Below are 144,179 nucleotides of genomic sequence, written 5' to 3'. Positions count from 1 at the left end.
GGGGCCGGAGCCACGGACCCGAGGGGGCATTGAACGGTTCAGCCCAAGGGCTCCAGGGTCTGGGCAGGGCTCGGCAGGGAGTGAGCCAGGAGCACTGTGCTGTTTTCTGGGTTTCTTCTGTGGTCCAGCTAGCTGGGAAAAGGTTCTGTTGGGTTTTCTCTTGTTCATTTTTCCCTTTCCTTCCCCTTGCCTCACTGACTCCCTTCCCTCCTCGCTGGTCTGGGCAGCCTGTGGGGATGGCGCCGGTGGGCCCGCGGGGTGGCCCCAGCTGGTCCGAGCCCAGGTGTCTGTTCCCTCTCTGGGAATTTGTTGTATTTTGAGGGGTTTTTTTAATCCTGTTCTACCCTGTTTTGTTTGTGTGTTAATAAACAGTTTGGATTCTTTTTCCCGCTTTCACTTCTTGTGGCCCATTTGTCTCATTGACGGAGGAAAAGGGGAGGCCCTTTTCCCTTTGGAGGAGACACTCATTCCAGAGTGTTTTCTCCCTAAGTTTTGTCTCCAAAACCAAGACACTCACCTGGGGCAATTGGGTTTATTCATCACTCCAGGTGATGAAACCTCTCAGGCTTCATCAAAACTGGTGTATCAGGGCACATATCCCTTAAAGGTCTCATTCCGTCCTGCCCACTGAACCCTTGTCCTCTTCTCTCAAGAACTCCTCACCTTCTGAGCCACCCTCTGATGCCAAAGAAGACTCCACAAGCTCTTCTGTTTTGCTTTTAACAAATTAAGTAGTCATTGACATGGGTTGATATAAGTGGTGTCCTTGCAGAGCAGAGTAGAAGTAACTTCACTCAGTTGCCACAGCACCCCTCCTAGTCCAGATGTAGGATCTCCAGAGTTTCTTCCTACTTTTAAGAAACCTGGAAACAGTAAGTTCTTCTCCACCTTTCCTCCCATTCTCACTCCTACACAACAGTGTTTAATCTCCCTCCTTCACATCAAAATCAAGCTCACTACATGCTGCCTGTCTGACATAAGTCTGATAAAGGGTTACCAAATCAGTCAGGGAGCTGGAGCTCAGCACATGCAAGGAGAGGCTGAGAGCTGGGTTTTTTCAGCCTTAAGAGGCTCAACAGAGGACACAGCCTGAATCATCTCAGGGACAGATGGCATTGGGACAGGAAGTAATGAAAATCCCAATTAAACAGGAGAAAAATTCCTTCTCTGTAGAAATGCAAAACTTGATTGGAGAAGGCCCAGTATCACCTGATTCTGTTGGATTTACATTGAGTGAAGGCTGAACTAGATGACCCACTTCTGATTTAAACTATTCTGTGATTTTGTGATTTCATTTACCACTTCAAAAATTGTACATTGCCAGACTCCATTGGGAAAGTGCCTAATTAAGAGCAGCAGCAGAACAGGCAATGGGAGATGTAGATGCATTGTAATTGCACTTGCATTTCTGTCAGCACTGGAGCATATTCTATACTAAATAGGATAAAACAGCAATATAAACTCCAATTTTTGAGGTTGTGAGGAATCATGAGCCATATGAATGGATTTTATTCATCATTGTGCTTCTTGATATTTTACACTGTGGGGAAAGAATGAGCCTTTATTAAAGACCAAAGAAAACTCGTCCCTGTCCTGTAACAGCTGTGTCCATGTTAAGACTTTTTCTGTCTATAACACTACAGTTTGCATTCTCTAGGGCTGTGCTTAAGGTTTGCCACAACATTACTGGTGTTTTTTAGAGTTTCAGGTTATTAAGACAGTAACAATTTTGTAAGTCATACTTTGAAATGCACTGCATTGCTTGTAATTTGGTTATTACTTTTCTATGGCTCATAATAAGTTTAGAAATGGGATTGGTAAAAATTTTATGGTTAAAAAGCCTTCAGGAGTTATATTGATAGTAAAAGAAACTCAATAATATTAATATTAATCTTAAAAAGCTTTCTATGATTTGTTGATATAAAAAGCCTCTCAAAGGTTTTACTGAAAAAAATCCACCACAGTGAGATTTTAGTGAACATAGCATGAAAAGGCTCTGAACATAACAAACTGGCATTAATTTTCTGCATTAATAACCTCAGTTATCTGAATGCAGGATGTCCACTTTCAAGAAAGCGGTACAGTGCCAAATACACATGGAAGATATTTTTTAATATGACACAAGGCAGACCTCAGCAAGACTGGGATCCAGAAGAGAAGCAGGCAGTGGTAGAGCAGGTATTGTCAGCCTAATGGGGAGCAAGGGCATGAAAAAGGCACCTGTACTGGGTCAGAAAGCAGAGAGGGTCTCCAGAGAGGCATTCACTCCTACCTTCTCAGGGTGACATCTGATTCTGGAAATAGGCAGCTGCCATTTGTGCATCTTTGGATGCAGTAATCATCATTTGCAACAGACACAAAAATATGCACAGTCACTTTGTGCTACAGAACACTGTTGGCAGAAGCAGCTTGCGGAGACTGTGGCACAAGCCCTGGGTGCTTTGGTACAGCTGCCTGGGCTCCAGCCCTGCCTCCATGGGCAAAGCACCACGGCTGCTGCTGGAGACCTTCAGGAGGAGCTGCAAATTCTGCTGTTGTTGGTGACTTGTGTACAACCACATACATCTAAGACAAAATAAGAATATAGGTTGGCCACCAACACCTATTTATGTCCATCATTGCATGGGGTGGTGGTAGGAAAACAGTCAGAGAGATGCACCTCCTATTTTTAACCCATCCATTGAATTTTTTGTGCATGGTGCACTGCTTATTTCATTTATGAATCACAGCCTGCCCTGGAGACTGTTTATTTACCTGTTTGATTCTTAGGAGAGGGAACCAAGTGAAAATGGCACTGAGCAGGCTGTATACTGAAAGAGAGAGAGAGAACTTAAGGAGAAGGTCTTAATCTTGCAGTGAACATTTTTTAAAAGGAGAAAATAATGTATATTAGCAGGAACAAATTCCACTTATTTCCTCATAATTTCATTAGGAACTGGTATTTATACAGGATAAATGCCTTGGGTAGAACCCTATAATGCTTCCTTTAATTTGCTTTCATTACATTTCTATTGCTCTGGGTTTGTCATAAACAAACACAGAGTGCTCAGAAAGCAAGACAACTCAAAATAATGATTTAGCAGCAACTAATTTGTATACATACAAATAGAATCATTCCATCAGCTTTAAATTATGAAAAAGAGGTTAGTTAAAAGTTTAGTGAATAGCTAATGCTACATGAGTAAGAAAAGCAGAAAATTTTCTTACATCTAACTTTGTCCCAAACATTCCATCAAACAAAGGCATTTTCTTAATGATTAAAAAGCAAAATTAATGATCCATGTTATTGAGGCAATATAAGCTTCTCAACAGAGACTGTTAATAGCTTTCCTGAGTCGCTCGACCCATAGCCTCTCACAGCACTTGCCAAGCACCAACTGCCACAGGTCCCCTGCCACAAATCCATCACACCCTCTTAGAAAAGAACCGCTGCCTCCCGCAGTCCTGAACACAATCCTGCTAATAATGTGGAATGCCGAGATGGCGGCTGGGTATGCAGGAAGCCTGAAGGGCAGTTTTGGGAGACCTGGGCTGCCCTGCTCCCCAGGCAGAGTCCAGCAGGACAAGGGGCTGGCACAGGCACACAGCAGACAGCCCCTGGGAAAGCAGCAGCTGCCTCAGTCCTCGATGCAACAGGCTCCTTCCCACAGCTCCCGGTAAAACACGGCACGGCGTGTAGGGTGTTTGTGAGAGGCAGTGCTGCGCAAGGGAAAAATCAAGAGCACTGGCTCTGCCGAGGGCTAATCCTTCACTTTTCTTTCACCAGCCTTTTATTGCCCCCTAAATATGGTTAATTTTGTGAAACCCTTTGAGGCCCTTTGGAAAAAGAGGCTCTATGAGAACTAGATATTCAGCAATTTCAATCCTATTTAGAATGGAACAAGTCAAGCCCCCCTTCCAGATTCCTCACGTCATGGTGTGCCTTGAATACTGATGTGCAGCCTCTCATGCTGGTTTGCTCAAAGGCTTGAATAAGTGAACAGCTACAGAACAAGGAGGTGCTTTACTCATGAGAGCGAATATGGGGACAAAGTATCATCCTCATGACAGCAGAAATGTGGTGGCCTTTTAATCTCACTGGCTTTCCCTGAGGTGCTGTTGCCTTCTTTTACCTGCAGGCACTTGGCACAGTGAGGAAAAAGCATCACACGGAAGAAAAACACTTGGAATGATATTGCATCTATTCTTCTCACTGAGCTACGAGGACTATATGATCTAGCTGTCCCTGCTAATTTCAGGGGGTTTGGACTAGATGACCTTTAAAGGTCCCTTCCAACCCCAACTATTCCGTGGTTCTATTTATACAGATTATGGCCTTTTCCTAGCACTGTTGACTATAGTAAAACAGATGGTGCACAGTTTCGTTCTGATCCAGCACTTTGACCCATCTTTTTGGCATGCCAGAAAATGGGACCAAAGTGTGATTCAGAATTCACTAAAAGTTTGAGCTGTTACCACCCTCAGAAAACAAAAGAAAGAGTATTTGCATAAGGATGCATCTTCCAGTTCCCTGTAAGTACAGTCAACAAGAGACACTTTTGAAACCACATTTTTTGAAAATATTTTTTTCTCTCCTTTAACAAATTCTTATGCACAAGTTGATAATTGGACTGTAAGTGACTTCCAGGATAAGCAAAAAATATAATGTGAGAAGCAGCTGAGAAGATGATCCTCTCATTGTATCCCACTGTGTTTCTGCTGAAATCCTATGACTTCTTATGCACTTTAACATTTATTACATATTTTATTTCTGAGTTCCCCATTACACGTGGCATTCCAAGATCTCCTTGTACAATATAAATAGATTAAATGGCAAAAGATTTCTGAGAAAAAGAAATATAATTCAATAATTGTTTAAAAAATGCTGTAATTTTAAGCTATAAAGATAGGCATGGATAAATATTCACAAGTGTTAGGAGAGAGAGCTAAAAGCGGAAACAAAATGTTTGCTTAAATTTTCTAGCACTAGCACTTCCATTCTCTCTACAATACTCAAAAGACAGAGGAGGTTCCTAGTAAGACAGTATTGAAGCAACACACCCCTAGCCTGCCATGGTCAAAATAAAATCAGATAAAACCATATCTCATTGTCCTAATTACTAGAATGGAAATGACGAAGTTCTGAGCGCAGTCCAGAGACTGGTGAAGTGTCCTGCCTACAAATTGTAATTTTGTGAAAAACACTATGTTCTTTGGATACATCTGCTGGATAAACTCTCCATTTTGGGTGACGCAGGAAAACCTGCTTCTGTTTTGCTTTCCCAGCTGAATAAAATGTGAAGACAGGCATAAACAGCCTTTGAAGCACACATCGCCTTAAACTCAAAAAAGTGGTGTTACCACTACTTAAGAAATTAATTTTACATTTTCAAACAGAGATGTATTGCTGCCTCTGTATGGAAGCATTAAATGAAAAATTTATTTTAGAATCAGCTCTATAACACCACTAACACTTTCAAGGCATGTTGCAAATGTAATTATCTGCAATAGCAAGACTATTTAAGTAATGTAACTGCATAATTAGGGTCTCTTCTGGCTCATCATTACAAGAGGCTAAATAAGATTAAAACATGACTTGATTTTTATCTACTTTTTCTACTTTGTCACCTGGAATTTCTTGGTAACTATTAATAGGACAGATAATAAAAAGGTTTTGTTCCCCTCTTCAGTAAGAGCCATTGCTAATTTCCATTACAAGTTGTTTTCCTCAGGCTTTGGAAAAAAGAATTGCAATGATAATAAGAAATTTATTTCTGTGAACAGCATAACCTTGACTTTACAGCTGACAATAAGCAAGTAAATATTTTCCTTTAGAAAGGAAAAACTGAAACATGTCAAAATAACATTTTAGAGTGGAACCTGACCATTACCACTGATGAAGAGTGGAGACTTATTACATAACAGAACAGTAGCAAATTCTCCAGACCTCAGAAAAACGCTGAAGTTGTTCACAGGCACTTGTGTACATAGCAAATGAATAAAAGATGTCTTGGCATTAAATAGGAATCCAAAACCAGAAAATTAAGGCAAGCACCTTGAAAGCAAGTCATTAGTGGCTGATGTCTGAGATAATGCACCTGAGATCACAGGGAAGAAAAGTAGATCTTCTGTTAAAGCATTGTTCAGCACGAAGACTATGACATAGTCGCCATCACAAAAATGGGGTGGCATGACTCGTACAACTGGAGAGCTGCAATGGATGGGTAGATCTATAATCAGACCTGTCTTTTCCTCCACACATCCAAGGCACAGGGAAGCCTCTCTGTTCTGTGTTTCTCATCATTTGAGTTTAATGACACAGACATGTCCACTGTCAACGCTCCCATGCCCAGCCTCTCCTGGCCACACAGGCCAGAGCATGCATGGAGATTACAAGCAATAATGGAAGATGAGACAGCCAAAAGTACAGGTGGGAGCAATTACATCCTACATGATTTAAAGGTAGTTCACTGGTTTGGCCTTTCTTAATATTTGAAGAAAGAGGTGGCACCATTTTTCATGTCACTTTCTGATGTGTATGACCTATTCTCTGGTGGGTGGTGTGTGGCAAAATAAAGAGGAAAAGCCCAGGTGATGTGCAGCCAGCACAGGAACACTGAGATACAATGCCACACAAGAGGATATGCAATATTCAGAGCAGTAATTGAGGCTGTGGATGAGCTGTATCGAGGCCCCCTGGAGAACCATTGTTTGCTCTATAGACCTCAGAACCCATTATGCCAGGCAACAGAAGAAGGATATCTTTATTGCTAGAATTGCAGTGTAGAAAAATATCATTAATAAGAGTAGGAGTTTTACCTGCTCGTCTCTCCCTACCGCCTTTCTGTGACTCCTCCATGTCTATTGAAGTTGCACCTTGAAAGGCTACACACAAAACACAGGAGACATGAACTTACTTTTGCTGGTGGCTTCACCACTAACTTTTTTCTTACTCTCAGCCTATATACTGCTTGTATGTGAGGTTCTATAGTGACATTTGGTTTTAATACAGGGCTTTCCACCTCTAAAATTCCTGCTGGTGTTGCTAACTGTTTTCAAACAGGGAGACTGAAACCTATCTGTGTCCCAGTTATCTGCTTCATTCCTTTCTTGGAGGTTCCCATCCTGCTGCATAGTTCAGCTGCTGCAGGGTGAACAGCATATATTCCAGACCTACAGCTGCTTGGACACCACCAGAGTTTTTAAAACAGTTCCTGGTATATGTAATTTCATTTTACAAACTGGCAGTTTAAATCAGTGCCAATTGTCTCACTACCTGTAAACTACAGCTGTTGAGCAGCTGCTAGACAAGTAGGAACAGGGAAAATCAGAAGGGACAGGATGGGCTGCCAGGGACAGAATCTGCTACAGACATCTCTGCTTAGGATCCCTGTGGGCTACCTGTCAAGCAGGAGTCATGAGGAGCATTGGTCAACAGAGAGCAGCAAATGCTTCACTCAGGTGGAGATTGCCAGGCACCCCACATCTAGTCACATCAGTGCCTGTGGTGGCCCAGACCTGGCCATCAGTCTTCCCAGCAGGGCTGTAAGATTGAAAGACTTCCAGTGAGAGCAAAAATAGAGACACTGCCTCTTGTAACAAGCACTGGTTCAAAAGCAGGCCAACATGGTCAGCTCAGCTTTCAGTTTGAGAATTTGCAGTAGCAGTAAGAGGACAGTGACTGTGCTTTAATTATAAGAAAAGCCCAGTAAGCTGTTCTCTATTTTAATATATCCTCCTACACCATGAACAGCTTTGCTTTAACAGAAAGCACATTAGATCCTCAATGGAAACACAGCAGAGCTTGGACTGTGGGAATACAGCTGCTAAGCAACCTTACCAACATCCTGTCTATTCCTGCACTGTAGCTGTGAATAATTACTCCTCCATGTAACCCTCTCCTTTCTGTCACTGCTTTTCCACAGCTGTATACTCTTGTAACTGCAAATGGGTCCAAACCAAACTCCCAGAACTAAAATTATTCTCAGATTTAAGGAAATCTGGCAGGAAATCCTTACAGGTGTCTGCCCTCTCTTGGTACAATTGGATGAAGTGGACCCCCAAATATAAACAATCAAAACTTTCAAGGCTGTGTTTCTGTTTCAGATTCTGTGGTTCAAGCCAGTCTGTACTCATTTTCTTACTCTGATCTCTACCGGCAAAAAAAGCAACCCATAAACTAAACAATTTTACCAGATTTTAAAAAACACTTTCAAATTATTGATGGGAATTACGACATTTACTGCATTCACTAACTACTCTGTCCACTCTTCCTGGATGTTGAGCTAGTGCTGCTTTGTAGGAGCAGCAGATTTTATTTCACAACTGAACGAAAAAAACCCAGCCAACACAGTGTTTGGGGTAAAAGAATGAACCACTGCCTTCTTGGCACATCTCCATGTTAACAAAAGAAAGTGAGCATTGCCCAACTTTACCTCTGGGAGGCTGCCCAGAGATTTACTTCCAAAGGATCCTGGTCTATTTAAACTTCCCAGATTAGGGACTGCACAAATTTTAAAAAACAAGGTTTAATAGAAAGACTAAAGAGTGCTGACTGTGCTTCAGAAATACTCAGAAAGCTCTTTGCTTTGGAGAGTAAATTTTCAGCACTACAATATTAGGACATAGTAAAGTTACATCCATGAGAATGCAAAATTTAATCTGTCACTGGGATATTGCATCTCTAATTAATATATCACCATACTATTGGATTATATAACTAATAGTTATTAGCAATATATTAATAATATTAAATTTAAAAGATTGAAATAATCTAATTTTGGAGGAGTTAATATTTATAAAAGTAAGTGTCTAAAACTGAATCTCATGTGGCAATACAAGCTAGTTGGGAGATACATTTACTCTGCAGAGTTTTACTCATGAGAAATATTATTCCAGATCTTAGAAATTACAATCTCAAGACAATGATTTTCCATCTTTTCTAAATATGTGGGACTGAAAATTTTCCATGGGGACTGAGGGTTCCAGTACCATGCAGTTTAGCCTGGTGATAACAACTTTGATTTTCGTCCACACCTGTCACAGAGCCATTAGACAGCATTAGCAGAATCCAGCAGTCTAAGCACAGATTGAAAACCCCTTTTTCTGAGTTGTAAACATCAAAGTAGGCATATCTCTTGCCTCGGCAGCAAGGAAACTGACTTTGGGAAAGAAAACAGTCTTGAGGCTGAAGAGCAGGAACTTTTTGGGAATGAGACACTCTGCTTTCTGACTGCTGGCAGGCCATTTAACTCCTCTCTTATTATGTGTCCGTCCAAAGTCAGCAAGTGGCCTAACTGCCAAAGCCATCAGCCATCAGTGCAGGAAGAGATTTACAAAAGAAAGGAAAAACACTTGTACTTGGATAGGGCCATGATATTTTACCTTCACCAAAACTTCTTGTCTGTATTTCTTTCTCATTCTCCCCCACTAGAAATGTGGAATATCTCATACATAAAAGCATCACAACCAGATTCCCATGGGCTCACACACCCAGAGTAAGGAGGAATAAAAGCACTGCACACACCAAAAGGAAATCACTGCATTTTCTCCCTCACAACTTCCATATGTGTCCGTGATCCATCAGAGAATATGCACTTATTAAAGATCACTAGCACCAGCTATATTGAATTTATTTTAAACATTGAATGTTAATCTCAGGAATGCCTCAGTGTGTTCAAGAGCTGAGAACCAGCTTACATAGAATCACAGACATGTTTAGGATTGGAGAAGGCCTCTAAGATCGAGTCCAACCATTAACCCTATGAATAATTTTTATATTAAAACAATAAACCTATCCTTTTTCCCCCTAAGAAGCTAAAAAGCTCTATAACTACTCTAGCTTTGGTCTTAGAGCAAATTTTTATGGTTTTAACTCTCGCAGCATAAGACACATGAATAATATGTTTGTATTACATGTTCTGCTTTCAATGCAGTTTACAAAAATCAATTCATACACGCACTACTGCTGCAAGACAGGAAACTACCTGTTTCATCCCATCACTGACATCCAAAAAATCAGTACTAGCCAGGTATTACCTCATCTACATGCATCCGGGAGCGTTGTGTTAGTCTAATGAAACTGATTTTAATAGTCTATTTAAGTGTCTCTAATTTCTCCATGTCAGAAAGGCATGTACCTCTCTGTCTGTCTATATGTACATGGCCATCTGGTAATGAGGGAATGAAAGGCATTTTCTTCCTGAACAATGCCCTCCACACGCAGTCCTGGGTGAAGTATGAAGTTTCAGAGAATTCACTAAGAGTTATTTGGTAACTATTAAAGCTGAGAAATACAAAGGGCTTGAAATGAATGAAAACACAACTGTTTACCCTGAACAGAACACTCAGCTTCTGGGGAGGCAAATGCTCCATCCTAACCACGTCTGCTGGGAGCATGGCAGCTTTATGTTCTGTGGGGCTGAGTCACTCTTCTCTCCTCTCTCTCAAACTTCTTCCTAGCTACTTGCACACAGGCTGTGGGGAAGCCCGCAGACATTCTGGTTGCCTGTACATGCAATGTTGAAGTCCACTTGGTCAGATTGTGAGGGCATTGTTCCAGCAGTCTTGATAGATATTTTCCTTGGCATCTGTGCAGTAAGGTTTTGGCAGTAATTAGCAGAGTTGCTTTGCAATTTCGTATTGTACAAAACTTTTGTTATGACCTTCATTTGCAATAATCTTAACATTCAATAAAAAAGAATGTTAATGAAAACATGCTTATGAGGGATTAACATAGCAAGAAATATAAAAATGCCATGTAGTTTTTAAAAAATTAATAAATACTTTTCTCATGACTACCCTAATTAGAATATTTATTCTAAATTATTCATACTGACCTGAGCAAATCTATCTCTTACATTTAAGCTGCACTACTAAATGTAACAGCAACATTACTAACACAGTGCTTGAAATTGCATGCCTCATATAACACAGTGGCAATACTCTTCTCTGCTGTTCTGCTGTGTTCACGTAGCACATGAAATTTGGGGGCCTTTGTAGTAGAAGTGTTAGGGGTTTTGGTCCCTTCCTCTTTCTCCATTCCCTTTATAGGCAATTCCCTGGCCAGAAAGAAGGCACAAAGAAAATCAGCTGTAAGGACAAGAGTCAATGGCAGAGCAACCCTGTCCTTTCTAGGGACAAGGTTCATCCTGCAGGATATTGATTGAGCCACTTTGTTGTGTACTACAGAAATGTTCTGTAGCTTAATGTACCCTGGAGGGGATGGGTATTTAGGGAATGGTTTTAGGGTTCTTCTTAAATCTATTACCTGGCAATCCACAGTTGTGGAGGACAAAAGTTCTGAAGATTCATGGGAACATTCCAGCTGCATGCTGTGAAAATGTAAACTTCACTTCTCAGCCTTTACTAGCTATCACTCCATTAGCAAAACTGTCCATTTAGATCACATTTGTGTTGAGCCTTTTAAACAGCTGCCTTCATGATGTTCAAGATTTGGTATGATCCATGTTCAAACACTGACTGTTATCTCTCATCTGTGTTAACTCACTTTGGGTTTTAAGATCAAAGGTTAGACCACATGGTGAGGTGATAGGGAGAACAACTGGAGGTGTAGACACTCTTATTTGAAAAGACTGACTGGTCTAGGATGTTTATCTTAGGAAAGGATAAACCAGACATGATAAACAGATATGACCCAGTCAAGCATCTGCAGTGCTTCCTTTAGTGAAGCTCAGCAGTCCCAGCTGGTGTATTAGGGAAACTTATTAGAGCCTTTTCTAGTCTTTCTGGCTGGATGGCCAGATAATTTAGTTATAACGGTACTTGTAAAACTAAACTCAATGCAAGTAGTGGTTATTTCAACTCTTTTATTCCCTCCCAGGAGTGCCAAGCAAAGGGAAGAAAATTTAAGGACAGAAACTCAAAGCAGCTCTTCTCAAGGCAGGCATACTTTAGAAATTCATACCTAAAAACATCTTTAACACAGTGCCAGAGAGTAAGAGGCATGGCCAGGCCAAACAGACTGAGAGGATGTTTGTTACCACTGTCTACTCTGCAAGCGTATTCAAAGTCCCTTGAGACATAAAAAGTTCATGCATTCTCCTAACCCTGCACTACAGAGCAACAGACAGGTCACTGGTTCTGGCACCTTTCAGTGGAAATTCAAAACACTGCAATTTTCCTGTTTACATTACTAAGTTAATCATAAAATTGATACAGACTGAATGCTAACAGAATGGTTTGCTATGTTTTATACATACCATGCATTTCAATCAAATGATCACCTGCCTATACATTTTTTGCTACTTCCAGTGCCTTGATTTATATCCCTAGAAACTGTCTGCCTGCCCCAAAACAGAATAACACCAAAAACCTCCAAAAATGTCTGATTATTTGAATATTGCTTACGGTATTTTTGCTTTCATTAGGTTTGCTAATGTAAACAACTGAAGTAAACCAATTACTCCAAAAGGCTTTGTTGCCTTGTTGCACAGATTTTGAGAGTAGTAAAGACAGAGGATGGAAGCAAGAGTTCAGAGTGCTCCGAATCAGGGCATACAATGCTGAAATGCCTGACATCGCTCATGCCACAGGGTCTTTATCCAGTTGTGCATTTCAGCTTCGTACAGGCAGGTGCACCTTCAGCTGTCCCACTTACTTATAACACTTCAACAAAACTGTCTCATGCTATCACATTCTCCCAGGACAGATATCCCCACTCACAGACTATGGAATATCTTCTGGAGGTCTATTTACAACAGGTAATGTAGCATGACTTAGGGATTTTGTCAGGGGAACATAGTGTCTCTGGACTCATGATGCTCAGGAGGGCTGGCATTAATCTTGTTGACAAATCTGAAATGAAGCGCAAACCTCTCAGAGGAGGTGTCAGGGGAAGTCATGGGCTATCAGTGAAATGGTGCAGGATATAGGCCTTCCTCCAAGATCACCACCCCAAAAGTGAAATGCCAGTTTTACAGCCAGTAAGCTGGTGAGCAGTATTTCATTACATGGCATTCTGCAGAGAAAGTTAGCAAGTAATACACAAATATAAAGAGGGTTTTTCTCTCAGACTTTGACTTAAATGTGTCTATGACAGTGACTGAAGCTCTGTTTTCTGACTGACCTGAAATTTAACATCAGACTTAACTCTGATCTGCTCTGCCAGATGTGTCAGGATAACATATGGCTCTGCACTGTGCAGGCTAACCCAAGTGAAAACAGGAGGAGGACTAAAACATCATAAAGCTGTGGTCCTATAGCAAATACTTCTTTAAGCCATTTACTGGGGTTTAGGCTGTATGTAACTCTGTCACAGAGTTAACTATTAAAAAGATGACAGTTTTAGGCACTGCCCTGAAATACAAGACTATAAAATGCAAAACAGGTGAACTTGCCATCTGGAATGGTGAGAGCTGAATACACAGGCACTTGCTACATTTAAAACGAGAGCCCAATCCACAGGAGGAATTACAATGAGAACAAAGCGGACAAATGCTCTTTTGATCGCTACCTTGAATTTCCTAGCTCCATGTGCCCATGTTTGCCTACTCTCAGGTAAGTGCTGGGTGTGCATTGTGACAGTTAAAAGGCCAGTGCTATTTTTAGCTGTGTACACATTGCAAGGCAGTAGAAATGTAGGGCAATTCACACCAGCACAGCACAGGCAATACTTGCCTGAGAGCATGCAGCCCTCTAACTGCAGCTTGAACAGAGAGGGCCACAGTCCCAGTCAAGGGCTGGTTTATAATATCTCCATATCAAAATCTAGTGCAAATATATATGCCCTCCAACACGAGCAGCCAAGTGGAATGGATGTTTTTGTCTGGGGCTCTGTTTAAGCAGGCAAAAGGGCTGCTGTGTGATCCTCACAAGCAGCTTCCCCGCCTTTCTGACCTGAAAAATTTAGTTCTGACCAATCTATTTTAAATTCTGTGTTGTCACTGGATCCAGGTTCATGAAGAATGCAGAGGGACATTCAGAAGGCAGATCAACATCCACTTCAGCCTCCTCACCTACAGATCAGCAGCCAGGATTCAAGGACACAGGCTCACCAGGGCCAACAGAACTGGGCCCTGGGCCAGCTCTAGAACATTTATAGACAACAGGCTAACTAGAGGCATTCAATTTTTTGATTGTCCATAACAGAGAGTCTTTGTACACCTTTCCATCCCATAAAGACATTATTGGGCACTGCTGTCATCTCCTGAGACCTGTGTCCTTACAATAAGTTCTTCCTGTATTTAGGCACAGAGGTTGTTCCGAGGTGCAGTGGAGATGTCATTCTACATGGAATGACACATAGGAGAGTCAGCAGTAATTTTTCTGGTGGTTTTGGGCAATGAAGCAGCTTTTGCTTCTGGGAGGAGAGAGGAAACACAGATGTGACCACAAGCTGGTCCTTGGAGGTGCCAGATAAGTTTGACGTCAGTGCAGAAGATGGCCTAGAAGGCGGGTAAGCATGATAGCACCAGGAGAGGGAGCTGAGCCCTGAAAAGACAAGACAACATTGAATAAACCATCCATGCACACTTCCTGCACCTCAACAGGCGAAGGAAGAATTGTTGTTTGGGGTAGAGCTAAAAACAATGAGATGCAGCCAACAAAACAAAAACATCATTAAGGCTGAATGTTAGGAGACATCTGAAATGATGAGTAAGTGACACACTTAAAATGAAAACACAAAAACAACAACAAAAAAATCTGTGCCTGACCTGCCATTTTACCATACTACAAATTCTGATTTAGCTGCAGAAATATATGTTTGAGTAAAGTGGAATGGAGTTCCCACAGAGTTATTAACAGAAAGACTCAGGGTGAGAGGTGATGGCTTAGCTACCTCTCAGTAACTGCAGATTATTTAATGTCTGTAAAGTGCTTTAAAGATGAAAATCACTGAGTGCTTAGAAAATTAGAACAAAAAAAAAAAATTTCCCAACAGTGGCATCTATTAAATTACAAAATAACCTCTCCAGGGAAGCCTCAGAAGTATTGTCACTAAATAAATTTAAAACTGAACAGCTTGAAATGTGTTTACTATAGGAAAGAGACCTGCATTTGCCCCAAGGAAAAGAGATGAAATGTCCTAAGTCTTCAATAGTCTTTTATCTCCATTTTTTTATCGCTCTTCCCTGATGCACAGGGGAGAGAGATGATTATTTAAACTCTTTTTTCCCCCTCTGGAGCTGTCTGGTGAAATATGCTGACAGGTACTATCCATCGACTGTGTATTTCAGGTAATTCACAAGGCAGGCAAGCACGGGGGCCCATATTCCTTGACAAAAAGCAAGCGCATGCTGGAGGAGGAGGCAGCTTCTCTTGGAGATCAAGACAAGCCTACAGCCTTTGCCATTTTCAAGGCAGACCAGAAAAAATGTTACCCAGACACATATCTAGACAGACGCACACAGCAAGCAGCAACAGCTTAGTCAATCCTAGACTGTCATGGCATGCTCAGAACAAAAGGAAGAGGCAGCCTTCTCTTTTCCTTATGGTCCTATTGCATCTGATCTGTACAAAAAGAGAAGCTCTCTTCCTATCACTGACAAGAACCAAGACTGAGATTGTTTAAATTGCCAGTGGCAGAAGGAGGGGCAGGGGCAGAAGAAAAGGAAATGGGAATTTAAAGAGCAAAGTCAGCTGGTGGAAGAAGGGATTCGGACAATGCCACAGAAACAAGAAGCTCAGTTGTTTTGGCTCTGATTTCCCATTAGTTCAAAGCTACATCCCTGTCTAGGATGGTTATGTATTGCAGTCCCCATGCTGTGGGCACCTCACCCCACAGTTATATCTGCCCTAAAATCTATGGAGTGGGCCAGAGGCTCCAATGAGGTTTATTACAGCCTCCAGGTAAGGGCTGCCTCGAGTGCCCTGTGAGCCCTGAGAGGCACTGCCAAGTCTGGAGCAGGATTCTGAGTCACAGAGCAGCTGCCATTATGGTGAGCACTGATTACACTGGAGTAAGTCCCTTCGATCGTGTGACGGAGGCTGAAGTGTGGGCAGCCCTTTGAGGAGATTCAACTCCTGTCCATCAACAGAACTGTTCTGCAGCTCAGCAAGAACGAGAGGTGACACGGTGGCAGGCACTGTCTGAGGGAGGGAGCTGTGATCCAACATAGAAGATGCCATCAAGGACAGCAGGGAAGATAAAATGCACATTTTTTCTTAACTTGTACACAGCTTCAATACTCCTATTAAATTACATTTTCTGTCATTATTTGATCATCTGTAGGTTTTTGTAGCAAATGGGAAGTACAGCAAAAAAGACAGAAATAATTTAACGTTCTTGCAAAGGTAAGTGGAGCATACAGAAGTTTTTTCAAGAGTACACACACGGATCCTCAGAATGATTATGTTACTAGAAAGTTGTCATCTCTGCTTAGCAGTAAAGGGCTCATATTTTTTCCTCTGCATTCAGCAAGACATCAGATGTTGTACAGATATTCTTCAGACATGAAGATGTTTGCGGCCCACATAAACCTTCAGGGCAGCAGGGAGAGAAAAAATATAAATTGAAACTCCTCAGATGATGTCCTCATTTCCAGCTACATTCTGTAGGCCAGTTGGCAGCACATGGCAGTCAGGTAAGAGTTTATAAACTCCATTTCCAGAGACAATCAGACAAGTAGTTCAGAGGCAGGCCGGAATGAAAGACACCGGTCACTTCATGCAAGATACTTTGATACAACCTGCCACTACGGAGTCCTTAATGAAATTTTGCTATGCAGTACCAGCAGTAGCTAATGAGGATGGCTGGCCAGTGTCTCACCATGTTTTTTAATCTTCACAGGCTTTTAAGGTAACTTACCCAATCCTGGAATTTGCAAACAAGTCATATGCTGTTGGTAAATCCAAATCTCCCATCACGGCTTGTCCTACTTTCTGGGCCAAAGTCCCAGTACTGCAGTACAAAGTTGCAAGCCAAGTATCATAATTCAGGGAAGAAATTTGAGCTGCAGCTCAAAACCCAAGATGCTTACAAGGGGAATATTTGATGTGGAAAAAAAATCTCACATTACAAGATTTTTACAAGTTTGACATCAGAAATCAATCCAGAACTCTACTTCTCAGGGTACTCAGGTACTCAAAATGCTTATTTCACAGTGTAACTGTGCAGGATACAGGTTTATCTTAATGAAAATTACTTGATAGCCAATAGCTGCACTATGAGAATTAGAACCAAAGTTTCATTTGGAGATCTCTTTATATTGAGTGAAATTTGTCATTAAAATTCATCAAGTGAAAATTTCACTATCAGCAAATTTGACTGATGTACTTGAAGATTTTTCAGGAAATATATTTAAACTGAACTAGAAAATTGGGATTTATTCCAATAAAATCACCAGATTGTTGTAAACTACATACAAAAATTTTTTTAATTAGAGGCTTGTTTTATGATAAGGTATGTTAATATTCATACTTGCTCAGGGAAAATAAAGTCACAGTACGTGTGCCAAACCTCATTAAAAAGGCACATGATTCAAGTCATATTCTAAAAATAACAATAAATCTTGTTTTATTGCAAGTTTTGTGTAGCATACCCATGTTACAAGGCAAACCAAAATACAACATACTATATTTTGTATACAGCCTCATGAAATAACTGAATGAAATATTTACTGTATGCAATGGATAAAATCAATAACAAACAACTTCTCAGCTTTTTTCTTAATAACCAGTGATCCATTCACCTTCCTTTCCTTCAAAAACATAAGGTGTAAATAAATTTCCCCAAATCTTATTGATGCACTGATAGCAAACATGCTGAGTAAAAGATTAATGTTTGACTGAAACAGCTAAATCATAGGGATGCCTTTTCATAATTTTATTACATTGTTTCACCTCCTAAAGATCAAATAAGCAATTCATCTTCTTGTAAATAAATGACTGAGGAAAACATGTAGGATTGACTTTAGGGAACTCCTGAGCTATTTCACCCCCACAGCTTTTCGCTTAGAATTCTCAATGTGTGATGACAATCTTTTTAGGAAGGCATTTGGATGCACTTAGTTCAAAAGTCCTGGTATGGCCAAAAAGACACAATTTATGAGCAAAGCTGTTACTGTCACTGAATCTTTAACTTGCGATCACTCAACTTCTTTAGCTTGCAATCACTCAATATTAATCTTGATCTAATTATCACAGAAAATAAAAAGGAGAGTGCTATTAAGTCTCAAAAATTATAAAGGTGAAACTGGAACACACATCTCATAGTCCCTATGCCTTCTCCACTTTACACTCACCTTTCCACTGTCCACCTTGGTTCTAAGGTGGCTGGCATCACACCATATATAAGATTTTATATACACTGGATCCTTTCTCTTTGTTACTCCTAAGAGCAGTTTCACCCAGTTGTCAGGCCTGCCTTTATTTAGCCTTAGTCATTGACCGACCACTGATGTGTTGTTTATAGCTCTGGGGGCTCAAGTATCATCCCATGCCCTCTACTGACATCTCAAATCTATACTCCTCTGCAGTGCATCCAGTGGCTTTCTTTTTGAGACCTGTGCCATGATACCATGTTTATAGTCCTCTACGCCACATCATTTTGCTAGGGCCCCGTGTCCTTCATTCCACATAAAACAACCACTTGTTACTATCAGCTAAATTAAAATTAAAATTATGGTTGAATCACACAAAGCTAAGCAAAAGCAGAACAAATTGTCTAACAGTCACCTGGTCATTAGGAAATTGCTGTTCCAGCTAAACAAGCTAAAGCAAAGCCCTGGACAGGCCAAGACAAGCCCAGATAAAGCCATTAGTCCTGACGCCTTACAGAGATCCTGCAGACCCTCTGGGCTATTCCAAACAACAGCAATGTGTGTTACCATGAGTACAGTACTCATGGTAACTGAGTACTGTACTGAGTACTGAGTACTGTACTGTACATGATAACTGAGTACAGTACTGAGCTACAGGACTACACAAAGTTTGGGTGCATGGGAGCCTACAAATGTAGTCCATCCTTGAAAAGCACTATCACATAGTCACGGTGCCTCACAGCCAGAGAAGGGAACTTGGGTCAACCAGCCTCCTCTTCTGTCTCATTGTGGTCACTTCTGTCTCACTTGGAAATAATTGATTTCTCCTAACCAATAGCTGTATCTATCCTGACCCAGCTAACTGGAGACTCTACTGTTTCCTTTCTACCTTGACGAAAGTCAGCCTGCTTAAAAGAAGGAAAGGCTTATACTATTTCTTTTGCTGGTTACTGGCTTTTCCATGAAATTTAGCCCAGGTAAGAGCATACAGGGAAATGTTTCTTCCTCTGCCCAGAGGAGCAAGACCTGGCTTAATACTGAGCCATAAATGGGACCATAGACCTAGGGGCCAGTTTACTTGGGTTCTATTCCCAGTTCTTTAGCAGTTCCTTGCATGACTTACTAGGAAGTCACTGGTAATCTGTGACAAGAGCTGATCCTTCTCCTGCTGAATGGAGGCAGTATTGTCCCTTAAGCTGTTATGCCAAAGCAGTTCAACAGCTATAGATAAAATACGACATTTAAATGCATGCTACTATTCTAATATCCACAAAACTCACCTCCGAGCCAATTTTGTCATATCTGACACAGACCCTTTTAACATGCACTGAAACACTGCATCAGGCCTGAATGCCAGATCCCAGTGAACAGTCACCTGAAGCAAGTACTGCATGTACGGCTGCAAGAAAGAAGCTGCCCTACCTTCCTTGATCCCGTTTTCAACTGCAACACAATCATACTCTGGAATGAGCATTGGGATGCTGTGCTTTTCATCAGCATTCTTCTGTGAGAAGCCTAGAAGAAAAAAAAAAAGGAAGGAGGGAAAAAAAATCATAATACTTCATGCTGTAGCTCCTTTATTTTTCTTCCCTCAGTCCTGACCTTGCCAGCTTCAAGTCTGCTTCAAAACAGCTCCTGCTGTGCAGCTCCCTGTGACACTCTTACAGCAACTCCTGTGCCTCAGAAACACGTGCTGTTTGTGCTCACTTCACTTATTCTTCATTTTAGACCAGACTGAATAGAATTTGGAAGCCAACAAAAATTCAGCTTTAACTGAAGGTTCAAGGTCACAAACATGTCCAATTTAATGAACTTTCAGGGAGGATTTCCTTAAATCCTTGGCTGCCCTTATCCTGACTGATCCCAGCTCCCAATCACACGATCATTTCTATTTTGCCCTAAAATAAAAACGCAGAGATGCCTATATTCACAATTACTCCTCACTGTTCCCTGTGGTACAATTTGTCAAAAGATGCTTAGGTTATCTACCCACTGATACTTGAAAAGGAACTTCTCATTAGGCCTGCAAGTGCAAGTGGAGTTTTGGAGTTACCACAGGGAACAAAATACAATTAAAAAAAAAAATCACAATTTTTTGTTTAATATGGTTAGACTCCCTGCCAGGCTAGTGGAGAGTTATGAAAATTGCTATAAGCACTGAGATACTACCCCATCCTGTTTTCTGCAATGTACCCTGGTGTTTTATGCTACTTCTGATGTGTGTCCTCCTTCAAGTCTGCAGGCAATATTAAATGTCCATGAACTTTCATAAATTATAAAAGTCACAGCAACTGCACATTAATTATTTTATATCTCAGATTTACACTGATCTTTGCAAAAGGTAGTACACCTTTAGCAATTTTTTACTATACCATTTAGGAGAGGTTATGTCAGTAGGTGATTGTTTCTATTAGTGATTATTCTAGAAGTAGAAATTACTGAGGAGTGTAGCTGTTACATGAGTGGTTTGCATTATAGCTGTAGGCTAAGTCAGAGTTTTCTTAATGAAATTATTATCTAAATACCCTGATGCTATTAATCTTCTCTCAGTTCAGAATAACTCTTCAACTTATCTTCTCTTTTTAGGTATTTGTCATCTCCAAATGCTCAAGTTAACCAGTTTAACCTATGTGCTCCCAAAAGGGTCTGTCATCTCAGCACAGAGACACTGAAAGCACAAAAAGCCCAAACTACAACTTTCATTCATTTTGCTCAAAACCAAACAAGTCCTGAGGGCTGCTCTCAAATGGAAACAGTGCCACATGATTCAGACACTCTCATGTGTTTTTCTTTACTAGAGTTTATATAGCATTTCTTTTTCCAGAGCACTTCCACTCCTTTGCTTATGACAGTTAATGAAACCAGGCCTGCACAGGGAGAGGGCATTTAATGTTATAGCACACAGATTACTCAGCCCACCTAACCATGTTCTCTATTGCCTGTTCAGCACTGCACATTTCTGGCACTCTCTCCAGTTTATTTCTAAGTACTCCTATTCAAAGGTCTTCTATAATTAGGGCAAATACAATCAATTCATACAGCACCATTGTTTTCCCATGTTTCAAAGGAGTTGTTCAGGGCGGTTACATACTCTGAATTGATTGAGCATAGGGATTACTTTATCTCCAGGGGAGATGACGATCAGCATTTCCCACCCAGTTCCTGAGCTGTCTTTACTAATTTATCTTAATAACATCTTTGTGTTTTGACTCAGAAGGAAAGAGATCAAAGCAGAGAACACTGCAGGCATACTCTCAGGATTAAAATTGGCCAGAGGCAATCAGCAGAACAAGTAAACAGCTCTTCAGCAGTCTGAAGGAAAGCCTCATCTAACATGAACATTTTTGTGCCCCTCCAAGCTCTTGCCAGTTAGCCCAGTTGGCTTGGAAGGTCACATCTGCTGCTCACGTTATTTCTTGTCATCATCCTATCCCTATTGCCCTTTTTCACCCTTGAACTACATTAATGAGTAACGTTACATCAGCTCTTGTGGTTCCTTAACAAGAGAGCACAAAACTGTATTCCTTAAGGAAATGGGCTGATCTTACAATTATACCATGCTTCACTTTAAATCCCTGAGCCCTGGCATGCTGAGGAGGACTCACGTGTCTGAGGTGTAGGGCTCAGTCTCCTCAGGATACAATTTGGGGCTTTAAAGGGTCAGTGTATTTCAGTGTTTCAACACTATCCCATTTCACTTTGGCAGCAATAGCACACAGGAGGTGGAGGAGCCTACGTTCTATCTGATACCTGATAGTCTCACTTGGTACCTTGCCACTCTGACAGTCCTTCCTCTATGTTCTCACCTCTCAGAGAAATGAAATTGCTTTGCTGTAAGTTGGCTCCACATCACATCTTAAACAGAACAACCTAATCAGAAGGAAAATGAGAGAGATTGCACTCCTTGTCTTTCTGCATGGAAGCCTAAAACATAACTCCTGCCTTATATTCTTGATTTTTATACTGAGAAGATAAAATTGATGCAAAGACACACTCCAGAGTGTTCATTTTAGTTTCCATAGGAGCTTGATTTTTAAAGTGGACTTTGTTCCTAGTGAGTTCAGGAGCCACTGCAATCTAGTTTAAAAGTGATTTTACTTTTTTTTTCTTTTTAATCAATGAGCATTAGACCTACCCTGTGCTCTCATCTTGCTCAAAGCCAGAGGTTGACAGAAGCAGCTCAAATTTAATTGAGAATCAATGCATACAAATACAAGGTCATGTGTCTGGGAACAACAGAGACACACTTGCTGAGGAACAAGGAGTCAGATCCTGCTAAGCAGCACCTCTGGAAAGGACATAGGGAGTCACAGCAGAGCAGTGCCAGAGCAGCACCCTGGCATCATCAGCACCACTGCTATAACAAAAGGAACACTGCTGCTACCTCTCTAAGAGCACACTGAACACAAAGGGCTATGCCCTCGGTATTTGGTGGTGATGAGGCTGTTGCTGACACACTTGAGCCCAGACCTTGGCTTTGAAGTATTGGAGATGTCGAAAGGTATTTGTAGTTTGTGAGTGCTGTCAGGTTTGCAAGTCCTCTCATCTCTCCTCTCTTGCCCAAGCTCTGTGCATGCTGTGGGTGTCTTCCCGGCTAACAGTCAACCTGTGATGCAGCCCTGTACGGGGGAACAGAAGACTCCAGACATCTCTTAAAAGATAACATTGGGCAGGTGCAGGTGTTCTTCTGCTAAATGTTTGTCTGAAAGGCAGAGAGCAATTTGACCGGTCCCTTCACAGCTGCTGCTAAGAAAAGAAAAAGGAGGAAAGCCAGCCCTAGCCCAAAAGAAGTGGGCAATCCTGTCTCCACAGGACTCCCTGACGAGTCTGCACCCCAGAGCTCTGCTGTGACACATACCTGGACAGAGATAAGCTAAGCTTAACCTGGGAAGCTTTAATAATAAACTTATCTTCCTCCTGGGCCACAGCCTTACTAGAGACTAGAATTTAAGGAGTCCTTCATGAAAAGCCTGTCACAGCACTGGAAGGCAGCTCACAGAGCACAGGTGATGGGGTGAGGAATGCAGCCCCATGGCATGTACAGGCTTGGCGTCAGCTCCATTCCAACACTACCTGCCATCATGGGTGAGCCCAGCACTGCATCTAACGCTTCCTTCACAAAAAAAAAGGGGTGGGAAGATATTTTCATTTTTCTTTTACGTAGTGCTGCTCTGGAAAAGCTAACTTCTGATCCTACAGATTTTATTCCTCACTCACTTCCATCTTTCTTAAGTTCATTGATAAAAAGAAGCCAGAAAGGTAGAAAACTAATATAAAATATTGCCTTCTCAAGACTGCTTCTGACAGCTAAGGAAGTGACCAACGTCTGGCCATTGCTTTTTAACCAGCTAAACATCTAGCCATTGTTGAGGTTTATTTTTAACCAGTTAAAAGGCCTGTCAGATTCATCATGATATGCAGGGTTCTGCCATTCATATCAAATCAAACAGCCACTGGGCTCTTTGGAGCTACCACCAGGCTGACTGGAGCTTCTACAGAACTAGATGATTTGCCCTAATTACAATTTTCCATAACAAAGTAGCTTTAATCTCCATGCAAAGCATTTGTCAGCCCTATTTAACCAGGGGGAAACTGGGCAGATGAAGTCAGGGTAATTAGCTCTTCTCTCTCCCCTTGATATCTTGTTCATGGGAATATTTGCAGAATACAAAAACCATTAGCAAGCTTCTCAAGCCATGCTACTGGCACAAACAGAGAAATTGTGCCCTGCTCATGGCCTTCACATGGGTGATTTCACTCCTTCACGTGTCTCACTTCTTGGCCACACTCAGGCTGTGGGAGGTACATTAACTTTCAGCTACATCACCAAAATTGAAAAAAAACCCCAAACACATAAACTTTTAGTTGTACATCTTCCATCATTCCAAAGAGCTGCATAAGTTTTGCTCTGTAGGTATTGTACCGTAAGGTGTCTTTCCTAGATGTTGGACCATTTTTATGGCACTTCCTTGATATCTCAATAACTTGTGTCACTATACACAAACATCAACACTGAGGAACATTGTCTCCACCAGTGTCTATACAATGGGAGGGTGACTTGCCTGCCGAAATCAGGTAGTGTGTTTCTGTGGTGTAAACGTGAAAGTGATGCTTCGGTTCCAGTGGGTAGGACAATCTGAAGAAGAGACTCTTTCCAAGCCCTGTCTGGGCTGCTTATTTTCTGAAACATAGTTGCTCATAACATTTTCCTGAGAAATACTGTAATTAATAGGTTTTCTTTCTAGTGTGAAAAGCAACCCTTGGAAAATAATGTACCGTTTTGACTTTTTCCCCTATGTTGTTAGAGGAAAGAGGAGAAAACAAGGAGAAAAATATAAAGTCAGTAAAGAGGAGAAAAAAAATTATGAAAAAGGTTTCTACTCCAATGAGCAAGTAGAAGCAATTTACAGCAACATCTTTTGGGTTTTGGTTTATTTTTTTCATGAAAATCATGTAGTTGGTTGTTAGAATGACAAATAGAGATGTGATATGTTGCATAGCTGTACTGGGTAACACCTTTGTAGCAGAAACTAATTTATCTGCAATTTATTTGTGCATGTGTGTGCGTGTGTGTATCTGTATAAATTCTCATTCAAAGTTATGTTTTTCCAATCAGTTTTGAGTATGCTGTTGCTTTTTGAGGAAATAAAATGGAAACAAACATCACTCAGTCTATAGTACCTTTCCCCTTAATGTCATTAAGGAACGCAGAACAGCTCTACAAACCAGAGCCATTAACTTTAATGTAATGTGCCAGGCACTGGGTGGTCGGCAGCTTCAGAGGGGATTTTTAGATGGAAATAGCCCACTCCGAAAGGCGCTGCGCCCCGGGCGGCCCCGGCTCCCTCAGGGCTGGGCCGGCGCGGCCTCTCCCCCGCGCCCGCCGCGGGGCCGGTGGCGCCACCTGCCGGCCGCGCCCGCGCCCGCCGCCCCTCACGGCCCGCCGGGGCCGCCTCGGGGGCCGAGCCGCGCTCGGGGCCGCCGCCACCCCTCCGCTTTCCCTTTACTTTTCGCTTTCCCCTGGGAATAAGAACAGCACACCGGCCTGCAGCCACATGGGCCTGCCACCTCCCTGGCTAGCGTCGTCGTGGTCTCCTCGGGACCGGCGATGTCTGCAGCCCCCTGACAAACAGCAAAGCGCTGTTAACAGCCCCAGAGCAATCCGAGCTTCTTTTATCCAGGGGTTTGCAGTTTTACCTCAAATGCACCTTTATCTCGTGAAGTTGCCCATCCATACCCTCAAACCAGAGCTCACACTTCTTTCTGAGGTTTTCCCCCCTTTCTCCTCCTGACGCTGGTGCCGTGCCCTTTGTCCGCATTTCCCTCATGCAGTGTCTCTTCACCTTGCTTAAAACCCTGCTGCTCTTCAGGGATCCTCAGCAGCACTAAACCTGCTCTAGACTAACATTAAGCTCCTGAAAATTAACCTGAAAAAATTGCCAAAATGTCCATATCTGAGAGGTTTTTCATTAAAATTCTGCTTAATTTGCATCCCTGTACAGGTCCTTGAACACATTAAGCAAATCCCTTCATCATTTGTAAACACAGGAGAAACCCAGCTCCAACAAACATTTCTCTAACTAGAGATCTAGCTAATGGCTGTCCCCACATCCCTTCACTCTCCTGTCACCTCAGATTACACCAGAAACCCTTACAGCAGCACTCATCTGCTACCGTACATTTGCCAGTGCCCATCTTGGAGCACAGAAGTGTAAATAATAAATTCCCAGTGGAGGTCTCACCCAAGAGAGTAATGGAGCCCCAGTGACAAGTTACGTGGTACAGAACAAAATTGAGGGGTGTTGGGTGTTGAACAAAAACACAATGCACGCATGTGTTGGGAGATCTAGCACATTATGGCCCAGGAGATGTGTACCCAGGGCGTGATCCCTGCAGGGCTCACCCTTGCCATGGAGCTCTGGCCCCTTCCAGAAAGCGGGAGAGGCTTTGGGTAAGGCTGTGGGCTTAGATCTTTTCCCTTCATTTACCCCATGAGTCTTATGAGGTCTCTGCTTATTGATGAGAGGAATAAGCTGGCTGAAACACCAAAATATTTGGCTGGGAAAGTTGGGGCTGTTCAGCCTGCAGAAGAGAAGGTTGTGAGGAGACCTCATAGCAACCTTCCAGTACCTGAAGGGTCCTACAGGGAAGCTGGAGAGGGACTCTTCATCAGGAACTGATAGGACAAGGAGTAATGGGTACAAACTGAAAGAGTGGGAATTCGGGTTAGATATTAGGAAGAAATTTTTTTACTGTGAGCGTGGTGAGACACTGGAAGAGGTTGCCCAGGGAGGCTGTGGATGCCCCAACCCTGGCAGTGTTCAAGGACAGATTGGATAAGGCCTTGAGCAACCTGGTCAGTGGGAAGTGTCCCTGCTCATGGCAGAGGAGTTGGGATGGCATGATCTTTAAGGTCCCTTCCAACCCTTAGAATTCTATGATTCTATGATTTAAATTTGTACATATTTGTTTTCATTCTCTCTCTGGATGAAATTACATTTTCACTGGATAATTTTCTTCTATATATGCGGGCACTAGAACCGTATTTGTGACCTGGAAACATGATTTTTCATTTGGAAATCCAGGCTAGTGTAACAGGGATATCACCAAAATGAGTACCATACATTTTGCATCATCTATGCCACCTGAAAGATTAGCTATATTGCTCATTCAGGGGGACAGAAAAATACACCAGGATATAACCTAAAGAAGATGGTTACAACCCAATATTTCCTTTTCCTCACAGCACTCCCAGGCCCCACTGTTTCCATGGGCAGGCAGTAATATGTCCAAACCTGCTTGCAGAGCCTGAATTCATAGATGCACACAAGTATGTAAAAAATACACCATTTAAAAAAAAAAAAGGTGCTTACAAAGAGTGTACCCTCATCTTCTCATTGCGAACACTATACTAAAACTGAAAAAAATTTTGCCTACTAACTTTTCCAAACCACCATGATGTAAGCTATGCCCACTGCCATGGGTTTTACACAGAGCTAATAGCAAATTATAATTTAGGATGGGATAAATAATGTCCACATTAGACTGACCCTGGTTACCTGCTGTTACCCTGGTCTCATTAAACCTGACCACTCAAACTACCTTGGCTCTGGAGTATATGATTTCTGAGGCCTTTTCTAAAGAAGGAAGAGGGACAAACATGAGGCCCACCATTTTGACTGTTCTGCTGCTGCTAAAAGCAGCAAAGAAATTTCTATCTCAATACTATTTAATTCTACTTGTCAGTAGTATATGTATGAGAAAAGAATAAAGATTCCCATTCAGTCAGAAATTAAAATGTGGAGAGGAAGAAGAAGAAAAAAATCTCTATACCAATAACAATCCCTTTTCTTGGAAAAAAGAAATAAAAGATGTGGAGAGGAAAGAAAGGGGAGGTTTCAGGTTCTGTGTAGTTACACACTTTTCTGACACTGCCTTTCCATGCCAGGCAAAGAAGATAAAGAGATTAATATTCTTGGCTGGTCTTTACATTGGTTTGAAGGACTATTTGGCTGTACTAACAATGATTTAGAGACAACAACTACGAAGAAGAGTTCAAAGGTGTCCAATTACAATCTAATACTGCTCTGCTTAAATTAAATATGGAAAGGAATTAGTCCAGCACCTCGCCAAACTCTTTGCTGAGGTAGATCCAGGGGTAGATTCTTGTCCTTCACAAAGGCAACAGACATATATCATTAAAATGATGCCAGCAATGTGCACAGCAAACCGAGGCTGAATTTGAAGCCTTGTCCCAAGAAGGGGGCAGGGGGGAAAGAATGAAAGAAAGAAGTTTTTTTTCCCCCACTGTTTTGTCATGCACAAATACAATTTCTAGAGCTCCTTCGTTATCAAGGCTTCCCTGAGCACATCAAAAGATCTTTGTTAACTGCATTCACTGCATAAGAGGCAGACCAGGGCTGCTTGCTCTGCCTGCTACCAAGAACTGAAACCAGCCAGTCTGAACAAACTTAAGCTAGTTCAGAAAGCAGTGTCAGCCTGTGACACACAGGACAAACAGTGACACGTTCAGCGCTCTGGAAGACATCCCACATGGCTATCATTTGTGGGCTTCAGTGAGTGCTTTGCCAGCAAGGAAAAAGAGACTTTAAACAATTGGAGGGATGCTAAAAGGAAATGTCTGCACTTCTGAATAGCTGCACGCCGGGAATATCACTGCTGGCACACTGGGAATATCACCTCTTTCATGCTGCCCTGCTTTTTCCCAGCTCCCTCTTGTCATGCAAGACAGGATCTATACTGGATCAGTCAGGGTGACTAACAGGAACAGAACAAGGAACAGAAAAGGACATGGAAAATGTCCATGGACAATGGATAATGAAGGACCTCTTTTAGAAGCTACGATATGAGGCAGTGAAGTCATGGGCTCATTTTGGAGAGCAGAGAGAGAAGCAAAAGTCCTGGAATAGCAGGGAACCACAGTCATTTCTATTTACTGAAGATCAGGATTATCTTTTCAGAGGGAGAAGACAGGCACGTCTCAAGCAGCTATCTCATCTGGGAAATGACACTGTTCTAGACAGATCATTTTCAAGTTTATTTAATTTACAAAGAGACTGTGAAAAAACACAGAGTATCAGAACAAATTTAAACCATCTGTTTGATCATCTTGCAAACTGTAAACATTGAGAAAATAATCTTTCTTCAGCATAACAATGTGCATGGATGGATTTGACTAAAATCTGAATAGAAAGAAACTTCCACTAAGTAAGATGGAAATTACCCAGAGCACAAGTCAATATTTAAAGTATTTTAAGTAATCCTCCTTCTTTCATCAGCTTCTTACAGGAATTTTTGCTCCCTTCAGCTTACTTCCGCACCTCCCTGGGCACTTATTCTACCGAGCAGTATTCAAATTAATTGCCACACTGTTTATCTATTTAAAGCCATTATGTGCATACCCTAACTGGCCCTGCATTTCCTTTTTTTCATATAGATTCTGTAGCACCTACAACTATTCTTTCCTGAAAGTATACAATTTTTAAATGACTGCACTGCAATCCAAATTATTATCAGATGATGGAATATTTTCTTTTTGTCTGCATATTCTGCTTTTAAACTGTTTATTATGATCCATAATGCATGGTTCAGAGAGAATGCCTGCCTATAAAGCAGAGGCACCGAACCTGCTTTCTTCTCCTAACTCAAAGCCCCTTATCAGCAATGTCACTGGATTAAAATAACAAAGAAAGCAGTTCCTGTTAACGCCCACTGGCCACACTTATAATTCAGCCTTAGCCTTTTCAAACAGCTATTTGTTGCTCACAACAATAACATTAATTCCCTAGATTAAAAAAACGATTCAATACATGTAAAGCATCAATATGAATATAAAACACCACTTTGGAAACAGCATCAAACCAAATACATGTTGACTGTCTTGGATTTATGGATACAGAGGTTAAAAACAGTAGCAGAAACTACTTCCAGAATGTGCTCATTTATACCCACACATCACATATCAAACCACGCTAATTAAAATATATAAATCTTGCAGAAGCAGATAATTTTCAGTGCAGTTATAGCGTGGATGAGTTAACTCAGCAGAGACCAACTGGGGTCTGCGGGCCAGACCCAGGCTGCAGGAGGAGGTTTTTGCCTAGCCCAGAGCTCCTTTCCTCCAGAGGAGATGGGGAACTCCCAGCTGCTCAGGCAGTGTGTGACACCTGGCACCTCTGCCTACACCTGTCCAGAGCCCAGCCCAAAGGGGTTCTTGTTCAGGTGAGGAAGGGGCAGACACATCCTCTTGCACCTCTCCCTTGCTTGGGAGCAACCTTCTGCTGCCATCTCAGGACTACAGCTGTGAGTGGGACACCCCAGGCTGGGATGCAGCTCCCCAGATCAGGCCACCACAAGTTGGCTCCTGGGATCCTCTCACCGAAAGCCACAGGGTATCCCAATGTGAGGGTGTTATTCAACCTTAGAGAAACTACCAAAACATTTTGAGCCATTATGACTCTGTCTTTCTGCCACTGATTACAGCATGAACTTTTCAAGTCTCTCAAAGTCTGATGTGCACAAGCAAGAAAAAAGCCAGGATGACATCATCTTACCCAAGAGAATCATGGACATTCAGGACACATTCAGGCATTATTCACAGCAACATGAAATGTGTGGGGGGGAGCATTAGCACCTTTTGCATTGCTGATCACATTCAGCTGCCTCCTAAGTCATTCATACAATCAGACCTGTCTCTGAAGAACCTTTAGAAATTAGAAATATATATATATATATATATATATATATACTGAGTGAAATATAAAATCAAGGCTATGAAGCTCATTCACATTAAATGCCAACACAACATGGAACAGAGAGACAAAGAAGTGTAAACAGATGACAGCACCACAGGCTAAGTGAAACACAAGAACACAAGTTAAAGAATCAAATGTTGCAGGGCTGACCATAAATTTTGAAGAAGTCAACCATGAAAAAATCTGTTTGCAACAAGCAATTTGTAAGCACTGGGAGCTCCTGCTAACAGTGGCACTACCAGTGAGATCTTTCCTCTTCAGGTGTTACAAGCCTACACAGTTGGAGTTTTTTTACTGTTTAGTAGCAGACTAACAGAGTATTATGGTCATTCTATATGTGCTGCTAACTAATTACCAGCTACTAAGTTAATCAAATACAATACTGGTCATACAACTGAGAAATGTACACCCTTTCCTTAGGTATGAAAACCAAACCACTGTTCTAATGAATTACAGATTGATCTTGGACAGTTTTCTCATCCTGCTGAAAACAAAAAACTGTCTTACTGATTTTGGTATGTGCAAAGGGTTGGATTGCAAAACTGGTAATTTTTTAATAGCAGAAAAAAATAGAAAGAAGCAGTTACCTACAAAAATTCCAGGCTGATAGTCAAGTGGCAAATGCAGTTGTCATGGCAGACACTTCTCAAGGCCTAAGTAAACTTTGACATGCAACATTTTGTAAAAATTTGCATGCAAGCAAGGTAATAGAGCTACTGAGAAATTTGGGAGTATTTAATAGGCTGGAGGAAGTTAACAAGAATACATGGTAAGGGGAAACTGAACAGTTTCAGATGAAGAAATTCTATCCTGGGTTTGGATAATGAAGTATTGGCTCACTTACTACTTCTGTTACACTGGGGCCAGTGCAGTGTTCGTGATCCTAAGCAAGAGGGCTCAGCTGTCCGAGACAAAGGGCAAAAAGTATTTAAAGGAAATAAAAGTTTAAGGAAGTACTGTCTCTGCACCTCATGTTTTCTGCCATTTAAGCTTTATTTGGATAAGGCAAAGGATTGCAATCCCTGCTGGAGGAATTAAATTTCTCCCATAGCTAGGGAGTTTTCTAGATATACTCTCCACCGACTGTTATCCATCAGGGGCAAGGTTTTGACATTTTGGTAGATGCTTTCATTTTAAAACAGCAGTTCAGTGCCCAAAGAAGGAAACCTTACAGAAGGAATTTTAAGAAGAAATAAAGAATTATCACTATACTAAAATGGGGATAGTGCCAGTCTCATGTCAAAATGAAACAGCAGAACCGGAAAACTTTGATTACCCTTGCTGTCATTTTTGAAAGACATGGAATGGCTTCTTTATAGTCTTCAAAAAAAACCCCAAACCAGAGGTAACTGAAGCAGTATCATGAATGTCTGAGTATCATTAAGAGTGTGGTCAAGGGCTGACTATTCAGCACATCCTCTGCCACCAGAACTAGGGATGGTCAAATGAAAGCAGCAGGAACTGGATTCAGAAACACATCATCAGGGGCAGTTCATGCAGTAGCTGCTTGCCAGGGAGCACCCTGCATGCGCAGCTTTTGTGGGCTGAAAGGGAAGCTGGACTTGGAAGAAAGATCCATTGAAAGTTATTAAACAGTTAAACCACAACTAGCTCAGGAAATCCTCTGGACGGACTGAAAATAGCTCACAGCAACAGTGATGTCTGGGGGAGTTACTGTATATTTTTATCCTGTTCTTATTCTCCCCTAGACACTCATTTCTGGCCACTCCTGGAGGCAGTCTGTCTCTCTTGTACTGCACAGCTCCCCAGTAGGGCCACTTTTCCATTCCTTGATCTCAGCCTCTCTCCCCAGCAAATTCCAGTCCAGTCATGAACGCCTCTGCTTGACCTGGTTTTGGCTATTCACATCACACACACTGGCATCTCCCACATCCTAAAAGAAACCCTAAGCAGTCTAGTTTAGAGGGATAAAAGAGCCCACTGGAGAGAATGCAACGTAGTGTTTCTGTTCAAAATGTAGAGGCTAAATTTTGTCTTTCTATGACAGAAAAGTCAAGGTCCAATCTGCTCTCTGCTATAAGCAGCCAGGCACATTACAGTAGCCAAAACACTACCATCTCCATTAAAAGAGGAAGAATGTGGCAGATGAGGCATGGCCAAGCTACAGATATCCATAGTCTTTGTGCAATGAGATAAATCATCTAGAGTGTCTTCCTTCAACTGCAGCAATAACACTCAGCTCCTTATGTAATTCTTCAGGGCTTTGCTCCCATGGCTGGTATTTTCATCGCAGTTACCTAGAAGGCAGAGTGTAATACAAAACCAGTTTGAAGCAGAAAGGAACCTCTGGAGGCTAAAGTACCCCCAGGGACCAGGCTTCAGTTGTCTGAAGTCGTCCACTTCTTGATAAAGCAGTCTGTATCAGACATTCACAACACTGTCACCCCTGTTGGCCTGCCTGCTAATCCTGACCCATAAGGCCTCAGCTGGCTCCTCCTCCATCCCACGGAGAGCTCGATGCACCCCCACTGCACTCACGTACAGGGAAGCTCCCCCTCCTCACCTTCCTGTTCCAACCTCCCTCTGATCCACCCACGGTGGCATTCCAGTCACATGCACTACCTCACCAAATCCCTGTGATCTAAACTGGATCACAGCCCTGCAATGGCACGCAGATCTTCAGTTTCTCCTGCTTGGTCTTCACGCTGTGTGTGTCAGTGTATCAGCACTTCAGAGAGGCATGCAGGTGTTTCAGTTTCCCAGAAGAGGCAGCCCCATAAAGCTCTGCTTTTCTCAAAATTGGCCCCTTTCAGCCCTTTTTATTCCGATTCCCTTTGTTTGACAACCTAATCAACCTGACAACTTGATGGTGGGTCACTGTTTCCTCCCATCACTCCTAGTCTCCCACAGCACATTGTTGGTGCCCACAAGGAAAAGCATGATCCAAGACCACAGCAGGCCTCCCTAGATACCAGACTGGGTGAGCAGATAGTCTCCCACTGCTGCCATTACCTGCTTTCTCCCAGGGCTACCAGCTGAGGCACGGATATGCACTGGAAGGAGTCTCCAGCTTCTGTTTTGCTGCTGGAGTGAATCCATTTCCAGGGAGCAGATCTGCAAGGGGAGCAGGAGCCATGCTTCTAGGCCCAGGAAGACACCAGCCTTTGTCATAGTGGGAGTCCTGCTTTCCCACCCAACAGATTCTGCCTGTACCTCAAGTGGAGCTTTTGGGGCTTTCAGGCTTTCGCACCTGCAGGGTCCTGGGGAAGATCTGGCGGATCTTTCTTGTCATCCCTGATGATGCACAGCCACTTTCATCCTCCTACAGCTCTGCTAATTGGCAACATGGACCCTCCCAGGCACAGAAGCCCATGTCCTCAGCCCTGGTAAGAGGTTGCCAGCATTCCTCAGCCCCAGACCTGCAGAGCTGCACTCAGGCTGAGGCTGCTGATGTCAAAGGGGCCACTGACCCAACACTGCTGGGGTCTGTGCTCTGTGGCACATCCTCACAATGGCAGGGCACGTATCTGCTGCTCACAGCGAGGTCCCTGCCTCTGTCCTGCACTGACTGCTGCTATGGGAAGCTGTGTTCTCAGCCAGGCAGTGCTTCCGAAGAGCTGCCCCATACCTGCTGAAAAGGCCCGTGTCTGCTTCAGCCATGAATCAGCTGAACAGTAGCTCAGAGCCCCGTGTCTTCAGGAACAGGCCAGACTCATTTAGGGTTGCAGTATCCTCACATGCAGCAGCACACTGATGCTCCTCAAATGTCTCTGAGACTCCTCTGTCAATCCTAGGAGAAACTTTCAGAACACCGACAAGATTTCAAAGCATAGTCCAGAAACTGCTGCACAAACTGCTGCACCTGTTGGCTGCCCCAGCAGATGTGCAATTCTGCAAATGTGTCTCCAGCAACCCAAGTCTGTCTTCAGTGCATACAATCGTTCACTGAGAAATATTCATCTTACCATACCAAAAAAATTAAAAATTTTTCAAACAACCCTGACTGTGAAGTAGTTCCTTACTTACCCAGATCAAAAGTCTACCACAGTATCTTAAGATTTTGATTTAGTACTCAGTGGATTAGGAGAACCATGAATTAAGCCCATGGCCAAACAGGGCCATGAATATACTACCTGCCTTGTAATAATAATAATACTGTATTAGCAGAACAATGCATGTTCCTGGTAGTGGTAGCTAGAAATCAGCTAAAAGTGAAAATCTGATTTCCAGCTGCCTGCTTGTGCAGGCATGGCTATACATATATATATATGTATGTGTATATATAGATATGTATTAATATATGCATATATATGTCACAAATGTATGAGAAACTATCTTGAACCCACATCTAAAAAATTAAGAATAACCAATCTACTATTTTTGTATTTGTTATCTTCTAAACTCTGCTAAACACTCACCAGCAGTGATGCTAAATGGCAGGTGGAGTAAAAACTGAATGCTATAATAGAGTGACCTAAATTTGTCAAGCCAGGGAAACTTGTCCTATTTCATGATTCCCACTTTAAAAGCTATGCTGTTACAGGAATGGGGTCATGCAATAATTCAAGCTGAAAGGGACCTCAGAAGGTCTGTAGGCGAAAATCTAGTTTAAAGTAGGGTCAGGAATGAGGTGAGGCCAAGTTGCTCAGGGCTTTACACAGCTGGTTCTTGAAAATCTACAAGAGAGACTATTTTCTCCTTGGGCAAGCTGATCCCATGCCTTACTGATCCCATTCTGGTCAGTTTGTCTTTATAAGCTTCTCCTTGCATCCAGCCTTATACCCAGGTTCACTGTCTGACTCTGCCTCTCTTCCTCCCACCACACATTGCTGTGTGGTGAAAAGCCTGGGCCCATCATCTCAGTACCCTCCCTGCCAGTATCAGCAGACTGCTCTTTGCTCTTCTTCTGAAGCTATGCTGAAAGCCCAGCTCCGCCAGCCTTCCCACACAGAGCCTGTGCTCCAGGCCTGACAGTCGTGGTGGCTCTCCACTGAACTCACAGGAATTTTTCAGGTTCTCAGTGTGCCAGACCTGAGCACAGAATCTAGATGTGGTCTAATAAATACTGGGTAGAGAGGATAATCACCACCTACTAATCACTTGCTCATTTCGCTCCTATTAATACATCCCACTGTGATGTATTAAAACCAACTCCCCCAGCTGATTTTCAACAGATCTGCTGCCCAAACCAGTCAGTTCCCGGCGTTGTATCATGGCCAAGAGTTCTCCCTGTGCAGGGGCTGGATTTCCCATGAGTGTTTATTCAACTTCACGAGGTGGTCCCATTTCCCCAAGGATTCTAGGTGTCTCTGTATGACAACATGCTGACTGCCCCTTCCGTGTTCTGTCATTTGGAACTTCATAAGCGAGCACTCTGCCATCTCCTCCAGGTCACTGACAAAGACATTAAACACAGCACATCCCAGGACAGATCCCAGACAGTTGTTACCAGCCTTGAGGCAGAGTACCCTTGAACCACTGCTGAGTCCACTCAGCCAACCACTGTTTCTACCCCTCTGGTTGACTGATACCTCCTAAGCCAAGAACTGGGCTATCTACAGGTGTAAGAGAAAAAAACTCCCATGTTTTGCTATGAGCAGCCAGAATACTCATTCCCTGTCTCATCTAATTCAAATATGGCCTGGATTGAGACACTTTATGGATTACCTCCTGGACCAGCCCAGGGTGGAGTGTAGCTTGCAGCTTCTTCCCATCCCAGGAATCACATCTTCACCTCCCAGCTCCATCCACTATTGCCTATTTAAATCTCTGACTGGCAAAATAATTTTGACCCATGCCTGTTCTGTATCTCTGTGTGTTCCTCCCTTGACCTCTTGCTCCACCTCAGCAGGAAATCATCTAACCCTGCATCCTGTCTGGCCAAAGGGCTCTGTCAGACACAAGCTCACTAAGTTGAAAGAATTAAGTGATACCCCATTGCCAGAATCTAAACCCATTACCCGTCTTCTTTCAGTAACGTGAATTTATACTGATTCCCTTCAGCAGAGAAAGCGTTGAGTGACTTGGTCACCACATGACTGACCATGCAGTGTTCAATGAAGTTACTCCTCTTTGCAGAGGACTGAAATACTTTTGATTTTTTACTTATAGAGACACTTTTTCAATAAGCCACCCAAACACCACCAATATCAAATTCACTGCATTACTTAAAATGTCCATGTGAATATCCTTTTTTTTTTTCTGTGATATTCTCATAGAGTTTGAAAAGTATATTTATTACCTTACTCCATTCCATCATTTTTCATTTATGAGTTTTCCTCTTGCAGAGCTCTGGCTCTCGGCCACAACAGATCTGTGCAAGCAGGTACATGGTTCCAGTGATGGTGGGAGATGAACCTTCATTCTCGGGGGCTGTTTTTAATCACCGCTGTTCATCAGAGCCTTGTGGGCCCGTGAACATACAGAAAAGAGCAGAACGCACCTGCCGATGACAAAGCAGGCAGACCTTTAGGAGTTTTTGTCAGTCTTTTTCTTAAGAGAAACTTGATTTTCCTTATTTGTATTTGTGTGTTAGACACAACTAACACAAAGGAAGAACACAAAAACAGGAACACAGCAGAAACATCAAAGAAACTGAAAGGTATAGAAGATACACAAATCCCAAATAAATAACAGGGTATGTGCCAAATATTTTACTTTTTTAGCACATCACAATTTCCTTCTGGGGAGTTTTCCATGGCTACTGCCAATGTTTTATTGAACTTAGATGCTGTCTGTTGTGTACAGCAAAAGTGAACTCTATTCTCCCACAAGGACTTGAACTTCTCCCTAGTTTGGTAGCTCTTCCCTTCATGGTCACTATTTCCACAGCAGTCTACACCATATGAAGAAAAGTAAGAACTGTGGTTCAAATAAGAAAAAACAATATACTATGCTTAAGTCTTGAAACCTTGTTTTCAAACTTTTTTCAGCACATTAAAAATGTAAATGTGTGAGAGGAAAAATTAAGAGGCACAACTCAACAGGCACTGGAGTTCTTATAAATAAACATTGCCACAGCTGTGCACAGAAGCCAAGACCATGGAACACCTGGGTTTTTCAGCACATACTCCCAATCTGACCTCTCTTACAAATGTACACATGACAAAACTGTTTCATTTCAGTTTCTACTCTGTAGAAAATTAAAATATCAGATGTTTCAGAAGACTAACAGCAGAAATGGCAGAAAGGAAGCAAATACACACATCTGTTACTTTAATAACAATGGTTCCTACATGGTTGCATTTCTCTCTGGCATGTGAGACAGAAGATTTCCCCTTGCCATACACAAAATTGCCATGTTCTGGACTCTCACTCCTCTCATACTCAGCATTTCAGCACCTCTCAGCTGCAGGAACATATCAGCAGTAGATACCAAATGACAGAAAACCCAAACAGAACGCTTGTGTATCTCAAAGTTCACCCACTGTGTGTTCACTAACTTACGCTTTCTTAAGTGAGTTGGCCTGCACTCCATGAAAATGTTACACCACCTGTAGTGCAGCTGGTAGTTTAGCAGTAGTTGGCTACTGTCAGGCACAGAAGGTTCTCAGAAAAACCCACCACGCTGTGTCACATCAGTGGGCCAGATGACCCCCATTATCTCTCATGATGGTATTTGTGTGGTGAAATCCAGATTTGCAAGAGCACGGACGAGGCTGCACACAGGTGCACAGGGGATAACCAGAATACAGCAGATCTTCAAGCACTGCTCCAGAAGTCACCTGAGTCCTGGCAGAACCCACTCTGAGCACTGACCTCCTAAAAGTATTTCCCAGAAGGCCCGGACACAGACTACTATCCTGTTGCACAGTCACTGCCTAGAAATAGCAGTACACCTACACAGAATGCCTGCAGGGGAACTGAACAGCTTAAGATGTCCAAAGGTCTGAATTTATGTGGTTAAAACCCAAAACACCGAAATGTCTTTTGATATCAAGACCATGACAGACAAATTACACATAAAAGCCAAAGGCTCACAAGATTTAAAGATCTGAAGTAATTTCCTGGCAGAGATAAACTCCCACTCCTTTTGAAATTAACACAACAGAGGAATGGAAAAACGTGGCTGAAAGACTACAGAAAAGGATGTGAGGTATGACATCTCCCTATGTCTAGCAGAGGTAATGGCTATCTGGAACATCACATTTCATTAACGGGAACATGGAAAACAGAGGATCCACCCCGAGAAGCCCTCCCAGTTGTCTCAGTCATTCACCCCAGAAATTTTAATTGAGGAACACTTTGGCTATATTTTGCCTTTATAACAAAATGGGACAACCCAGCTACTTCAACAAACTATTTAGAAGTCCTCGTCAGTCTTGAATTTATATAGGATGGTGGGTCCTAAGCAGGGATGGCTACAGTACTAAGGACTTCTTTTTCTTGCATAAAAAGAAAGCACAAAATAAAACAATGTTCCAAATTCAATATCAAATAGTAGCACAGAAACTAAGAGGACAAAGTCACAAGTGAACATATTAATGAATTAAGTATGGATTTAAAGTGTTCTTATGTTACATCAAATATTTTATAAAAAGTAAATACGAGAGCACTAAATGACAGCAATTCTGTGTCGTGGCCATCTCTCACTTCCATATTTTGTTTAAATGCAGGAGTTGAAAACAGGCAATGGATGCTGACCAGATATTAAATAACAGTGATAAAAAGATAAACAATAAAAGTAGCAGAACATCTTAAGATGAAAACAAAATTAATTTTTAGATCCTTACAGAGATTAAACACTATCCCATGGAGAATTAGCACAATATCCCATTACATACGTTTTAGTGTGACACCCAAGTACATAGCAGCCAAGTACATAATCATCAAATGTCGCTGAAGTGATATATATTTCATGAGTAACTTTTCCTGTTCTTTCCATGACTACCAAAAATGGTTTGGCAAAACCTGATCTTCCCTACGGCAATAGTCTTCATTTTCTTTCACATTCCTACCAAAGACTTGTTTCTTCCCTAATACCAGGAGCAAGAAAGAGTGAATGGAAATTTCTGCCTAAATCTCTCCATATTATTCCTCCTTTTGACTTACAAAACAAAGTGTATTTGGGAACACAGAGTTGGCTACTTAGGTTTCAGGGGAGTCCTTACTTGCCATTTCACTGGATAATATAGACCAGATATTGGAAGACACCATAATTTTAGAGAAGTACTATAACCTATAACCTTGGAAGGAGCTTGGCTCACTAGGTATCGGGAAAATGAGGTATCAAAACATAGCAGCAGTTCAACAATTATTTCTCTTGTGAACTACCAAACCTGTCTACACCTTTTTCAATACACCTGCAGTCCAAGGACTGCTTTTGCTCTACACTCAACAGCTGTGAAACAAGCAGCATGACAGCGGGATTTAGAAATGCAGATTATCTCAAGTTGGAAAGAAACCATAAGGATCATCAGGTCCAACTCCCTGCTCCTCACAGAACTACCTAAAAATAAACTTAATGACCAAGAGTGTCATCCAGACACCCCTGAACTATCAGGCTTGTTGCTGTGAATGCTTCCCTGAGGAGGGCATTCAGTGACTAAGCAGCCTCTCAACAAAGAGCCCATGTCACAAAGAGAAAGATTCAGAAACCTGGCTGGCTGGGGCCCACTGAAAGAGCTGAAAAGCAGCAATGACTGGGCATCGGACTCACACTGTCCCGTAGAAGAGAATATCTGTATGTGAAGGAAGGGGAGAATCATCCCAGGCTGCTAAGAAAGTATACAGAAATTAGTAAAGAAGACCAGATAATCAGAGTTTCACAAAATGCTGCTAAGAAAAGAGGTCACATTGAAAGATTTAATGAGAGGCACTGTAGGAAGCATCATTCCAATGGTTAAATGCTGCTAACTGCAATGTGGACCTGTGCAGGCTGCTGCTACTAGGCAGCTTTGAAAGCTCTTTTTTCCCAATGGCTTATGCCTTGACCTCTTTTGCCCCAATTTTAGTGTAGCACATAAATGAATGCTGCCCTACTTTCTATCTATGGAAGTTAGAATCCTCCTTTGCCAAACTATTCCAAATTCCTTACTAATGACATTTGCCCTCAGCAGTAGCCATCACCATCTTTCCACAAACACTCTGGGCATTATTCTCAATTCAATGCATGTTCTTACACATTTTCCTCCAAATCAAAGAAAGCAATATATCCTCAGTTCTCCTCTCTTAAATAAATAATAATGATAACATCATCATCACCAACTTAGTTTTCCCCATCTTGGCTTTCATCTTGAGTAGAACACTCCTATCACAGGGCATCTGGTATCGAGAAACTGCATTCCTACGTCATTTATCTGCTGATTCCCTACTCTACTCAATCTCTCCAGCACCTTTCAAATCAATATCTCATCTCTAATACCCCACTTTTCACCCAACCACACGCCTGAGCACACTGTTGTTTTTTCATCGCCTAAACCATACAGATTATAGCAGAAGATAAATAAAACCGTAATTTTTTCTTTCCCTTCTCCAGTTATTCATCTTTTGAAATGGTTATTGACAGATAAGAGTAAATGCCTTTTGGGGAAAACGCAAAGGGAGTTTCTACTGCCTTTCAGTGCATTGCAGACCAAAGACTCCAGAAAAATGGTGATGCACATCACAAGCATGTTACATGTTACTGAATCTATAGGTATGGCTATAAAAAATACCCAACAAAAGCCAACCCCCAAAAAGTTCTCTGCTTAAAATGAACACCTTATCATTTTATTAAATAAGGATTAGAAACTCTTCTATTCTTGAAAACATCTTCAGTTTACAAGAATTTAACTTTGCTGAATAGAAATATCCTACAAGGAACACAGGAACCTGAAAGTTTAAGGTGTATCTATCAAAAACCCAGCTGTTCCAAACCAGACTATTTCAAGGTGCTGTGATCAAGAAGAAAGCTGTCTTACATTATCAGCTTGTCTTCCAAACAAAGAATAAGCTTTTCAGGGTAAGATTGTTTCATTCTAACACAATCTTTCATATTGTAACACCAACTGAAGTTACCACTATTAATATTGCTACTAAGTTTAAGTTTTCTTACACTGCATGCCACAACTTGTGCAATTGTCTTCTAACTATAGAAAATTAATGAAAACCAACAGGACTGAAACAGTATTACAGAACATTATCTGAAGCCATCAGCTCACTGAATCTGTTCAGAACCACTAACAAATTTGTGACATGTATTTTTTTTTTAAATAACAAAATTACTTCCAAGTAAGCAGGGACAGTGTTCAGTAATACTGCTTTGATTTACAAAATACTGCATTCCTTTGTGTCTACATACATGAGGGATAGAAGCACAGGAAACACAGCTAGCCAAATCCAATGCCTTGTAAGATGTTATCCATCCTTCAGAGCACCTGTATGTTAAAACAATTCCAACATACTACATGAGTACTGGAATACTTATTTGCAGGAGTAGAAATCTGTATTTAGAGGCTTTCTTCCTTCTTACATAGACATGGTACTGCTAGTTCAAAAGAACATACAGTATACATCTTCATTACAGAAATGAAAGTGCTACTAAAAACCACATCATGACTTTAGTGAAGCACTGAAAAAAATGCAGGCATGAAACTTTTTCATTACTGTACACGACCATGTTTATCCTGCCCACACAAATACAATGGCACTTGGGGATCACTGTGAAGAGACTGGCTCTTTTAGACAGCAGAATTTGAAGAATTTTAAAGCAAATTGGGTGGAGGTTTCTTCTGTATTTCTATGCCAGTTACCAACATTCAGCTTCTTACTTTTGCATGATCACCAAAACAGCAGAAGCTGTACTGTACACAATGAAGAGGGCATCCTAAGGATGTTGGGCAAACCTACTGACACATCAGGAAGCTTGCTGGTCTGTGGAATAGAAGTCACTTCAGTCAGCGCTAGGATATTGCACCTAAATTAGTAAACAACTTTTGTAAAGGCAACATCCAACAAAGATGCAAGAACTGGAATGGCAATCTGTGAGCACAACAGGAAAAAAGAATGCATTCAGATTCTTCTGCTCCTCCTGATGGATGGCTGGTCTTGGTCAAGTGAATTCTATCATTTTGGTCATTACAGAACCATCAGAGTAGCAGGATGGCCATCTGGAACTCATCCTAGTCATGTGTGTTTGTAGACATGCGGCCTTGATCAAACAGTGGCATACCTGAATGTGTCCCTTTAAAAAAGTATTTGTAAAATGTGTCCTGCAACTACTTGGATGAAGTTAAGATGTATCAATCTCTACACTATATATATTTAAACACAGGTAAACTGGTAAAATTATTCCATCCACAAACTCAGAATTTTGTTTATTGCTGGTATCCTGTTTTAAGATCCTTGTATACTCTGTGTGCACAACTGTGAGAATATTCAAATAATGTTCTTGGGTTTGTACTTGTATTTTGCACAGGATGAATTGATTTAAGAATTAACCCCACAGAGTGATAGGGATAAGTATGAATGACAAGTAAACTTGCAGGATTCAAAACCTGCCATGTGCATTCACAAAAGCAGACTTGGACAATCTGTCAAAACCTACACAGGCAAATAAAAGCAGCAAGAAAACTGCACACACACCTCTCAAGTTTGGTGGTGCCTTTTCTAAAGTATCAGATGACAAATGCTATACCAGAATAATGTATTTAGTATTCAAGTCTTAAGTTTTTTGCAAGTTACTCACAAACTGAGCAATTCGTTTTTGGTGAAAATGTCTTTAATATTAGTATCTTTTTGTAAACTAATGTTTTTGTTCACAGAGATTGAAATGTCAAAACAGCAAATGTCAAAATATTTGAAAAAGGGTTCAATTTTGCTAGAAAATAAAGTCAATTGGCAGAGTCAAGTATAGTTAATACAGGATTCTAATTATCTGAGGTGGAACAGGTATAGTCACATTAGAACTTCCAAACACTTTCATGTTTCCTTTCTATTAGTAGGTTAGCTAGCTCTAAATATTCATTACCTCAGTTGGTGACAAGTAAAAAACCACCAGCTTCTGGAATCAGTGAATTATTTTTAAATAAGTAACAAGATTACAGTCCTTGTTTGGATTTTGCACATGAACTACAGATCACCGAAAGTTTCCTGTTGCACTGCAGCAAGAGAAGGAAATGTAACAAAAGCTTTATTTGCTGCAAAGTACAACAAGATACTTTGCTAATCTCACAAAAATGTCATGCTGCAACTTGTTACAGTGAGTTCAATTTGATCATTTAATGTAATACAGTACATTTTTATAAACTTAACATTATCATTGCAGAAGAGCATGCTAACTGAATGTTAGCAATTTATCTTTTATACATAATTATAATCTACTGTAGCTACTGTATGCAGATCTCAAAATGTTAGTACATAAAATATTCATTTTCTTTATATGAGATGAGGATGAACTCAGAAGAGGTTTGAATAGAAAAATGAAATATCTGCTGCGCCTATTTCTCAAGAAATAATGAATTACACATTATTACCCAAGAAATCAACATTTAAATTGCAAAACTATAGTTTAAATTTACAATGAACATTATGATCAGTAATGGTGCATCAATATTCCATGAAGTTTAACCTAACCATGTTTATGCACATAAAGCCTCAAGAGTCTGCAGCAGTTTCAGCATTAATTTTTCATATTTTTGTATAAAATTGACTTAAAGGTACATCTTCCATAAATGTTTTCAGTGCAATTCTGTCAAAGAGGAAAATATAAAGCTAGCTTTCAATCATTTTATACCATAAAAAACCCTCAACAACTTGCATTTGCACTGCTGAAGCGTAAGTAAGCCAGTTCTGTTGTGCCAACTATTTCAAAGTCAATTCACATCAACCATAATTGACTTTCTAGGCAGCATTTCCCCCGTATCTATAGGTATAAATGTTGAAAAGCTGAATACTGGAAGGGGGGGACAGTTAAGATGAGGCAGCATAATCTAACTGTTTATAATACTTTTTTCTAGTGGTACCAAAAAAAATGTATAATGAAAAAATTCTAAGGGTTGCTTGCTTTACTAGCGACCTTATTGTTTGGAAATTGGTGAATCTGTGTTTTAGTATTGTCCTTTCCTATTATCTTTACAGGCAACCCTGCAACAATAACTTATTTATTGACAGATTGTATGAAAATGCTCCATCCATTATTCAATGAAATAAAATTTTCTTAGGTTAGAAATTGATTTCTCATGTGTTGTCAACTGTAGGGAACCAGAGGGAGAACAGCACCTGAAATTATGATGTGTGCTTGCTAAGCAGAGTATAGTAACTGATACATTTTGGTTCAAAGACAGTTTGTAAACTGTTAAACTGCATACAGGATACTGCTCTATGATTTTGTTTCTTTTGCAGATTATAACTAAAAAAAAACAACCAACAAAAAACCAACACAAACCAACCTCTCTATTGTAGCACAATATAAAAATGGAGCTTCATTCAAATCTTGAATACCTTGACTGTAATAATTGACAGCTGGTTATTCAACAAAACTTAGCTCTTCATACCAAAAAAATTTGGCTCAACAAACAAAAACAAAACAGAAAGGGACAATAAACTCTCAATAAAAGGATCTCTCATGAGGCAACCTACCATATACTACTGCTAGATACGAGTTTCAAAAAAAACATTACATCCCATTTTCAGCACATTTTTCATAAACATGCAACTTCACTATAAAATACAAAACACTTGGCTCTCAAGAACAGCTTTATAAAGACACACTGCATCAATAAAATTTCTCTTTGTGATTAACTTTACATTGTAATAAGAACTGTATTTTCACTAATGTTTATATATCAGATTTCATATTATAATGTAGTAATAATTTGCTCTTTGTGAACATCATGTTCAGAAGGAAATATCTATACACATTAACATACTAGACTATTAAAAACTCAGTTACAGAATTTTATTGATACAGTAGATTAATAAAAACTGATAGGGGAAGATAAAATGGGTCGGGTATTCAGTACATTATTTAATAACACACTTTTAAAATTAAAATATTTTAAATCCTTTTTGAATTTTCAATGCCACTACAAGTCCAGAAAAGTCTGGCAACAATACTGAGGTGTAAAACAAAACTTCTTTCCCAATTTGCATCTCTTGTATTATTCTATCCAATATTGTTCAACTGTAAAAGAAATTTGACACCTCTGATGGTAAGTAGGTGCCTGAAGGTAAACACCAGGTTATATTCATGAAGGAAACAAAGACATTTTTTTCTTCTTCTCCTCAACAAATAGTGGCAAAAGAAAGTGGCACTATTTGTTCAACTGACTTGTTTTTCACAGTTAAATGTCAACAAGAGTACAAATACGAACACTGACAGATATTGCTTGAGATCAATTTTCAACAAACTCTGTTCTTTTTTTAAAACAATCGATCCAATAAACAGTGGGGTACTGTCAGTTTAAAGCCGCAGATAAAAGCTATACAAGCACTTTATAAGTCAGAAACATTAAAAAAAGAACTATTTACAGTTTTCTTCTTTAGTTCATATGTCTACAAAGCCAGCGCACAGTACACTTCACAAAAATCCACAGTTAATGATATCAACATGTGTGGCTAAAGCTTGTGACCTAGGGACTGCAAATGCAGGGGCAGTAAAACAGGTTTTGTCTTTTCTTCAGCAACCCCATTTGTGCACTAACAGCTTCATTCAGTCTCAAGCTTTATATTAAAAGCATTCTTCAAAGCTTTCACCTGGAAGGCTGGTAACTACATGCTCACTCATCGTCTTTCCCTTTTGGAAGTTCTGCGACGGACCTATTTGGAGAAAAGATATTTTAAATGTTTCTACAGAAAAATTCAAGAACAAATACATTTTATAATGGAAAAAATGCTCAGGCTCACTCAATAATGTTGGAATAACCGTATACAGTGGCATTCATTATTCATTTTGTCACAAGTACAGTTTCAGTCAATGACCAGGACCTAACCTCATTCGATGTTACTGAGCCTGCGCCCTTAATGAAATTCAAAACAATCCAGTTTCCTTTCTCAGAGTTTTCATACACTCAGATGCTCCAACCATCAGATGTATCCAAAAGTGTGAAGGCATTCTCAGTTTTATTTTCAGTATGACTATTAACATGGCCAATATACTTGTATGAAATAAATATAAAAGTGAACTCAATTCAACATATGCTGGTAAGAGGAAGAAATTGGTTTAAGATTCTGTTCCAAGACTCCATGCTTATTTTCCAGTACTATTCAGTTTGTGTGTCTGTTTTGTGTAAAGAAGCTTTATTCACTATTACAATCTAGATGAGAAGAATGGGCAAGAGTTACCTGGAAAATAATTCCCATTAGATGCTACACAAGTCTGGCATACAGATAAGAAAGGCTACACAGGACAGAAACTTCAAGATACTTGACAAAAAGTGGTATTTTCTAAGAAATGAAGCTTCTCTGGGAAACTACAGTGCAGCTCCACTACACAAGAGCGGCAGCTGACAACCACCCCGTTCATTTTAAAGGAGGAAGGTTAAGTTCTAAAAACAGGAGAAGTCGTTCTAAGAACGGAGGCCATTCTCTGATCATCCAAGCATAGAGGACACCACAAAGACTGACAAAAAGCTCAGGCACTTCTCTTACATTGATTGTGGAAACTTCCTCTTCTTCCATTACTTCTTCCTGGGGAATGTCATCACTGACTGGTGAACCACTCTGAAACACGTCCATCTCTTCACTGGATTCATTCTCTTTACTGGCTGCTTGTTTGGAACGTCCAGCACGGCTACAATGAGAAGAAAAATAAAGATCAGCTTCACAGCACATGTACATCTGCAGTATGTATAAACAGTATGAGCAAACATTCTAGTTCATGTTTCATGTTATACAATGCTGCTGTCTTTTACACCTATCTAGTTCATCGATGCACAGAACTGAAAAGAAACTAGGAGGCTGGACGATACCATTTGAAAACAAAATTGTTCCATAACAGAGGGCCAGGAGCACAAAAGTTGAACAGTTTTGCCTCTATAGACACGGCAGATTTTTCTCTTCAGTGCCACAATACAGGCCAAAAAAGGTTGACACAATGCTAAACAGTGAACAGGAAAAGCCAAACATCCAGAGACTGAATACTGTTGTTGGTTTTGCATCTATTCAATTCCATGAACAGATGTACTCTACTTCTCCAGGACTTTTTACACAACAAAATTTGAATAACTGTATCTATGTTTTTTCAGACAAGAAGAACCCATATCGCTACTCATGAAATTAAGACTATAAGGAACCTAAATGCAAATCTTCCAAGCAAGCTTAGGGATAACCAGGATAACAATACCTTAATCAGGATAATCAAGAACAATCAGTCAACAATATCTTAAACTGTCTGTGTTGGTTATGGGAGTTGTTCCACAAGCAAAAAGCACCCATTTGCTTAAAATGAGAATTAGCCAACACCCCTCACCTTCAAAAAAAGCCAACTACAGAAGTATCCAAAACTCCACAGCTGCACCCACATTGCAGTAGCACAATTCAGAATCAAATCACTGAATCATCCCGTTTACTGCAGGTGCAGTCTTGGTGCACCCAAACGTGGGGACGTTTTGGTTGAAATGAAACCGGAAACTCAGTTCTGGGCACACAACAGACTTCAATCTCCAGTGGAGACACAGATCCAAAATAACTGTACTCTAATACCATCACATCACAGAAGTGGTAGGAATTTTCAGTCCTGAGAACCACTAAAATTTAGACAAAATAAAATCTCTCAACTGCATAGCAACTGTGCAACCAACGTGCCATCCCTTAACACAAATTAGCCCAACTCAAGTCTTCCAAGACCGACAGAACCAAAATAATTGAAAAGGAAGCAGAAGAATTATTCACAAGCTAGGTTCCTCTTTTCACACATCACAAAAATAAGCCTGTTCACATGTGCTAATTGGTAACCCAGTTTGCTAACAGAAACAGGTTATACACTGTCACCCACAGATACATTATCACCTCATAGGCAAAATCCCAAATTCTTATGCCAAATCCATTCCCAAGGAGCCCAGAAAGCTTGAGGTTATATATATTTCTCTTGCAGTACGCAGTGCTGGCTCAGTCTATCAACTTTCTTCAGTTAAAACTGCTGTAGATATGGACATAGGAGAGGGAGAAAGGCTTGACTACAGTGCACTTTGAAGACTTGAAAAATTACTACTGTCTCACCTTTTTCTTGCAGATTTGGAAAAAGAACAGTCAAAATGTGGGTGGTCTGATAAAACAAACAAACAAAAACAACCCACAATTTTTTTTTTAAATGAAGTCTAGAGTAGACCCAACAGACCCAACCCTGAAACAACTTCCTTGGGCTTCAACATAACATACACATGAATGAGAGCTATGCTTGTTACTGATTGTGGGCAGTGATACAGTTTACTGTCTGCTTAAAATGGAGTAAAGAAACACAGCAACTTCACTAAGAAAAGCTAATTAAATATTTAGTAAAGGGTATCTTTGACAAACACCACATAGCACCCAACAATAACTTGTTGGTGTGTCTTCCCTGCATGGCAGCAGCAGTTTCCAAGTCTTGTTCTACTGCATGTGTAGCAGTGACTTCTGGAGCAACCAAGACAGTGTTAGGTCCTGTGTTTCTGGTTACAGAGTAAAGGAGCAGCAGAGGTGTGACCTGAGGCAGGGAAACAGAACACTGGAAAGGTCGGGATGTTGTGCATGGAAGATGCCAGATCATGTGATCCAGAGTGAGACCAGAATTTGAAATGAGGGTAACAAGCTCGTTCAGGCAAGGTTCCCTGGTAGGAAAGATCCCTGGCATAAAGAAAGTCAGTATATTACACTGCCAGAGGAAGAGCAATGTGATGCTAACTAAGCCCAGAAGCCAATAAAACAACAGAGATATACAGTAGTGTCAGACTGTGGGTGTCCCCAAGTAGTGCCCCAAGCAATTTATATGAGGTTCTGGAAAAGCTCATTCTCCATGAGCTGCAGTTTGCTACAAGTGGGCAAATAACCACTTGTACACATCTGCTTAGATATATTATCTCTACATGTACAGAAAAGGTAGAGATACCTGTATTTTCCTACAGCAGGCACAAGAAATGAAGCTAGCCAATGACAGAGTTTACCTTCATTTTGGAACTTAATGCATTTCAGAATTTTCAGAAGTTACTACCCTTCACTGATCACGAAACATTTTATTCCAATGAAAATGATTCAAGTGAATAGTAAGAAGGCCAGAAATGAGAAAGTGAACATTAATTAAAGGAGAATCAGAGTAACCTTAATTCTCCACAATTCTGTTTCACCACAGTAATGGATTCTCACCCACTATCCAAAACAAAGAGGACCACTTTCCACTCCTTTAAGTCCTAATAAAGACCTATCTTCAAAGTTATGTACATGCTACCTGAGCACACTAAAATTACTTGCAGCCTCTTGCTCTGCTGTGAGATGTCCTAGGAGAAGCAGCTAAGGAAAACATTTTAGAAATAACAATAGCAATTTATTAACTGTGAACTACAGTATTCTGAAATATTTTCAGTAAAGGTTTGCTTGGGGGCACAGAGGCATTATTTAATTTTCACTAAACACAGATTTAGAAGACTTACACTTTTTTTTGCTGTGCTGGTGGTGTTTGTGATGACCTTCCTCGTCTTTTCTGTGGCGTAGACTGTGCTGATTCAACTGTACTAGTTTCAGATGGTTCTGCTCTGTTTTGAGGAAGACCCAAATTGCAAAGCATCAAATTATAACTAATGTCCAAGGATAAAAAATATGCAGTTTACAAGAAGATGTACTTACCTCTGCTGTGTTCTTTTTGATGTCCTATTTTGCCTGCCTTTTGGTTTTTGTTCAATGTTTTCAGTTTGCCTTTCTTCCTCCTCCTCCTCCTCTTCCACTGCAGCTGCTGGCGGTTGTTTTTTTTTGCTCCTTTTTGATGACTTTGCCACTGGTTCTTCCTTTGGTGTTGCCCCATTATTTGTTCTGGTAGGGCGCCCTCTTCTCCCTTTCTTTGGTGGACTGTTCTGTTCATCCTCACTTTCTATCACATCTTCTTTTAGCCTTTTTTCCTCTTGCCATTGTGTTTCATCAGCTTCTGATACAACTGCAGGTCTCTTCCTTCCCCGTTGACTACCTCTAAGCTTCTGCTCTTGACCCAGTTTATTCAGGTCATCTATGCTTAGTTTCTCTTCTGAATCTGTGATACCTGCTTTCTTCCTTCCTCTAGGCTTCTCCATCTCTGACTGAAAAGGTAAGATTGCATCATTAAGTTAAAAAATTAAACTGCCATTATAAAGAGAACCATGTACAAACTTCCTCCAAGACTGAAGACAGTCTTCAAATTACAGAAGTTGTCTCAGATTGTTTACCATATCCATTTCAAAAACATTTGCAAAAATACAAACACACACCTACATATAAAATACTAGACTAGAGGGAAATGTTCAACAAAGGTAGAACCCTATCTGAATCATAAGGTTTGAAAACAGAAACTATTCCTTTACCTCTCCATGATCTAGTTCTCTAAAGAGCACAGTGAAGAGCCATAAACAGTGCAAAGATTTCAATAAGCAGCTACTAGGGCCACATCGCTCCAACCAACCCCTACCCCTTGGAAAAATAAGAAGTAGAAAATATTACCCATCCACCATTTCATGGGTACCATGACTCTTTCATTTCATATCATGAAATTGTCCAAAAGTCCAAATATTTACAGTATTTCTGCTTCATACCAATCTTTGTTTCATTCTAACACTACTGTATTTCAACACAGTTATTAGTATTTGCCACACTGAAGCTTCATCTACATAATCAGTTACATCATTTAAAACCTGAATGAAGGTTTTCTTCTCTTTACATCTGCTTTGTGGCATTAAGATAGAGGTCATCTTACATATTCATGTCTCTACTTTAAACAAAAACCTTTTTCAAGAAAAGCAGAAAGAGAATCTAGAAAGGCTGTGAGAGGGAAAAGAAAGTGAAGGACAAAGGATTACACTAGAAGAGAGTAAGAAAAATGTTTGAACAACGATGACATCTCCTGTCAGTTCATGTCTTCAGTGACAACCTCGTTATTGCCCACTTTATTTGCTTTTGCAGTCATCATGCACATCTGTCACCGAAGCTCCTCTTAGCCGGTAAGTAACTGCAGCCGATTTTCAAAGTAATGTTTCTCCCTGCAGCTAAAAAGTGTTCCACAGCCTTACAACTAAGGTGTTACTTTATGATTTAATCTGGACAAATATCCTGAAGTGACACCTTTAAAACATGGACCTTCTGCTACCCAGTTAAAATCCTGCTTCTCAGTTAATGCTTGCTGTAATCTGCTCCCCATCTCCAAAAAACCAAAAATGAGTTCTGAATCCATGACCTTGAGTAACTCGCTTACAGATTCTAAGTGGAATGATGCTCTCAAAAGCACTCAGAACACCGACCTGTATTTGCTCCATCACTGAGCTTTCTCAGTTACCAGTTCAAGCTAATGCTTCTAAACATGAATTGCATGCCAGGAGCTGTCTGGACTCTCAGACTTATAGGTTTGGGGGTTTTTTTGACAAGAGATTCCCGATTTTTCTGATTTAATTATAAACTGGTTTGCTTTTCCCACAGTATAAGATAGTTATTTATACTTCAAGACAAGCAAAAATGCAGCAATTTTTACTAGTCAGTAGCTTATGTCCCAAGCAACCTAGAAAAATGCACCAGAATGACATAATGAGAGAAAAGAGAAATGTCAGAGACAGTAAAAAGAAGTAAAGCAGCAGTGACATCAGATACAGGACATCCTTAATGCAGCCTAGAAAATCCAATTCTAACAAATCTGATCTTACTATTTTTTCATGCATATCCCAAATACTACAAAATTAACAGACTGTCAACTGCTATTAAGGCACAAAGAAGTGACATTTACTAGTGGTATAGGAAATTATTATTATTTGACCTGCTTTTAGAATTACAATACAATTATAATTTTCTTGGGTAGTTTATTTTTCTCGACTCTGATACAGGTATAAATACTGCTTAAGATAATATTTAGCCTGCTTATAACTTCTTTTACATATTAAAGCACTACATCTGAGTGAGAGTCCAAATAATATTTTACAGCCTCATTAGGAACCTTTCTTATTACTGAACTACATATATAAATCCATTGGTAAGAAGGAGTAAGGATACTACTGCTCTCCAAAGCCTAAGTAACCTTGAGGACATGATTTTGTGGTGGACTTCACTGTGCTGAGTTAATGGCTGGACTTGATGACCATTAAAGGTCTTTTCCAACCTATATGATTCTATGAGAAACAGAACGTTTTTTCCATTGTATTTTCATGTCCAACTCTGAACACATTTTTCCAGTAGTTAAAAATATCAGCCTGGTTTCATGTTTCAGCATATTTTTTTGAATGATCTCAAATATCATCACATTAATTTTTAACAGCTCACCCTTACAAGATCAGAGTCGTCCCTTTTGTCAGTTTTCTTTCCTGGTAAGGGTGAAGTCAGTGTGAATTCTTCATTTTCACTGTGGTCCATTTCAGTACTGTCAAGCCTAGGATGAATAACCATGTATTTACCTCATTACAGCCAAAGCACACACACCTTCCTATGGTGAGTTTTAGGCAATAAAACAGCAATTCAAATTTCCCTCTGTTTTTTGTTGCTTTTTACAGCAGCAATTTCATTTTTATTTCAGTTTGTACAAACAGTAAATGTGGACAATAATGCCTCCTGTATATATAAAACACTGAGACCCACAGAAAAAAGATACTGCACAAAAGCCAATCCACAAGTCATTTCAATTCATCTGCAGAAGCAACATTTTTAAATACTACTGCATGTTTTTTAATGAAAAGAAATATGCTATGTGTCGAAATGAAAAGTGATATTCAAACACACCAACTCAGCTCCCTGGCCTGAGCACTGCACAGAGGGTGAAAGATGTTCTCACTCCTGCAGGTGTAAAATCTGTAATAACTGGGATGCAATTGGAAGCTTAGGTTTTATACATCCTCTCAAAAGCTGCAAATCTGCCTGTACATACTCAGATAGACTGAACTGGAAATACTGTGCATCCTGAATCATTCCCATCACTTCTCTTCATCTTTGGCTTCTTCACCCAAACCACTAATCCCTTTAAATTAAGAGAACTGGAGAGGTCATGAAGACGACTGAATATGTTAGGCTGTGAGTGCAGCATTTTTTAAAATTTGATCTCAGACTCATTTTGCTGGATATAGAGAAGAATCTGGAGTCCATCTGTCGTTAGCCAATAATGTGAGCCTGCACGACTTGTAAGAAATGAGCCTTTTGCAGACTTTCTAGTGGAGAAATATTTCTTGTAAAACACTGCCCTACAATTAAAATTAATATTGTATATTAAATTGTCACAGAAGTACCAAATGAGAAATCTTATATTCAAACATAACATTTCCTAACAGTCTTGAAAGAACGTGAAAAAGTAGAATACGAATAGTGGAGGCTATACAATCTCTCACTGTCTGTGGAAAAAAAACTAAATGAGACTTTCAGTTTTTAAAAAAATGAACATAAGATACAGAAACTGATGAATAACCTACAAAACTGACACCAAATAAGCTATAAAGATAGATAACTAGAAGATGACTTATGTAGCATTACAGTACACTCACCTCTTCATCACAAAACTAATCTAAAATCCAAAAATATTTGTCTGCAAAGCCCAGCACAGTGCAGAACTGGAGGAGGAAGTCAAGCAGGACCACCACAATGGCCTACCAGCTCTCCCTGGCTGGGATGTGTGTGTAGCATCACAGCCAGGTTCCCAGGGCCTGCAGCTGTGTGTATACACACACATGTACATATATACGTATGGGGGCGGTATATATCTATCTACCTAGAACACACCCCAAAAACCCAAACCCTTCCCTCAAAAAACTAAAAACATAGGAAGCTCTCCTTTCCTCCTTCAACCAATTCTGAATGTAATTTGATTCTGGTTTTTTTTTTTTTTTTTAAATAAAATTTATTTCTGGAGTTAGAAAGCCAAATTCATGGTTTCAGTTATACCAATGTGGTACTGCAACTTTATTTCAATGTAAGACAGAAGAATTCTGCTTTTTACTTAGAAAACATAATAGAAGTATTCAAAGTTTCCATTACAAATACTTGAAATATCAAAGTTCCTTTGTTGTCTACCAACCTCCCTTTGATCCTTCCTGGAGAGCTTGGATTTGAGCTGCTGCTGGCATTGCTTACAGTTTCCATTCGTGAAGATTTGGATTGAGACTGCTTGCCTGCTGACGAAAGAGGCTTATTAACTGCTCCAAGAACATTGGCTGCTTTGGGCTGAAACCAAAAATATATTTCCTTTATTTTAAGCTACACGTTCAGATATTGTTAACATGTACTATGCTTAAAATATTCACAGATTTCACTTTCTGTAATCATTATCTTAATTTTAACACAAAGCGATAAACGTTTTCATATGAAAGCTACAACAGACACCAGAAGGAAGCTGAGGGAGCTGCAATCAAATAACTAGCTGCCACCAAAGCCGGTATTCTTCTCTCTACCCTTAGATTCTGTCCTCTTCCCATTGGTAGTACTGTGTGCTCACAGGACTGTGCAGTCAGTCACTGCATCACTTTGTGTGCCATTTGCTTTCTGCTGATTTATCTACCTGAACCAGCTCCCCATCTGGATCAGATAAGCACCTGGCCTAGCGAAGCAGAAATAGCAGTAGGACGGCCCTTTAAGCAAAGGGGACATTAAACTGGCAACCACATTAGTTTCAACTGGGAATAAATGAGAACCTCAAAAGCCAAACACTGTGGAGAAGATCCTGATACTTCTTGCACGGATTTAAAGATGTTAGGCTTTTAATAAGTGCCACAACATCTCCAGACACTGGTGAGCTTCAGGTTATTAATTTAACTGGATTATCTTTCAGTCCTGCCGAATGCCTCCAGCTCATGCTAACTTTTGAGAGAGTAGAAAGAGCTCAATTACTCCTAAAGAGAATGCCAAACACCCATGTACAAAAATGCTGAATTAAAGACCATTCCCTATGTTTCTCACTATCCATCTTTTCCTTCAATATTAGATTCTAGCTATGTCTGCAGTTAGTGACAGCTACACAAAGTTCAACATGCACATCATATCAGCCTGGAGTGTTTCTTTCTCAGAGCTGTGGACCATAGAAGTTCTAGTTATACTTTTAAAACCAGAGGGGAATTTTACACTTACAAAGATTCATTCTGCACTGAGCACAAAAAAACAAAACAAAAACAAAAAACATATGCTTTCCAAAAATAAACCTTGGAGAACTAAATTCAGCTTAACAATTTGCATCTATTAGTTTAGAACTAAATGTTAATCAGTAAGTGTATGCTGAAAGAGCTTGAAAGCAAAGAGATTTTCAAATTCACACTGAACTGACTTCCTACTAAGGAGGGACTAACAGGGCCTGTACTACCAGCTGCTTCCTTGCCACAGAACCTACACTCAAAGCCTTCCTGCTCTCAGTGTTCCCTGCTTATATCCACTCCACTAACACCCACCCAAGCCAGTCTTCCACTTGCAAAAATAAGACTCCCCAGACCAACTTTCATTTCATGTTCCTCTTGTGATAGTGAAGAAACTGAAAATTCTGGTGGTCAAATACACCTCTCCTGTTTGTTACAAAGTTTCAAACCAATACAAGAAGAGCTAGAGTACCTGGCACTAGAAATTAAAAATAAAAGTTAACTTAGGATTCAAAAGAATTTCAATGATGATCTATTCCAATCCATAAATGTTGACTTTCAATTTCTCGAAGAGAAATCTGCTTCTTTTCCTAGCTTGCATTGCTCCTTTATTAGTAAGTTACTGACAGCTAAGGCTTCATTAGCAAAGTTAAGGGTAATGAAGATGCTGCAATTTCGTTCTTTCTCAAGGTAAGAAATTAATGTTCTTTGTCATCTAGAACAGGACACATTAATCCAGATGAAAACCACAGTTTGTCACTTCCTTTACCAGATTTTAATTTTATTCTAAAGAGTACCTGGGTTTAGTTTTAGTGAAGAAAGAACACTGCCATTTAATACATGCATATTCTGAAAGAACAAATTAACAAAACTATAGAACAGTCAGTTATAAGATACTGTAAAATGGTATTCAGCTTTGCCAAAGATTAAACATGTGATTTTTAAAATATTTTGTTAGTTTTCCATAGCTGTCACTTTGTATGCAACACTGTAGTCTTCTGCAGTCTAAAAAGGTTAACTATTTTGTAAACTTGACAAATATTATGGGTTGTATTAGGGGTTTCTTGGACTCTCTCCTTTTAAAGACAACAGGCTTTGCCTACTGTCGCCACAACCCAGTACAGACAGTAGCAGTTTTCTCTTCTACCCATCTCTTTCTCTATACCCAGAAACAATCTGTTCTCTTAAACACAGAGTTTCATTAATTACATGCTAGTTTTCTTTAAAAAACAAAACAACCACAAAAAACCACAAAGAAAACAAACAAAACTATCACTCCCCCAAAAAAAGACAAAGCAGAATGCAAACACAGCACCAAAAAAAATCCAACCCCCCCTCACACCACACCTACCTTTCCAGGGGTGAAAAATGACTTCATTTCCGGAGGAAGATAATTTTTGGTGTTACTGAAATTCTGAAAAAAAAAAGGGGGTGGGAGAAATTACAGCAATAATCAGTGAACGAGAGATAGATGTAGATACACGCATTCTGGAGACTGCACTGCAAGATTTTTTTTACATCATTTATGCTTTTGAGTTTTTAAACCAGAGCAGTAATATGGAGGAAGGAAGAGTGGGGGGGAAGAGAAATTGGAGTGTGCACACATATATAATATAATTATAAAAACATATACATGCATTTTCAACTACAATATAAGAGGGAGAAGTCTGAAGTTACAAGAAATATTTAACAAAAACAACACTGAATTACAACTAACAAATATTTAAACAGACTTATCTCAAGAAAAATTAAATGCCAAGGTATACCTTGTCAGGTTGAGTAAAATATCTGGCTGGAAGTACAGGGTCTTTAGGGGATTCCAAACTGTATGTTGTACTCTTTGACATAATGATATTCATTGCTACATCACAGACTGTATATAGTTTCTGTAAATAAAAAAATTTAAATATCAACACTTTAGAAGTCCATCGCAAATCTTGACAAAAGATAGTGTATCTTTTGTGCACAGGAGCACAAGAAATCACTGTTTAAAAGCAATCATCTTAAACATTTAACATTAGCCTGCATCTTAAACAGTGTCTCTCAGGATACTGAAACACAGACAGTAAAGGCAAAAGCATTTTAAGTCTAACAGCTGAAGACAGCTCGTTTTCATGATCTTTCTATACTTAAGAATAGTGCTTGCCACAGTTTCTAAGACAAAGCTAATTGAATGAACACACATATCCCACCCACCCACTACCCAAAAATCATCTCTGAGGGAAAAGCAGAAGAGTGATAAATCGCAACATTATGTGATGCTAAAACCACCAAAAAAAGGTTAGATACATGCACTACACAATACACACCAGATTTCTAATGTATTTTTCTTCCTCTATTAAGTTTACTCTTGCACTTCAGAAATTAAATACTAAAAAGCACTTTAGCAGATGATTTAAACAGTAAATTTAATAGTTTATATCTATTTAGTGTTCAGTAGTCTTACTGAGACAGAAACAGAAGAACTGAAAACTATTACGACTCCCTTGCAAATGTGCAAGAATTACTGAAGCACAGGAAAATAACTGCCATTTAAACTAAAATAAATATAAACATTACAGTATATAAAATAACATTTCATACATACAATTCTATTGAAAGAAATTTTGAAGTTGGTGTATAAACAAAAAAGCAACTCCTTTCCATTAGCAGGCCAGAATTAAATGCAATTTCCAATCAAAAAGTATCACCTACTTCATTCATTTTTTGATCATCTGGTCCTTGAGCATCCTTAGTCTGTTTGATATTTTCTACCATTTTTCTGATAAATGCATGACTGTTATTTTCATTTTTAGCCATTAATATTTCCAGTATGAACCACAGGCACCTAAAGGAGAAACGCAGTATCCCGCATGAATCAAAGTACAAGAGAAATTCCTTTAAAAAGCACATTTGAGAAAGTGATTTAGTCCAGCTTTTACTAGTATTATGAATTTGAACCAGACTAACTCTGGGAAAACAATTCTTTTGGAAAAATGAAATAAAGATGAGCAAAAGGTGAAGGGTTCCTATATAAAATATCACAGAGCAAGCACTAAAAAAGCACCTATACTATTTCTCTCAATATTTTACAGAAGTAACTGGCATTATTATGCACACTGGACTGTGTAACAGGGCACCACAGTGAATTAAAATTCCACTTAGAATAAAGTTGGAAATAACACTATTAGAAGTGGTCTTACTCTTTAATGTCCTTGAGTTGTTCAATGTCCTGGACTTTGACATAATCTGGGTCATGAGCTAGAAGATGGATAGTATAAGGAACAACATACTCTGGTAGAAGTGACAACAGTTTCTCTGAAAAGCAGAAGAAAGATGCATCAAAAAACTACATACCAAGAAGTATCCTTTTCTGCCAAAGAGGAGAGGGCAGATTTTGAGGTCAGCATGCATTAAAGTATAAACACATGTGGGCCTATCATTTCTCTATGATGTTCCATTTCATGGCTGATGTGCATATGTTTCATGCATGCAAGAATTAAGGTTTTAAGCATCTCTCACTCAGGGTTGCATGTCTTCTAGCTATTTTGAGATACAGCTACAGTCACCTCCTACTCCCAATCCTTTCCTCAGTTAAAAGCCTGTATTCTGAAGGACTTTGAAAAGCAGAAGTGAGGATGGATCACAAAATCCATGTTAACTGCAAGATGTGAGACCAGCACAACTGCAGGATAAGCTGCTACTCTTTCTTAAGACATTGCAGTGTCCAGCCCTGCTGTCCAGAGAACAAACAAAGGCTTTCTGCAGGGGCTTTGCAGTCAAATTGCCACAGTATCTGTTTCAAGTGGAGTGGGAGGTCACATGAAAGCTGTACCAAAGTACAGTCTGAAAGGCTCAATCCCACCTAAACAGAGCAGCACAACTGTACTGTGAGATTCAAAGCATTCAAATTTTTTTCTAGCATCCTCTGAGACTTTCAAGTAATCCTAAGTAAGGACTGCAAGAAAGTCTTTTCTCCATCATGACAGTCTGAAGGCCTATTCCCCTTGGGGATTCAAAAAGTAAGGGTTGTTGCCAATGACCCTCTCAGAGCTGCGATCACAGATTACACCTTCCATAAGGTAACAGATTCCCTGACCCAACCAACACCATGAGCGTGAACTCCAGCACCTCAAACATCATCGCCTAAGGGGCAAGGACAACAGAAGGACAAGTTGTACAACAACAGTGAAAAAACATTTTTCAGCAAACATCCACACTGCTTTCTTTAGTCTAATGCCTGAGAGAAATCAGCACACCTACATTATTAAACCTGTACCCTGTGCAACAGGCAAGACAATGGGAAAGGGAAGGCATCCTGGTATTCCACATACATTGCTATGGCACAAGCATCTGACCTTCAGTGCTTGTGGCAAATGCAATACCATAGTATTGACATGACTTGAATGTACATGTGAAGGAAAGAGGGAAATTCCTAGCTCCGCTTTTGAAACCCCACATTTTGCAATAGTAAATGCATGACCAAGTCTGGAAAACCTTTCAGTAAACTTTTACCTATCCCATATTCGTTTATGAGTAACCCCAAACATTTGTAAATCATTATATACACTAATATATATTTGAAAACAATTTTAAAATACATTACAATACTAACATTTTTTCCTCCAATATATGTATTCATATGAGATGTGCTTGACAAATATTGTGCACATCAAACAAAATACACCATTATTGTAGATTTTACAAAGCTAACAAAATAATTGTCATGCATAAGTCAAGTCTTAATCTATCCCTTTCTCAGAGGTGTGCATAAATAGGGGTAAAGCACAGTCTACATAAAATATATATAGTATATAAAATCACCCAATGTCTTCCTATTTCAAGCTGTATTTATGTAATTGAAATCCAGTGTACTTTGCAAAGCAGTTTTTAGTGTTTCAACTGACACTGCACTATAAATTTTAAAAACATCCTTTACTTCTTCAAGCACTGTCCTGCATTTTAGCCAGCAGCCATTCACATTACTAAACAAAAAAATAAAGATGTGGCAGGGAAGGAAAAAAACATAATTACGACTTCAGAGCACTAGCAAAATTGGCTTGCCTTAGACATGCCCCAGACAAACCAACCCACTATTATTTGTACTAATTAGCAACTTCAATAGAATGCTCATCAAGAGCTCATAAACTCCATCTTTCAGTAACTTCCTGCCTTGGACAATTTCTCATATAACTATAAAAATAATTCCAACTGAGTCTGGAAAATAAAATGAACTAGTTCCAGACAAAACAGGAAAAGAATAAATATTGATACATATTATATTTAACCCCTGTCATGACAAAAAAAGAGTAGAAAAAAATAGAAAAAAAAATAGAACTTTTATCTCTGATGAAAGAAGACACTACCTGAAAGGTAGGGAGGCTTTCCTACCAGCACATAAAACTACAATGTGCCAAAACCCTTCACAAGAGCCCTTTATGAGCTTTTAGGAAGAAAACTTGCTAAAAAAAAAAAAATCCTTACTCCTGTAATTTTTCTGCTTACTGACTTTCAAGTAAAAGCCCATCATGAGAACACAAAAATTCAAATGCAAGGCACATCTCTACCCAGATGAAACTAGTAACAGATACACAATCAAAATAAATCTCTTCTTGAGTGGCTTCCACTCTGAATAGCATTTAGAGGATTTAAGAGGGCTGAGAATAATTCCTGCCAGTCTATAAAAGGCCAGTGTGGAAGAAAGAGTCACATGTCTAGTACCAGTCTTTAAAAAGTTTTCCTCAGGCAGGGTATATCCACCATATTTTCAACAAATGCTGAAATCTCCCCCAAAATGTCCAACAGATATCCTCCTCACCTGTAGAAGTCTTCAAGACAAAACGTGTAACAAAATCACACATTTATAGATTCAGATAAATAGCTGCAATAATCAAGGATGCAGATTTTCAATGGAAGAACTACCATCATTGCTACCCTGAGTTACTGCATGGTCAGCAGGGAGAGTGGCAGAGGGAGACACACATTTAAATATCGTGTTATTTCCAGAACTGAGCTTTGGCTGACCTGCTCCAATATGGGTATTTTAGGATACAAACAGTTCAAGACATTTTATTTGCTGAAAGCTCAGACTGGTAAATCTGAATGGCACAAAGTTAACATTGTAATCCTCAAAAAATCCTGCAATCTGTATTTAATCCAGACTCCCCATGCATTATAGCACATGTCAAATCAATGGCATCACTCATTTATTTCAGCAAGAGAAGAATTTATCAGGCACACTTTGAGGTCCTACTGGATAAAGAAAATCTCACACACCTAGGTTCCTCTTAATTTCTTGCACAGATTTTTGATAGCAACTTTGCAACATCTATTTTAAACATATGAGAATTCTTGTATTTTCTGTCTACATAGCTAAAAAGAGTTTTCAACTTTCAGGGGTAATAGTCTTAAAATGACTTAGAGGTGCTCAATATTTTTTACTTTTTTACATGTTATTGAGTGGGAGAAAAGTACCACTCTTTTTTCTTTAACTAATTAACAATACACAAAAGGATTTGTCTGCAGACTTATTCTCTGATCGAAGTCTAAGGGGACTAAGAAAGACTGACTGACATGGCTAATATAAAACAATTCATAAACAGAAGGAAATCAGTTATCTGACAGCATCTGAGATCAGATTCACGTAACAGGTCTGGTTTAGGCTAAAACCATGAAAAAATCCTCTTCATTTCACAAAGGTCAAACCATCAGTACTCCTTCAAAGAAATAAAACTTTCAAAACCCTTTATTCAAAAATGCTATAGCTCTTCAAAAAGGCCTATTTTTTCCTATGACCATGTACCAGTGCTGTAATACTGTACATGCGTAGTTTTAAGTCAAAAGGGCTGATTTACGAAAAGAAAAATAGCTGACATGAGTCCATAATAACTTCCAAAGCATTCCCACAATCAGACTGCTGGCACTGAAAAGAAAGAATTGCATAAACTCATCCTGAAGTGCCTACAAATATAGCCCTTTGCCAGCATAACACAAGATGCTACTCAATACAGCAGTGCAAGGACAGTCTATTTACATATTAAAGTTATGTATTAGTAATTGCTGAAGTAAAATTAATCATTGTCACTTAGAACATTATTAACATTATTAAGTTCAAACAGTACACATAACTGCCTTGGAAAATTACTTCAGTTCCAATATATTTATGCATAAGCATTTGTACGTTTTTAACAAAACTCAGAAGTTTTGAGCAGTGCCTGTCAAAGAAAAATCAAAAGAAAATCTGGACAAAAGGAAATCAGAAAACCTGGAAGTTTTCAGTTTTCATTAGATACCTCCAAATCAAATTTACAGTGGTTCTGTGTATAAAAACAGACAACCATCAATGTTTTCAGACTACTCACATTCATATTTGAACTATAGCACTTGTACCAAAGAGTGACTTCTATTCTCTTACCACTAACTGCTGCATGTTGCTTCAGATATTCCCTTCTGACATTTATGTTCTTCACAAGGCACTGCCTAGCATGAGCTCTTCTCTCTTTCACGGGATCTTTTGCACACAGTGCACAAATAGCCATATATTCTAGTGGCAGCCGTAGTCTAGAAAGGCCTTTGTGAAGTTTCTGAGCAAATATTTGTCTCACTTGGTAACATTCATCCTATTAAAAAAAAAAAAAAAAAAAGCAAAACCAAAAAAGATAACAGTAAACTTTTCTGAAAGCAATATAGACTGTAAAAAAAAGCATGGAAGCTCAGGTAAATACGCCAAAATCAATTAGACCTTGAAGCCACTGAAACATAGGAATTGCAAGGGGTTTTTTTAACGCCGATTCAGAGCAATTTAACTGAACTAATCAGTTGAAGCTTCCTGTAAGTTCAGAAGGAGAGCTAAGAAATTGTGCAAGAAGATGTTGCACTCAGGACCCAAGGCATAATTTAGCACAGTACTAAGGCATGGAGCTACTGAAATTGTTTACAGTTGGGTCACTTGCTTTGTAAAACCAAAGTCAAAAATCTGCATGAAAATATTTTAGCCACCAGTAACCACCACATGTTAATTTTACTACTATGATTTCACACATTTTCATCAAGACATCAATAATAAAAACTGAATAAAATTCAACAGAATTACCAGATAAGGTGAAACACTAAATAGAGTACGAAGCCTTTCCATTATACTGTGGAAACCTATGCACTACAACTGACCATGGAAGATAATTACCTGTGTCTAACAGCTGCCAAACAACACAAAGTAAAATAATATGAATTGTAGTTTTACAGTTTATTAAGCAACATACTTCCAGAAAAGGCACAAACTTTAGTTTTGTTTCTTATGTACATACCACAAACCATTTACTAACACAGGACAAGGGAGCTTAACAAAAACACATGTAGAAAAGAGTTTGAAGAAAACATACAGAAAAGCTTAAGGTAAACAAGGTCACCAAAACAGCTTGGCATATTTAACCTGCCAAAAAGAGGTCAAGAGGAAAGATTTACCTCTAAATATAAAGAAAAAAAGCTTTAACAGGAGTTAGCAGTTATTTTAGCCAAATGACAGTTTTGAAGTCAGAAAGTATCGAAGAAGGTTTCCAGTTATCAGTCAACTGGAAGTGCAGAGCCAAAACCTAACCATGGGCTCTGCTAAATTTGCAAATGGCATCAAAAGAGATCATGTAATAGATAAAATAAGCCTCCCTCTTCCCCCACCAAAAATGAAATCCAGAAAACACTTCTTTAAATCAAGCCCCATTTTCTCCTTTCTGCACTTCAAGCAATATTCCCTCTCTATGGACTGAAACCCTGAAACATCCACTGTAGCCAGAGTTGAAGCAACCCAAGCCCACAAACCCAAATCATGAGATCTGCTCAACATCTTTTCTCCTTATAGCAAACCCACCCCCCACAGGAGGCTAAGATAGAGCCCTCTTTTCTTCCTCAGTATCACCTAAGTCTAATGCCTTTAGGAAGCTTAGAAGAGACTACTGCCTAGTTGGTGTTTTCAGCAGGAAAACATCTCCTCTTTGCCTCAGAGGACAAGGGAGGTAGTTTGTTGTTACTGATGGCATTGTGTGGCCAATTGGAATGATTATAATTTATCTTTTAATATTGGGAATAATCTTAAATCTGATTGAGCTACACTAGTTCACTAAGAAGAAGGGGGACAAAACTTAACCAAGGTATGCTATTTTTAACAGCATACACAAACTCCATAAATTAATCCCATTTTATATATCTATGTCTCTGCCAATTCATCAGAAGTTCACCATTTAAAAGTATTAAAAAATACATACTTGTAAAGCATCAGTTATCATACAGACATAGCTCTGATTCATCAATTACACCAACTTGAGTTAACAAAAAAAACTGAAAAAGCTCTGGGATTTTTTTAAACAAATGAAACTTAAGCAAGCTACAAGATTTATTCTAAATCCAATTAAATTGCATTTTCAACAGCAAAACTTATCAGATCTTAAATCTGATCTTAAAGGCTGTTAAACACTGAAGTACTATCCTCAATTATTTTTCACTCTCTTTCAATATGAAGCTCTGCTGACATCAAAATTTGTTCTGGATATCAAAGAAGTCAACTGCTAGTAACGTTGTAAGACTGGCCAAATACATATGCAACTTATTTTAAAATAACTAAAATTACATGCATTTCATCATCATAAAGCCCCTGCTTACCACTGCCACTTTCATACAGTAATTAGTGACAAAATTTAGTTATCTATTCTGCACTCCAATCATTATACAATACAAAATGGCAGCACCAGAAGGAAAAAAAAACCACCAGCACAGAACCACAGCAGAAGCCGTGCGACCATTGCAGGACTTAAAAAGTAAGCTTTTTCCTTTTGTTTAATCTATTTTCTGATCTGCCCACTTAAAGAACCTTTGCTGTGAATTAAATAACACAAAACCAGATTTGGCCTAATTTGTGTCACCTAATTTGTGGCTAGACTTGAAATTGTTAAGAATAAATAAACTTTTAGAGTAATCGGTATCTACCATCAAGAAACAGATTCTCATACTAGCCACTCTAAGCACAAAAATATATGTATGCATATGTGCACATGTGAAATCTCAGGAAAAAAAAAAGCTGAATACAGTACCACTTTTAAGTGAAAAAGTCATTAAAGCTATTACAGCTACTCTGCATCTGAGCACCTCCACTGACAGTGAGAAAGGAAACTGGAGAAGACCTCAAAAACATCTAGAAAAGTTATTTGTAAGTATTCAAAATCCATTAGGAGCTGCTGTGAAAATGAAAGGTAAAATTCCTAACGTGACAGAGCTTACAATCTAAATTCTAGAAAACAACTTAGAAAGTCACAAAAGGCAAAGAAATATCAATAAATGAAGAGGGAAAAGTGTCAGAAATCATACTACAGCGGAACAGATTCTCCTGGAAGTGATGACAGAGCATATGGATATCCACAGGGAAGGGATTAAAGACACCCAACATGGCTTTACAAAGGACAAATCATGTCTGACTGGTCTAACCTTTTACAGTGAAGTGAATGGGCAAATGGATATGGGATGAGCAATTTATGTCACCTGCCTGGATTTCTATAAGGGGTTTGACACAGTCATACACAACATTGTATATGGGTTTCAGAGATGAACTACTCAACTGATAAGAAAATGGCTGGATGGCCATGTCCAAAGGATTACAGTCCAAAAAATCAATGTCCAAACGAAGATCAGTAACAAGTGGCATGCTCGGGGGGAATACTGGAACTGGCATTGTTCATCTTCGTTAATTACACAGATAGGAGGGTTCAGAACATCCCTCAGCAAGACTGTGGATGACACTGAACCAAGTGGTGCAGTTGATACACTGGAGGGAAGAGATGCCACCCAGAGGAACCTTGACAGGCTTGAGCACTGGGCCCAGGGGAACATCAGGAGGTTCAAGAGCTCCAAGTGCAAGGTCCTGCACCTGGCTCCAGGCAATCCTCAGTATCCATACAGGCTGAGGGATGAAGGGATTGAGAGCAGCCCTGCAGAGAAGGACTGGGGTCACTCGTGGATGAAAAACTGGACATGAGCTTGCAGCCCAGAAAGCCAACCGTGTCCTGGGCTGCACCAGAAGGAGAGTGGCCAATGGGGCCAAGGAGAGGATTCTCAACATCTACTCTCCTCTCACGGGACCCCCATCTGGAGTGCTGCGTCCAGCTCTGGAGCAATGGCTTTAAACTGAACGAGATGAGGTTTAGATTGGACATAAGGAAGAGATTTATTTACAGTGTGGGTGGTGGGACACTGGAACATGTTGCCCAGAGAACTTGTGGATGCCCCATCATTGGAGATGTTCAGGGCCAGGCTGGATGGGGCTTTAAGCAATCTGGCCTAGTGGGACGGTGTCCCTGACCACAGCAGGGGAGTTTAATGAGATTATATTTATGGGTTGCTTCCGATTCAAAGCATGCTATAATGCTATAGTAAAATGTGATACTAACTGGTTTATAAGTGTTGATAACCCTACTGCGTTCTAATTTCAATCTCTCAAAATTCCCTTTTGAAAATTCAGGGAAAGTAAGCATTAGACACAAAAAAGGTGACAACACATCTGTTAGAATATCCACAAACAGTTAAGACTGTTATAGTTGGAAAATAGGTGATAAAAGTGAGAGATAGTGATGAAATGAGGGCAAAGAGCCTGCACTTAACATACTGGAAAGAGTATCAAAACAATGAAGCAAAATTCTGATAGGAACTACAAGGTAAACATTTGCAATAAAGAAAGATTTGTGGCAGGAGGGAAATGACTGAAGAAATGAACAGATTTTGATGACTGGGCTCACAAGAAAACAGAACATGCAAATACTACATTGACACGGCCAGTTTGGCATGACATTATCCAGCTCAAATATCCTTTCCAGAGCAGAGACAGAACTTATTTGTCATTACATTAAGTGCCTATTTTTCTCTCGACTAGTTTTGTTCTGAACTTTAAAAATCTTTAAAACTCGTTTTGAGACAAGATTAACATTTATATTCAGTTTTGGAATGTGAAAACTGAAAAGTATCAGACTTTGCTTTGGGTGCAAAGACCTTCAGTTACTACCACTGAATTCCTGCTGCATTTTTGCTAGATTTCATCTGCTTAAGTATTTAAAGCTTTGTTCCATTTCTCTTGTTTTTCTTAGCATTTGGGAACTGAATAAGGGCTCCTTTCCATAGGAATACAGAAGCTTAAAATCCACATAAACATAGTTAAAACAATCTACAAGCCTAATACAGATTGTCCTACTCTGGTACAGGAATGATTTTTCTAGCCTAACTGTAACCAACTCCAAGCAACTTAAGAAACTAAAAAAGATACTCCCTATGAAAATAAACAATATCCACACAGGAGCCATACCCTGTATTTTTTAATATTAAATGCCAATTTAAAGTCTTCTGACATTTAAAATGGGTTGCAGCTTTTAAAGCTTTAGCCAGACACAGGAATTAGGGTCTAGAATGGAATATCATTACTACTGCTGGTATTTTCTGGACAGGATTCCTTCCAGAGGATTTCTTGACTTCTGAAAAGCCAGGAGAACACCAGCAGTTACACGAATAACACCAACAGAAGTCCCTTCATGACCACCTTACTCTTGGGGTGTGAACCAATTTCTGTACAATTTGCTAAGTCTACAAGCCAGAAATAGACAGGATCCCTGCATCTCTACTTACAATTTGGGAGTTACTTTCTTACTATAGGCCAACAGGCAGAAGTCAAGGATGAAAATTCCAGCATCTACTAAGGAATCTCTCCCTATTTCTTCTAATATTTGAAGAATGCTAATTATCTTTGCAGACCTCTGCATTCCAAATATATTCTACCCAAGAAATTTTATTGAGAAACCAAGGTCACTGTTGTCACCACAGTTCAACATACTTTACATCATCTCATTTCAGCTTCTAGTAACGTCATAATGCAGCTGGGGTATTACTTAAATACATATTGCATTTCTCAGCTTATCAATATTCTAACATTTGACTGCTCTAAGTTAGTACTCCCCCAATGGACAGCCCAGTACTATAGATCTAATTCTCATCCAAAATGAGTTTTCAGGATTACATAGTGGAAAAATAATTTCATGCCAAGGCTGAATGTTTTACATAAAACCAGATTCACAGAAATATACATAACATACAACGATATACATCTGCTGATAACCCACAACTCCCAACAAATTTCCTTACATTTATGGCTAGTGCACACAGCTGGTATTGTTCTAAGGTGATGATTTCATGGTAACAAGGTTCTTGTGCCAACTTCACAATAGCATTCCCTGCAGCCAGCCTTAAGCGAGACATATCAGGTTTACTGAAAAACAAGCACATGGATTGTGAAGGTTAATTAGTAAAAAAAATTATGTAATTATTTGACTGAATGAAGTCAGTAAGTTTGCATCACTGAAAAACAAGTACTTAGAAAGAAGTTTCTGTGAACTTAGCCACCCCCATGCCAGCAGAAGCAATTTCAAACTCAAAGTAATTTTCATGGCACCACATTTTACAGCCTATTACCACATTACTATTACCTGGTCCCAGCTTGGCAATAAAAATCTTCCTTCAAACCTCCTGAAAGTTTCACATAGGTGTGAAACAGTTCTAGCTGTGTATTGAGCCAGGACAGTCCATACTGCCCCTCAGAGACCATGTTTAGCAGTAAGATACTTCTGTTCAGCTTGCTGATCCTCCTTCAGCAGGGCAGTCCTGCCAAAGAAGTGCCAGCCCATTTCTAGTCCCCTAAGTGCCAAACTTGTCTAGCTCAAAATTATGTTTCAGGCCAACATAAATTAAGATTAACTAGACACTGTAATACATGACTGAGTGAATTTTATTTGAAGACAATAGTAAAGTGTCTTTTGGATGCAACCACTAAAAATGTTGTATATCAGATGTGTGGCAAATTTTCTACAGCACAAAACTATAGCATTCTAAACTCCTAAAGCTTTTTAGTAATTTTACTCTTGGTGAGCTTTAGTTTAAGAAAAAAATGCAGATCATATCTAATATCAATATTTTCTAGTAATACTGCTAGTGTCATCTGATACTGAAACACTCTTATTTTTTGCTTAGTATAGACTAAAATCAAAATCCTACTACAAAGACATGCAAGATTCAGCCTAGCTCTTCTACCTAACTACAAATAGAAAATTAGTACAATCTTGAATTTTGTAGGACTGTTTGTGAGTTATAAAATTAAAAAGAAAGACCTGGAAAGGGCAGTTTAGATACTGCTTATTGATAAAATTCAATATTAAAAAAAATACAAGGCTGGTGAATTTAACCTACACATGCTAACATTTCAAAGAAATCAGTTGTTGATTTAAAAGCAATTCAACAAAGTCATCAATCCTACTACTTCAAAGTGTGAAGGTTGAACAAGAGAAGGGATTTGTTTTCCAAGTGGGACCTTGCCTTCACCTTAGACTCCAGGCTGAACAGTGCTTTGAAATAAAAAAAGTAAGAAATTCCTTACACGGTCACAGAAAGGCAGAGTTGTGTAGATTTCAAAAACATTTATGGCTGATGAGGGCAATAACATCACAATGATCACAACATGACTAATGGCCTCAATGGCATCAAATGGCTCCTGAGCCCTGCCACTTTCATTTAATTCAATAATCTTCAGCAAATTATTAAACATTGTTTAAAAGACAAATGCAAGCCATGAACACTAAAATTGACTCACACAGAATGACCTCATATCAAGTACAATCCAGAAGATTATGTTCTATACTGAATGGACAATTTTTCTCTTTTCAAAGTCTACTCTAAGTTGGAAGGAGCAGTATCAGGTTTGCACAGAAGGGACACAGTAAGCATTGCCAGAAAGAAGCTACCCTTATTGGACTCAATGGGTGAAGAACTAAGGTCAGGAAGTGTCAGCAAGTTCCACGCAGAACTAACAGGCCTGAAACATCATCTCCTATGCTTCAGGTTTTAGAGTAATTGTTAGTGTAAGCAGTGTATCTCACAGAGACAATGGAATGGCCACTCTACCAGTTTGGAGCTTTCCTAAAAAGCAATAGTGGGAATCACAAAATAATTAATACATGTCCTGTCATCAGGGCTCTTGCTTCATTCAGCAGTGGGTGCACATTTTCCCCAGTCTTCCTTTCGTCACTCATTTACTTAAAGAAGCTCTTCTGGTTGCATTTGTCACTTCTCACTAGATTTTATCCCAGTTCGGATTTGGCTTTCCTAACTGTATCTCAGATGGTATTCTCTGTATTCCTGCCAGGTTATCTCTACTTCCTCCTTCTGTATACCTCATACAACCATAGAATAGTTGGGGCTGGAATGGACTGTTAAAGATCATCTAGTCCAACCCCCTGCAAGGAGCAGGTACTTGGAGGCCTGTCCAACCTGACCTTGGATGTTTCCAGAGATGGAGCAGCTATCAGCTCCCTGGGCATCCTGTTTTAGTGTTTCATCACCCTCACCATAAAAAATTTCTTCTTTCTATCTACAGGCTCCCTTTAAGTACTGACAGGTCACAATAAGGTCTCCCCAGACCCTTCTCTTCTCCAGGCTGAAGAACTCCAACTCACTCAGCCTTTCCTCATAGCTCCAGCCCTCTGATCATTTTTGTGACCCTTCTCTGAACATGCTCCACCAGGTACATATGTTTCCTGTGCTCAGAAACATCCCAGGGCTGGATGCAGTACTTTGGGTAGGGTCTCACCAGAGTGGGCTAAAGAGGCAGAATCAAATCCCTCAAATTGCTGGCCACACTTCTTTTGATGTGGCCCAGGACACAGCTGGCTTTCTGAGATGTAAGCACACATTGTTGGTTCACATCTACCTTTTCAACCACCAGTGCCCCCAAGTACTACTCCATAGGGCTGCTCTCAATCCCTCCTTGTGTGTTTGAATTTTGCCTGGAGCATCTTGCTCATCCAGGTAAGGTTTGCTGAAATATCTGCTTGACTTTCTGCTGTGACCACGCTTGAGCATTGAGGGGTGATTTTTGAATACTAGGTAACTGGCTTTCTCGGGACCCTCTTCCCTCCAGGCCTTATCCAACGGGATCCAACAAGCACGTTCTTATAGACATCCAAGACTGTTCTCCTGAAGTCCAGCACTGATCTTGCTTTCTGACCTCCTTCTTGCCCTCAGGATTTTGATACTCCACCATCTTAGGGTCATTATATCCAAGGCTGCCTTCAACCTTCACATCCCCAGTAAGGCCCTCCTTGTTGGGATGTATGAGGCCCAGCAGAGAGTCTCTCCTCATTAGGTCCTCTACCAGTTGTGTCAAAAAGTTGTCATTGATGCTGCCCTGGATTGTTATGCCCTACTGTGTTGATCTTCCAGCAGATATCAGAGTGGTTGAATTTCCCCATGAGGGCCAAAGACTGCAATACATGAAGTTGTTTCCAGCATTTAAAGGCCTCATCCACTTCCTGGTCAGGGGTCCCACAGCAGACACTCACCACAATGTCACCCAGAGCAGTTTGCTCTTCAGTCCTAACCCATAAGCTCTCTGTTGGCTTGTCATCCACCCCCAGACAGAGCTCCATGCTCTGGGGTTGAAGGGTCACCTCCACAGCAATATCACATCACTGCAGCTTTCTCCCTACCTTGAAAGGATCCCTCCGTAGCCCTCCATCAACTTGATTTAAAAACTGAGAACTGACCACATCATTATATAAAGTTTCTACTATTACTTTTGAGTACAAAAGGAGTGGAAAAATGAAATTTCTAAACCACACACAGTAAGGAATCATCATTCCAAGCATGAAAACACACAGGGTCTACAGAACTGATCTATTCATAAACAACTGCATAAGCCAACCATGAGCACCAAGTAGTCGTGCTGAAAAGCTAAATTACTGCCAGTCAACTCCCTGGCAACTGCCACAGATGGTCATATTACAGAATATAAAACTATGAAAGAATTATTTACAAAGAATTTTAGGACAGACTACACAGTAGCTACAAAGATAATATACTAGACAATTCTCAGGCTTGCAATTTTGCACATACAATATGGGTTCTATCCGCATAACTACCGTGTAACATTAACTCTACCCAAAAATTAGCACCTTTTTACACATACTGACACAATCCACCCATGCCCTTAATGGCTTTTGTAGAAATAAATTTTCAATGTTTGGCAAACAACACTAGCTGACAACATGTCACTTTACCTACCACAGAGGATTAAGAAGACACCCAGAAAAACAAGTTGTCTAACAGTCACCTAAGAGGTAAATTATTTATTGAGACTTAATCCTGTTTACACATTTCCCTCTTGCTTTTACTTTTAGAGACCCCAAGGGACTAGCCTGCCTCCAAGCAGAAGAGTCTTGTGTACTAACTATTTCCACCTGGTTTATACAACACGCTATTATTTTTTATTAGAAAGCCCACCTATTGGCCTTTGGCATACACAGCAATTGGTAGATCAGGAACAGCAAGCTCCATAAAAAAATTAAACCAATTTTCAGTAGGAAGGAGGAAGTTGCACAGTTTATTCCTGCAATATGAGTAATGGCCTATTGAAGAGATAAATGAAAGCAAGAATATAAAAACTAAAATTCAGCTGTGTGTACAGTGTTACAAAACCTGAGACTCAGCAAACTTACATAGGAACCCAGCCAAGCTTACCATCACATCTTATGAAATAGATGTATAAATTGTTAAGCAGTCTAACAGAATAGTTTACATACTACTTTGACGAAAACTCTCCCCACACCATCAACACAGACATGAAAACATTACCATCTGTTACATACCTTATTTTCCCCTGCTCTGTTAAATCTCCATCACTGTGTAATATAGTTGTTAGCAACCTCAGAGTAGAAGTTCCGGACTTGCTGTGGTTGTTCTTCATTCCTAGCAACCACCGAACCATCATCTTGATGGCCTGAATCTGAAAAAAAAAATTGGTATCAAAAAGTCAAATCATACCATAAGCCTCATTTTTAAAATAGTCTTTATCTTAATTTAATCACATAGTATTTTTTCCCAAGTGCTTTTTCCTGGGACAAACATAAGCCTGTCAGGACTGCAAAACATCATTTAAATAGCAAAAGATAACTAGACATTCTTGCTAGACAGCAACTTTTCACTGAAAGTCTCATACATGTATTACAGCAAATAAAAATTATACATTTAGTTAAAGTTTGAGCTGTTTCTTCTACTAATCACATATTTTGTCCTTTGAAAACTTTTTCTTATTTGAGCTTACATCCATTAAATACTGTGAAATAGGTAAAACAGTTTATACTCACTAAGAAAATACTACTGGATCGAAAAGTAGAACACATTTTCATCTTTATATATTCATATAATTCACAGAATACTCTGAGTTGGAAGGGACCCACAAGGATCAACAAGTCCAACTCTTAAAGTGGATGGACGATACCAGGATTGAACCCATGACCTTGGCGTTAAATTCCTGTGCTTAAATGATCTCCATATAGTCTCTATTTATCTATGTAATACCTGAATTTAAATTTAAGACAAGTAAATGACAAAAACACTTAGACATTTTGATTGTTAAGAGTAGCAATCTGTACCACAATAACTTAGCCTGGTAATGAGTATTTTTTTCACAGCTATTTAAAGAAAAGCCTCAAAGCCGGTTACTTGGAATAACTTGTTTTTGTCAACGGAAACACCAAGTGTTTCCAGGCAAGCTTCTGCCAGTATGCAGAATCCAGCAACTATATGAAACACTGAATAATTTCACATTTCTTTAGTGAAAATAAAACATCAATGTGGAGATTAAGTTTGTTTTCATATTTGAATCCCTTTATCCTTTCACATGACAGCAGAGACAATAAAGAAAACAAAGAGGGGTATCTGACAGCAAAATGAAAATGCTCATCTGAATCACATAGACATCCTTGGGGGAAAAAAAAAAACAAAACCAAAACAAAATACCGAACTCTGAAGATCAAAACAAAACCCAAAAGCTTTAGAAAACTTACATGGTAACTTCAAATTTTCTCATTATTGGAAAAAGCAGTAACTTTTATGTAAACATTGATAATACCACTAAATTCAATTTATCACACATTTGATCTATTCCTTGCAACTAACTGACCAAAGTGGTCCTGTCAGATCTCAGTTCTAGGCCTACCACTTACATGTGAGTATATTTTTTAGCACTGTAGTCCATTTATTCCACCACACTGGGTAACACCAGCAAGCTGTAGGATGTCCCCAGAACCCAAAATGCAAATGGAGTCTGAGGAATAGAAATTAAATTGTCTTGCCCTCACTTTCAAAGGGCCTTCCACTGGAACAGTTCTAACTATCCACCAGAAGATTCTACTAGCAATAAACCAAATAAATAATTGCAATACAACAATAACAGCATCAGATCTCTTCACAGCTCACAAAATCACTTTTTTCATGTCATAACCAGTACCTGTAACCATAAGTGCCTCCCATTTGTTGGGAGGATAGAAATATGCCAGCTCTCCTTGGTCTTCAAATAAATGATGTATTCACCCAGGGAACAGTCACATGCTACCTTGTCCCCTGACTAATTTCAATTTCAATCTTTGCTTCTAATAATTCCCCCCATAATTCCTTTTCCCTGGTTTTATTATCCAAACCTATTCTAGCCTTCCTTTCATGTAGTCAAGTCCTAATCCCATCTCCTTCAGAATTTTTTGTCTGACCCCACTAGTTTCCCTATTTCTTTGCTGGTGTTAATGATGATATGATGACATTCCAGCAACCATTCAGAATTAAGCATTCCCATGAAATTAGTACAGGGCATAAGAATTCCCCCAGTCACCACTACTGATTACCTGAAGACTTAGTTAAACATGACACGAGTTTGGACTAATGTAATGTTTTAAATTCTCCCTTTGCAACCAAATAGTGTAGATATTAGAGGATAATTGCAGTTGGAAGGAGTGTTAGGAGGTCTCCAGTTCAATCTCCTGCTCAAAGGAAGGTCAGATACGGAATCACACCACACTGGTCTCAGTTTTACGCACTGTGGTGTCGAAAGCCCTCCAAGAATGAAGACTGCACAGGCTCTCTTGGAAACCTGCAACCTCTTGCTACCTGTTGCATTGTATGACTGTTCCCAGGTTTTTTCCTTATATCCAGTCTGAACCTCATTTCAATTGGTGTTCTATGAGCCTAGAATTCTTCTACAAGATGAAAAATTATTATACACAACACGAAAAGATCAAGAAAGCAAAAATGAGACAGAACCATGTAAAAAGATAACACTGTCTTCCTACTGTAACATCACCATTTTGACAGCAGCTGGCTCAGGTTTCTACTGCTTGAGGTTTCAGAGCCACAAAGGCTGCATGTTTGTGCAGGAGTGAAAAATCAAAAAAAGTCCACTTAGAGCATAGTTAGAGAAACAGTATGAGAACTCTTGTATTCCAGTGATATGGAAGGAAACAAGAAATATCACTGCTACTACACGAGTCTCAATGCACTGCATGGAGCACAGTACTCAGCACAGGTCACTGCCAAGAGAGATTACTGCTTTAGAACTCAAGTTCCAGGCGCAGGAATTCCAGTCTAACTCACACAGTCATTAATCCAAGTCATAGTTAATACTGTACTGAAACATTTCTCTGCAGACATCCTTTCATTTAAAGCTTAGCATCCAAAACTAAGGCTCTCCTATATCAGTCTACATCTGCTAGGCTGGACAATACTACAATTTAGTCTTCAGCAGTCCTTCCCACTTTCATACTCCAACTTGCTAGTTTTAAAATCCCCACTACATATATAATAATGTTACAGAAAGAAAAAGAGGCTTTTAAAACCTGAGTGAAGAAAAATACACTATCAAAGAGAAATAATTTATAAACTAATGGCATGGCCTGCAGCATACATTAAGTTTATGCTCCTCAGTAGTAATAAATGCTAATTAAATTTGCAAATCAATTTTCACAATAACCTGCTTTCACCTGCAAATAAATGCTTCTTACAGTTTTCAGGCTTGGCTTCAACCTCAAATTAATCAAAAGGTTAATTCCCTTCCAAACAGCCAAATGTATGAGAAGTTTTATCAACATAAAAGCACATTTTAAAGAGTTATTACAGCTTCACAAATCGTTTAAAATAATTAAGAAAAACAATATTTACTGCTTCAAGTTACATGTACAATCCCTGAAGTGAAATCATGTCTATTTAAAACTAGCACTTCATTAAATTAAAACAAAGGTTCATTCTTTTAACAATTCTTTGAGTGTACTAACTATGGAATTGTACAAATATGAAAAACATCCTTTGTGTAGTCAAACAACTAAAAATAACAAATCAACTCCAAACAAAATCAAGCCTTTCCAGTAATGAGTTCTGTATCAAGCTGGAAACCAAAGTACTTACTAAACTAGCACAGAAGGAGGTCTGCTAGGAAGAGTTTAACAACCTCAAGAGAAGGCCAAGAACTTAGTAAAACCAGAGCAACTTTACTCAAAAGACATTAGAAACTAAACAACTGATATAACAGAGCATGCTACAAAAGACAAGCATCTCATTCTGAAAGAAGTGAAAAATCTATCCCTGTTCTGAAAGGCATTTAAAAACCAAATACAGATACAAAATATATTTTCCACATCGTAAGTCTATTTCTAATTCAGTGAAAAATTGAGTGACAGTATGTATTACAGAGTACAGAAAACGTAATACACTTACTCCAAAAAAAAAAAAAAAGCTTGAAATGACATTTTTAAATAAAGAACCAAAACAAACCCCCCACCATTTTAAAGTGATTTTTTTCTTAAATCCAGGTTTTTCTCTAATACACATTGCACACAGAGAAGAGCAAACAATTTTTAGTATTTTAGTAACACATTTATTCATTTGAGGAAACTGACAAATCCAAACCCATTTTTCTTATTCCAAAACAACACTGAAAGTTTCTTGGAATGTCATAAAAATTCAAGAGAAAAACTAAAGACTTTTAAAAAAATTTCTATAGTGTTTAACTCCTACATTGAAGAGGAGAGGAAAAATAATTTTATTTTGAGTACTCCAGATATCATCACAGTTAAGCGTCAGAAAACAAAACTAAACATATAAAGAGCTTAACGAAAAATTTAATGACGTGTGTAGTAAATTTATGCAAAAAACAATAATTAAAAAATACGTTCCCAAGAGCAAAACTTATGAAGTATAATAAACATAATATAGAGGAAAACATAGTACATGCTACTTACTTTAACAAGGGTTTCAGGAGACACTTCTTCATCTGGGACCCAAAGTTTTGTTGTCTTTTTCCCTGGAAGCTAAACCAAATGTTACATTTGTTACACCACTGTTACTCTCCAGTAAAACTTGTAACCTCCTCTTTCCTGTTTGCTTCTGAAAACAATACTGCAGCACTCTCTGGTCAGCTTTATGCCTTCTGTATCTTATAGAAGTAACCACTACTGAAGTGAGATACCTCACTATCCAAGTATTAGCAAATTTAAGATTAGTAAAGGGATTTTTTGTTGTTGTTGTTACCTGAAAAGTATTCCTTTAGAGTGTAATAGCCATTGCTTTGAACGTAACTTAAAGATTTTCCATATCCAGTAGATTGGAACTTCATGCACATTTTACTGTTTTAGACAGTGTATCTTTCCCCAAGCAATTTCTAATGATGCACGAGTTCATTAATCACTTTATAATCAATACAAAAGTGTTCAAAAAGTTCAAAATCAGTCTTCCATTCCAATCGTGTATTTTTATCTCAAATATATTACACTTCCTAAAAACCACAACTAACTCACTCAAGATAAGCGACAGAGTGAAGTCATAACAATTTTCCCCTTTTTAACCAAAGCCAAGTCACAAGTGATCAAATGCTGTGCTATGCAGCTCATCACTTTTGTAAGATTCCCAAACAAGTAGAACTCTCTCCTTTCTGGTACCATGGGTTTTCAATGGAGCCAAACTACATGAGGAAATCAAAAGACAACCATATACAAAAAGTAGAACCAGCATGCCAAATATCTTCCCAAGTACTTGCTGAGTATGATACTACAGGAAAAGCATACTCATAACCCAAGGTTTTAAAAATACTCACCCTATCATTCATTAGCAAATCTTTAACAATAAAAGTAGCAACCAAAGATTTCAAAGGGGCAGCAAACTGGTCAGGTGCAAGCATGGCTATATGGCCAATAGTAACCAACGGCGTAATGAGGTGCTCAAAATTGCTTGGATCCAGACTTTTATGCAGTGGCTAAAAAAAGGCAACAAATTCAGGTATTACTGATATAATCTGTGTCTTACTGAGAGGATGGGAATGACAGCTTTGTACCAAGTTGCCCATGCCTATTTCTATTTCAGAAATACAATTTTAAAAGAACTACTGTCTATTTAAAGATACATTCACCAACCCAACAAGTCTCCCTCAAGTCAGAGGAAACATCAAGATGACAGACAAAATACTTATCACCTCTGTATAGTTCAGAAAGTGACAGCTCAAGCGTGACCATTTAGGAAACAATGGATTAAAAAGCCTATTTTCTTGTGGGAGAACTAGATCTCAAGACAGCAATTCCAGTAATGGACTGTGATTCAGCCTTCAAGATAAGAGGTTGATGGGAACTAATTAAAAAGTATGTTTGCAGTTATAGCTATAGTATTTATTTACTCTTTACCACAATTCAGTTTTCCATAATTTCTGCAACCATTTAAACACTTTTGACCATTTTCAACAGGGGTAAGGAGTATGGTTCCTCTTTCCGTAAGTAGTGCATGGTTCTAGTACATAGCCCAACACTTGGTTTTACTCCATCATCTCTTAAAATATATAACCCTAAACATGATGTATCATGAGACACAAGAACAACCTCTACTACCATTCTTCAGTCCAAAACCATACAAGAAGAAAAGGAAAGGGGAAAAATGTATTTTCTAAATCTGCTACAACTCACAACTACATCCCTTAGTTTACATGCGCAGTATAAAAGAGCAGTAAAACGTAACTTAAATATTTACTGTTACCTCAAATATCTGTGCAAACTGAGTTTCTTTGCTGGAAAATATTGCATGGATGCAGTGAATAGCATACTTGGCTTGACGAGGGGGTCCCTTTTTAGCTTTATGATGCAACACCGGAAGCAGAGCACTGAAAAGTTGTGTAACAAAACAAACAGACCAAGATAAGTACCTTTGCACAAATTGAAAATCTTCCAAAACATCAAACTAGCAAAAAAGTACAGATATACATATAAAAAACACAACACTTCTGCAAAAGTGCTAACTGTATTTGTTTGGGTAACTTCTTCAAAAAAAGAAGAAAAAATTTTATTTACATAACTTGCAAGCAAAAAACCTCTAGTTTCTGTTGATAAAATAACATGTGGTAAAACAGGCATTTATACCTGCACAGGTTACTAAATGTTCTTTTGGAAATATTTTTGCCTATATATCACCATTAAATTGCAAAGAATGTTTTTAAACAGCGCATATATATAATTTAGGAAAGAAAAGTAATTCTGAAGGACAACAATATAAATTATAGTGGTATCAGTGACATACTAGCTGTCACTATTTTGGGTATATTCATTTCACTTCCATTCTTTAAAAAGCACTACATTTTAAAGTCTTCCAAAATCTCTTTTTGGAAGTAAGTTATACTTTCTTCCAAAAGAATGCAAGATAATGCCACAGCAGATGAAAGTAAGAGTGAGAACTTCCAAAATCCTATACAGTAAAGATCACTGCTCAGAGTAAGATGCACCACTTACGATCGTATGTGAGGAAAGTCTTCTTCAATTTTACTTCCTGTATTTTTGAAAATTTGTAATGCAGCTTCTGCCACTTTTTCATCATCCATTTTCAGGCAAGCGAGGAGAGATTCAAAAGTTTCAGCTGAATGAAATGAGATAGGGTGCGTAAACGAAAGTACCTGCCAAAATATGATGAAAGCCATGTTAACATTTTTTAAATGTCTACTTATACTAGGACATTTCATCAAGAGTCATTTTCCACTGCCATACTGGAATATTTACAATACTCTCACTGGTTTTGACCCATGATACACATTTCTCTTCTTTTTTTTAGTACCTCCTAAGTTCTCTGTCCTTACACATGATCTTGTTAGATTTAATTTATCTCCCCAGTCTCAGTTTCTACTCCTATTATTCTGAACATGTACTTCTCAGTGGCTACATCTACATTAGCAAGTACTGAGTTACAGCAGGAGCAGGTATTAAGAGAAACACAACTGAGCTAAGGAAGCAATATTCATGTTTCAGGAGTTTTACTTCAGAGTATTTTTAGTCTGACTAAATCCACTTCAGCCACTGCAACACAACATGTGCTTCTGAAGCCCATCTCAATTTTGTTCCTCTGAAAGGAATCCAGCTTGTGTGCCTCCAAGACTTCATGTTTGTTTCCTCAAGGGAAGAATTGATTCTGCTCTGAAGTGAAATTCCTATCTCTAAAATAGCAACACGGACATACCCAATAGGGTCTCTAGTCCCTCAAGCTTTCCACAGCAGCTTAGCAGATTCTGTACCTCTCCTTCAGACTCTTGGACTTGGTTGTTTTCAAGTATGACAGTCCTCCCATGTTAAAAAAAATGAAATAAAGAAACCCTCAATTGATCCTCCCTGAAATGTGGTCTTCATTTTTAAGTGGCTGTTGATTATTAGCCTCGTTCCACATAATATTCTGACCCATGTCAGAGAAACAATCCTCAAAATATAGAAACTTCTTCATATGCAGTTCTCTATTTTAACCAAGTTACCTTCCTCCCCACTTCACTGCATGGCATTCTCAATGCTGGACTTCCATATTTCTCCTTTCTGTATTATTCTTGTGATGTACATATAGACTGCTTTCTTCAGGGCAGTCTTACTCCTCTTCTTAAATATGTCATGCTAGTTCATACAAATATGTAAGAACTGACTTGGAAGCCTTTATTCAAGTATATAGTCCTTCACAACATGATTCTTTCTTTCTGACTTAGATTTCTTGTGCTACTAGGTATCTGAACTTTTACTTAAATGCGCACATCTGGATGAAGAGCCACACCCTTTCAGGAGCATCTACTCAGTCCTTAGCTGATCTAAAATACCCTGAAAACTTCAGTATGGGTGTCCTTTAGATTTTTAGGCCTCTGAAGTCAACCCCTAGCTGGACTACTTGATGGTGTTTGCTATGTTAGCTGAGTCTCAAAGATTACTCACAGCTGAAATACGTAAGATCCCATTTACATGGAACACAGAGGAACCACAGTGTTGTATTGATATACAAGTACAGTTCCAAAAGTATCACAACTATATTTACAAATAGCTGAATTCATGCTCTAATAATCAAAACTCAGCTGCTACTGTCTCACACGCAACTACGTGTGGCTTCCAGAAAAGCTTCTAAATAATTTGAAAAATAACTTTATTTATGTGCCACATAAGATGAGCATAAAGAACAAGAAACCAAACCAGGTTCTTCCAGGTAGGCACCACATGCTTATGATTAAAAGTAGTAAGTGCTAATTAAAAATTTATTTTAACAAAGTTGTTTGCAAAGTTTCCCACGCACACTGACCACCAGGACTATACTTGCCTTCAGCAATTCAAGACCTGCTCTGATTGCCTGGTCAGTAGGTACACCCTCATCTTCATCATCAGCTGTTCCATCTATGGACTTGTTCACTTGCTTGATAAGGGCACTGAAGAGGAAAACAAAACATGGCCTTGTAGTTACTCCAATTCCACCATGTATGATTGTTTTCACAAGTTTAAGACAAAATCTTATTAAAGCAACTTTTTAAAAACATAAGCTTATCATAAAACAAGTATGTCAACTACATACATAATCTGGTTGCCCTCATCTCCGACCCAAATCAAAGCTTATGAAGCATTACATTCGAAAATATTTATCCATCATGAATTAAGAACTATATACAAATTACTCTGGAAGAATGACCAAAATAAGAGAACAATCTGAGCATTACAAGCAACAAATTCAATAAGAATTAAGGTGAGGTTACAACCCACTGGAAAATTAACTGTTTACAATCCTTAGTCTCTAACCAAGACAAAAAAAAATAACCATTTAACAGTTCTGCTGAGAGCTGACGACAAATTTACAAGACCCATCTCCTGCATATTCCTTCTTAACAGGCTTATTTCAACTACTGCTGTTAAATAATCATTTCAACAATTATTTTTTTCTCCCCCCTCCCGCAACTTCATTTGCTTACTCCTCCTTTAAGTCATGCTGCCTCTCCACCACAGTCTTTACTTCCTCAGTGACATTGCTGTTTATGTCACTATGAGCTAATATTCTGGGTGTGAAGTTTCAGATGAACAGTCTGGACAGAAATTTATTTTAAAATAAGTTGGCTGGCTGCAAACCACACTTTGTCCATCGGCAACACATCCTTTTACTGATCAGTCATTGCAGCTATGCTGAATGACAATGCAATTATTTCTATGACTACATTCTGGGCAAGAACACACAAACCCCTGTACAACCTGAAACAGAAGAAAACACTGCAGGTCACCAAGCCCTCAGCCACACCCACCCAGCCCATTACTGCTTGTGCTTAAAGGCAAAATAAGAAACCCCAGTTTCAAACCCTGTGATCTATGGCCGACAATACACACAAAAATACCTGATGGATTCAGTATCAATGTGCACAGGAGCAATTCTCTCAAGAAGAAATTTTATCATTTCCAGGAAAGGATTTGTTGGTTGCTTTGGATTGCCCAACTTCTTTGTTATTTCCCTCTGAAATATAAGTTGTAATTAAACTTCTAATCAATTCTGTTCCAAAAATTTTCACGCTTTCAGAGCAATTCTTACCACACATCCTTCAGCCTGTTTGCAAGAACATGTTGGGCTAACAAGCATTTCTAACTGACTTCTTATTTTTTCATCGTCTTCTAGAACTTGTGTGAACTTTTTCATGAAATCTTGAGCTTTCCCTGGATCCGGAAGGTTTCCTTTAAATAACCAAAATAAACCACTATTTATGTGTTGTAAATTACACAAGTTTGGAACATCATACAAACCACAAAAAACCCAAACAAAACAAACAAAAAGAAAAAGCCCAAAAAATCAAACCACAAAACACCTCAAAATGTGCAGACTTATCTATGAGGACACAAATTTCTACAAATCTCCCCAGGCTGTTTGCTTTCCTCACCCTTCACACTCGTTTTTCAGCAAGTCTAGTTTTCTTGCTAATAATACTACTAACAGCTGAAGCTGACCTCAGACTGCAAAGCTGAAATTCCACAGCAAAATATACTCCGTACACAGATCACCCAATGCAACAAGTGTGAAAAACATCAAATGGGTATTTTTGCTAAATTATCCCTTAAGTCAACATAAGCTTTACAACAGCTTAAAACATTTAAAACGCATTTCTTAAACTACTTCCCCATTTTATATTTACATTTTATATTATAGCAAGGCAATTTATTGGCAAAGGGTTAGTCTACTATTTAAGATGCTCCATATTTTTGGAACAGCCAGTATTAAGCAAAGCTGGTACAGAATGTGGTGTAGGACTACAGGATAGTTATTTCAAAACAAGTTCTATTATGAATTTGTTTTGCTGTATTGACTTTTTTTTTAATGCAACCCAGAACTAAAAGTATCAGAAAAAATACAAACTGATCAAAAAAGGATTGGGATCATGGCCAATAAAGCAACAAGGTTCATTTTTTTTCCTCCACTTTTTTTTTTCAAAAATGTGCATAGTCTTATGTAGTATATTCTTTTGCCAGCACAGATGCCATTTGTTTAAAAAGGTGGGTTTGAAAACAAATTTTCAGAATTGTAAAGCAAGTTTTTCTTCATACTGGTTTTAATGCTACTGGCATGATGGGCCCGGGGAACAGAAAGTGTTGCTTTCGGGTTGGCGGGTATTTCTTTGTCAGGAGTTCAGCTTACACAGACAGTCATCAGTTTTCAAAGTGCTTTCCTTGCTACTGAAATCCAAACTCTTTTGCACTCACCCAAAGACATTTACAATACCAAAACCTCAAAAGACAGGTAGGTTAGTACATAGCTTAGTAGTTTAGTTAATATCTATGAATATATATATTCTATAATAATTGCTAAAATAGACATGAACACCCTACATCATCCAGACCTTGAATTAGCCCATAATGCAGCCAAAATGCTGATAACGTGATAAGCTTCATGACTGACAACTTCATACAGTAAGGGTAATTCTGCTCAGAGTTGCCTTCATTCTTAAAAGCATATTGCAGCATCACTTTTATAATGATTTGCTTTAAATTTTATCTGCTGCAAAATGTCTTTTTATAAACTTACCCCAAATGATTTTTAAAGCAAGAAAGCAATATAGTTCAACTGTAATTTTTACACTGTAAATACTTTTACTGACTTACTTGTTATAACCATCACTTTTGAGAATATAGCTTTACTGCTGGCATCTGTCTGCAAGTCACAAAAGAAAAATGGATTAAGTAAAAATTTTACATTATTTATTTCCATTTGAATATTGAACGAGGAAGATTCCAGACTGCATTAACAACAAGTCAGCATCCATTCTCCTAACACATCAGTGTGTTAGAAATCAAAAACCACCACTGCAAATTCAATGTAGACACTTACAGGAAGTAAAAAGTAGATCATCCCTACAGCATCGATTATGTAAAATATTTTTATTACTTTTCAATCTACCATATAACTTATGAACAGCATGAACGGGCTATTTCCGTAGTGTGTAGTCTCAGAAGAATGCCATCATTTTCAGGGCTCTTAGCTGTCACAGCTGAACTCACATGTTCAGACAAAAAAAAAATGATAAAAGACAGAAATCAGGTATCATTTACAGGATTCAAGTAATGATGTCAACAGATACAGACTTTCCATATTCAAACCTCTTGTGACTCAGGAGAAAAACAAAAACTGTACTGTGGAGTTTCTTCCATCCTGACTGTTCTGGTCTCTTAGTACTCGCTGAGTCTTCAAGTACTGGCTAAAGCTCCCATTAAAACAGATTGAGCAAACAACTAACTAATTCAGGCAAACACCAAATAACCTGAGGCAGAAGTATTAACTTGCAGTATTATAACTCTATTGAATTATGACAGATTGAAGAAGTTTAAGAAACATTTCTTTTTAGAAAATCTACTGTGGCACTTGATCTACATTATCATGCATCCATCTGCAGCAAATGAAGATTATACTCTGCTAGACATGAAACAGCATTCACCCACTTTTCCACATATGAACAGGCAAGGTTATGTATTTTATTTAGCTGTGTATGCTGCTGAAGGAGAAAACAAGAGCAGCTGTGATTTATGCTTTCACTCTTCAGAAAAGTAACCTGACTTAAAGGCAAGTTTGATGTCCCTTCTGTCTTAAGAGAAATTACGAACAAATAAAAAGTTAGAGCAATAAAAAGCAATAAAAAGTTTCTTAACATGTTTCCACCCTCCTCAATAGTGCTTTGTCTGAGGAGACCCTGAAGAGGAAAAAAGGAAGATGACTGTAGAGTTTCAGTAAATGGCAGAAAAGTAGACTGGGAAGTTCAAAAGATTTGTAGTTACCGAATAATGTAGGTTGGCAGTGACAACTTAAGGTCACCCGGGTGAACTGCCTACTCAAAGCAGGATCAGGTTTTGCTTCAGGCAAACTTCTAGTTGCATTTTAAATATTTACAAGGATGAAGATTTCACAGCATCTCTGGGTTACCTGTTCCCATATCTGATCACCCTTACGGCAATTTTTTTTCTTACTACCTAATCAAAGTTCCTTTGTGGCAACTTTTATACATTATTTCTTGTCCTATTCCTCTTTATCTCTGAAAGCTCTCAGAATGCCTACACTTGGCACAGGGACGACAACTACAGGAGAACAAAACAACTAAGCTATAATGACTAAATGAATAAACTAGACCAAAGTGAAAAAAGCACACAAAGTATATTCTAAAAGATTACTAGGTAATTTCAGTTTTGTTTCCTGAAAGAAAACTATGTTTACATAGCTCTGAATGGCTAATGGATATTTGTCTTGAGATCACCACTTGGACTGTATGCCCCTCCGGTCTATGGTTATGAAAATGCAGTCTTATCACAACCACAATGATTTAATTGTATTAACTATCAACTGAAGACACCCCCAAAAAAACCATACAAGATCACCACAAAACCAAAAAGTTATAGTAAAAATAGCAAAGCATCTGCACGGGGAATAATGAACAAGTTTTGGGGTAACAAAGGCCACTGGGTGACCTCTGTATGAAGAGGTCAGGACTGCCCCGTTCCGGTCAGAGTCACTTCCAGCCAGGTCCGCAACAAACAAACCAACCCACCACACATCAGAACTTCAACCAGAGGAGCCTACAGTGTTTCTGAGAAAGCAGGAGATGGAGATAAGAGGGGAGATACTGGAGAAAGTACGACTCTAAAGGGGCTGTGGCCAGTGGAGAAACTCCTGCTGAAGCACTGGGTAAGAAACAAGAAGCAGCAGAAGGAAGAAAACCACTATGCCCTGACCCACATCCCCTGTGCTGCCATCGCCTCATTGAAGGGACAGAGCATGGGGAACAGCCTGGAGACTGCAGAGCAGGGAAGAGAAGAGTCTGACAGGAAAGCTGAACACTGTTTTTTAAAGTGTTCATTTGTTTGCTTTTATTTCTCAATACCAGAATAAATAAGTGAAACTTTGTGTAAATTGACATACTAAATTAAATTCAATTCCCCAACTCAAAACTGTATTGCTGCCTGCAATGGCACCTCAGACTATCACAAGCCCTCTAAATTCTCCCATGTAGTCTTGTTATTCAAGAGAATATTCAAATGTTTAAGAGCAAAAAATAGGATAAAATCCAGATGGACAAATGCAAACATGTCAAAAGCAGGCACTCTCTTGAATGCAATGCTTATGTTGGCATCAAAGCCTTCATGTTAAATTCCATATCATATTTGGTATTTTACAACTGAGAAAGAACTTTTAACAACTCTCTGAAAACAAAAGGAAAAGTTGAAATTTCGCTTTCAATTTGAAAGCAGAAAATATCAAGGAACTAACTCAGGTATTAAATGCATAAATGTATTTAACCTACATCAAAGAACATTAAACAGTACATGAAAAGCATTTCAGTACAGTCACCAAAATACAGTGAAGTACTGCTGTACTAGCATTTACTGCACTTGGAATTTAATACATTACAGCATGTTTCAAATGCACTAAGTGAAAATTATTAATTTCAGTGCAGTCTCTCTCTGTTGGCAAGACTAGCATTTCTAAGCAGATCCATTAGATAATCCAACCACACAGCTACCCACTCTTCCTAGTTCAGGTAATTCCAGCAAATGGATAATCATTAAATTTACCTTGGTACCACTATATACACAGATCAAAAATAAAATTCACACCCCCAGACACATTGGAATTTGAGTGTGGCAACACTTTCTACTCTATATTATTTCTGTTAAAAAAGCACCAGATCAAACTTCTAGCATTAAAGCCGAGTTCTAATTATATTCCAAACCATGTCAAGAATTGAGTCTTATAATTTCCCTACCCCAAACATGAGTATGAACGTAGCTGTAACTAAAACAAATTGAAATTCACTTCATGAGAATATCCTAAATGCTCAATAAATTTTCATTTTTCCCTTCCGAGCAAAAACAAGAATATTAAATTGTGTCTAGTATTTCCAATACAATCTTTCAAGAAATTCTGAGAGGGAAGAGAAACAAGTAACTTGTTGGGACAAAAGTATTCCAATTTCTTCAAAATTACTAATCACACAAAATAACAAGTTAGGAGTATATAGGTACTTTTTCTTAATTACTTGATTTGGCAGTCAAAAATAATATGCTGGTTTTACCATTTCAAGAGCCAGAACAGTCCTGGCAAGACTTAACACAAACTTGCACAGAAAATATTTTAGTATTAAATGACTGGCAAAACATTTAAGAAATTTCTGTAATACCCCTTTTCCTCTTCGATTTCACAAACAAAATGTATACACATTTCCTACAGCAAATATGGTCTAATGGAGTATCAGTTAACTTTCACAACATTTTCAGTCTGCTATTAAAAATAGGCTTGAGATAGCCAAACAAATGGAATTAAAAAGTAGTACATTAACTAAAACTTGAGGAATAAAGATAAGTTGAACTCACTTTGGGTTGTTTTATTAGGTCAACCAAATCCTTTACTTGATGTCGTAGCAGATTTTGACATTTCCACATTTCATTCAATGCTCTAAAAATAGAAAACAATTAAAAGAACTGTCAAAATTATCTACTCAATGAACACAACTGTCCAAAATGAGTCTTTACAGTCTTTTCAATTTCAGACTCAGAAATGTACTTATCATCTGAGCTTTCACTGCTGTGTGAGCAAAGGCTAAATGTTTCCTAGTAGGATAATATGGAAAATTTACTTGGTCATATTAGACTGGAATAAAGTGAGATTTTGAAGCAAGTTTCATTTCAGATGCTCATGTATACTGCCTTTCAAAGAAGGAGGAAGTAACTAATCTCTGCTCCATTAAGAACTCATTTGTACAAGCCTGAAATCACTCTTCTAAAAACATTCCAAGAAGTAGGTTAAAGCAAATGTTTAAGATTTTTATCACCAAAACAATGTTTTTCTTGCAGACAGGAAGCAGCTACTAGATGAATAAATTGCGAGAAGCGGACATGATTAAGTTTATAAGACATGCATGAAAGATGCTCAACAAAATAGAAAATTAGCACACTTTCCAGGAACAGCAAGTCATATTAAATAAAGGTCACAACTGCATTTAAAAAACTTACAGAATCCGCAAGTTAAAAAATCAATCTATATAAATAATTGAACAAGTCTACGTCTTTAAAATGAGTACTGCTGCATACAAAAACTACAGAATTCAGAAGTTACTTGTTGCCTGAAATAACAAGTACTGAAAAGAATCCATTCTGCATTTTCATTTAGTCTACACAAAAGATCACTAGAACAGTAACTTTTTCTTTTTAATATACTATTCATAATTTTAGTTTATTAAAGATTTCATATCTTTGGACAGGCAATACAAGAAATTCAGGGGATTTAAGTATCAGTTTTTGCAGTACTGGAAGGCTTTGGGATCTTTTAAGGCATTCTTTCTCATATAAAGCCTTTTCTAGTCTCTTTCATGGGAAAGAAAACCCCTATATTTGATTTTCAAGTGACTCAGTACTACTACATGAAAAACAAAGTAAAACTATCTAAAATGAATCCATTTGTGAACATTACAGCAGTTTAACTGTTATTAGTCAAATTCACATGCACGTACCTATTTTAAGATGGAGAAGGCACCTAATCTAATAATAATTAAAATGCATACTGAAGGAGGAAAGACAAACAAGTAATTTCTTCTCATTCTTAAGTCATCTTGGCTGCTGCAACAAGTAGTATATTAATTGAGAAGTTGTCAGATAATATTTAGGGCTGATCTAGCATATCTATGTTAGCTCTTTGTAGACATAAAAAGACTGACATGCACTCAAGCTTCTTTCCAGATCTTTGACACTACATTTTTTAGCTGTTTGTGGTTGAAATGTACTGCATTTTGTTAGAAAACACCCTACGAGTTAATGGTTTTTTCAAAATCTCACTTGAAAAATAGATGCTATTTCTAGTTCTGTTTTCTAATACTTTGTAAACTGTTTCTGTCCACTGACTTAGGCTACTCATAACAATTCAGTACTGATTTACAATAATATTTGTATTAAAAATTATTTTGCAAGTAGTAAAAAGTAGTACATACTTCACAGCATTTGAATCCAGTGTTGCATAAAGATAATACAAACACTTCATTCGTTCATTTGTTTCCAGGTTATGAGGGACCATGTACTGAGCAAAAATGCGTTCAACAAGCAACCTGAAAGACAGGATTAAGAAACTTAAACTGTGCAGGAGGAATATGGCCTGGAATTGTTGAAACATCAATTCAAAAATTCTCAGACCTATCGAGACATCAGCTGTTGTATAAAAAGATGGGGATATTCAAAAACCTAAAGGTCAAGTTAATTGACATAACTCAACATAAATTAAACAGAAATTGATCATTATAGAAAATGCAATACTAATGCTGGCAGTAGGAGATTTAACAGATAACATTATCAAAATCAGATGTATTAATCTAGAAGAAACCAAACAATTTTGGAGAAAGATATTAATTATCAACCCAATAAAATGTTATCATTTAATTTCACTACGAGTCAGCATTGGGGTAAATTCATGAACTGACCCAAATTAATTGGCTTAAAATAATACTACTAATAATAATACTTATAAAAAAAGAGCTATCATGTTGATTATATCACACAATGTCATGAAGTCCAGAAGGAGAATTCAGATACTAATTAGAAGGAGCTGACTTCCTTCCACCCTTCCCTGGCCCCTTCCCCGGTCCCTTCCCCACGGGCTGAGTCTATCCCATGTTTTTGCTTCCTCAATAAAAATGCAGGTATATTCCCAAGGGAATTATTAAAAGCTTCTGTGTAACATGAAGCTCCTTATTTGGAAACAGGAGAAGAGAGAGGTTTGGGCCTGACAGTTACCTAGAAAAGATTGAGGGGAAAAAAAACCAAAACCAAACCAAACCAAAAAAAAAAAAGGGAAATCAAGGATATGTTGTACTGTGATCAGTATTAAAGAATGGAGCAAATAGGTAAAAAAATAATCATGTATGTTTATGCTGGAAGACAAAAAAAAAATTCCTTGTGCACAGTTGGAGCAGGTGATCAAAACCCAAACCCAGCTAGTTTAAAAAGTTTAAGAAAAACATCAGTGGGTAACACTGGATCTAAAGATCCAGACAATCCACTTCCAGGGTACCATGAAATAACTACTTGTTTTGAAGAAAACTTTTTGAGGTTTTGAATTTTTGAAAAGACTTGTACAGGTTTGCAATGCCATTTATATCTCAACATGCTGTGAAGGCTCATTTCCAAAGCCAACATGATGACCTTGATTAGTCAAGGCAGACTTGTTCCCAAACTAGTTCCCCATGTGCAACCATCTATTTTTCAATACCAACAACCATATACAAGGCTACAAAGTATGACAGAGGCACTGCTTTCACCACAAATCCAGGACACAGTTCTAATTCAAAACTACTGTACTACAGAAATCTAATTCTCTGCAGAGTAAGATGGCTTGCCCATTATCACTACACGTCCTATCTTTAAAACATACAGAAACAACACACAAATCTAAATCAACATCATTTAAGCAAATTCGCTTACTAAATTTTAACATAAAAATCAACAAGTTACTGAAATTTAAACAAAAATCCCCTTTACAGAAGCAGTGGCAAAGTACAGCCAAAACTTTTGAAATATTCCAATGTATCTCACCCTTTGGAACCACTCTGGCCTTAAAATAAGAAATAAATTAAGTAGAAGAAAACAACACAGGACAACATTTGGCTACAGCTTATTTAAGATTATGCACTGAATCAAAATGTACAGGATTATCAAGATTCCTCCTTCTCATCAGCACTGGAGCACAAAGGAAAAACGAATCTTTCTAACAAGTTACAACACTTAGCCTCTGAATCACCTAGCTGTTACAACTAGCTTACCGGTCATCAATACTGTTTTGATAATATATATGCAGAAGCTTATCTTTGATCCATGATATCTGTTTTGCAGCTTCTTTTCCTGCTTCTGATTGCAGTGAATATTTCTTGTATATCTGTGCAAGTCCCATCATAGCTTCCTTCCTCACTCTCCACTTGAGAAAAAGAAATAGCAGCCAGTTTAGCAGTTCAAAACTCAAAGTCTGAAAAGACTGCAGAATTTGGTAGGTATTTCATATTCAACATCAACAAAATAATTTAATTGGCAAAAAAAGTTAAATTGAGTCCTAAGTGCAACAGTTTCTCATTAGGACATATGTTGCATCATATCTGTTACACTAAACCTTTCAACACCAGTAACTACCATTTAAGTATACCTCTTGCATTTAGAATTATTACAGATTTAGCCATCCTTTCTCACACTCTGTATCTGCGATTGTGTTATGGCTGCAACAAGGAAAAGCATGTCACCAAATGAATAAAAACACAGTAGGCGTTAATTTTAGAAGTTTGCCATCAACACACTGGTTTACTATGCTTTAAAAGAGACAGGAAACCTCATAAATTTTACCAAATAATGCAATAGAGCTAAACTAACATTCAAGACTATTCAAATTTGAAAGCTATTACACTGATTTGCAGTCTTTCAATGATCTAATTAAAAGCAGGTAATCTACAATTAAATACAGTACATTCTGAAAACTGCTTGAAAAATTTTTTAAGAAAAATGCTAGAATTTTTTACAAGGGTCCTCTTTGACTTAAAAGTTTTACTAGAACTGGAACAACTGGAACAACATTGTTGTGCTGCAGCCAATTTAATTATTTAAATCATATCACCTTAAATAAAACACAGCACAATGAAAAATGTAGCATTATAGTCATGGGAAGAAACTACCTAACTAAATAGATTGGTTTTCATTTGTAATTTTAAAATCAGTATAGCATTTTTTAGAAGTGCTGATTTTAAGAAAGCTGACTAGTACAGTTTAGAAGTGTAACACACAGCCCTTATTAATGCTAATTATGTCTTACCCGCTTGTCCAGTGTCCTTTCTCTGACGAAATTAAGCAGGTGATCATTGACAAGCAAAAGATCTTTTTTAGCAGCAGTAACTATGGACACTATAACATCATGCCGTATGGCCTCTTCAGGATCATGTGACCTTACTTTCAGATATTCTGAGGGAAAAATGAGTAAGTGTAAGTACACAACTTTAGCTACTTTCCTCACCAGACAGAAACAGAAAAATTATTTTCTTCTGTTTGAATCATCAGCATCAAGAAACAAACAGTATGCTCCAAGACTAACGGGAATGTCAGTAAAACTTCATATTTGCTTAGAATATCAAATACTTATATTACTGGCATCATTGAAATAAGAATTATGTGGTTACTTTTTTTTTTTTAATTCTTTCTTATAGTAGTTACACTATGTACACATTTGCAACTATTATAGCCAAGCAGGACTGGATCTGTAGAGCAGAATAAGACACTGCTTGAGAACTTGCTAACTACATTATACACATTTTAAGCTCTTACGTCAGGCTAGAGGCTACTGTCTTCCTGCAGACTCCATCTCTTTTGGCTCCTAGAGCACATTAGTTGCACTCCCACTCACAATTTCCTTATTATCCACAAGGAATCTAGTTCGCCTGCTCTAGGAATACTCGACAGTATAAGCCACATAAGCATTGTGAGCAGGGACAAATCAAGAGATACTTCCAACTATAAAGCTTACTTAGACACATCCTAGTTTATCCAACTTAAAAAAATTTTTCTAGATTATTTTGGCACACTGCTACTTATTTGCTAATACCACTAATCTTACTATCAACACTAAAACTTCTGCTTTTAGGTGTCAAATTCGTTAGCTACCTATTGTCATTTTAGAAAGCTGGCAAATAAAATGGCAAAGCTCATTTATCTTTTTAGCTGTATTTGAGGTTATTTTAAAAGCACAAAAGGGTAGGAACAGGCACATAGAAGTTAAGATTGCAGTACACTGCATATATCAGTGCAACACTGAGGACTTCAGGGAACTTTGTAAATTCACACTTCACTCTGGATGAAATAACCAGAGGTTACTGTTCTCTTAACACTGTTCAATGACCAGTGAGAATTTTCAAGTCTCATCTGAAACACTGGCATTAATGGTAATCAGCTCAAGTGTCAAAAGAACACACTCCAAAATAATACTTTGCAGTTATGGAGGTTATGAAATTTTAAATCCAAATAAGCCTTTTTAAAAAAACCTATTGTTTCACAGGAATATAAACTAAAAAAAAATGAAAAATACTGCCATTGCACAAAACAATTCTGATCTCCAATACCAGTAGCCAGAGAAATTTTTCAACAATTTGACTTTGATAAGCACTGTGGGGAGAGAGAGGAGGGGCAAGCAAAATTACATTTCCCAGAGGATACCATTAGAGGGGGCACAAAGTCTTTCTGCAGTGTGAAAAAAAGAAAAAGAAATATTGAAAATATAATCCTGATAATCAAAAGGGAAAATATTTTTACCATCCCATTAAGGAAGGACCCAGAACCTTTTGAGTTTTTTAAGCTGACTTAACAATACAGAATCACAGAACATTCTGAGTTGGAAGGGACCCACAAGGATCATCAAGACCAACCCTTAAGTGAATGGCCCATATGGGGATCAAACCTACAACCATGGTGTTCCATGCGCCAGTCAACTGAGCTAATCTCTGGATAACACTGCAACTACAGGATTGTGTCCAATTTGACAAATGCTCAGCAAGCAGGAGAGCAATCCCATGCACTTTACAGTCCTTTAAACTCCCTCCTTAGACCAACTAGACAAGGATTTTGCCTCAAAAAAACTACAAGTAGTTTATTGACCAGGGGAAGACACAGTCTCCAGAGCAAATCAACCAATTCTCATTAATTACACTTTTTTTTTATTAAGACATGAGGAGCAGCAAATACTAAATGCTTCCATTGATGCCAGTTGCCTACTTCCTACAGAGGTCTTGAATTACAGGCTGTGTTTGATCTGAAGGAGGTGGAATTGTGAAGCTGTGGTCACAGCTGTGAGGACTGTTTTCATGTTTTAGACAGTGGCTGTATAAGACTTAAACATTCCAGCTTTGTGGAACTTAAGTCTCCCCTCTGCACCCTAATTAATAAACGCCAGGACCATCAGGTTAGGCAGACTGCTTTACCTGATCCCATGGTGCTTAATTTCAGCAGGAGCTGGGAATGTAACTACGGTATGAGAGGGAGAGAGAGAGATCTCTGGTTAAGGCATTCTTAGTGTACAATCCCCTCAGCCTGAGAAGCAACACTGAAGGCAGGGACTTTGGCTTAGAACTCCAACATCAGTTAGGTCCTCCACAACATACGACAGCATTACTTAGGATTACAACTGGCCTTCTTGACTTCCCCAGGAGACTTTAAGTGGTATTTTAATGTTATAATAAAACTGATACCTGTTAAGTCCTTTGCCAGGTCAGGATGGTTCATAAGGCAGTGACTTGCAAATTTGACACACTCAAGGCGAATAGGTACATGGATATCATTAAACCTAGTTACAAACAAGAAAATACATTACAACAACAAAAATTCCACTTCCATCAAAGCAATATGTTCACTTCTACACAATATCAAATACTTCTGAAAGTATTTTTTATGCTTCCCATGTATGGTTATGTGCATACAGCATCTCTAATTTCACAGTATTAAGTAGACTGTCTTTAGCTCAAGAAAAAATTCTCATGCTCATTTATTAATTCATGTTCTGAACATGAAAAGAAATACCTTCTCCAGGTACACCTTAAAAACTCCCAGACAGACAAAAAAAACTATTTATTAGAAAGATGTGTGATACATTTTAATTCCTTTTCTGTAATGTTACCCATAATTAACCATGAACCATGTATCAGAAACTCAAAATTTTATGACTGTTACATTCATTCCCTCATTATACTGTATGACAGATAACAAACATGCACATCTAGTCTACTATACATTTCTTTTGAGACGGATCACAGAATAAGATTTCCTTTTGAAAGACTGAATTAAATTAGATGTTTGAAAACTAGTATTTTCTCATTGTTAATTTTCATGTAAGTAATTTTGTAACAAAACTGTTGATTTAATTATTTACAGATAATGCTTTCAAAATTAAATGCATTTTCTAGCTATCCTCAAAACGTTTGGTTTGAAATAAATTAAAAATGTAATTCTAGAAGACCGTTGCTGTCAAAATGCTTATTTATCAAATAAATAGATTTTAAGGAATAACTGTTTTAGTAAAAGCCAGGTCAAGAGATTTTTAAGAATGCCTCCTTCGATAACACAGCTATTATAACTTAGTGAAAATCTTCAGAAGTAGTAAATGCATAAATGTGATTCATAACCAGTTGAAAACAGTTATTGTAAATAAACTGCACATAATCACATTGTAAGACAATGAAGCCTTTTCCTCTGTGCCCAATTAGATGTGGTATTTTTTGATGACATTCCATGTTTTAAATAGTTACATACTTTCAAGCAAAATACCTTGCTTCAACTAAGTTTCTTGCACTCTTAAAAGTAGCATTTCCTTGAGGACTCTGATTTTGATATGATTGAATGCTACATTATAAACTATGGCATTTGTAATAAATTCAAGAATTTATCCTCTTTTACTCAAATCAAAAATATTTTCTTCGTAGTAGCCTAATTTAAGTTTCTCCTGACTACAAGCTTCAGCTATATTTTCTATCTCAAACTGGCAGAATATTTCAAAAACAAAAGTATGTTTGCAGTATTGCGAATACTATATACTTTTAAGGTACTCCTACCATTAAAAAAATTGAAACTCATACACAAAGACTGTACATAAAAGCCTCAAAAGCAGTTCTAATATCACCTGATACTGAAAATGTCATTTGATGCCATTTTAGAATTATCCATCATCAAACAGTTTCACTTGTGAAGAAATTACAATAAAGTATTCGTTTTTCTTGACAATGGCAATAAAGCTAGTTGAAAAAAATGAACTTTAAGGAGATGATTCGTAAATGTTCATTCTGCAGAATGACAGATGTGGAAGATACATTTTAAATTGCTTTCACATGATCTGTCAGATTTCAGATAAAGCAGCGGGAAGGAATTCACGCTTAGCTGTGTCACTTTAAAAAAAAACCAAACCAGCTGAATTTGACTTCATTGAACGTTTTTCCTCCCTAGACAGGGAACTAAACCAGAATATACCTCCCCAGGTAGCACTGCCAAAGTGGTTTGTTTTGAGATGCCAACTCCGAATCCTTCGCCCCAAACATTTTTGCTAGAAGTTTTACAACCTGCAGACGTTCTTCATTGTCATTGCTCTGGAAAATCAACAGATTATTTTAAAATTTAAAAGGAAAACCACCCCAAAAAACAGAGTTCTGTTTTGTACAGTTTTTCCACTGATACACTTACATATTTCTAGAAATATCACAATACAGATCAGTAGACTTCTCGTGTATACAAATGTCTATCTCAAGACAAAAACCCTTCACTATTTTTTTAAGAAAACAAAATAAAGACAGAGAAAACAAAAAACAAGGTAGAGACAAAAAATGTGACCAAAGCCTGGTGAAAAATATCTATTTTTAACACTTACTTAAAGGTTGCTGATTGTTAGGAAATCTGATATGTCTCTGTACAAATTCAGACACAACACAAAACTTACAAAAGTCAGTCTATGCTTTTCTGCACATAAAGGTTTACAGTTCTATAGAACAGTGCTTAATTAAAAATATTTAGTTAAAAATAACAGTTTCCAGGATACAAGTTTCTAGAGAACATCAGATTAAGTACCCAAGATCTGAGTTCCACAGGATGTGGTCCTGTACTCAAAACTGCTGAGATACAACAGATAGTCTTCCATTTATATTTAATATTAGCCCTAACAATGATAGTGAAAATGTACTGGAGAAGGCCTTGTTTTATCATTGTTTTGCGTTACATTCTTTAATACAACACACAGTATGTGAACCTTCATACATACTTCGGAAATGTATGCTACCATATTAGCATGTACTTACTGTTGACCAATTTTTTTCCTTTGCTTATTAAAGAAAAGGGAGAAAACCCAATCGGCTGCAAGAATTCCTTGACAAGGGAGTAGCTAAAATTAATTTATATTAATTAGATATTATTAATCCCTTATTATTACCAGGTTGCTTTCTGGTAAAAGATAAGAACTGTGCAAAATACTGCTTTTTTCTAGCATCTTTGAATTCTTATTAGTTCAGCATCACCTTTTGAACGTGAACAAGAAATAAGAGCACAATAGCTGCCAGAGTTCTTTTATACGACACCACAGTTTGAGACAAACTATTTCTCCTGACTCAATACCATAAAAGGGCTGAAATGTTTGCCAGCAAGTCTTTTTAATTCAGAATCCTAAGAACAGTAAAAGCATTTGTAAAATCATTAAAGTTACAGAGCAAGAAAAATAAGGCTGAATTAATTTCTAACAGTGATATATAACATTACAAAAGACTCATTCTCTTGAATACACTTTAGTATTAAGTATTTGAAGCATTAACAGCAAATCATTAATATTTTTTTGCATTTGACTATTTTTTTCAATTAACATTCAAATTGACATTACTGAAAGCATTCTACAACCACCTCCTCTTAATCTGCAATAAATGATACTGTTTTTTCTTAATGAGTTTCAGCCCATTATACTACAAATTCTTATTCTGTGAGCCATGGTTAAGAACTTCTAATTTTTTTTTTTTTTGCCTACATTAGTCCAACCTCCATGATTCATGTCCTATCCACTCCTGCTTAAACAAACAAAACATTAAAAATATTAAGCATCTCTGAATTGTTTTAGATAACCAACACAAACTCAGAGCAAGACACTCCAGAAGGTAGAAGGAAGGAGCTGGGTGGAAGAGCTGGGAGCACACTAAACATTCAACTACTTAATTATAAAGCCAGAAATACAGAGGGGGAAAAAGACAACCAAACAAAAGAAAACAAACCCACAAAACAACAAAACCCTAAAATATCATTAATGAATTCGTTGCAGAAGAAGCTTTTGCTGTATCAGCCACTAATCCAAATATAAGAGAACCTACTTGTGTTTCTAGTCCTGTCGTAAAAACAACAAATATTTGTGATTATAGGCCTTGGCGTGTAATCATTTGGTCCTTTCTAAATTTTGTGCCCTGATGTTGGCTTCCTTGAAACATGGTTATATACACTCCTAGGGGTAACAAAAATAAACCTGTACTTCTTATTGAATGAATGCACTGCTGCTACAGTCTCTCTCCTTTATTCTACTTTAGTCTCCACTCTTTTTCCGAGGGTGAAAAAAAAGGGGTCTCAAACTCCGAAAAAATCTTAATCTTTCTCCATTCTATGAGACATTGTGTACTTGAAGAGTCACACCCTTCACCTCTTAGGGAAATTCAGCACTCTAATAGTGTTCCATCATGACTTGTTAATACAAATTGACACTGAACATGGATATTTTCAGTTCCCCATACATGCTCCCAGCACATAGCCAAAGCTGCTCTTTGGCCTAGACATTTGAGCCTGTCAGTTACAGCAGCTGAAGCCAGTCAGATTGTTACCACTGCTGAGTCCAAAAGAACAGGCAGCACTCACGATCTGTGGACATTTGGGAATAAGAAGTGGACACATAACCCAAAACTTTTGAAAATTTTAATTCCCATATCCAGGAAGAAAGGCAGCTCCAAAACAAGAAGTCAACCTTTTATTGATTTTATTCATTACATCCTCTTGGTTTAGTAAGACAGTAAGATAAAAGCCCAAATCCCATGACAATTATTTCCAAAACAGTCTATTTATGAGCCTTCCATTCTCCTGAACATTAAGATGTTATTTGCTGTCTGTAACAGAAATTTCTAAAATTCAAATATGAAATTTGAAAAAATTTCCTTTTCTGCAGTTTCTTCTACAAGCTGACCTATACAATAATAAATTGTTAGCTCCTTCCTGAACCCATAATGCTTCAGTACTGGATCTCTAAACACGGCACCTTAAAATGCCAACATCAGGCACAGATTACTGACCCTCACAGAACAGGTTAAGTTAAATGAATATCAGTGCTCATTCTTCTGTTAATTCCTCAGGCTCCTTTGCAAAATCAGGCAAAAAACCAAATTACTAGTAAGAAGCAACCATGATTTCACATAGCTCTCACAGAGCTCAACAACAGAGTTCTGCCACCTGAGAACACAGGAGATTTTTTTTTACATAAATCTACAGAGGTGTGGCAGGTTGACCCCAGCCAAAAGCCAAACACTCACCCAGCCCCTCTCTCACTCTCCTCTCCAACACAGAGAGGAAGGGAAGAGAAGAGAAGGAAAGTTAAAAGGCCTACAGATCAAGATAACAAGAGTTTAATAGGTAAAGAAAAAGCTGTGTAGGCAAGCAGAGCAAAAAGAGGATTTCATTCACTACCTGCCATCGGCAGGGAGATGTCCCGGCACCTGCTGGAAAGCAGGGTCTCCACTCGCAAAGTGCACACTTGGGAAGACAAAGAGCATGAACACAAACATAATCCTTACCTCCTCCTTTCCCTTTTGTTGCTGAGCCTGTGTCCCCTTTCAAACTTCTGCCCTACTTGGGGGGAGAAGGGGGAGTGGCACAGGGAGAAAGCCTTAACCTGTGTCTTCACTGTTGTACCAAAATGGCAAGGTGCTTGAACACTAGGTGGCCACATCGTTTACATCCCAAATAGTAAGTAGGTTCAACAGTATTACTGAGGCACCTAAACTCTCTCACAAGTTTCATACTAAGAGTTTTTTAACCCCTCTACACATGGTCAAAAACTTATTTGGTCTCTGATGGGAAAGCCTGTGGATTTTACCCCCACTCAGAGAGACAGTCTACAACCCTAAGCCCATGAAGATAAACCAGGAGGCTCTGACAGAAAGAGTGCAAAAAATGTCATGCAGATGGAGAGCAAGAGATTTGGATCCCCTCAGGTAACAAGTCACAAACTCAAAGATGTTTGTTTACATCCTCAAACACCCATCAGCCACAGAGACTGGGAACAAGGCAGCCCAGTCAACTGGAAGGCAGTGGAGATGGCTCAGTGAAGCTTACTTGGTGGTTAGGGGAAAATCATCATCACTTCATTTTCAAAACATGCCACAAAACCATAGGATCACAGAGTCGTAAAGGTTGGAAAAATAAAATCTTTAAGATTCTTGAGCCCAACCATTAATCAAGCACCACCATGTTTACAAAGAAACTATTACATCCACTTGCCTTCTCCAAACTTCCAGAGATGGTGATTCCACCACTTCCTAAGAAGCCTGTTCCAATTCCTGACAACCCTTTAAGTGAAGAATTTTTGACTAATATCAAATCTAAGCTTCCCCAGGTGCAACTCGAGGTCATTTTCTCTGGTCCAGTCAGTTATTACCTGGGAGAAGAGACCGACCCCCCCCATTTCCTACATCCTCCTTTCAGGTTGTTGTACAGTGATAGGGTCTCCCTCGAGCCTCTTTCTCAAGGCTAAATGTTTAGAAGCAAAGAAATAAGGCATTACATAGAAATTCTGTTTCATATACAGAATAAGCAACTAGAGTTAACACTGCTGATACCAGGAGGAATCCATTCAATTTCATGCAGAACTTGCCAATTTTACACCTGAAACCAAGCCTGCACCTCAGCTTTCAAGTGAGCCAGAACACTTGATGTCTTGCTCAGGTAAGTCTACCGCAAGTGTACTTCACCTGGCCAAAATTCGTTATCACTTACTGCTTTTGAAGCCAACTAAACAGAAATGTACATTTTCAAGAACACAGAGAAAGTTATTCAATTTGTCTTTGTAAAGCACAGATAAAATGACCCATTCCGTGTGTTCAATGCATGCAAAATGAGATCATTCTGGCACATCTCCACAACTCAGTTGTTCAGACAATCACAGCTTTTCTTCAACACTGGACACAAGAGGAAAGTTTTTCACCATGAGGTCAATCAGCCATTGGAATAATCTCCCCAGGGAAACCGATATAGGACATTTTAAGATCCAGCTAGACAGAGTGCTGGGCCATTTTGTCTAGACTTTGCTTTTGCCAAGAAAATTTTATCTACATCATCCTTGAGGTCCCTTTCAACGTGGTATTCTATGATCATCTGCTAAGGAATAATACAAATCTTAGCAGCAAAGCAGCAATATGACATCTTAGAATACACTAACTGTCCCACTACCTCACAAGCATTACTTGAGTGTTTGCCTCTAGTATTTGCCTTCTATTATCACAACTGTGGATTCAAGAGCCATATCAGATAATTTCATAACATAAAAGCTGGATGTTCCTGTGAAGCTATGTATTTGATCTAAATACACTTTACAAACTTTTATTTAAATACCTAGTAGTCCATGGTAAGTGAGCTCAGAAGGACAAGGCTCCTTAACTGGGCATACAGAGAGACACAGGACCATGTGCCAAATCCAGAAAAGACAAAATCACTGAGTCAAGCCCTGAATGATATGCAGGGCTCACCAAAGTTCTTAGCTATGGTATCATTAATTTTAATTAACCTTTATTGAAAAAGACAACTCCTCTCTCCCAATTTTCAGTATGGACTGTCACGCATGATTTTCCTTTACCAGCCACCTGACCCAAGGCCTCATCAAGCTCAACAGGGTTACTGCTGTCCAGTTTCTTTTCACTCAAAGCAACAGAAAAATTGGCTGTCTTCAACCATAAACACTCTGAGTTTCATTGAAATCACACTCTCTTCTCAACACACTAATGAGCTATTTACCTGGAACTAAATGAAAAGATGTTTGACACTAGCTGCTGCTGTTTACAATAAAGCTAAAGCTATTGTTGGAGTGGAAAGTATGTAATCATCACTGGCAAGTCTGCATACAGAATAAACTTGTGTTAATCTCAGAAAAAAACACAGGGTGACTACATTTCATTAATATTTTAGAACACTTATCTTCAAAATACTCTTCTCACCACAGAAAGATCTTAAAGACCCCTCAACTCATTTAGAGCCATAAAATGATTTGGATTGGAAGGGACTTCTAAGGACATCCTTCAACTCGCCTGCTGTGGGCAGGAGCACCTTCCACTAGACCAGGTTGCTCAAAGCCCCATCCAATGTGCCCTGAAACACTTCCAGAGATGAAGCACCAACTTCTCCGGGAAACCAGTTCCAGCATCTCAAAATTTAACCCAGGTGTATCCTATTCCAAATAGAGGTATTTTTTTGCTTCCTTAAAAGATGGATCATTTGACAGCCAATGGGACAAAACAGACATATATTACATTTTCTTATAACTAAAATATCAAAACACACACCAGGAGTAAGAAGATGATTACAATGCTTTTGAATAGCTACAAACTATATTGAGTTCAAGAAGACATCAAGGAATAACAGTAGTAAGAATGTAACTCTAGAAACCTACATATCTCCTGGAAACATTGTTAAACTGGATCTTGCAGATGTCAAGCACTTACCCTTGAGGGTTGAGACCACAGTGAGAACTACACTAAGGATGAAGGAGACAAAGCAACAAAATACATGTACATCATCTGAAAAGAGCACACTAAACAAAGAACAGAAATGCAAACATGAAAAAAATGTGTTGTAAATTAAGAAGTACAAAGAAAACATGGAAATGCTTAGGGCTGAAATCAGCCAGCTGAATAAAGAGACCAGAAATTCTCCTAGGGTGGGGAAAGAGGGAACAAAACAAAACAAAAAAGACATCAGTATTGAAATCATGAAATATGAGTCAATGAACAAGTAGGATGACAACTGAAGAACCTGAAGATTTCAGGGGACTTAAAGTTGGGAAAGGTACTACAATTATACAGTATGAAAAAGGATATAGCAGCAGGTAAGATCAAATATCCTGAATAACACCTCCAGCAGTACTGTTTTTATTGGGGGTGAGAATGATAATTGTTTGCCATACGTAGGAATAGGAATTAAAGGCTGAAAAAGGTCTACTTTGAAGACACAGACAGCAAGCAGTAAATTGAACCCTACTTCTCTCGGAAATGTGAATGGAATGATAAAAGCATTTTTAAAACCCCTCATCCAACAAGTGTAGTATGCCTCCCTAGCAACATTAGGAAAAAGTAATAGGCAGGAACAAGCCACTATAATAATAAATATTACAATACAAAGAGGCCAAAGGTGCTATAAACCTAAGATCTGTCCTCTGTAATAAAAATACATGCTAACTTACAAGTGGCCCATTGCACGTTAGCTCTCCAGTTTAGTAACAGATCACATACAAACGTGGTAATACTAATCTAATCACACTCCTCACAGAAACCCTGTGGAACCACAGACAGAATAAAAGCAGTGCAGAATAAAGGGAGAACCAACTGCTATATTGCATTCGTCCAAGTGATGGAGACACTTTGAAAAGGAAGTCAAAAAGAAAAATACCCATTAAAATAAATAGCTAGCATCAGCTGTCGTCCAGACATATGAAGTAAGCCTGAAAAATTGTAAGTCATTGCAGCAATTACTACAAGACGTATTGATGCATTCCAGTTCTTTGATTACACCTGCCACAGACCTATTATTTGGACAGAATTGTCAGTATATATATATTCAAAATATTAGGTCTTTCACTATAAATAATACAGTAAACCCAGAAATAAAACAGGGCAAATTCTCAAGTCATCCAAAAAATGGAGTTATTGCTTAAAAGACAAGCCAAAACCATCTACCAACCAAATCCCAAATATATACACACATGCACTGTAGGTTAACACATGTGAAATTAAATTACATTTTTGAGGGTTTTTATGGGTTTTCCTTTAAACAATTCAGAGGAGCTAAATTTTACATATAATTATTTGTTTTATTTGCCAAATAATTTGAAGAACTTGTCATTAAAAAAAAAAAAACAACAAAACAATTATGGTCAAAGCATACATGTTTCAAATACATAGAAAGGATAGAAAGTGTTTACCTTAAGTTTGAATTCGAGCTGTGGTAGAACAGAAAGCAAGAGGTGACTGTCAATATTGTATAACTCCAGAATCAAATCAAACACATGCTCTGACAGGTCACTAATTGATGTTTTACCAAGCATGAGGACTTGATTGAAGAACTGGAAAATAAAACAGATTACACATCAACAACAAGAGTATACATGCTCTCTTCTAAATCCTGTGCTAAATCCTAAAACATTTAATCACTTTTCATCTTACAACATTAATTTCACTACCAAAAAAAAAGGAATGGAGGGTAGCACACACAGATCAGAATTCCATAGCAGAAGTCTTAAAATATCGTCTCATATGAAGTATTATACATAAAGGAAAACACATTAAATGTGATGTTTACCCCCGCACACCTACAAATAATTTAAGAAACATAACTTTAAAGGAGCTTCAGTACATCACATCTTATTATAAAAAGACTATATTCGGAGTTATTTCACTATTGAGAACCATCATTTCAAAAGTATTCTAACATTTAAAGCAAGGCTGAAACAACTGGCTAATTACTACACTACACATCTGACAGGTTAAGGAGTTGAAAGTAAAAGCATAGGAATTAATAACTGACTGTTCCAGAATTTGTATTTACAAGCAGCATAATGCAACTGTAAAGCAATTATTTCCTTCTTGGTAAACTTGACATATTTGAGGGAAACGTCACACTTCTCATTAAAGAAAATATTTCCGCACTATTTTCAACTTTGTCCTCTCAGATGGGTAAGAAGCAACTGAAGAGTAAGAGATACATATATATAAAACATAGTTCATCTTATTGTAAGTTAAAGATTGTCTTGAAGAAATGTTTTGCTTTTCTGGATTCAGCGTTGCCTGAATGTATGAAATCCTGGTTAGGAAACTAACTGATACTGTGTTTTTAATGTATTTCAAGAAAGAAAATTTTCAAAACCACATAATAATTCTCTCTTGTGGGAAACAAATAAAAGAAGACTCCATGTGCATCCTTCCCATTAAAGGAAGATTCTTATTGTACAGACTTCCTCAAAACTCAGAAAATGTCACCCAGTTTGTAATCTAACCTTACAGATGAACAACATTAAAAACACATTCCTATGTAGCAACACCTTCCCAAATGGCAGGTCTGAAGTAAGAGTTTTTATTGAGGATTTTTTAAAATTTTAGGAGGTACCCACTTTCTAAGTGTTACAAGTCTGAAAGTAACAGAAAGCATTGAAGGTTTTCTATTGTTTTCAAGCTCCTGAGGTTTTGGATAGATGCCGCAAGACCAGCTAAATCCTCAACTGCTTAAAAAAGAAAAAGTGTTATTTTTTTTCTATCACACAATTCAAGTTAGAGCATACTTCTCTCTGATCTTTACTTCCCCTCATCCCTCTTCTATTACAGTGTCTATGATGTCTACATTCAACTCTGCTATAATTCTCAATCCACTTGTTTTCTTCTTTACTATCCTTAGATTGTTTCCTCTTCTACTTCTGTGATAACAGCATTAAAATTCTGTTCTATCTTCAATTCTCTTAGCTCTGAATAGTCTTACCTCCTCCCTAAAAGATGAATTTTGCTACAGAAACAATGTGTTTATATATTTTTATCAGAACAATATCTATAAATACACTTTTATTATTCACTTTTAGAGTGACTTCCCATGACTCTAAGGATTCAATCTCAAGGTCTTTCAAGACAGTAGAAAGGAAATTATCCACTGCATTTCACAAATCACAAGTATTAAGTACTTAGTAGTTTCTATATGGCAACGAATTAGACTCAAAAGGACAGGTTATGCAGCGCTTCATTAATACAATCATTCTCTCAAAGAAAATTCACAACCCATAAAAAGTTATTTTTCAGCCCTGTTTGACAGTGTGCAATTCATTCTTTTTATAACACACTTCAGTTACAGAAAGTATTGATTTCCATATTTGTTTGCAGGCTTCACTTACATTAGTAATGTATGGTTCAATTGCTTGTGCTGTCCTCTTCAGTAAAGCCTTTGCCAAATCATAGGCTTGCTTGTTTAAATTCTGGGGGAAAAACAAACGAATGAAAAACCAGAAGAATTATAAGCATATGCATTAATCTAAAAACAAATCCAAGGATTAAAAGCCATCATGTACTGGTAAATGCATTAAGGAAATAGCCTGTTCTTTTCGTATTTTCAGTAATAAAGATAATATAGTAAAAACAAAGCTACTCCAAACAAAGCTTTGTAGTCTCCACTGGTACTACTGAGAAAAAGAAAAAAAACCTCTTTCCTGGCAAATGAAGGCTTACTTTTCAGTTGTACATCTAAAACTGATGCTCAGTGAACTCAGTGTCTGCATTTTACTGCTCCTCTTTATCAGCTTCCCCAAAAATCAGGTAAGTGATACAAAGCAACACTGAGGCATTTATAGTCACCACAGAAATAAGACTCTGAACAGGAATACAGAAAGTGCAATTCTGTCCTTGCATCAAGCACCCACCTGTGCACCACCACCAAAGGCTCTCCATCATACCATGCAAAGATACTCAGTCTGTTGTCTGAGACGTCAAAGAAAAAAACTCTAGAACTTCAGTTTACAGGAAAAAAACCCCTAAACTAATACAAAAAATTTTAAAAATGTACCCCCCTCTTCAACATTCCTATCCTTCCATTTGTCTAATTGGGTTATTGCTCTATCATTGTTTTCTCCCTTTCCCTGCACATATTCTCCACGCTCTAGTTGTTACACCCTTTCTCCAATTTCTACATCAGAGTTATTTTTCAAAAATTTTCAGAAGAAAATGCAACTCAGCCCTTGTGACACCCGCTGCAGAGTTAACACACAGAAGAATGAAGAAAAAAGTCTTCAATACACAAGAATATGTAGTATTTTAACAGCTAAGAAAACTCTATAAAAATACAGCTCCCATAATTTTTATTAGTCTTTGCAATTTAAAAAACCCCCACTATAGTCAATTTATAATTCAACAGTAAAAAGGGGCAGTTTATGGTTGCCTTTTTAAAATATTTTTCACCATAAAAGGAAGAGAACTTCTTTTAGCACAATAAAAAGCAAACACAAGATGTATTGCCACATCCAGGGTGCTTCTTTACCTGGATACACTTGGCTCTTTAGAGTTGTCTTAACGAACACAAGGATTTGCAAAGATACAGAGAGTACTATCTGAAATTTAAAAAGTCTCTCTAGAACTATAGGCTTCTAAACAGCAGTGGGAACAGATTAACATTTTCTGATAATATCAAACTGAAAAAGCCTTTGACTTGCCTAGTGATAGAACTAAGTCAGGTGACTGAACTTGAAACACTACAAAGACTTATGCCTGAAGTATCTGTTTTACTCAAAGCCAATACAGAAGGTGACTAAAAATTCCAATTCTGGAAAGATACTTTAATATTTTAAATACTTTAGTCTTTTTACAAAACTGTACAGTTGTTCCATGTCCCAGAAAAGAGAAGACACTGCATGCTGGATTGTTCTCTATGGTCACAAGACAAAAAAGGTATTTCCACCAGTAGCATTTGTTTTCTGTTATTCAGAGTTGTAATAATTCAGGAAATAAAAGGCACAAATAACTATAATAAGGAATGTATGCCACTTGCAATTCTTGTTCTGATCCTTCTTGACTTCACCATTCACCTTCACCAAAATAAAGAAAACCACTTTCACCTGGGTAAGAGGGAACTCTGGATCATGAGCAATATCTGATTTAGTATAAAACAAGTCTATACAGCAGACCTAGCACAGCAGAGTTCCAAAAGTCAGACCCGTTCTGATTCACATTAATTAGAGTTTCAGCTTGTATCTTTTGCACAGCAGTTCACTTCAAAACTTAATGTTTCCCAAGATAAATGCTAGAAGTAGCTATTTGCAACCCTGAGTAAGAAGGAAGTGTAATGCAAATACCTATCAAAAAAAAACTCTAAAGAGGAAAAATTAGTCTAGAGCACAATGGGCTAAGGAAAGTTAGCTATTTTTTTCATGCCTCAGGTACTTGATTTAATAGTGCCAATAGTCATGACCCTCAAATGTCCAGAGGCCCTACTTTCTGGAAATAACAATATTAAGGTAGTCTTAAAAGCACATGAGAGTTTTCTCCTCATTTTCCAGCTTCAGGATAAAAGCAGAAACAAGCAAAAGTGGCACTGCCTTAGTTAAAATGAAAACAAAAGCAGCCCAGCCATTACCAAGTAGGTTCAAAGATCTTTTACAGAACCTAACCTATCCTTCTGACTAATTCAACAGTCACAAAGATATCTTAAACTTCTTCTCTTGAAGGAGAAATTTTAAAAGGATAACACCTAATTTAACAAATTTCTTCTCTGTTTTTAGAGAAGCTCTTCAGCCATTATCCTCTCTACAATCTTTCCATGTGTTCAGAAAGAAAATTGACATGTATTTCAAGATCTTTTAAAGATTTAAGAAAGACCTCATGACAGGGACAATTATCTTCATCAGGATGCCTTTAGGAGCGCGCAAGCATCCAGTAGGCATAAGGTTTTTAGAGTCCTGAATGGGGTAGAAACAAAGTCATCAGCTGGCAACACTGTTTAAAGTAATTATTAGCAATTACTACACCTTGAAGGGAAAAAACAAAAATACTGATTTATAAGGACAAACTAAAGAACACCCCTGAAAAGGCAGAACACAAATATTCTGCAAGATAACTGAGGTTACATTTAACATCTGAACCAGACTTTTGCCCTGAAAACCTCCAGTTTTCTTTCATAAAAGAGTGTTCATAAACATTCACATTTTTTAAAACCTTGGGAGACCTCCAGCAATAACATCTGAATAGAGACTATCTTGGTCAACCATAAGTTCTCTCCTTTGTCTCAATTTCTACCATGATTTTTAGGCATTTGTTGCTGGTATTTCAGGCTTTTTATACTTTGGGAAGACATTAACAGTATTGCCAACTCATTTTTCATACCTGCTTTTCTCTAGAATGTTTGACAAACCTCTACTTTTTGACAGAAGCAGCAGCGGCGGCAACCTCTCTGACAGCATGGCACAGACGTTTTTGTATTTATATAGACCATATTCTCCAGCAGAGTAGCCACAGAGCTGAAATCATTTGTTCTTGTACAATGGGGTCAGAAGTGATGGAAATTCAGACCCATTTGACCTTTTCTCTATTATTTTTTTCCAGTTACCTCTCAATAAGCAATTTAATACAGATTAAAAAAAGAGAGTGAAATAACTTGTACCCGTCCCCTGAAAAAAATAAAAGAGGCCAACAGAAAACAAATGCATGTCCCTTAATTTTTCTTTACAGAAGATGACTAAGCTAGCACCAATCCAGCCTTTCTTTTCTAACTTTAGGAGGAAAATCAAATGTTAAGTCTGTATCTAGTGCAAATATTCCTGAAAAGCATACGTTTTAAAATATTCTTTTCTTGGAATTTGAAAAGGGTCTTCAGTTTTATTCTTATTACCAAAGGCACAGCAGTTGAATTAGTACCCAACAGCCCCAGACAGAACAGTTCCAAGAGAGTCTCTTGTTCTGCTAGGGAAGGTAAACAGATTCTTAAGGACGGCTGACAAAGAAAAAGCTCAGCTGAAGTGTTGCCAAGATAGATAACACTAAATATTAAGCAAATTCCTAGTAGACACAGCTAAGAATTTAATTGTCAGTATAATTTTTTTCTAAAACATAGGCACATAAAGCATGTGGGATGTGCAATGTGGGATTCCCTGTAGCAGTCCAGAGGCTAAAAACTGAACACTGGCTAACACCCAAGGAAATCAAGTACAATTTGCCTTCCAACACATTGCACAAACAGTAAATTGTTTGCAGGTCTGCCATAAAAGTTTTATAGTATAAAAAGACCATTAAAGGGAAAGGAAAACTTATTAATTTTTCTTGCCTTTTCATACTGACTACCTCTTCCCATGCTTCTAGGTCTTATCTGGGTTTAGGTCAGTTAATTTCACTCCCTCTTAATATAATCCTATGAAAATAATTTCAGTAGAGGTGATAGAAGAGAAACTACAAAAGGAAAAAAACAATTCAGCATCAAAATTAAGAGTTAAGCACATGGTAAGACAAGTTAAGCTTGCCGTTTTATTGGCTTATCTGACAGCTGTACTAGTCAAGCAAGCCTGTGCACACTCCAGCATGCCTCTTTTGTGACATTGGTGTCAGCTGCTTTCATTCAGGTTTACATTAGTATGGCTTTTATCCTGACCAAGTCAGATGGATGACAAACTCAAGGGAGATAGAGCAGTTTAGAGCTGTCACTACTTCAGCGACTACTTATTATGGTATACAGACATTTGATAATACATCATGAGCCCAGTGTATGCTCCTTATGTCCAAGTTTTTGCAGTCATCCTGCAAGCACCATTGCTTTTTACACTTACTACTCAGACTATGGACCATACCTATTTTTCATCTTTGGAAAAATATTGTCTTGGTTTAAGGTGCAATAGTATCGAATTAACCTTTTGTAAACTGCTCAACTAATTACTACATCTCTTAAAAATATTCACATAATTTTTGCATCAAGCTGTCTAATGTTGAATTTCAGCCACCAGAGCTTAGCATCCAGGATCCAAAACTAAAGGAGCTGTTTGAACCTTCTGTTCCCAACACATACTTACAGACCACAGGTTAGATAAATTAAACAGACTGAGATTTGAGGAGCTCAGTCTTTTTTTACCCAATACAACTCTTTTCTATAATACAGCCACTCAGTTCACAAGGCCACTACACGTTCCCTCTCATACACAACCTTCCTTCTGGGCATATTAAAAACACACCACTTGCCTGTGTCACTTTCTACAGATATAATTATTTTATCTTCAACAATCTCTCAATCTGATCAGCTTCAAACCTGAGCTAGAAGCAGATCTATGTTCCTTCCACTCCATCAAAAATATTGTTTGGTCCCTAGGAAATCTGGGGATTCCCTACTGACCATTACACCAATGTCTGCCATTATGCCATTTTTGGTGACCAGTCTGATTATTCAATTTCCCTTTTCCACAGCCCACACAGCTGAACAGTGAGGTCAGCCAAGACACAGGGCTTTTTTAATGGTGGACCTTATCCTTACTCTCCTTCTAGTTTTGTGCTTAATGGAAGAGTGGAAAAATTCTCAACTCTGAATTCATTACACTTTTCCAACTTGACATCAGTAGCCACAGAAAGTAGTCAGAGGACCAAAATTTTAAAAAAAACACTATGTGGAGATTTTGAGATGAAACAGAAAAATATTAGAAGCTCCTTTCCATTAGTATGGGAAAAAAATAAAGGTAAATGTACTCAGAATACAGTCTGACATTATGTAACTATTTCAGTTAGAAAGCAGGCTATAAATGAGCATCCTATCTAAAAAGAGACTTCAATTAAAAGCAGCAGAAAATGTAAACCCCCAAATACATTATCCTTATTAAAATATTCAGTCAGTAATTTTAAACCCACCATGAAACAGAATTATTTTAATGCTACAGGCATCCTTACAGGATGCAAATTCTTCAACTCAAAGTCAATTTATTAAACATTAAACATAAAAATAGTACAGTCAAATCAAGATGAACACAGATGACACAATGAAACAATAAATTCTTAATAACTGAGAAAACACAAACTGAAGTATTTTGCATAGTCTTGCTTTTGGTTTTTGTATTCCAAACCTTTCCTTCGTAAATTTGGACTTTAGCCACACAAATTTCAGTCTAGTCCTGGCACAAAAGTATTAGGCTCCTTGAAGGACACAGCTAAAACATTTCCAGTGGTGAAAAAACAATTACTGATCTATACTAAGCATTTAGTCTTTCACTGTCAATATAAAAATAATTTATGTGCTATTTATTTACTGAAATTGATGGCTTGTAGAAAAGGCACACTAGTAGGCATTCCAAAGCATCTCTCAGTTAGCAACTACTTAACCTTACACTTTTCAGAAACTACAATAGTTAACACTTTCCTGAACATAGTTTAAGGAAAAAAAACCCAAAAAAAGGTAATAGAAGTGTCCAAAATACAGCTAAAGATAGATTCCCCAGAATCTTTTTTTGTCATACGCAACTTACAGTTGAGTAGCCCACGAGATTTCAGTAGGACACAGTTAGTTTCCAGAACTAAAAAGTCAGACTTCCATGCTTTTTAAACATTTAAGTTTCACAACACATGCACAGTTCTGAAGTTTTTCCTGTAGTTCATCTACAGTAGACTTTTTAACATGACATTTTTCATTAAGGTTAGACAGCCATTCCTTGGGCTCTTCAGAAACCACTATTTCTGCACACACTTTTAATTCTATGGCTGCATCAGAAACATACCAATAACACCAAGCCAACATTTCTGAAACACAACAGAGCCAATAACAAATCAGCAGTCATAACAACTTTTTCCCTCCCACTTAGGGCAGCACCTTAGTTTGAACTGCTGACACAGCACTACATGAATTAAAAACTTTCCAAAGGATATATGCAACTTCTGTATTCCATTCTACTGACACTGATGGCATATAAAAAAACCCTGTGTTTAAATTTGTATGACATTTAACCTTTTAGATTACTGTGATCACTGATCCTTTGCTTATGGCAAGTATATCAGAGCAATCAAACTTGACTGAATTTTCTGGCTATTAAAATTACTTGTTTGCTAAAAGAAATCCAGAGAATACAAAGAGATTTGCCACAGCCATCCTCCTAATGAGATCTACATGTCTGAACACATACATCCAAGAAATCACAATTACAAAAAAACCAATAGAACAAAACAAAACATAAGCCACTAAGTCTTACCTTATGTGCTGGCACTAGGTTAACTAACACTGTATCCAAAAGTTCCTGCGACACAGTATCTCCCTCACAAATGATAGAGCTCATTAGATCAACCATGTGCATGTGTACTTTTTGGTTATGACCGTTGCTGAAATTAAAGACAAGAATTCTTAGTGTAATATCTATATAAAGTACAACTTCTGCTCAGAGTACTCCCTTGTGGTGATGCCAAAAAACAAGGAATAAAATAAGCAAATCACAAGTTCTCTTATAAATCAAAATATTTCAATTCCCTGATTGCATATACCATCATCCTTGAATTTCATGCTCTCCTCATTCACCTACTGTAGTAAGAGGACTGTATCTCTCTGTATCATGAAAAGACAGTGCATTAGAACATCTCTCTGCTCTACCCAGCACTGGGGAGACTTCCCCTGGAGTGCTGTGTCCAGTTCTGGGCTTCCCAGCACAAAAGGGACACACACACCCTGGACTCAGTCCAGCAAAGGTTCATAAAGATGATTAAGGGCGTGGAGCTGCTCTCATGGAAGGAGGGGCTGAGAGAACTGACATCTTTTTTTAGCTTTGAGAAGAGATAGCTTAGGAAATAACTTATCATTAAGTCTAAATACCTGATATTGGGAGTAGAGAAGACAGGGCAAGACTGTGTTAACACCACACACTCAGTGGTGTCCAGTCAGAGAACAAGAGGTAATGGGCACAGGGTGAAATACAAGACATACCATTTAAACATAAGAAACTTTTTAAGTAAAAGCGTGATTGAGTACTAGAAGGTTGCCCAAAGAGTCTCTTCATTCTTGGAGATGCCCAAAACCCAACTGGCTACAGTTCTGGGTAATCTGCTCAAGCTGACCTGGTTTGAGCAAACGGAAAAGACTAGACTACCTCGAGCAATGCCTTCCAGTGTCTACTACTTTCTGACTCATGTCTTTACAGCAATAATCCTCAAAATTCCTTAGAATTGCATTTTAGACTATTCAATTTCAAGAACAAAATAAAATTAATGCAGTAAATGACAACCAAAGTTTCTTAGGAAAAAAAGATGATGTGTAGTTTGTCTTGCTTCATTAGAACAGAAAAAACTGACAGAACATTGTATTTATACTGCTACCTTTAGTTAAACTGAATTATGAAATTACTAAGTTCATTAATGCTAAAAGTCACACTGAACAGCTTCACTAGAAGCAACTGACTTTAATCATGCAATAATATATTGTAATTGGGGGTGACAATACTTACTTTATTACTGAAAACAGCGTTCTATACAGTTGTGTAAAAATCTCATTGCTGTCCTCTAATTCAAAGCATATGTTATAGGACTTGACCCAAGCAATGTTCTGATTTGGAACAGGAAAAAAAATAAAAGGAGTAGTTAATACAAGATTAAATTGAAAGATTACATTTAACAGTTACTATGAAATAAGTTACAAAGCTTACCTCAAGCAAATAAAAATATCGATTAAACTGGGGGCTTTTTGTATCTTCTAAACCTTTAAGTTGCCTCGTTATGAACATAAATATATCCTGAAAAGAAAGAAGTGCTAGTTATTCAATCAACTGCAATTAAACCTTCAAAATAAAATAATTACCTTTTTAAGTTACTAGTATTATTCAGTCACTACAAAATACGCAGCAATGACAGACATTATTTCACTATCCAAAAGAAGATCATCTACAAAAGCATCATGGAAAATGTCAAGGAGTAATTTTAAAATACTTCACGTTTCTTTAAAGGGTTGAAAAAGTAACCTTTTCCTAAGGGAACAAATGTTTTCCATTTCCAAAGAAAAGCACTCAACTTGACAAACACAGCTGCAAATGGCTGGCATGCTGCAGAAGTCAAGAGATTATTATTCTGCAGGACAATGAATTTAATATTTTTATTTCATATTACAATGAGTTTCAAAAGAAGGGGAAAATAGCAGTAGGCAACTACACCTTTCCTAAGAGTGTTATTATATGTTCACTCTGTATTCTTTGTGCATTTCTCAAGTCATCATGATATTGACACAGATCACATCTCTTGCAAAAACTAATAAACCAAGTTCCTCCTGCTTCCTCTATCAACTTTCACCACCAGAAGACACCTTCAGAAAAAGTCTCACACAGAGTAAATTGAAGCAGGTTAGAAGGAACATATAGTCAATTATGAACAGAATGTAAACATGCAGGAAGGTATCTTTTAAATGTTTTTTACATTCAGATAATTAACAGCTGGAAATTCACAACTGCTATATTAAATCAAATTATTTAGAAATAAGTATCACCAGAAACACGGTTCACAGCCTCAACTGTGTCTATGTTTCATCTAACAATCTAGGTGTAAATCAAATAAATTCCAAAAGGTATAAAGTTGCCATAATAAATACAAGAAAGCCTTACTGTTAATCCTGAAAAAAGTACCCTAGAAATAGTCCATAAAGTTTTTCTGTAACATTTTCAAAATTACCATTTTCCCCTAAGTCCCCCAATAATAATGCACAGACAAAAGATAAGAATGGGGTTCCTTTTTTTCTAAGACTATAACCACAAAATCCAGCCTTAACCATTTAGCTGAACACTCACTATGGTTCTAGGTAAAACCAAGAACTAGATTACATGTGACATCACCACCTCTTGGCAAAGAAGCACAGCAAATACACTCTTCAGAGATACAGCTACATTGATGTTTTAAATCAGATCGAGACTGATTTTGAAGTGTTAAGGATGATCAGAAGGATCACTGGTTCACACTTCAGATCCCTTGCAGAGCACACAATCTAGACTCATTAGCCGAAGTTAAACCTACAGACAAAGGATGTATCTCATGGTCTCCAACCACTCAGGGGCATACAGTCCCCAGGCAAAAGCCCATCTGAAGAATCCCTCCTTTAAAAACTAGTGAACACTAGCAGGTCATCACTCCCCACCCAAAATGAGTGCTGTCTTATGGAAAACCAGTACACTGGAAGGTTCTGTAAAGTTTAGAAGACATACAAACTGAGTTTCAGGGAAGAGTAAGAATCAATTAAGAGGGCATGTGACAGACTGAACAATGCCAAACATAACTACTTAATCTCAGAACCCATGTTCTATGTTAATTATTTCTGTTAAGCTTTACTTGTAGAGGTAAATCTCAATCAGTTCCTTTAACCAAGTATCTTACTTTTTATCCTATAGCTCAGTATGGAATACTTACCGACAGAATGGGATTCAAAGACCCTACTAATTTTCCAAAGAAAGTTCTCATCACTGTGCTGTATACAGCTGCAGACATTAATGAATAGCATACATGTACAGTAAGTTCAACACCTGAATGCTTCAAATAACAGCATGGTTTGACAAAATAAGCATTTACTCCTAAACTATTTTTTCCTACTCCCATTTTAAAGAAAGCAAGATAGACTAGACTCAGAATTACTCACTGATTTTTAATATATCATGTCTTATGACCAAATATTTTTCTCTTTAAGCACAGTTTCCCTTTTTTAAGCACACATAACATACTATTTGGACATGCATTTATAAATTCAAAACACAGGCTGCAGCCTGTGTTAAAATAAACTTTGGCTGCAGCTAAAAAATTGCAATACTTTCACAACCGGACAGTATGTTTTCACATCAGACTGCATAAAGCAAGTCTACATTAGAATCCAGACTCTAAAAACAGAAGTGCTTACACTTCAACTTCAGAGAAAATATTTCTTTATTTTTGTGGATTGCTGTCTTGATGCCAACGAACTATACAAAGGCTTCAGTAATCATCAGAGCCATGGCTCTCACCAGAGAACACCTTCAGATAATTAAAGTTCTGCCACCATACACACTTTTTAACATCTCCATTTCAGCAAAGACAGACAGACAGACAGTCCTTCTGTTCCAGTCATTTTCAATTGACACATATAAGCAATTAGATTATCTTCCCACCAAAAAATTGTATTTGCGTTCTAAGTTTTACACGGACTGAGGAGGGCTCCAAGTTAGAAGTTTATAGATCCCAGAAGAGCAGACCTACTCTAGCTCTGTCTTTATTCTACTCATGGCATTTTCCATCCCTGTTATCAAAGCTCTTTCAACGATCAACAAGGAATGTAAGATTTATACTCATGATACACATAAAAGAGGGAAACCTGAGATACTGATCCCTTCCCTCAGCATCTCACTTGCACAATATGTAAGTTAGAAAGAGATCTGCTGAGTCTGAAGCAAGGGCAAAAACTTAAATCTTAAATCTTTTCCTGCCAAGAAATTAATATTTTTCAGCACTCCCCTTTGCCATTTTTAGCTTTGGTGCTAAACATATGAGAAGAGACAAGAAGGCAGTATGGATTTGATATTAAATACTGGGTAAAAATAGTGCCAAAATATAACCCAAGAGGAAGCATTCTTCCTCTTACCTCTGTCATAAAGTGGAGGGAACTCTTCGACATTTCTATCAGAGCTTGTCCTGCAACCACAAAAGCTGTGTTCAGAGGAAACGGGTTTGCAAAAAACCTACCCCAGCAGCCCTTAGGCAAAGGTTGCTATTGTTTGGCTTTTCTTTATTTTTCCAAATGTGTTTAGAAAACTGCATCAAGAAACTGACTTCTGAAATCCACACAGATTACAGAACTCAATGCTGGCAGTGGAAGTCCCTCATCCATTTAGAGCTCTGTCCAAGCAGTGGCTGTAGTATTCTTATACTTCAGGTATGAGATGAGTACTGCAAACCTTCCAATACTGTACACTATGAAATCCAAAGCTTAGTAGCATTTGGTAGCTCAAATACTGTAAGGAGGAAGTTAGTTTGCCCAACTCAGAAAGAGAGAAATTAAAACTCTAAGCCTAACAAGCAAATGAAAACATATACTCAAAACTGAAGTAGAAATCAGGACACCTAAAAACCAGATTTAAATATAGCACAGTCGAGAAAGCTAGTATTTATCTCCAGTTGAAGATGGTGCAATCAATAAGTAAGGTAAATAGATGTTGTACCTCTGATTACACACTAATTCAGAATTAAGAAAACAGAGCTAAGAAAAATCCCTAGATATCTCTCCAGTATGTCTGCTAACAAAAGATGTACTACTGCAGTTGAAACTGCACTGTTTCCCTAATTAGGAAGCACTGGTGGTGCAACCACTAGATGAGAAATTGAGTGATTTCCTCTTAACTGATAATAGATAGACTGTCCACCACAACCATCTTTTTATCCTACTGTGGAATAAACAAAGACCAAACCAAACGAAACAAAAAAGACCACACACGCTTCTAAATCAGGGAGCCAAAAAACCACGCATTTTTCAGTGTTACTTTCATCTGGTTTTTTGTAGATTTTCCCTAAAACTCAGTTCATCACTCTAGATTCTGACCACACAAGGGAAACAGTTTGATTTTGCGAGTTGGAAACGAAGTTAGATTTTTACTAAAAAAAGTTTAAAAACCCAGAAAAAAAATTCTTTTTTTCTGAAACAAATGGAGCAAATCTGTACTTCCTTTTCAAACCTGACATTTCTCTATCAACCATCTCCATCTAGTGGGATCAGCGATGTTTGTAATTGCAGAATTTTCCAAGTCACATCAAAAATCATTAAACTCTGTACAAAAGTACTTTATCTTTGTTTCAATAGAACCTTTATCTATAAATATACAAGTACCTGCCTCTTGGTAGCTTAATTGGAGACACAGGGGTATTTTCCCAAGTGAAGGTATTAGCTATCTTGCAAGAGATTGTGATAAAAGTTATACATATAATCAGTATTTCTAAAGTAACAGTTCACTACCTGCAAATCCCAATAACAGTTCAATAAAATTATTATTTTCAACACAAATCCAAAACTCTCAAAGTTTTTGGAAGATGTATAGCCCTTTATCTCATGGACAATTGACCTGACCAATCATATCCCAAAATCAAGTGAAAGCTTTGAACTGCTTAGGCTGAACCAGAGGTAAAGGGAGGGAAAAAAACCAGTCATAACCAATTACATTAATCACTGGGTATAAAAACCTGGTGTGGAAAAAGAGATTAATTTCATTTACCTTCAGTTTATCTGGTGAAGTGTATGGAGCTTCAGGGGCATAAATTCTGAAAATATCAGCAAGACAACATGCTACCAACAAACGTACATCCTTATCAGGATGTTTGAGGAAAAAATCTGAAGCAAGATGTAAAGCAAGATTTAGGTAGAGCTCCTTTTCTTCTTCAGAATCCTGGTCCATGTCCATGAAAGTTTTCACAACCATCTAAATAGACAGACACACATTAGTACATAAAATGAAATATTCTGTGTAACAGGATCCTTACTAGAAGTGACTTTTCTGGTTTTGTGCAACTTCTGTCAGAAGCATTATTAGCTATGCAGTAGTACTTACTTGAGCAACCAGTGTTTCATTTTTCAGGGTACTGGAAAGACCTGGTCAAGTCCTCTATCAAGTGTCCCAACACACAGTCTCAGCAGAACTACAGAAAGCCTAGTTGTAGACTTCCCAGGTCTTTTTGAGAAACCATATAATCAAGCTGGACAATTGAAGAAGTGCAACAGCATTCACTGTTACAGCCATTCACTTAAAATTTCAGAAAACACCAAAACGTTATTAAAAATATTTGTTTCTCCCTCAACAGTTCAGTGATGATTTTTTTCCTTCTATTCTCTTTCAGTTTCAGCTTTTGCCCTATTACTCCTCTGAGGAAAATTCTATTCCCTGTGCTGTCCAGAAGCAGAGCACACACTTTCAGCAAATGCATATATAAATCCAGGCAGCCCAGTGGCATGGATGTTGTCCAGCAAGATTAAAATGACCCCTAGGATTATTAGGATCCGGTTATGGAAGTTATGGAAGAAAAAAAGAGTCTTGGACACCAGATATTTAACATGCTAAATAAAACAAAAGCAGGAAAAGCTATATTTAGTAACTGCTAGTTGGTGAAAATTCTTACATTTAAAAAACTTTCTGAAAGAGAGAAATTTACTGACAAAACAAAGTAATTATGCTCTTCTCCAATTCCTTATCTGACTCACAGAGGCAGAGTTATTTTAAGGAGTTTAACTCCTGCAAAATTAACAAAATTATACTAAAGACTTAATTACGCTATCCTGAGAATTAAAGCCAAAACTCCCATCTATTGCTTCAGCGCAGGAAGAGATATTTTTCAATGTATAATAACGTCAAGCCCTAGAATCCTATAACACTGCAAAATACTTTACTTTGCTATAGTTTGTTGTTTAGTTGGGGTTTTTTGCCCCCTCAAAAAAATCTACTATAACTGGTTAGGGAGCAACAAACCCAACTTAAAAAAAACCCAAACTTCTGCATGATTAGGATCACAGAAGCTGTAAAGTTTTCAAGCACATGAGAATCCTTTACTAAAAGGCACAGAAGACCAACAGCTCATGCAAACACAACTTCCACTGCAAGAAAAATAAAGTCCTCCTGCGTCAGGCACAAGATGAACCACTTGAAGTGCACTGGTGCCCTTATATACTAATTAAAGTAATTTATAAATCAGAATTGTTTTCATTTCTATGAAAAGTAGTCTTTTCATACTTCTTGCAACAAGTATGGGGTTTTTCTACTCTGGAAATGAACCTTTAGTGTTTCTTCCCTGATAACATGAACATCTGTACAAGTCAAGACAACAAAGATCAGTCATCCTGTCTGCAGACCAATCCATCACAGTGTTTAAGGAAAAACAAAGGAAAACAAGCTGGTTGTCCAAGCATAGTTTTCCAGCTTCCTGCAAAGCAATAGGTTAGAGGACTCCTGAGCCTGAAATCACACCCAGACCACCAGGATTTATATTCCTGGAGCTTCATCTTCCAGATGTGGCACATATTTCTTAACCCACTCAAATTTTACTACGTCATTCTACAGAAACAAGCTTTGGAATTCACTTGTATAAAACTTATAGAAAAGTGTATTATTAGACTGCTGGCCTAAAATTAATGTTTCATTAGATGATGACTTGGTTCTTGTGTATTAAAAGAAACTGAAAAAATGCTTTTCTCACACTATTCATCATTTCCAAGTGTTTATCACCTTATTTCTGTCTTCAGTGCTAGTTCATGACCATAATCATTTAGTTTCTATCTCCTTTCCAAATCTATTATAAACTTCAAGAGGGCATCAATACAAAATGCATAAAATTTCCAAAGTAAGTTATGCTAACACAAAAATTCACTGCACATATTTTCCATTTTATTCTCTAATTACCAGTAATTTGCATTTATATTAATATATTGTCATTAACAAACAGCAGAATGTCTCCTTCTGCACAGAAAAGTGCTTTTTCCCGAATAATTATGTGAATTCGGCAGTCAGAGAAATCAAGAGGCTAATAGCTCCCTTATTTATCAACTACTGTTCTTTAGAACCTGCAACTGTGTTTATACTGAAGTTTCTGTACACTTGTGGTGTACCCTGGATCATCCAATCTGTTATAAAAGAAGCACTGTGCACTTTTTCCCCTGCCTGAGCACCAATGATTTCACAGCCAGAATAAACAGCTAACAAGAAACACAAGATGTCCTACAAAGCCCTCCTCTTCTGCAAGACAGATCAAGATGACAGAAGGGACTAGACATTGAAGGTGAAAAATGAAATTAAGCTATAGAAGAAAAAGGATCAGTAAGAACTGTGGTGCTGCATTTCCACAAGCTGAAAAAAACATGCAAGTGCTAATAAAGAACTCCTTCTCTTAGGAATCACTAATACACAAAGTTACAAGTGTTGTCTTTTATTCAACATCACAGAATGCAATATACTCACTAAAGTCTATCAATCAAAATCCCAAAGCCTAGACAGGTTACTGGGGGGAAGAGGAGAAGCAATCTTGTGGTTTGGGATTTTATTGTTTTTTGTTTATTTACCCATAATTCCAACTGACTTAAAACTACTTCTTCAGAAAAACTCCAAATTAAGCTCTTCCATCTGTTAGAATACTTAAGGTTCCTCTCCCACATCTGGTCCCTCCTGTTTCACAGGGCAAGCCCAAGCTGCAGGCACTCCTGCACAATACAGGTCTGCCTTTTTGTGAGAGTACACAGGTAGATACAGATCTGTAGTAACAAAATTAGCCTTCACATCTGTCCCAACCTTCCTGTACACTTAGGCCAAAAAAAGTGGTCAAGAACTGAAATACATCAAAGACTGTATGTATAGTCAAAGTATATAGACTAAAATATAACAAAGACTACCTTCATCATGATACAGGCTAAAATAATGAGAATAAGGGGGTTTATAAACAAACCAAAGAGCACGAATGTGTAAAAGAAATATATTGAGTGGTATCTCAACTATTTCCAAAATTATGACTCTCTTTTAGAGAGGAAAATACTGGAAAACAATAAAAGCACTGACTTAGCATCATAGCTGAAATAAAATTTAAGTAGTATTTGAAATTAATGCAGCTCATTTCTATTTGTGATTTTTTAAATTCATTTAAACCTTTTTTGAACAAGCCACTTCAAGAAAGTGGTAGAAGAAAAGGCACGAGAGCAGACAAGTTTCTCCTTCTACGCAGAGAAAAGGTAAAGCCCAAAGCAAAATAAAACCCTTCCAGATATAAAATATAGTAATAGGATCATTGAACATCTTTTACAAGAAACTTTAATCTGCAAGCAATTACTTGGTTACTAACCTTTAGCCTTCTCACCATCTCTTCTTTAGATATTTTATCAGAGATTTCTTTGACCCCTGGAGGATAAGTGATTTTTCCATCATTGGCTCTCGTCTTTGAATGAGCCATGATTTCACGGTTTTAAAACTGTGGAAAGAAATTAAGAAGACGATGTTGTTTAACTAGTTCATGTTTAACCTTATCAGTCCCACTTTGACAAACAAAATCCAACTAGAAATATACCAACAAACCCATACAAACACAAGAATGACAAAATATTTTGATCGGTTTCAGTAATCTATACTGTGGGAGACAGCAATGGTTTTGATATCCAGGTAAATTGTCCTACGGCACAATACAGCTTTCAAGAAGTACACAACAGAAAAAAAGCTGAAACTCCTCATTCAGGAATGTATTTGATCTTCACACTAAAGAGAAACAACCAAGAATCTTACTGTATTGTATGATATGTTTCCACCTCTTGGTAATAATAGATTCTAGTAGCTTGGGCATTCAGACATCTGAAGTGGACTTTGTGTTCTACTTACAGAATGCAATTTCCCAAAAAGCCTAAACACCAGTGCTGTTAAGTGTTACACATCACCAGTTGTAACTTGCCAATACTGCCACAAAAGCATCAGATAGAGAATGAAATTAGAGACAGAAACAGAGCCGACCAAATACAAGTCTTTCCTCTGTGCCATTAAAGCCAAGTTTTCAAGTGAAAGACTGCAGGTAAGCAACACTATCTTCTTCCTAAATTCCAACTAGGAAAACAACTCAGTTACTTTGCTTCTCAGTCCCTTTACACTAATGCAAATACAGACTACCAAGTAATCCACTCTAAATTATGCAGAGTTTCATTGCTGTAGAGAAGGAAGCTGAACTGAAAGCTTTACTTACATAAAAGTAATCAATACAAAAGATGGTGAAAAAATCTAGATGGCATGTGTGGGGACAATTAGGATCTTAGAAAAAAACTGTGCCAGGGCAGCTACAAATGAACAAAGAAACAAAAGAAACAAATTTCTTTGTCATTGCCTTGATATTTTTATTTATTTAGCTAAAAGCATGATTCACTTCTGACAGCCATGACTGTACTGAACTGTGAATTCCAAGTCAGGAATTTTCTTCCTACAGACCTCCTATACAAGAATCTATGTATACTTTGAATTTCTTGGAACTACAACATCAGAAATAAAAATCAGCCAGAAGCCACAAGAAGACATGGGCTAGCAGCATGTTCCATAACAGCCATAATTAAAACTTACTGGGCCCCAAACCAAGGTCATTCTACACTGAAGGAAAACTAATACTTGAAATATATTTGTCTACCCAACCCCTCCAAAACATGTCAACATGTTTTGTATGCTTCAGTCTTTATTTCATGAAAACAACCAAAGTTACAGACTTGCTTCATCTTCACTAATCTTTTACCAAACAAAAAGCTAACATTGGCTTTTAATTTTTTTTTTCCAAACAACATATACAGAACAACACATTTTATTTTTGTAAATAGGGAAAATATGAGTAGAACAAACATAATCAGATTTCATTCAACAGGCATGACGTGCAATGTACTTCAATAGATACAAAAAAGTCAACTCAGTTTCTGTCATCTTCTCTTCACCTACATATACCCAGCAGTGGAACAGCACTATGTACCTGAAGTTGTAGTTAAAACTGATAATGACAAAGCTGGGAGGAAACAAAAGTCATTGGAGTAACTTTTTCTAATACTAAAATATAATGTCACTTTTATCTCCATTATATTTTTTTAATGCACTGTCATGACAATAAGTTTAGGGCTCCTCAAAAGCAGACAGAAATTCTAATCAAGTTTACTCTTCTCGCTGTTTGACACAGATACTCCAGTCTACCTTTCAGATGGGATGATGTTATATATTATAGCTAAATTCATTTTAACAGCTCATCACAGCAGAAGGGAGCCTTGCTCCCCTGAATCGGAGAACATAAAAAAGCATCAGATGCTTTGTTGAACCCATCAAACTCACCAACTCAAAAAACAAGCCTAATTGTTTTGGAAAAGCATGTGACAGGCATCAAAGCCAACTCAAGGGAAAGAACAGGAACTAAGGTAACTGGGGAACAAAACTCCATTTTCCAGTGGTGCATAGCTGTCAGATCAGATCAAATGCAGTGGAAACTTGATTAGAACATGGTGATGTGGTCCTGTTTGGAGCACATTTTGAAATAATTCAAAGACTGAAACTCATACGTTACAGTCAAGTTGAACTGTCTGGCTCATACATCCAACTGCCACACAACCAAGCTTTTAAGCTTCAGTGGCATCCAAGGTCTGGATGAAACTGAACATCTGTATTGTGTTTATGCAGCAAGGTCTTGGTAGTGGGGGAGGCTGAAGGATGTCCCTGTGGAAAGAGACCAGAGGCTGCTCCCATAGCAAACAGAGCTAGTTCCAGACAGCTCCAAAATGGACTCATCCCTTGACAAAGTCGAGCCATCAGTGACACTGGTAGTGCCTCTGTGATAACATATTTAAGAGCTGACAAAAAATGCTGCACAGCAGTTATGAGGAAGAAAAGTGAGAAAAACATGAAACAACCCTGCAGACGCCAAGGTTAGTGAAGAATGAAAGCAATCTCCCTGCATTTATCTTGACCCATGAGCTTTTCCATCTTATTTCCTTCCCTGTTCGATTAAGCAAGAAAAATGAGAGAGCAGCAGTGTTAGCATCTAGCAGCCAGCCAAGGTTACAGACAGGGATGTACACAGCTTATCCTCTCAGAAGTATAGAAAAAACTAAATAGGACTTAATTTCCTGTAGAATTAATACATCTAGTCTTACAGGGTCAAAAATAATTTTAAAATGGTTCTATGAAATGGCCTATTACTTAGAACATAAGGGATAAATAATTATAAACCTTCTAAACTTCCTGTAAAATACAAATTTGCAGATCACTACCTAAAGTTTTTTAGGATTAATGGTAAGCTTTACTGAGAGAAACAAAAAACCTTTCCAAGGAACAGCAGAAAACAAAACCTATCACTCAAAAAGAGAAAATTCAATGCTAAGCAATCCCCTTGTACAGCAGTTATAACTTCAACTGTTACCTAAATAAAACTTAGTTTGTTACATTCCACCACTAGAAGTTCCTGTTCTTCTAGACTGCCAGTATAACTGTACATACCTAGCTTTATCAAAATAATCTGTGTTGAACATTAGTAGAATCTAGGATTTTACTGGGAGGCAGTGGGGGGTAAGAGGGAAGGGTGTTTTGGTGATTCTAGCCAAATCCAAGTCTCTGTGATTTCACGTTACAAATACATGAGCTGTTTCAGTGAACTTCTCTCATGGAAAAAGAAGATAGTAACAGCTAAGAACAACAGCCTCAAGGCCAACTGTATCTACAACATGTTGAAAATTAAAATCCATAGGCCAATGACGTGACATCCAACAACTGAATTTCAAAAAGCTTTTAAAAGACATTTTTAAAGACCCAATGTATTTTAAAAGAAGACTTTGTAAGATGACAAGCATTTTGAAAAAAGGAAATTCTTTGAAAGCTTCTTTGAGATTCAACAGAGACTCAGCTGACAGGTTTTTTTGTTTGTTTTTTTGTTAATCAAATGAAAGTTTAGAAGTTCTCCACTATATTTTCAGAAATCCAGTATTACTCCATATACACAATCAGAAGGGAAAGAAAAGGGAAAGAGCACAAGTCTTACTAGAAGAGGCTGAGGGAGCTGGGGTTGTTTAGCTTGGAGAAGAGGAGGCTCAGGGGGAACCTTACTGTGCTCTACCATTACCTGAAAAAAGGTGTGGTGAGGTGGGGATCGGCCTCTTCTCCCAGGTAATGGAGTGAGAACACAAGAGGATATGGCCTCAAGTTGCATTAGGGGAGGTTTAGATTTCATGTTAGGAAAAACTTCCTCACCAGAAGGATGGCCAGGCATTGAAACAGGCTACCCAGGGAAGTGGTAGAATCACCATCCCTAGAAGTGTTCAAAAGGTATGTGGATGTAGCACTTGGGGACTTGGTTTAGTGAACAACACAGTGGTTCCGGGTTAACAGTTGGACTCAATGATCTTAGAGGTCTTTTCCAACCTTAATGATTCTATGAAAAAGGAAAATGTTCAGATGGATGCCTTTTTTAAGGCAAGAAAACACTTCAGACAATGAAATGCTTTGTACCATGCAGAATGCAAGCACAAACTAAACATTAAGATGTGCACTGTTTCTGCTGTTATATGAGGACAAAGAAGGGAGATAGATGTCACAAGAAACTTAAACAAGTATATAACGAACAAATTCCAGTCCTAATACATAGGAATAAAAAGCATGATTCAATCAGGCTTTGGTTGCTTCAGTTATGTTAAACAGTACTCTAAGTTTTCAAAAACTATGAAGAAAATAAACCTATTTTAAGCTAATAGAGCATTTAAAACACAAACTCTACTCTTTGTACACAAGGAGATGATACAGTAAGATTGAAGATGTCTAGGTACTGCTTCTTTCAACACAGAAGCACCACTGCAATTGTAACTTCAAAGACCTGAAGTCAGGAACCAAGAGCAAGTCCCTAGCAGTATATAACATGACAAATTAAAAACTAAGTTATAAGGGAGGTGGGGTGGAAGAAAGTAGTACAGAGAAAAGAAAGAAAGGTGACTAAACACATACCCTTTGTACAGTGACAACAGGAGCATGGGGGGAAAAAAGTGGAACTTGCATTTATTGGGCATTAGAATAGGATGGATTCAAGTCATTCACCTCTTGTGACAAAAATCGGAAGATCATGTTTAATGTAAAATTATGATTCAGCCAGACCACAAATGGGAACAATCAATTAATCTAAACATAGTTAATTAGTAGTAAGTACCACTGCCAAAATGTGGTCAAACTCAATTAAATAAACTACACACGAGTTCTGCCCATAATCAGTAGCATCCAATAGCTACTCAGTTCCAGCTAAGTCTACTGGCCATTGTATTATTAAAACATTCAGATGTTTTCTATACAGTAGATAACTTCATGAATAGCTTAACTTCACATACACTACTTGCTCAATACTGTAAAATGCGGATTGTGATTATGCAAATTAAACATGGATTGATATCTTGCATATTAAGTACCTGTGCAAATATACTTCAAAGGTCAATAAATATCATTACAGGATGTTAAGTCAATGATCTAAAAGGAGGACTTAAACCACACTCCATTTAATTGTATTTTGTTTGGCTGACAGTTCACATTGCCTACGGTGGTTTAATTAACTGTGCTAATCATTAAGCAAACTGTGCCTTAACATACATGAAGTCATCATGTGTCAACAGTGATTTTCCAGAGATCTATACATGTGTTTAAATCCTCATCCTTCAAGATAGTTTTGTAGAAAACTTACCCAAGGGATGAAGCAAACTTGAGCAAATCAACCCCATATTCCTTTCCAGTCTGTCTTCTGCCTTACTACTGTCTTCTCTTTAGAATTCAGAATCCAAACATGAGGACTTAGAAGATCACCAGAAACAGTGATCAACTTAGAATTCTAACTCCATCGTCATTATTATTTTTCAGAACTTTCACTGAATATATAATTATTTATATAGCTATTCTTGAGATCATTTTAAAACTATGTTTATAAAATCTAGGAAAGTATACATCAAATTTATGTAGGCTAATATATATATACACTTCTAAATCTATGTTTGCAAGACATTTTTCAATGTGCCACTGAGAACAACACTTTCTTCAGGTTCACAAAGGTATTAGAAGCTCAAGTGAATTTAATAAGTGGTTGGCATGGAAAAATATTTCAATGTGTAAAGAACTAAATATATGTGTTTCCACAGTTCATCTCATTCCAACAAAGAAGTGTAGCCAAGAAAAGGATTGGCAAATATTCATCAACACTTTCTCCACAACCAAGCAGGATGACCAGTGACCTCTCGCTGTCATAGGCCATTCCATCAACAATACAAAAACAGTTAGGAGATGCAAAAACATTTTCCTAAATTGCCTCGTGAGATATTGCAAGAAAGTAAAATCTTCTCCATCTCATAAATCACAAGATAGATTTCATGCTGAAGCCCTATTCCTTTTTCAACACACAGTTTATAATTTATTTTTGCACCCTCAGTAGATAACATCCTCATATGAATTAATATAAACCATGACAAATACTTGGAGATCATTAACTTTGTTTCAACAACAAAGGATGTATGAAAAAATTTGTCTAGATGTAATTTCCTCAAAAGATGCAACAAGATATCATTAGGAGATTACTCAGCAACTCAGAAGTGGAAGAGGCAGGCATCTTTCTACTTCATCAGTATTATTAATAAAACACAAATAATATAACAATTTAAGTCATTTACAGAAATTCTTTACATCCTGGTAAATTCCTACTGGCATATAGCTGATTGACAACAATTGATCAAGGTGAGAAGTGACTTAGGTATTAAAGACTTGCATTATCCAACTGCCACTAAACTAAATCTATTTCCGTAACATATCTATCGCTAGGGAGTTTTAACTTGGCTATAAAAAGCCACTCCAAGCTGACATTTGACAGTTTTCTGCTGCTGAATAAAATAGAAAACTTTAGAGTGTTGGACCAAGGGTGCTTGTGTAAATCCAGGTCATTTTTCATAGCGATTCAGGTATAATGCCTAGATTAATACTTTCCATTCTCTTTTAGAAATGTATCATATTATACTGTTTACTTAACTATCATTAAATCAAGATATTAGCATTATCCATAATATCAATAAAATGCTAGTTTCCCATTTCTATAAGGCAGCATAGTAAGGACTGATACAGGAAGAATTTACAGAAACCACTAATTAAATGTCTTCTGAAATGAAGACCCAGATTATAAAGTAAAAGTAACACTCTCAGTCCAACAAATGACATAAAAAGTACTGGGTTTCACTACAGAATGCCATTAATGGCAGATCTTTGACAGTCAATACAGAAGTAATAATATCTGTTTAAATTAGGAAATACTTTTTCAAACTTACACTAGAAAATACAGCAAAGTGCATTAGCTTTCTTTATCAATGTATTAAGTAAGCACTTAGTGGAAAATGAAAGATGTGCAGGTGGTAACTGCGCAAGAAGAGACATCATCACAATGTCCAGAGAACTTGGAGGATTCAGGAAATGAACAAAGAAGAAAACATTAAGACATGATACCAAAATCAGCACATGCGCACTAAAGAGCCTCCAGCAACTTAAACAGAGTTGCAATCAGTTAGCAAATGACCCCAGGCAAGTCCCCATTTCCACTGGTTAAGATTTTTTTCAAACTTCATTAAAAAGCCTCCCAAAGATTTAGCAAGTATAAAGTATTCAGTACCAACTTATCTCAGCACACAGCTCTCTCCAGTGGTGTTGCAGACACTTGCAGCTTCCACAAAAACGTAAGTGACCCAACCTTAAGTTTCAGCATTTTTCCAGATGTTATTGTTGTCATCTTTTAATAAAACTGCCTCTTTTTTGTGCCCTTTATGAAATGGCATTTTTACTGAAACACACTCAGTTTTAAAAAAATTACTAGAAACTATATAAAAGAATTCACCATTAAACCATTCAACAACCTAAGCAAAAATAAAACTGACTTATTATTGTGGGATCTCTGCTTTCACACTTCTACTCAAGAGTAAGTAAAAGGGACTGTAGGAATTAAAATGTCTTATTTCTGTGCATGGCTGCTGGAGAAGAAATTACAAAGAGATAAAAACTGGAAAGTAATAGTAAAAGAATCTGACAGAGAAAGAAGACTGTAGGCTGACTAAATATGATTTTAATAAAATAGACATCTGCAATATATTTGTCAGTTACCCAAGTACTAGGGAAAACATTCCTTAGGTGGTAACATTATGCAACCATACTATACAAAATCTGAAGAAAAGACAAACTATGACCAGCCCTCAGAGTGTTCAAACAGAAGTAATTTGGTGATGTACACAACTCCAGTGGGGGGGGGGGGGGGGGGTGGGGGGGTGTCACAGTAAACGTCACTGCCAAAGGAGCAAAATTAAGACTTAAGCTTTTGTACCCTTGACTGATGTGCAAGAAAAGTTTTTATACTACTAAGTGAATTCAAATAACCACTTAGTGAAGTTGTAAGTGGGAATAGAGCCCTCAAAACAGGACAGTTCTACCACAAAGACCAAGAAATACAGAAATAAAGATAAAATTTAAGCCAAACTGAGATACCCACTATAAATACACTTTAAAAAAAAAAAGGAAAGAAATTGTACTTCAGTAGCTAGAATCAAAAAGGAAAAAGTACTGCGGTATAGTAATGACTGCAAAGAAAGAAGTTAGTGAAGTATCCTACAATGTCAGCTGAATACCCATTTCCAAAGAAATGACAGGCAAAACTTTCCTGTGGCAACTGGTAACAGGTATCTTTAATCAGAAGTTACTGTGTCTACGCTTAGGAACTTCACATTTTCAAATCAAAGCAACTAAATGGGCACCATCCAAGAATTCATGAACCACTGTGGAACGCAAAGCTTTTTAAAGGTATTTAAAAATTAAGGTGTAGTACCCTTCAATTTAAAAATTAAAATTAACTTTAAAAATTAAGGTATACTGCACGAAAATAAAGGCAGCATTCTCAATAATGTAGAACAAAAAAATTAATACCACCACTAGAGCTGCACTAGTTTGATATTAATAATAGTTTAAAAGTTTAAGAAAAAATCTGCATGCTGAAGTCAGAATTTCAAAAACAGGGATAAATGGAACTTCTAGGCTTATCAGATTACCCTGGGAAAATTTATGTTTGATTCATCTGTGATAAAACAATTAGCACTTTCCTTGCACCAAATATCATTTATTATGGAAGCATTAAATTGGAAATCATAGACAAATGGATGCAGAGATGGATGAGACTGTCATTCAGTAAAACACTGAAAGAAAAGTTTAGAGAAACAGAAATGTTTGCAAATAAAAAGACTGCATATGAACATCTAAACAAGAATACACACTCTAACTCAGAAAAAATATCAGCTGTAAGGGGAAGACAACAGGGGTCTAAAGAGGGGTCCAATGCCTAGGTCAAAGTATAGTCTCATGGTGATTTTTCTATTCAGCATTAATTATAAGACAAGGTACTTCAAGAACCTCCTCTCCCCACTGAAGATATTCAAGCACTATTTGGACACAATACTGTGCAATGTGATCTAGGGCGACCCTGCTTGAGCGGAGAGGTTGGACCAGATGACCCACTGTGGTCCCTTCTAACCTGACCCATTCTGTGATTCTGTGGAACCAACAAACCAACCCTCACAAAACCAAAACCTCAATAGCTACCACCCATTTTAAGGTACTGGCAAGAACTTGCTTGGAATACTGTGTGCAGCTACCAGCACCTATCATCCAGATAATTTAAACTGGAAGAAGCACACGTGAAGTCTATTACATGAGGACAGCACATACACAGAGGCGACAAGAAGAGACTGTCAGGAGGGTACGTAGAAGAGAGGCAGAAATCACCATAAATCCCAGAAATACTAGGAGATCCCACCCAAAGAAAATTAACCACCAATAAGACAAGAGTTCGAAGATAAATAGCTCAGTGAAGAAAAAACTGATCATGAGAGGCAGACTTCTAGTTTTTAAATCAAAACTTAGGAATTACTTTCTTGTCAGTAACTGAAGCAAAATATCCAAACAGAATACGGTACATCTTGATCAATATACAGATTAATACCTTGCTTTCATATGGTATATGAATAGTTATTTGAAAAGCAGACCCAGAAGTCCACAAAACATTCTTTTTCCAGAATCGCCAGAAACACTGGAAGTTCTTAGGCTGGTACTTTAAAAGAAGAGAAGAACTGACAACCAGCCTAGGTATCAAAAATCACTAACAATATTACTGGTTTATGATCATAATACTGACACAGCCCTCTTTTAGCAGGGAAGTTACTTTAAGGATTAGTGAGGCAGGAATTATTTGTTTCCTTTCTACAACTGCTAGAAAAGAATGGGAGAAAAGAGGCAGGAATTATTCTTTCCCTTTACATTAACTAGTTTCAAAACAGACTAACAAAAAGCAGTCACAGAAACTCAGATATCTTGCATTACGTAATTTCAAATGATTAGCAGCTGTAGTACTCACACAAGGGGAGAAAAAAAACCATGCAAGAATGGCATAAAAGCCATGAGGAAAATAAGGGGAACATAACAGGAAGCAGAAGACAACTACAACACGCAGACATCAGGCACAAATCAAGTTTAATCTCTGTGTTGCCCCTTGGGAGGAAACAACACTTGGTATTATTTTAGCATACCATTTATTTGGCTAAAAATGCCTTACTGAGTCTAACCATGAAACTTTGTTGGTTTTTTTGTTTGGAGGGTTCTTGGTAAGAATTAAAATTAAACCAACATCCCTCCCAAGAAAAAAACCCCAACACTAAGAATACTAAAAAAACAAAATAAAATACTATCAATAAATAAAATAAGCAACTAAAATACAAAAAAACCCAAAAAATATAAGAATACTAGTATGCTACCATAGAAGCAAAATGACATTTTGTAAAGTTTCACACTGGTCAATCAATATAAAGGTGTTTTTGTAACAAGTCAGAATTTATATCGTAAATGAAATGCCCTTCCATGCTTAACTTTGCATATAATTTTAAAAAATACAAAATTATATGTTTTACATCCTACTGCAGATTATTTGGTACAGAATTATTAAAGATCAAACAAAGAATGCTAGTGGGATGGATTGAACTGTAAGACCTAAAAGAAAACATGGGTATTGAACTGCAAAGTCGGATGTTCTTCTAAACAACAGTCCATCCAAGTCAATATGAATTATAAATACAAGTTTATAATATACCTGCCTATAGCAATCTTAGTACCAAAACCACATTCAGCTGGGTGTTTTACAAACAGAGGTTGTCTACCCAGATGGCTTCTATCAGTTCAGCTTTTCTTCCCAGCTAAAACATTTTATTTTGCTTTTTGCAAAACTGTGACAGGAAAGCAGACTGAAAAAATAACTGTGACCCCAAAGACAGAGAAAGAACCCGTAACTGATCACAAAGCACAAATCAGATGAAGACATACTGCAACCAGTTGAACTAAGTGCATTGTAAGACCACAAGGACCAACAGCAGTTTCAGGATCTACTATATATCATCATATATGAATCTACCAGTAAGATCACTTCAATAAAAAAGCTGAAGATTCTTTTAATATTTAAGTCTTAACTTACCTTTGACACCTACCTCAACACTTGACCAACATGTAAATTCTCTGCCAATAATATATTGACTCCTGTAACTTTTTCTAATACCCTTACAATTATTTAGCCCTATGGGGTTGAATTTTCACCGAATGGTTGAGGTTGGAAGGGACCTCTGGAGGACATCTGGTCAAATTTCCCTGCTGAAGAAGGGTCGCCTGAAGCCGGTTTGCCAAGGAGTGCATCCAGATAGCTTTTGAGGATCTCCCAGGATAGTGACTGCAAAATCCCAGAGCAACCCATGCTGGCTCTTGATTACTGTCACAGTGAAAACATTCAGAAGGACCCTCTTGTTTGTGCACATTACCTCTGGATCTATTACTGGGCATCACTGAGTGGAGTCTGTCTCCCTCTTCTTTGTAAGCCACTTTCAGAAATTTACCTACATTGGTACATTTTAATCCTGATTTTGGTATAAACAGGCGCATATGTACAGCTATGTCAACTTTCTTGATAGTAAATGTCCAAATTCTGGTTTGTTTTGTTTTGAAGTTCATGTTTAATATTTAGTTATCCTATCCTTCAGTTGCAGCTCATCACTCACATTAGGACACAAGGAGATGGAATGAAGCTGCATCAGAGGAAGTTCAGACTGTGACTTTAGAAAAAGGTTCTTCACTGACAGGTGGTCGGTCACTGGTACAGGCTTCCCCAGCAAAGTGGCCATGGCACCAAACCTGTTCAAGGAATGTCTACACAACATTCTCAATTATACAATTTAGTTTTAGGTAGTCCTGTGTGAAGCAGGGAGTTGGACTTCATGACCCTTATGAGTTCCTTCCAGCTTGAGAATTTCTATGGTTCTATGCCACATTTGCTGCACAATGATAGACAAACTCGTGGTGTGCTTCCGTCAGGCTCAGATCTGTGCTGATGTGCAGTAAGGACACAGACCTCATTTTACTAGACTGGATCATTGCCTTACAATACCTTGTAACTCACTCCCAAGGAAGACCTCTCTTCCTACCCAGGAGAGCATTAACAAAAAATCAAATCAAAAACAATGACAAAAAAATGTATACACTCCCCACAGGATTGTGTTCCATAAATAGAAACCACTGGGACACAAGTAACACCTATAAGAAATTAATCCTTATTTATTTTAAAAGGACATGTTTTGCAACTGAAAGGAGCAAGTTTTAAATTATTAATAAATATAGCTGCTTCCACTATGACTGTAAGCATACAATCATAATACAAGAGTTCAGAGAGTTTCCACCTATTACTTAAGGTACAAGAACTATTCAGGCACACACTATAGGTTGCTCTCTCCTTATTCCCCTGAAGTTAGAAGGTTAACATAGCCAAACCAGACTAACAAACACATCTGGTAAATCCCGCTGACAGCTGAATCCATCACTAATCCACCTGTCTGCTTACTGCCAGATGTTGCTGTTTCTTTAGCACAAAAAGCTGGATTTGTTCACACCTCAGCCAGATTCTCAGCTCAAGAGCAGTCTGTCTTAATTAAGACAAAAAGCTCAGTTTACCATAGAAACAACTGAGGTTTGGACACACTAACTCCACTGCAGGGACCAACAAGCTCTATTAGACAAATGGACTAGAAAGTTTAGGGGTTACAGGACAGGCATTCAACCAAGATGCAAAGTTAATGAGAGAGGGGAGAAAAAGAAAAAAAAAAAAGGAAAAAGTAGAAACAAAATGCACAAAAAATTCCAAACAAACAAACAAAACCCCACCACCATACACCACAGCTGACATACCCTATCAGCCTTGAGGTTCCTAAAATGCACAATGTATGTAAGTATCTGAAGGGAGGGCATCAAGAGGATGGAACCAGGCTCTTCACTGTGGTGCCATGCAATAGGACAGAGGCAATGGGCAGAAACTGATGCACAAAGTTCCATCTGAACACAAGGAAGAACTCCTTTTCCATAGGGATGACTGAGCACTGAAGTAGGCTGCCTAGAGAGAATGTAAAGTCTCCTTCCCCAGAGACATCCAAAAGCCATCAGGACATAGTCTCAAATAATATGCTCCAGGGGATACTGTTTGAGCCAGGGGGCTGGACTAGATGACCTCCAGTGATCCCTTCCAACCTCATCCATTCTATGATTCTGTAAAGCCTAAGACATGTTGAAGAAGGTGACAGAGGAAGTACAAGGTACAATGAAGGACGTGAATCAGAAGCCCAAGAGGTATGAAGACAAACTAGATGGAGAAGTCACTAATGAGAGACCAGAGTAGAAAGATCAGCTGCAGCTGGCAGGAGGGGAATGCAGCCCCAGCAGATCTCAGTCCTTTCCAGAGCATACAGCGTGCAAACGCCACGTTACACTGCCCTTCTACCAATAACAAATACTTGCAAGAATCCACTGAAAAGCTCTCATCCCTCACCCCACATAAAGCTGCTAAAAGAGAAAACTTATTACTACTAACAGCATTCCATCAATTAGTCATAGATACACAAAGCTAAAGGTTACAACCTAAAGACTGAGAGGAGCACCACCATACAGTGAATTTATTTACTAAGTTTGCTTCAAAAGGAACAGCAAAAATACAGAAATAGTTGTAAAAGCAGTTATTAAGAGTTAAGAAACAGAATTAAAGTTTCTTATACAATATTAAAGAGAACACACACAAAGGAACTGATATACCTGATCCTTCACTACTTTTTTTCCACACCACAGGATTTCTTTCTCACTCAAAGCAAAGAAGCTATTCAACTTTTCTCCTTATAATTTTACGTGTGTCCTTTATTATACTCTAAGCCACACTCTGAAGAGACTTTATTTCTTACTCGACTTTTGTAAGGCTTCATGGCTGTATTATCTTAGTGTGCCATAAAAAAAACTTGGTTTTGCAACACTTTCACAAATTTTTCATAAAAGTAAGTATTCGTCTCATTTCGTAGATGACGAACCCAAGTTACAGATTGAAATTTAAGAACTAGCCACCAATTTTGCCTGTACGGTTAGAGGAATTTAGGGCACAACTTTTAAAGTATGCCAATTTATCCAGCGCTGCATCTTAAACTAAAGCATCTGTTGAGCCAAGCAGAAGTAGTCTGGGTCTAAAGCCTGTCTCCCAGGAAATCAATGCACTATTAATAAACTCTTGTGGGAAGTTTGGTTTAAACAGACTTGCCTGGGATCACAAGAAACTGACAGAAAGAATGAATTCCAGTATCCCAAAGTGACATTCAATCATTCAAATTACTAGATGCGCTTTTCCCTTCCCACAGTCCTCTGTCAATTCATTTTACATTTTCCAGCTTTTGGAAAAGAAGTCTGCTGACTTTGATATGCAGTTCTAATTCCTAAATACACCTGCTTGAAAAAAACCCCAACATTACAACGAAAGACTATCACAACATATACTTAGAAGGACAGAAATTAATTTAAACTGTTTACTATTTTTAAAAAGAATTTGTAATTTTAACCTTGTTTTAAAGCTTTTTTAATGTAATACAGAAGATTCAAGGGGCAATGGCCCATCAAGAAATAAAAAGTTACTCTAAATGTGCTTTTATATTTATACACACACAAAATGCAGTATGGACAACCTAATGCAGAACTTACTACAGCCAGCATTTGTAACTTTGGGGAAAACTTTAGAAATGTTCCATATTCTCAAAGTACAGATTAGCCAGTCTTTAAAAAAAGAGTGCAGAATACGTCTTTCTAGAAACTGTACACGTATCGAAATCTCTTTTCTCAGTTCTTGGAAGCATTTCTGTAACTGAAGGAATTACAAACTGCATGATCTAAGTTGGGCAAATGGAAGAGGAAATGCATCTCCTGTTTGTTGCCTCTCTGAAAAACTTCCTCACAACTCTTCTGAAGAGTTTACCATTGGCTTATCTATTCTTTCCTCCGTTTTGAAAACCCAGGAAAGCAAAAGTTATAACCTTATTCTGACCAGTTCATACTCAGAGGAAGAAAAGCAAATGTAAACTTTATTTTATACCCTGAATTAGGTGAATTCATCTCCCTTAGACTTTTGAAAAGCACTGGGTGGCACTTGGACTGTCCAGAGGCATTGTACCTCACAAAAGCTTTCACAAACTGATGACACAAAAAGTTACAGTTACTTCTATAGCCTTTGTTTCTGTGTTCAGGAACTACACATAATGCTTCATACTGAACTGCCAAGTAACAAAACCAAAAAAATTATCAGAGAAAATATCACACCTAATGGCAAGCTGCCTAGCATCTCTGTACACTTTCCCCAAGAAAAGTCTTTGAAATTTTACATAGGTAGATGCGGAGAAAAAAAAAATCCCTAAATGTAACTACAAGTTTCCATGAAGCTTCTTCTGCTCATTTCTCATAACTGACAACAATTCAATTCTTTTTTGTTAAGAACAAAACCTAACATATGTGGTGACAAAGATTTCCTAGAGATCTGATTGTCTTCATTGGAATGTACATCTAAGTAACAAAGCAGTACTAACAGAAGTGAACAGTCAAACTCAAGGTGGCCCAAAGACTACATACAGAAAGTTTTGATGTAAATTTTTTTCAGGACTTCCTCACAAGCAGTATGTTTGTACTTACTGTGAGTAACTGTTAGGTTTTTGGTTGGTTGGTTTTTTCCTTGTCGTAGTTTTTTATCTGTTCCCTTTCTTCCTAAGACTTTCAGAATGAAGGTTTCTGACATTGAATTGAGCTACAATGTGGATATACTGGGATGTGTCAGAGAGAACCAAAGGCTGCTTTGGCAGAAGTTGTGGACAACCAACTTCTCAAGAGTGACTTCCAAAGTGATCACATTTTAGCTGAATCTAATACTCTTTAAAAGAGCTACAGACATCTGTCCCCAGCACAGGAAGGACATCAGCCAGCAAGTCCAGAGGAATGCCACAAAGTTGATTAGAGGTATGGAACACCTCTCCTATGAGGAAAGGCTGAGAAAATTGGGATTGTTCAGCCTGAAGGAGAGAAGGCTTTGGGGTGACCTAATTGTGACCTTCCAGTACCTGAAGGGAGCCTACAAGAAAGATGAAGGGACTTTTCACAAGAGCATACAGTGACAGGACAAGAGGGATTGGCTTCAAACTGAGAATAGGTTTAGATTAGATATCGGGGGAAAGTTCTTTACTCTGAGGGTAGTGAGACACTGGAAAAGGCTGCCCACAGAGTTTGTGGATGCCCCATCCCTGGAAGTGTTTAAGGACAGGTTGAGTGCGGTTCTGAGAAACCTGGTCTAGTGGAAAGTTCCCTGTCCATGGCAGGGCAGTTGGAACTATACAATCGTTAAGGTCCTTTCCAACTCAGGCCATTCTGTTGCATGAAAATGTAGTTTAGGTGACTACAATGGAAGCAATTAAGACAATAACATTTTTGACTGCTAACTTCATGTCTTTATTTGTCCATTGTGCCAGTTTATATATAGGTCTTTATTTCTTGCATAAAAAGCATGCAAGTGAAGCATCTCATTTCAGCAGCAGAAACATCCACCAGGATTCCTAATTAAGTCAGATAAAAAGTACACACAGGTAGTTGTGTGTTGTCTGGAATCGATCTTTAAAGAACAGGGTCTAAATTAGAAAACCCCAGATGGGGTCCTGATCCCTGGTTACGGTACTCCCATATAAATGGTGACAGACACAGGATGATTAGTACAAACATCCCCATCTGTTCCCAATGATGTATGGCACTTTTTTATTATTATTTCTTGAAGCATATTAATACCAAAGTTGTTGTGAGCTGAAAAAATAGAACTGAAGATCAGGCAGTATTAAACAAGCTGAATGCTGCAGAATGTTTCTCCAGTGCTTGGGGTGGGATGCAAAAGAGTAAATTCCACAGATAGGGACAAAGTAATAGAGATTTTAATCCTCAGAAGCTACTTCAAGGACTTCTTCATATTTTAGAAAAGACTGAACAGCAGTATACACTGAGACAGACAGTAATAACCTTTAAAAAGAATGGAAGTGTTAACATTTTGATTCTTAGAAGTGAAACTAAAATACTACTTGTATTTCATTGAATTCTTTCAAGTTGGGTTTGTTACAGCAAATATTCGCATAATCAGCTTTTTTTATTGTGGAATTCTAAATGTTCCAAAGAGGTTTTGAAACAAACCACTAACTTCCTAAAATAACAAGGTTAATTTTCATTCATACACTTCACTTTTGATATATTTTATTTTTACTTTACAGAACTATACTAAGTTCTGTTCTTAGTAACAGAACTAAGCAGACAAAAAACCCCTCAGCTTTTCTACAAGACCACATTCAACTGAAGAGGCTACCAATGGAAAAGCAATAGGTAGGTAATTTATATATATGCGCAGCCTTGACTTTTAGATGTTCAATCTCTGAGGGCAAAAAAAGATTCTTTTTTTAAAGCATATATTTTACAATTCTTTAAAAGCCTTGATTCCTACCAGGATCTATCAGTGCTGTTCAGACAGTCCAGAGGGTCTACAAATCTGGAAAATTAACGCAACACTTCACCACTAAGGACTGACACACTAACACATCTTTTAAAAGTTTCCCCAGTTTTCCCTTACCACCTAGTTTCAGAATTGACTGAAAGCCTCCAATATTCTCTCAGTCTATCCAAAGATTATTTCAGGTTGCAGTATTGACATTTTGTGCTAAGAGTAAAAACACCATTACTTTAGATATCTGATAAAAGGAGAATGATACTGACAAGCGGTAATATAATGTTCCACATATCAGAACTACTTTTTGATTCTAAAAAGGAACTTCTCTGAAGGCAGCAGGAAAGGCATACCTTCCTTTTACTTGGCATAATATTTGGGGCAAGCAATATGAAGGGATAGGGATATTAGAGTGAAATTGATAGGGAAAAATAATGAGTTGCAGTATCACATTTTCCTTCCAACTCCAGTTTTGCATGCTTTTACTGTTCAGCTTCATATTTTCTTATTTGTTGCACCATGAAAATTCTCCCTTGTGCAACAAGTTATCTTTATCACCTCTCCCAACTCAGGTTTAAAGAAAAAAAAAAAAACATTACCTCCAAACACCTTTAAATGAAAATCCTTTACTAAACCAGAAGACTCATACCCATACATACACATACCCATAGAGCCCCTCACTCCTCTGTATGACTGTAAGTTGAGTGACTGAAAAAAGAAAGAGGAAAAAGGCTTAACCTGAAAGCCTGGTAGAAAGCAACATATCCCAAAAGAAAATGCATCTCTCTCAATCTACAGGAGGTAACAGAACCTCCTGTTCTACAGATTAAAAAGGAAAATGCCTGAGGTTATGCCCATATTTCATTACTGTGCTTTTCCAAATGCTAGCAGTGACTGTTGGCTTTTATATGTTTAATTACAGCTTAATAACAACTTAGGTGACTTGCTCAATTTCAGTCCATAAGTAAGCATGACAGATAAAGTCTAAATTCAATACTTATAAGAGGAAAAAGAAGTTGCATACAAGTGCTAAACATATGATTTTCCATTTTAATTTATTTAGTTGTTTCATCAAAAATTGAACTATAGCTTACCCAGTCTGCATACTAACTAGTAAAGAGGACGCAAGAAACGCATAGGCACATACTACAGTACAGGATCTTTAAAAAAAACCCCTAACAAAACACCACACCACACCCAGACACATCATACTCCCCACCTTACAGTAATTAAGTTCAACCTGGCTTCAGACATAGACACAAGATGTCATGCAAGTGCTGAAGTACTAAACTACTTTCTCCAGCAGTGCATGCTTTCAAACACTGTGATGAACATGATCCACACACCTCTGCTAAACTACCTTACCTGATGGCCTGCCACTGTCAGTCTCCTTTCAGGTGTTCTGAGCATGGCATACATTCAGTTGTTTCACTTCTTTTTGAGGTATTACTTTACACAGTATAATATTTAGCATATCTGTAGTACATACAAGACATATCAAGCAAAATTTCTACCACCTGAAAACTGAACAACTCCACTAGTTTGGAGGGAGAAAACCTGAAAGAATGCACGTCGTCTTACCCCCTTCCCAAAACGTGATTTGACATTAGTTTTCAACTATAAAGCCACTCAAATTTTCAATGCTCCTTCTATTCCATCCCCAGTGAAGAGAAATCAATTCCAGCCAAAGCACCTACCCGGCAAGCACAAAACAAAGACCAACACGAGAACGCTTCAGCAGTTGTGGTAAACGGGAAAACATAACGCCTAACTAAATAATCACAGCTCTCAGAAAGCAACCGCGCAGCAAGCAAGCATAAAAGTCAGAATAAGGCTGGCAAGACAAAATCCACCTCTGTAGGAGCTGGTCTGCTACAGTTTAGTTTTCCAGGACTGCTCACCGTCATTAATTGTTGATTTGTTTTGAAGAACAGATAGTGATTTATTTGCAGCGGGATGAAGTTACGGACCTAAATTCCTGACCGGAGGCTCTCAACGTAAACAATACATAACCTATAAATTAACCATTCTCCATCTGGCAATTCAGATTTAAAATTAATAGTTTTTCATCTACCAGGCGGCGGCAACCGCCGCCCCCCCCCCCCGTCCTCCCTTCTCGAGCGCTTTCTAACAGAGCCTGATGCAAAGTGGGAGGGAAAAAGAGGAGGAAAGGAAAGGAAAGGGGGGACAAAAAAAAAAAAAGCTAAGGCAGCATGAAAGAACTGGGCTCGCACACAAGTAGGGACCCACCACACCGCGGTCCTCAGCAGCTCTTCCCGCTCAGGAGCACTGCGAAGTGCGGCGCGGAGAAACCGAACCGGGCGGGGAGGGGACCGGGATGTCCCCGCGCTCAGCCCGGGCAGCAGCCGCGCGGGGCGGCGGGAGCCCCGTGCTGCCCCGCGGAGCGGGGACCAGGCCGGCTGCCTGGGGCAGGCAGGGAGGGAGGGGACGCCCAGGGCAGGGAGGAAAGGGACACCCAGGGAACCGCGATCACTCACTCACTCACCGCCACGGGCGAGCAGCCTCCCCGCCCCCCCCCTCCACTTCGCGCCGCGAGGAGAGCCACCAGCGCTGGGCGCGACACCGCCCGCCGGGCCACCAGGGCGAGGGAGTGACCCCCGGGCCCCCGCGCACCCCAGCCAAGGTCACCCCATCGCCCAGGCTGCCGGGCGGGAGAGGGGAAAAATTTCGTATTTGACGGCGGCCACGGGAAAGGGGGGAGGGGAGCAGCCCCGCCGAGGGGCGAGGGGGATGGGAAGGGGGAGCTCCACCACGGGCCAAGGGGAGCTCTGCCCTCCCGCTCCCTCCTCCACTCCCCTCCTCCTCCAGCGCTGGCCGCGGAGCTCGGTCCGGGCGGGCGCCCCCCACGCCCCCGGGAAGGGAAAATGGAGTGGGGACGGGGTGGGGGTACCCGCGGCCGAGGTGCCGCGCTCCTTACCCCGCCGCAGCTGCCTCCCCTCGCTGGTCGCAGGCGGGTCCGCTCCGCGCTGCCGCCGCTCCGGGCTCGGAGAGGCGCTGCCGCCGCCGCCGCCGCAGCCAATCGCCGCCAGCCCCCTCCCCTTCCGCAGCTCGCCCCGGTCCCCCCGCCGGCTTCAAAATGGCGCCAACTCGTCTCCGGCTGCTCCAATGGAACCGCCGAGGGGAGCGAGCGCAGCCAGCGCGGGGCAGCAGCGCCCCCTGCCGGCCCGCGCGGGCAGCACCCACAGCCCGCGGCCCGGCCCGAGAGGGGATGAGGGTGGGCCCCGGCCGGCTCTCGCTGGTGTGCGCTGTGGGCGAC

General features: G+C 38.3%; 1 protein-coding gene across 3 annotated transcripts; it reads right to left on the bottom strand.

Moving 5' to 3' along the window:
- Positions 1 to 45,299: 45,299 nt before the first annotated feature.
- Positions 45,300 to 143,945, bottom strand: PDS5B (PDS5 cohesin associated factor B). 3 transcript variants are annotated; one of them, XM_082278144.1, is made up of 35 exons: positions 143,841 to 143,945; positions 123,311 to 123,436; positions 119,713 to 119,916; positions 115,153 to 115,239; positions 114,955 to 115,052; positions 113,716 to 113,842; positions 106,918 to 106,998; positions 104,968 to 105,108; positions 97,248 to 97,363; positions 95,480 to 95,574; positions 93,061 to 93,206; positions 92,030 to 92,181; positions 90,209 to 90,322; positions 88,599 to 88,680; positions 84,846 to 84,894; positions 83,287 to 83,426; positions 83,096 to 83,211; positions 82,042 to 82,147; positions 80,220 to 80,380; positions 79,474 to 79,597; positions 78,548 to 78,706; positions 77,697 to 77,765; positions 73,281 to 73,417; positions 68,731 to 68,854; positions 62,984 to 63,188; positions 58,773 to 58,887; positions 58,285 to 58,417; positions 57,357 to 57,476; positions 56,942 to 57,004; positions 54,546 to 54,691; positions 52,811 to 52,916; positions 50,171 to 50,613; positions 49,978 to 50,079; positions 47,006 to 47,147; positions 45,300 to 46,174 (listed from the first exon to the last, which is right to left on the bottom strand). In XM_082278144.1, exons 2-35 carry the CDS (start codon positions 123,416 to 123,418, stop codon positions 46,139 to 46,141), a joined length of 4,347 nt encoding a protein of 1,448 aa, XP_082134270.1. In that variant the 5' UTR covers positions 123,419 to 123,436; positions 143,841 to 143,945; the 3' UTR covers positions 45,300 to 46,138. The 3 variants fall into 3 exon arrangements, with proteins under 3 accessions (XP_082134270.1, XP_082134271.1, XP_082134272.1); XM_082278145.1 differs by having other exon boundaries at positions 52,817 to 52,916; XM_082278146.1 differs by lacking the exon at positions 49,978 to 50,079.
- Positions 143,946 to 144,179: the final 234 nt, after the last annotated feature.

This window comes from Coloeus monedula, assembly GCF_965178545.1.
Source record: "Coloeus monedula genome assembly, chromosome: 3".
Taxonomy (NCBI): domain Eukaryota; kingdom Metazoa; phylum Chordata; class Aves; order Passeriformes; family Corvidae; genus Coloeus; species Coloeus monedula.
This window is presented reverse-complemented; position numbering and strand designations above follow the sequence as displayed.

Excerpts from the sequence above, each read along its gene's own strand:
- PDS5B (XM_082278144.1), bottom strand. The coding sequence starts at position 123,418 with ATGGCTCATTCAAAGACGAGAGCCAATGATGGAAAAATCACTTATCCT. Across the intron at positions 119,917-123,310 it reads AGATGGTGAGAAGGCTAAAG|ATGGTTGTGAAAACTTTCAT; the intron begins GTTAGTAACCAA and ends CTGTCTATTTAG. Across the intron at positions 88,681-90,208 it reads CTGGATTCAAATGCTGTGAA|AGCATTGAATGAAATGTGGA; the intron begins GTATGTACTACT and ends TTCTATTTTTAG.